Source organism: Scardinius erythrophthalmus, assembly GCF_964197995.2.
Source record: "Scardinius erythrophthalmus genome assembly, chromosome: 12".
Taxonomy (NCBI): domain Eukaryota; kingdom Metazoa; phylum Chordata; class Actinopteri; order Cypriniformes; family Leuciscidae; genus Scardinius; species Scardinius erythrophthalmus.
The window spans coordinates 40,030,469-40,174,647 of NC_138232.1; the positions used below are offsets into that span (position 1 = coordinate 40,030,469).

General features: G+C 38.4%; 4 protein-coding genes across 8 annotated transcripts in view; all 4 read right to left on the bottom strand.

Annotated features, from left to right (window-relative positions):
* Nucleotides 1-2,925: 2,925 nt before the first annotated feature.
* artn (artemin) lies at nucleotides 2,926-26,298 on the bottom strand. The gene is made up of 5 exons (XM_081380426.1): nucleotides 26,231-26,298; nucleotides 26,091-26,138; nucleotides 10,610-10,671; nucleotides 9,915-10,092; nucleotides 2,926-3,562 (listed from the first exon to the last, which is right to left on the bottom strand). The coding sequence occupies exons 3-5, from the start codon at nucleotides 10,637-10,639 to the stop codon at nucleotides 3,138-3,140; spliced, it is 633 nt and encodes a 210-aa protein (XP_081236552.1). The 5' UTR covers nucleotides 10,640-10,671; nucleotides 26,091-26,138; nucleotides 26,231-26,298; the 3' UTR covers nucleotides 2,926-3,137.
* A 5,988-nt stretch (nucleotides 26,299-32,286) lies between these two features.
* st3gal3a (ST3 beta-galactoside alpha-2,3-sialyltransferase 3a) lies at nucleotides 32,287-82,496 on the bottom strand. Of its 4 annotated transcripts, none has more exons than XM_081379769.1 (12): nucleotides 82,240-82,454; nucleotides 71,857-72,005; nucleotides 67,844-67,891; nucleotides 61,582-61,624; nucleotides 59,200-59,292; nucleotides 53,309-53,403; nucleotides 48,999-49,062; nucleotides 48,727-48,822; nucleotides 48,341-48,527; nucleotides 39,804-39,950; nucleotides 37,154-37,300; nucleotides 32,287-34,304 (listed from the first exon to the last, which is right to left on the bottom strand). In XM_081379769.1, the coding sequence occupies exons 2-12, from the start codon at nucleotides 71,972-71,974 to the stop codon at nucleotides 34,215-34,217; spliced, it is 1,128 nt and encodes a 375-aa protein (XP_081235895.1). In that variant the 5' UTR covers nucleotides 71,975-72,005; nucleotides 82,240-82,454; the 3' UTR covers nucleotides 32,287-34,214. The 4 variants fall into 4 exon arrangements, with proteins under 4 accessions (XP_081235895.1, XP_081235897.1, XP_081235896.1 ...); XM_081379771.1 differs by having other exon boundaries at nucleotides 81,937-82,242; XM_081379770.1 differs by lacking the exon at nucleotides 67,844-67,891 and having other exon boundaries at nucleotides 82,240-82,496.
* A 14,863-nt stretch (nucleotides 82,497-97,359) lies between these two features.
* kdm4aa (lysine (K)-specific demethylase 4A-a) lies at nucleotides 97,360-122,413 on the bottom strand. 2 transcript variants are annotated; one of them, XM_081379768.1, is made up of 22 exons: nucleotides 122,288-122,413; nucleotides 120,774-120,933; nucleotides 120,485-120,660; nucleotides 119,262-119,376; nucleotides 118,964-119,157; nucleotides 118,311-118,360; nucleotides 118,119-118,222; nucleotides 117,897-118,034; nucleotides 117,423-117,826; nucleotides 116,441-116,613; nucleotides 114,026-116,361; nucleotides 111,926-112,016; nucleotides 108,577-108,758; nucleotides 107,549-107,744; nucleotides 106,695-106,771; nucleotides 106,223-106,278; nucleotides 104,375-104,483; nucleotides 103,906-104,094; nucleotides 103,098-103,268; nucleotides 102,336-102,455; nucleotides 102,173-102,265; nucleotides 97,360-98,748 (listed from the first exon to the last, which is right to left on the bottom strand). In XM_081379768.1, exons 2-22 carry the CDS (start codon nucleotides 120,918-120,920, stop codon nucleotides 98,611-98,613), a joined length of 5,259 nt encoding a protein of 1,752 aa, XP_081235894.1. In that variant the 5' UTR covers nucleotides 120,921-120,933; nucleotides 122,288-122,413; the 3' UTR covers nucleotides 97,360-98,610. The 2 variants fall into 2 exon arrangements, with proteins under 2 accessions (XP_081235894.1, XP_081235893.1); XM_081379767.1 differs by having other exon boundaries at nucleotides 116,441-116,616.
* A 1,630-nt stretch (nucleotides 122,414-124,043) lies between these two features.
* The window catches only part of ptprfa (protein tyrosine phosphatase receptor type Fa), a 200,230-nt gene continuing 180,094 nt past the window's right edge, over nucleotides 124,044-144,179 (bottom strand). Inside the window, exons 27-32 of the mRNA XM_081380153.1 lie at nucleotides 142,621-142,799; nucleotides 136,801-136,927; nucleotides 135,845-135,970; nucleotides 135,608-135,762; nucleotides 134,798-134,933; nucleotides 124,044-125,447 (exon numbers count right to left, since the gene is read on the bottom strand). Coding sequence (XP_081236279.1) covers nucleotides 125,379-125,447; nucleotides 134,798-134,933; nucleotides 135,608-135,762; nucleotides 135,845-135,970; nucleotides 136,801-136,927; nucleotides 142,621-142,799 — 792 coding nt within the window. The 3' untranslated portion in view covers nucleotides 124,044-125,378. The remainder of the gene's footprint in view (nucleotides 125,448-134,797; nucleotides 134,934-135,607; nucleotides 135,763-135,844; nucleotides 135,971-136,800; nucleotides 136,928-142,620; nucleotides 142,800-144,179) is intronic.

Genomic DNA, 144,179 nt, shown 5'->3' on the forward strand with positions numbered 1-144,179 from the left:
ATGATCAATTAAAGAGGTATTTCTTGAAGAGGTTTGTGAATGTGGCATCAGGCTGTCTGTGAGGTTGGTTGTGTTTGTGCAAGTGTGTAACGCCAAGGGCACATTACAAGACGGTCACACACCGACCTGAGAGGTTCAAACACTCAGGGGTGAATTCACGACACGGGTTTGCTTGCAAAAACATGCATCTTATTCACTAAGCATCCGCGATCCAGATGAATGTGCGCTGCTACAGCATCAGTATTCACACTAGTGTTCAAAGGTGTGGGGTCGGGAAGAGCTTTGACTGTTTTTGAAAGAAGTCTTGTTTGCTCAACAAAATACAGTAAAACAGTGATATTGTGAAATATTATTACAATTTAAAATAACTGCTTTCTATGGAAGCTTGAATAAAAAAAAGAAGGTAATTGCGACTTTTTATCTCACAATTCTGACTATTTTTCACATTTTTTTGAGGCGCAAACAAGTTTCTATAGTTTTCTACGTGAATTTATTTTAAAATAATTTATTCCTGTGATCAAAGCTGAATTTTCAGCATCATCACTCCAGTCTTCAGTGTCACATGATCCTTCAGAAATCACTCCAATATGATGATTTGCTGCTCAAGAAACATTTATGATTATTATCAATGTTGAAATGTTGTGAAAACCATGATAGATTTTATTCTTCAGGAGTCTTTGATGAATTGAAAGTTCAAAAGAACAGCATATATTTCAAATCGAAATCTTTTGTTTCTTTACTGTAATGTTTAATAAATTTTTTCCTGAATAAAAGTATAAATTTCTTACTGATCCCAAACGTTTGAACAGTATTGTAAATTAGATCATCGTCATTCTTATAAATGCAAGCACGGTTCATTTATATGTAAAACAAGCTTATTATAGAATAAAACATTATTCACAAAAGTTGAGCTTGTACTGCATATGGAATTTTGTTTATAAGAGTTAAAAAAATAGTTTGTGTACATTTCCTAGCGATCATGGCAGTAATTCATCTAATGTTGAGCAGATGATGGAGGAGAGCGTTATAAGTGGGCATTCATCCAGACGTGCCGTGTAATCGAGCACGATCTCATCATATATCAGACGCAGAAATCCACGACTTCGCATTCAGAACCGGCCTGCAAAACGGGGAAGTTATCATAAATGTTTGGAAGTTATCATAAACGACTCGCGAACATAAAAAGGTAAGTCTTCTAAGTCTTGCAGTGTGCTCTTGGCTTAAGGAAAGTGTGTGTATAATAAACACACGCTAAGCTGATAAGTGAGTTAAAGCACCTTCTGTTCTGTCGAAGTGAACCTTCATGGGATTCTTAAAACACACTGAATACTCAATCGGAAACACTCTCGAATACTGTTCCTTCATTAATGTTATTAATGTCAGAGTAACGCACAATTAACATTCTAGTATCTACTATTAACTAACAAGAACCTCTGATTAACAAATTAGTAAGTAATAGCGCTCAGTCGAATATGGTAGTTCACTATTAGCTAATCAATAACTACTATTTTTTTCATTCCTCCCAGAGCACTACTATATTCAGGTTCATAATTAACATGAATAATGCATAATGTATAATATAAGGAAATGGTAACCCATCAGTAATGAATTAAGTGTTACTACATCCTTCTAAAGGAACTACTAATTATTTGGATCAGTATTATAAAGTGAAAACCATGATATCTATCTAATATTGACTGAAGTCATTGTAAGGTTTTGAGATTTTTGTAAGATTTTGAATAGTAATAACTTCTGATGGATTTGGTAATACTTATAACTAGTGTGTTCCCATGATCTTCACTTTAGAATGATCCAAATAATTAGTAGTTTCTTTAGAAGGATTTAGTAACACTTGATTCATTACTAATGGGTTACCATTTCCTTATATTATACATTATGCATTATTAATATTAATTATGAACCTGAATATAGTAGTGCTCTGGGAGGAATGAAAAAAATAGTAGTTATTGATTAGCTAATAGTGAACTACCACATTCGACTAAACGCTATTACTTAATAATTCATTAATCAGAGGTTCTTGTTAGTTAATAGTAGATACTAAAATGTTAATAGTGCCTTACTCATTTGTTCCTGTGTAGTTATTTATTCATTAAAGGGTAACTCTCGCCAAAATGCAACCTAGGGTCTTTTTGTTAATCTACCCGAGGCGAACTTTCGTTTAAAACAGTCAAAAATAGTCGATCTCTGACTCTGAATTTTAGTATCGCTTCTTATATGAGGATCCTTTTTCAGATACAAGGTCAATATTGATTTTCACTAACGACAAAACCACAAATTATCCGTGAATTTATATGGAACTAAGCTTTAGGGGCTTCCCATCTTTACTCTCCTCCCTGTTACGTTGCATTCGGAGATCGACTATTTTTGACTGTCAAAATGCGGCGGACACAGAGACAGTGAGCTGTTCAAAACCTTTCTTTTTAGTAAACTCTGTGTACACAAACACTGTTCTCAATGCTGGAGTTCATGTGTAGAGCCTCTGGTGATACTTCAGCACAGTTTCATGTTGTGTCGAGCCGCATCAGTGTTTTAAAAATAGAGATTTTGATGCTATCATAGTCGTGCCCCAAGCACTCCCATTCAAAAGGCAATTTGACCGAAAACGAAAATACGGTCAAACTTAAAAGTGGCGTTTGCATTCTAATTATGCTTTTAAATGAAAGTTTGCCTCGGGTAGATTAACAAAAATACCCTAGGCTGCATTTTGGCGAGAGTTACCAGTATTCCAGTAAGGAACAGTATTCTAAAGTGTGTGTTACCACTCAATTTCATAACGCCTAGAGGCAGATGATGTGAAATGTAGGCCTTCAAGTTACTTTTCACGAACGTTCCATGTGGATCTGGAGCAGATCCTGTATCTAAGGACCCGCTTCACAGGGAGTTTTTATCTCTCCGGGGTCAGAAGATACAGACCTCTAGACTTTCTGTCCCTTAACCCTGCAGGACGTGCTTTATTCCTGTGGTTCATGTGGTTTCTCTGCTCACGATGGCAGATTCTCCGCGTTTGCACCGCACAGCTGAAGCGCCCGTGCATCACCGATTCCTTGCACCGGAATTCCCTCTCTTTCTACACCGGAGCTTTGGATTGACTTAACCGGCTGTGTCTCCTCGGCTTCTCATCCCACACAGCTACAGTTGGCGGCTGAAAGCCATTTGATGGTTTGCCAGCTGGTCTGGGCGTCCATGAAAGAAACGGTCTCGAAGCGCGTCGGTCTGCAGCAGGGGTGAGTGCTCACTTTACGGCCTGAAACGCTGCCGTTATCCGTGAGCACTTTCAGGGCCAGGTCGTAGTTCTTACGGGCGCTCATGCATGTCCCCACGCAGTACTTAAACATCACGATCTCGTCCGAGTCGTAACCGAGGCCCAGATCACGCACCTTCATCTCCTTCTTCTCCAAACGACAGTCTTGGTTGCTCCGGCCTCGCGCGCGGTTGCGACGTTCCTTGCGGTTTTTAGGAGATTTCCGTGAACTGGAGGAGTTTGTAGAGGAGGATTGCCAGCGGACTCGATGACCCTCGCCTTCTTCGGCCAGCGACGGGTCTAAGGAGACAGAAAGCACAAGCTGATAGTAGAACTAGCCACAGCATGTGTGACCAAACATGAAGATTCTGTCATCATTACTTATTTTGTTACAAACCCGTATGTATTTCTTTCTTCATGGGTGACACAAAATGACATTATTAGAATATTTTGGCTGCTAAATTTGGTTTACTCAGTTCCAAAATGAAAAAAAGGACCATTGAAAATGTCATTAATTATGCAAGACTTAGTTCTGGTCCTTGAATCTGATTGGTCGAGCAGCTGAGTGCTAATATAACAGTCCAACATGACTGTTTGGCTCTTTCTGCAACTTTCATTTTGCAGGTTGGTTTAACTTATCAAATGTAGAAAAAGTTGGCATTACATCAAGAATTAAATAAAGTCAAATATTAGGCCATTTAGTTTGAGTTCACTCAAAATGGTTAACTCAATTTTTTGAGTTTTCTCAACTTAAACACAGATTATTATTTTTTTTTAAAGTGCAATAGGTGACGACAGGTGACATGAATCATTAATTCAATCAAATCAATAAAAAAATGCTGATTCATTCAGGAACTAAAAAAGTGACTGTCTTTATGAATGAGAAATTGAATCATTCATTCAACCAGTTGAATGGAAGTAACATTTGGTCACTATATACACAAGAGCCAATGATGTTTGATGTATTTACATAAAGCCTAATCTAATGGCAACATAATGGGTTTGACATCTACAGTGGAGAGCAATATTCTCAATGCATTTCTGCTCCTGTTCTATTATCAAATACACTTGCAAATGCATTAAGTTTGCATTGACTACTAATCATACCTGAGTGTTTTTTGTCAACTTGACAGCACCTGTCCTCATTCATTATATGGACCACAGTGGCTAGGCTTTTCTTTTATACACACACCCCAATAAATAAATCATCTTTTGTTCACCAGAAGATAGAAGTCATCCAGGCTTGGAATGACACTGGCATGAGTAAATGATTTTCAGGTGTACTATTTCTCCAGAGAATACAGCTTCTGGCACGTGGCTCTGATGCATTAAAATAGTCTCCATTCCTGGCAGCGCAAGGCATATCCGCCCACTGTAATGTAACACTGGCATTTAAAAAGGTGATAACACTAGTTGCCCTGGTTCACACCTCAACAGCTGATTGTGTAACGGCGCACGTCTCTCCAGCGAGATCACCGTACAGTGTGAAATTCCTCCTGCTGTTACTGACACTGCTCTGGACTATTGTTGTACTGTAACTCATGCAGGATTGAAAACATCCCACGACATGCCACATCATGTTTATAGAGTTTTGTTTAAAGATGAGGAGAACCTTAGAATATGATTCAAGCTTTCTCCAGGCGAAGATTGCCGTAATTAGCTTCTAAGGGAGCAATTTGCTGTGTCAAAACCTGCACAGAGGAGCTTTGGATTATTTAAAGAGGAACACACAATAGATAAGTGAGAGAGAGCTGAGATTATTCTATTGCATGCATGAGCTGGGGAAAACATGTCAAATGTACTGGGTGTGAAAACACATCAAATACAACATCTGTGTGTCTCAATAAAGAAATAATCCTCCCTCTTAAAGGTGAAGTGTGTAATTTTTTGTGATATTAAAATACTTTCTCTTATCCCAAGTAAATCAGACAGAAAATTACTCTACTACTTGATTGATATTGATACTTCCAGTAGGGGTTTTCTTAGGCTCTGTTTACAGCTGGTATTAAGATGTGTTTTGGTCGATCGGATCACAAGTGGACGAGGCTAAATACAGGTGTAAACAGGGTGTAAAATATTTTGAGCTCTTCCACTTTCCACCACTTCCAGAGGGAGTCGAAAAAACACATTTGACCGGATTGCTTTCGTAGTGTAAACGCTCATGTGATCGAATGTGTTCAAGCAGCCACAAAAGACCGTCTACTCTCCGTCTACTGAACTAATGCGTAAACATTATGGGAAGAGCTCTAGCCAGACGGGATTTAAACTTTGTCGGCTGAAGACCCAAGTTTGTTTTGAAGATGAAAAACGTACCAAGCACAATGTTCTCTCTCCATTCCTGATTTCTAACACACACTCACAGCGTTCGGCTGGTCTTGTGTCTGTCAGAGCAGAAACTAAAGCTGATGCTCTCCGTATGTTTTTCCGTCGTCTCCGGTCGCGTTCATATGTAAATTGCGTGAGTTTACTTTGTCCAATAGATCAAAATATCTGGAAAAAACCCATTCATTTACCCGCCCATAGACCCTCTCCTTGAAGAAATCAGGACAGAAGTGGTTGAAAGTGGACAAAAGAGACGGATTAAAACACCAGGTGTAAACGGGAATGTGTCTCCCTCGTCTACTTGTGATTCTATCGACCAAAACGCATCTTAGGCCCTGTTTACACCTTAACTAATATTACAGTCCAAACAAATATTTAAGCCCATTTTTAAGATTTACGAATTTCAATTGTAAAGTAAAATTCCATCAAATTGAGTAAAACATTTTGTATAAATCATAATGGAACAAGGGAATGGACCATTTCAGAGTATGCGATTCGTATTCGTATAGTTTAAATGTATGAATATGAATCATATAAACTAAAACGGTCCATTACCTTTTTCCATTGATACAAAATAATAAATGTTTTCTTTACCAATTTAAAAATCTTAATGGAATTTTATGCAATTGATATTCATAAATCTTGAAAAATGTTTTTTTTTTTTTTTTTTTTTTGTGAGTGTATATAATGCTTATCCAATCATAAGTTAAATGTCCATTTAAATATTACAAATGTCCAAAGAAAATTCTACACTACTGTTCAAAAGTTTAGGGTCATTAAATACTATTTAACGTTTTTATATAATTTTATTCAGCAAGGATGCATTAGAATGATCAAAAGTGACAGTGAAGACATTTATAATGTTACAAAAGATTTCTATTTTAAATAAATTAAGTTCTTTTGAACTTTCTGTTCATCAAAGAATCCTGAAATGAATCCTGTTTTCAACATTGATAATAATCAGAAATGTTTCTTCAAATCATCATATCAGAGTGATTTCTGAAGGATCATGTGACACTGAAGACTGGGGTAATGATGCTGAAAATTCAGCTTTGATCAAAGTAATAAATTACACTTTAATATGTATATTCACATAGTTATTTTAAATTGTAATAATATTTCACAATATTACTGTTTTACTGTATTTTTGATCAAATAGATGCAGAAGAGACAATTTGAGCTTTTTTTGTGTCCAGTCAGCATCCACTGAGAGCCGGGTGTTGGAGAATAAGGTCTAATTCAGTGGCTGAGAAATGGACAATATCACGGTTGATTTCCTCAGTGTAAACACTGTGACCATATAAAAACATTGTTCTGTTTGTTTGCCCAACATGTCAACTTGTGGCTCAACCAATGTTGATCATGTTTATCATATTGCACAAAACAATGTCTTCATGTTAGCATGGACATGTCAGCATCAATTGTCAGAAGATCCTTCGAGCTCATTAAAGAGAAAACAGGCAATCTCATTTAGGTCTGTATGTGTAGTGCATGTCCTCACAAGAGACACTCACGGTAAGTTTGCATTCCACTCGTGTTTCTGCATTATTATGGCACAGATTTTTTCCCCCCACTGAACATAAGAAAACAAATATACAATAATTTGCAAGGAATTCGCCTATAAGCAAGGTGAGAGCCGTTAGGGTTAGGGTCAAAGGATTAGGAGAACATCAAAGATTTTCTGTAGGAATGCAGAAAAGGTGTAGCCTACATGGTTACACTTTATATCAATGGTCTACTTTTGACATTCTATTAACTATAAGTAACTTTGCAACTCTCATTAAAGCATTAGACTGTTAGGTTCGGGTTAGTAGAATAAGTTGACGAGTAGTTGCAAAGTTACTCATAGATAGAAGAATGTCTAAAATGGTCCATCGAAATAAAGTGTTTCAGTGTACATAAACATTTCCATGTCACTTTTCACCCAAAATAAAAGAAGAAATCATATTTTGCATAAAGAATATGAAGCCTATTTATGACCACAAAGATATTAACCATTGTGACATTATCACCACATTTAAGCACATTTCATCTCCAAATTCTCATTACTGTAATGCAAAGTCTGAATGTTTAACTTCTTATTGTGTTCAAAATATTAAACTATTTTTTATTTATTCGTCTATAAATCACAATGCAGTCAAATCTATTTTTTATTTATTCGTCTATAAATCACAGTGCAGTCAAATCTATTTTTTATTTATTCGTCTATAAATCACAGTGCAGTCAAATCTATTTTTTTATTTATTCGTCTATAAATCACAATGCAGTCAAATCTATTTTTTTATTTATTCGTCTATAAATCACAACGCAGTCAAATCTATTTTTTATTTACAGTATTTGTCTATAAATCACAACGCAGTGAAATAAACTGAGTTTAAGCAAAACGTTTTTTTTCTTTTTCTTTTGAATTTGGGATGAAGTGTGATCAGATTTCGTGAGATTGGCCCAAGTGTTACAGACAACAGAAAGTGTAAACCAGACTTCCCAAAGGATTCAGTCCTCGGACAGGTTAGACAGACAATGTAATAGTAACTCAGTAAGAAGCCTGAGAAGACATGAAACAGAACAAGTCTTCTCAGACCGGCCTAATCGAGACGGCTTCCCATACGACAGTAAAGGCACAAAAGAAATCTCAGTTGTTTGTTCTAGCCAGCAATAAGAGTAAAATTAAGAGTTTTGTTTTAGTGTCAAAGTCTGGAATGAAAAGTCAGAGATCTCAATATGAGCACAAACATTTCTCATCAAATGCTGAATGATCTGCTATCCACATTCATTTTATAGATCAACACACTTACTGCATGCCAACTATTGACTCATTCGTGACTATTTCTATTTCTCCCAAGGAATTTTAAGGGAAGCATCTGAGACAAAGTTGGTAGTAAAATGAAACATTTATTAAGATAGATCTATGTTCAGTGCAACATCCACGAGCTTTAGAGAAACAGCAGCCTACACACTTCGTGACAACGTATAATTTTGAAATTGCTCACATCTATCATCACCAAGTGTAGTTGATGGCTTAATTTTACTGTGGATAAGGACCAAAAGTCTCCAATTTTAATAACAGGCTTTGCAACAACGTCAAAGGTGGATGAGGCTTGTAAATTCAAGTAGATAAAATGGGAAGGATGTCACAAGAGTCATATCTGTTCATTACTTGTGTTTGTTTTCTCTAACAGTGTTTTGTATGTTAAATTCGGTCCTTTAAAATGGTCATAAATTAGGATCATATTTGTGAATTCTGTCCTTTGGTTTAAAAGACAATATTCAGTAATATTATCGATTTAACTGCAAAGACACCATCGCATGAGAACTAGTAAGTAAGCCTGGTATTTGTTTGTTATGAATATTAACTCTTTCCCCGCCATTGACGGAAATTTCCGGCTTTCCATGTTTTCACTGTTATACAGTAGGGGGCGCAATGACACGCGAAGAAGAAAGCCGAAACAAGCGATGTTTCGTAAAATAACATGAAATGTCGACCCAGGATGAGATATAGGACTGTGAAGCTATAAAGGGTGTTGAAGGACTCAATCTACTACATCTGTGTTATGATCATCGTTCTGAATCCGATCAAATAGTCTGTGACAAAAATACTTTTTTTTTTCTCAAAATTGTGCTTTTTAAATTAAATTTAGCCACATGCAAGTGTTGAATAAAAAAAAGGAATGCATGAATCTAGAATAAAACATGCTTGTATATATAAAATGCTTTTTGTTTAAAAGCAGAGGTTCTGTTCTTTCTTTTTATATATTGCATGTTCAGATATTCATACAACAAAATATTCTGGGGGCAATGAAACTTTTGTGAAAAAGATCAAAAATGCTGGCAATGGCTGAAAACTATTTCACAAACGCCAGTGGGGAAAAAGTTAATAAATAAGTCGCTATAACAATATAAGTATCTGTGGCTAAAAGCATCAGCTAAATGCATAAATGTAAATAAAAACAATGTGACTTTTTGCATTTATCAGTATCATCATATATTTGTAATATCTGAAAAGAAAAATCTGAAGTTGGAAACACATATATTTTCGCCCAAGGGAAAGATTACCACTTCATATATATATATATAAAATAGTTCACTTCAAAATTTTAATTCTGTAATCATTTACTTACCCACAAGTTGTTTCAAACCTGTATGAGTTACAAACATTCTTCAAAATATCTTCCTTTTGTGTTCAGCAGAGGAAAGAAACTCATACAGGTTTGAAACAACTTGAGGGTGAATAAATGATGACAGAATTTAAATTTTTAAGTGAACTAATCCTTTAAGTAGAAAGCGTGCCAACTAGCCCCGGTTTCCCACACACTGTCTATAGTGTACTGACCGTGCAGTCCGGCCCATGGTGCTCTGCTCTGCCTCTCATCCAGGTCTTTCTGCAGGCCGGGACGTTCGGGACGGTTTGAAGAGGTTCTCGGCTTGCTAGGACGGGGTTCTTCTGTCTCCTTCTGCAGGAAATGTCCATCAACCAGACCCAGAAAACACACAAACACCAGCAGCATCACCTACAGGAACAACAGATGAAGTCAGCATCAAAACTGGCACAGCTCATATGAACTGAAAGAAAGCCAACAACACGTACAAAAACAAGAAATAACCTGTCCAGTACTCCTCCTCTGTGTTATATAAACCCTGAGTAAACTGATCCGTGATGTCCGATCGGCTTATTCACATGGATACGCTTCCCACCCCCAAACCTGAAGAACAGCAGATCTAAAACAGCCAACACTTCAGGCTCTTTAATTACTTAAGTAACACCCAACACCGTCGTGGATCCCGACGAGTAAATATTTCAGGATGACTTTAATGAATGAGTGTCTGTGGAGTGTCTGGCTGAAGAGATCCGATAAGCTGGAGTGAAAATGGACCGCGTTTGTCACACAAACTACTCCCGGCTGACACGCTCCTGACACGCTTGGTAATGTAGTACAGCAAGACCAAACAGGGATTGAGATGTTATGTCAGACAGCATCAAAGTGTGTGTTTATTTATTACATATTTAATGATTTGAGGAATGCTCACCTTCCAGTTTCTCAGGTGACATCGGGCCATGCAATGCTCCGGACTTCTCCACCCTTTGCCATCTAGAAAGCAAAAGAAAAGATTATTATTATTTTTTTATATGCAAATAATGCAAATATGAAAACACACCGGCACTAAAGAAGTAGTTCTTAAAGAAACAGTTATTTACAGCCAACATGAATGTTCAACTCTGAATATTATTTCATTGGTGGAAGGATCTCTGTAAACACTGCTTGTACAGAAAACAGCTGTGTAAGAGCTATCCAAAAACAGCAGCATATTTGACAGACATGATGGTGATGAATGAATGAATGAATGAATGAATGAATGAATGAATGAATGAATGAATGAATGAATGATGAATCACACACTTGTATTGTTCGTGGTCAAAAATGGGAGACTGATTTCATCTATTGGAAACGTTTGGTTCTGCTCCCAAACAAAATCTTATACTGAAAGCTAATTTCTGGAGAGTTCAACCTAAAATTGGGAACATGGCTTGTTTAGATCGATGGCTTTGATTTTATCACAGTTTTAGAGTAAAATGTGTTTTGGAAAATATATATTTCATATGAAAAATTTAAATTTAACAAAAATTGTTTTTTAAAACCTTTTTTCTCTTCAGTAATAATCTGCCAAGTATCGTCTTTTAAAATGAGACCAAACTTGCGTCTGTGCTAAATTCAAGATTTATGGCAGTTTAACTTGGAAATTTCATTTTCAGGTCCATGCTCAAAAAGAGAAGAAATGGATTATAACAACTGCATAAATATAATATAATACCATAAAATCCCCTTTAAAAAAAAAAAAAAAAAAAAATGATCAGACTAAAATATAATAGTCATTTAATTGAAATAAAAAAAATTACATGCGAACAGTACCAGAGGGTTAATATGTCACAAAATTAAAGTTATTTAGCCATTTTCTATATTGTCAAATTGTCCTCTGCTAAAGGCACAGATACACTTATATAGACGCACAAATAATATCAATAAGATTATATTATAAATAGATGTATAGATGCTAATTTGTGCTATGGACATTAATCAAATTATGTAGCCTAATGTGGAGACTTTAGAAATTACTTTTCTACTAATCCAGGATTTTTTTTAAAACGTTTTAAAAAATGATGATCAAATATGATGATCCCTTTGCAAAGAACAACTTTGATAAATATTTTGGTTACACTTTATTTAAATGTCCTTGTTACATATGTTACATGTACTGACCATAGTAATAACAGTAAATTATGCATAATTACATGCAAATAACCCTAAACCAAACCCTAATCCTAACCATTACCCTATAGTAAGCACATGTAGTTAATTAATATTACTCAGTATACTTCAATATATACCCCTTAAAATAAAGCGTAACCCTTTAGGTGACAGTTACATTGTACTTACTCTAATAAGTATTTTAAGTACTAAGTAATATTACTTTACACGTATACTATAGGGTTACAGTTAGGATTAGGGTTATTTGCATGTAATATGCATAATTTACTGTTATGACTACAGTAACTACATGTAGTAACGCGTAACTGTCATCTTAAAATGAAGTGTTACCCATATATTGTATTTTTTTTTTAAATAGTGTGTACAATAAAGACATTTATTAAGTCATTTTACTAAAGTAAAAAAAAAAAAATATATTAAATGTAAATAATTATTAATCTGCTTATACACACATTAAACATTTTTTACACTTTCTTTTCCCTGAAATGTTCTGCAGACGCTCTATGCTGACGCCCTTGGGTTTCCTGAAAACTCCTTAACTAAGCGATAGGACAATTTTCACCTAGCAACACCCTAGCAACCACACAGACCACCTTAGCAACGGTCTATCATCACCCTAGCTACTACCCAGTACACCTGGCAATGCCGTGGAAACCACTTGAATGTGCGGCACCATGTCTGCATGCATTCCGCCTAAATTCACATTATAGCATCATTAATCACATCGCTCAGAGCGTTTCCTTGACAACATGTATAAACATGCAGACCGTGAACTGCTCTCTCCTGCTGCACTGAAACTGCACACATTTAAAGGTTGCTGCTATTAAACGATTAAACAACACGATGTGATGTAAGTCGCAACACAATTCAGAGCTGACCTAGAGAGATGTTTTATCCGCAGTCTTAAATATCTGTTTTACAGCACTCTGCTGCTATGAATAACCCGAAGGCTGCAAGCTGTTGTGTGTGCACTGACACAGTCTGCAGAGTTTAGCAGGTTCAATGAGTGACACAAAAGTTAGAAGATTTAAAGCACTCACTGCAGCTCTTCAATTATAAACTACAAGCATATACAACAATTAAAGCTGAAGAGTGTAATGTCTGCACACTGATGTCACCAAATAACCAAATAGATAATCCTGCCCCAATGTCACGCCACCGGTTGAGCCGACGTTTTAAAGCATTGAAATGATAAGACATTTTGTCACTTTGAGTTTGTGAAGCATGAACATGTCTATAGTTATTGTGATTCTCTCCACCTGCTGACTTCATACATCCACTAAAAACACCAGCTGATTTAAAGACTGCAATAAAACAATGAAGAAAAGTGGCATTCGTCCTGCAGTATTTGATGCAGACCCTTTATCATCAAATGCATTGACATTCAGACCTTTTTAAGTGTCAAGTCAGAGTCCAAATAGTTTCTGGGGCCACTGTTTGGGCACAAGAATGTCATAGGTTGTACTGTATGTAATGTCTTTATGTATGTATGTGTGCATGTATGTATATAAATGTATTTATGCATGTATGCATGTGTATATGTATGTACGGAACATGGGTATGCATGTATTTATGTTCGTATGTATGCATGTGTGTATATCTATCTGTCTGTCTGTCTGTCTGTCTGTCTGTCTGTCTGTCTGTCTGTCTGTCTGTCTGTCTGTCTGTCTGTCTGTCTGTCTGTCTGTCTGTCTATCTATCTATCTATCTATCTATCTATCTATCTATCTATCTATCTGTCTAATTTAAAATTCATGACCTGAGGAGAGAAAAGAAAGGTCAACAACTAAACATTTGTGACAAAGCAGCAAATCACAAACACACACGCCTACACCCGATCGAAAGATGTAAATAAGTTTGAGATGATTCACCGTTGAGCAACTTCCTTTAACTTCAAATTAAGAAAGAACATCATTCATCAGTGCGGACGGTTGTCAAAACATGCAGTAAACCAATAAGGGTTTTGATGTGGCTCAATGTTGACTCAATGTATCTTTTAAAGAGATAAGAAACCTAAGTCAACATCCTCCTGGCATACATCAAACAGACCATGTACAAAGACAGACAGTGAAACTGATATGATAGTGTCTGGTTTCAAACAGACACACTGAGCTGCACGTGCCAACCAATCAGACTCCCCCAATAGAAATGACTGGAACAATAATGCTGCATTCATTTATCTCGGAGGACCAATGTTCGGTGCTGGAAATGACATCACACCTGAGTTAACCGCATTCCAGTACACAGGTCAGAAAACTAAAATGGCAAACCTTTGTTGTGCTTGCTCTTTCAGAAATACATAAAAAGCAGTATTTTGCTCAGATAATACCGAAGTATCACGTCCACAATTAGAGGTTGGATAGGATAGGACTGTGTGCACCACTGAGTCTACTGAGACACAGATAAACACAAGTGCTAATAAACAATATATTACCACTGTTTTACTACGGTTGATGCACTGAGCAGCTTTACGTCGTTCTGAAGTCGGGATTGTTGTGGTTCTCCCGAGTCTCCCAGTCGCAACTCTGACTTGACTTCAGTTAAAAGTTCCAACTCGGAACTAGGAATTTCCCACTTCCCAGGAAAGTAAAGATGACTTTAAAGTAAAGGAGCAAGTGTATTCATTTTGTAACATGTAAAACCAAAGGCAAATCTTGAACAAATCATAGACTGTAAAAAAATATGGACGTAGTGTCCGTGACGTCACCCGTAGGTTTCTGAAGAGTTTCTGAAGCCTAAAGTGGGCGTGGCCGACCGTCGCCATCTTGGCAGCGCGTCATTCACGAATTTATTTATTTTTACAGTCAGATATTTAGCTGAGGTAACGTGACGGCTAACAAACAGCAGACAAATGGCTAATGATGACTAATGACCACAGCAGCGGGAATCCACCTGTCACTCAAAAGTGGACACACCCTTAATTATGCAGAACTTCAAGGCTTAATATAATGTAAACGGATGAGTTATAAAAAAATTCACCCCCCTCACAGTTGTCATAAAGGGCAAAATTAGCTGTATAGACCAAAGCCACTTTTTGCACCAGGCTGTAAACATGTTTTTTTCTGCTGTAAAGTTGGGCATGTTAACATGGGGGAGATGCAGATTTGACTCACTTCTGCACCCAGCCTCAAGTGGCCAGTCGATGAATTGCCGTTTAATTCACTTCCATGTTGGTTTCAAAAGAGAGACAGGGAGGGTGCCGCTTGGAACAAATACACAACCATTTTTTTTTCTTTGCAAATAAATTAATGCTTTTATTCAGCAAGGATACATTAAATTGATCAAAAGGTTACAGTGAAGACATTTATAATGTTTCAAAAGATACAAAAGATTTACTTTAAATGCTGTTATTTTGAACTTTCAGTTCATCAAAGAATCCTGAAGAAAAAATGATCATGGTTTCCAGAAATATATGACTGTTTTCAACACTGATAATCATCAGAAATGTTTCTTGAGCAGCAAATCATCATATCAGAATCATGTGACACTGAAGACTGGAGTAATGATGCTGAAAATTCAGCTTTGATCACAGGAATAAATTAAAGTTTACAATATACTGAAATAGAAAGTAGTTATTTTAATTTGTAATAATATTTTACAGTATCAATGTTTTTACTGTATTTCTGATCAGGTGAGCAGAAGAGACTTCTTTCTAACACTCGTCTTGCACTGTTTGTGCTTCAGACATGAAAGAAACTTTCAGGGACAGGGACAGCGCTTTTTCTTTTAAAAAGAAACCCAAGGCATAGAGACCAGAATATCACAAAAACTCGAGGATGAACTCTTTTCACTTGCACCAACCACCTAGCAACCGCCCCGAACACCCTAGCAACCTCCCAGAATGAGCTAGTATCGACTGCATAGCAATGGCCTTGCATCACGGCGTCAGCTGTCCTCAGAAGTATCGTGAATAAGACAGACAGAGAGATGATCAGAGATGTACATTTTATACAAGCCCGTCTGTGAACTAAGAGAGATGAGCTGCTCTGGAAAGACAGTTTTGACAGAATTTAAACACGTTTCAGTTTCTGTAAATGAAGAGGCGTCTGTTTGGATTTTCTACTGAGAAACTTCTGTGTGAGCGTGACAGTGGAGAACCAGATGTCCACACACACACATCTAGCTCTCATCTCCTTGTGTATACAGATACACACATCTGTCCGCTCCATTAAGATAAATGAACCTGCTCGCTCACATGATGAATCAATAACAGTTTGCAAATAATAAAATCCAGCATGTGTGTGTGTGTGAAACAAATCAGATACACTTCTCAGCAGTGTGTGTTCATTCTCTGTGGGGTCCAAGCTGTCAGTTGGAGAAATGGGAGCCAGAGGAGAAAACTGGGGTGGGTAACGTGTGTTATTGGGAATGATGAAGACTGATATTGAGAGCTCAACTGAAGTGACAGGACAGACAGAGAAGGGGAGAAAGAGATGTATTCTGACAAGTGTTTGTATTATTTACCCAGATGACATACAGAACATTCCACATGGCTGAGTTTGCTGACTGAACCCAATGCATTTCCACTCTGCATACAAGCACAAACTGTGGCATATTGGTTCAAAGCTTACACAGAGCAACATTTTACTGCAATAAAATGTTGCTCTTTCATAGTTCAGTATACGCTAAAAGTCACAAATTTAGCTTTTTATGGTATAAATGATGGTAACACTTTATTTTACAGTGTCCTTGTAACATGTGTTACATGTACTTCCCATAGTAATAACAGTAAATTATGCATAATTACATGCAACTAACCCTCAACCAAATACTAATCCTCCCCTAACCCTATAGTAAGTACATGTAGTTCATTAATATTACTCAGTACTTCAATATATAATTACACTGTAACAGTGACACCTTAAAATAAAGTGTAACCTAAATGATTTATCTGATTTATCATTATTGTGCCTCGTAATCTTGAATAACTTCCTCTCCCTCTTGCATCTCTTCTCTTCTCTGGTGACGAGGGCGGGGCAACCTGTCACTCACATGAGAACAGCCAATAGCAAACCACAACCATCCAATCAATTCCTCAGGGACAAAATCAAGCCCCGCCCACATTTGTTCTTGTTCGAGAACCCGTTTCACTTGGGTATACGACACACACAATGGGAAGAATAGACTATGCAACTTCTGTTTCTATCAGTCTGCAGCTCTCGACTGCTCACCCACTTTATCTTTGTAACTTTAAATGCTGAGAAAGGAACTATACAGATGTAACAATTAATTTGTGCTGAGTTAAATGAAAGTATCCATTTTTTATTTTCTTCAAATTAGGAGAAATACATAAATGAGTCAATAGTTGATTTAAAGAGTATAGAGTAACAAATATTATTAATATTGTGTACGCATGCTCAGATAATTTGGTCTTGGAAGACTTTGATGAGTATTATGACTGGATAAGAGTTCCTGTCTGAAATCCTACATGTGAGATAATTGAGGGATTTTTTTCTCAGGAGAAAGCAAAGTCTGTTTTTATTGTTGTCCAAAACAAAAATTAACTGCAGTCTCATTTATATGAATGAATGAATGAGGCATTTAAATAGCGCTTTCATATACTACTGTACACCCAAAGCGCTTTACAATCATATCAGGGGATCTCTCCTCATCCACCACCAGTGTGAGCATCCACTGGGATGATGCGATAGCAGCCACAGTACGACGGCGCCAGTGCGCTCACACACACACACACACACACACACACGTCTGGTGCACTATCTTTGTGAGGACTCTCCATAGACGTAATGGTTTTTATACTGTACAAACTGTATATTCTATCCCCTTACACTGCCCCTATCCCTAAACCTACCCATCACAGGAGACATTCTGCATTTTTACATTTTCAAAAAAACTAATTCTGTATGATTTATAAGCTTTTGTACCCATGGGGACCTCAATTTAGGTCCCCACGGTGACACGAGTCCCCATGAGTCTGTGTGCATTCAGGTTTAAGTCCCCACCGGTGTAGAAAAACATGTCCACATACACACACACACACACACACACACACACACACACACACACACACACACACACACACCAGCTATATAGGTGGAGAGAGAGTGATAGAGCCTATTCAGTGGATGGGGATTATAAGGAGGCCATGGAGGGAATGTGGCCAGGACACCGGGGTTACACCCCTACTCTTTAAAAGCTCTAGCTTTACTTTATCTGACTTCTGGGAGGAACTGAAGGACACATGCAGGTTTCTTTTATAAGTCCTCCTGGAAACCAAGTCATGTTTACAAGGTTTTGAGGAGGAATTAATCACCAAACTGCCAACATTTTCCAGGTTAGCATACAATCTTAATGGGTTTTGTTCAAGGCGAATTAGTAGCAACTGTAAATTGATAATGAGCAAAAACTTTAGATGGACATCATTTTTGATCACAGAGTCCATAAACATTTTCTTTTGGTGTTTTCGGTGTTTGTTTTCTGCTGTGCAATTACTTGTTAATTTCTCCATCATGGTCTATTATTTTTCCCCACATAAACCTAAACAAACGCACCCATCAGTCAGACGTCTCTTCCTGTCTGTATATCGTGCACCAGACTCGGCTACACAAAACTACAGTATTGAACTTTATGTGAGAATCTGCCCCATAGTGTCCCTCTGCCCTGCTCTGGCCCCGGATAAGGTGTTTCTCATTATTGCACAACTAGGCTGTTCATTAGTGGAGCCTGTAATAAATTATCCAGCGGTGGACTGCCACGCGGTGACCGCGGCCCATAACTCTTCCTAACACCACAGCACTCCCGTGTCCCGTGTGATCGCCTGACACTCATGTTCTCATTGCTCTCAGAGTCATGAAACCTACACTTGCTATGTAGTCCAAAACTGAAAACACACCTGACACTGAAAACACACCTGAGCTATTCAAACACCAACAGTTTACATGGAAAAATCTATGGGTGCAAAATGTGAAACTAAACTATGCAATTGTATCACTCTCAGAAAAAAAAAAGTTCAGTGAGGTTCTATAGAACTCTAGGTATCTTGACTCTATTTAAAAAAAAAAAAAAAACTTTATGCTAGAAAGGTTCTAAAAGTGAAATGTGTTAAATAATACTTTCATGTTTAAAGTTTTCTTTTTCTGGTGATAAAGTATATTTAAAAGCTGCTTAATTCATACATTTGAATTGAAATTAAAAATGAATCAAAACTAAATTACAACTAAATCCATAAAATTCCCAATGATGGGAACCGCTAAAAGGTTATATATGAAGCGCCTGCAGAAACCGTACATCGAGTGTTAGGGGAGCAAAATATATTTTATCTTTAAAAGAGGAGGAGAAAACACTTCCTGTGCATCAGTTTCTTTAGTTGTCCAATCAAACTCTGCATTTAGCACATTATTAATATGAAAACATTTTAAATAATTTATTTTATAATATAATTTTATATATAAATTATAATTATATATATTTGAATTATTTTATATTATATTAACTATTTAATTTATTATTATTATTATTTAAAGCTATTTTATAAAAGTTATAAATAATTAACTATATTAATTAATTATTATAACTCAGTATTGGATTTTAAGGACATCTTGGTTAATTTTTTAACAAAAGAAAAACAAAAAAAACAAGTAAAATCTGGTTCCTGGAGCAAAAGCAGTTGAGAACCACTATATGAGCCACTAACACAGTATTAAAGTAAACAGTGTCTCGGTGGAAACTCTCAGTGGAAGCAATTCTCCAACAACAGACAGTTCAGAAGTGATTAAGCGGTATTACAGCTTTCAGCAGACAGTAACACTGAAAGGGCTGGGTGCTTGCATTAGTGTCTCTTAAAGCAGGTGTGATTCAGGCACTTGAGCGTTAAGTGTCAGCACACCCAGTTTATCAACGGACCACGCTAAAGACATTTCCTCATGAATGCATGGCAGATCATAACTAAAGAGACCCACCTATGATAATACAGGGGATCCACGAAACTCGATCAGCGCGTAAAGCACATCATCATCATCATGAAGCACATCATCTGTGCATCTTAAAAAAGAGCAAACCAGTGACTCAGCATTGCTACTCTCACCATGATATAACAAATAACCTGAGAGAAAGGAATTGCCTTAGTCACATAAAACCTTGCCAACATACAAATAAATGAATAATTTTGATCCGAGGATTACAGGATACCAGGGAGTAGCCTGCAGTCAGTTTGGAAGTGTTTGCGATCTGATACTGAACTGCAATATTACCTGCTCAACAAACACTCATCCAGATGGGTGGAATATACTGTAGGAAGCTCCATATGGGACTGGTTCTGTAAGAATCTCTGCGCATTCCTATCAAAATCTTTTAAAAAGATACTTACAAGGCTGTTCATTTGTTCCAGCAGAACATATAAAAATGGAAAACAATCAATGCACCTGGACCAGAAGTGCCATCACATTCATATAGATCTTACAACTGAGAATTTGTAATTACAGTATAGCCAAGAAGATCTTCATAGTCAAATATAAGACTGAGAAATGAGAAAACAGTCCTGGGATTCTCCCGGATTTCATCCCTTCCAGACAGGAAAACAGCTCTTTTACTGTCAGTCCCATAATCAATCATCAGATGAGTCCGCAGAGAAGAAGCTTGTCAAATAAGCACAGGAATACACTTAATGAAGTATTCTGAGGTACATTTTCAACATGTTAGTAAGAGATTGAGCAGTTAAGCAGCTTTTATTTTGCTTTCATTTTCAGGGATCAACCACCTTTCAACAGATCCAAGAATAACTGATGCATTTATGTGGTTTTAAAAAGGAAATATTAAAGGGAAAGGGAAAATTGTTAAATTTGACTCCTGCTATTTTTTTTTTAAGCTACACGTTATATTTACAGTGAAAAATGAGACAAAAAATAGATATAATTTGAATCTAATATTCTGTGATGAAAAATTATTTCTGAATCTTATGCTTTTGGGGATCAGCAACACAAAAGCAATAAATTACATTAAGTGAGTTTATTAGATTTTCATATAAATAAATATATATCGGAAATAAGCCAAATGACATGCATTTTCTCTGATAAGGGCCACAATTAGAAAGTAGCCTAAGAAAGATTGTCAACATAAATGTATATAATATAAATATAGACAAATTGTTATTTAAATACAATTAATGTAAATATAATATAAATGTAGTCATTATGCTAATAAAATTGTGCCAAGATGCGAATTTTATACCAATATGCTGTATTATAACATGATTCAAATTAAATAATAAAGATGTTAAGAAAAAAATATAAGAAAAGAAAAAGAAATATATAAACCTACCGTTTCTGTCCTGATCGACCTCTCCTGTCATGGACTTGAGTGAAATGAATTAAGAAACTGATAAGTGAAAATAATCCACAGATAATGAAAAAGTATTCCTTAAAATGTTTCCTCTCGACCTCTCCTTGTAGTGATGATGCATAATTCTGAACATCCACGTTTTCACATAAAACTGTCCAGAGCGACCAGAAACTAGGGTAGTTTTGACTGACACAGATGCGTCTAAAACGCAAGATCGGACGCGTCCACGTCCAGGACAGGACAGTTCCTCACGAGACGCTCTCTACTCTAAACGCAGGAGCCAGTGCCAAAATCAAGTCCCATAAACACATGAGAGTTTTCAACCCCTGAGGTGTCAAATTCCAGCCCCTATCACATGATACTCTACAAGCGAGCGAGCGACGCGACGCGACAAACTCCAGCGATCCCATGATAATCCACGAAGCTGTAGCGCAAGAGAGCGCGTCGCGCGCCGCAGATTATAATGGGAGCGTTCTGATTGGCCGATTGGCTGCCTACGTCGGAAGTCCATCTCTTGCACTGGAGAACTCTTGGTTGATTATATTAAGTACATTGTTGGAAATGTTCTAGATTTTGTAAGAGATGCGTGTTTGCACTATTGTAATTTTTTCTTGAATAATAATAATAATAAATAAAAAAACCTCTTCGTTGATTATAATGAGTTGTAATGGAGGGAAAGAGGAAAGCTCAGGTAACGCGCTCACTCACCTGCTCCTCGAGATACACTGCAGGATTCAGAGATCAGCATTTCTCTCACCACAGCTTCAACTATCAAACACCCTACTCTATTCTACGAGTTTACTTGATAATATAGTATAAACACGAGATTCAGAAGAAAATGTGAATTTCCCAGTACAGTCTTAAAAATCAAGGTTCTTAATTGGCATTTATGGTTCCATAGGAACCTTGGAAACTTTCCATCGCACAAACGGTTATTTACAGTGAGAATGTGCTTAAGATTTTTAGAATGTTCAATTCTTCACACTAAAAAATGGTTCTTTTTAGAACTCTTCACTGAAAGGTTCTTTGTTGAACCAAAAGCCTCTTTTGGAACCTTTATTTTTAAGAGTGTACATTTCTATGCATAGAGTTACTGATGTAGGTAGGCTAATAGTCAAAACAACAAACCCACAATTCTGATGTAAAATTATTATTATTATTTTTTCTTTTTATATTTGTAAGTCTATTTTGTCCTTATGTGCCACATTTCAATACTTGGTTTTTGTTCAAAACAATAACCCCAAATATGTGAAATACTAATAGTGATGCTTGCTTTAGCTAACCATTAATACACAATCACACTAGATTGTAGCTCAAAGTGCTTTATAAACAAGGGGAAATTCATTCAAAATAAATAATAAAATTACCAAGTAATAGTGCATGTAATAGTACGACCTATAAGAATTAAGATTGCATACAGCTCTTAAGTTTCACCTCCATTCACTTTCAATAAATAAATAATGTATGTTTCAATTTGGCATGTAAGATACACAGCCAATGGGCAGTGCTCTATTTAAAGACCAAGAGAACATTAAAATCATTGATATATTAAATAAACAATAATGAGACGTTCTGATTTTAAGGTTAAATACCAAACACTGTGCGACTTTCTGGCTCAATCAGAAACTGCATTCTTGCCTGTGATCGCCTCACTTCACGGCTCGAACAGAAATCAGCACGCTAGATATCAACACCAGATTTATGACTAATAGAATAACTGACAGGTTAGCAATAGCAAACAACACTTTCCCACAATGCAGAGGCGGGATTTCAGTACGGCTGAGTTTATCAAGATTGGCCGCGGCTCAAGCTCTTCTGCGCCGGATTTTGAGCTGCTCTCAGACGGTGTGTGTGTGTGTGTTTCTGAAGCAAATGCCCATGCCATCTGAAACAGACAGAGAAAGAGGATTAAAATGCCTTCCTCGGGCAGTGCAGGTGGAGCTTGACCTGATGTCTCCCTGGAAAACCCGTGGCAGGGTGTAAACTTAGTGGTTACAGATCTGGACGGCTGCTAATCCAGAGGCTGCAGGTTCAAACCGTGGAAGAGGTGATTTATGAACTACTAAAGCTGGCACAAAGAGACTTAAACTCTAATCTGGGCAAATGTCCTTTTAGTACAAATGCATAATAGATTGCTTTGGATAAAGTCATTGCTCTGTGAATAACAAGCATTAAATGTGTGCTGTCTGCCCATGTAAAACTCCCACCATGATGCCAGGATGATCCTATGTGGTTGTTATTGTCTTCTGAGAGGTTGCTATAGGGAATCCAGAAAGTAAGTACATTCAAATCTCCATGATTGAACCGGCACAACTATTATTCCCAGAGGAACGTCGTCGCCAACAATTTCAAACTAGAAGACTGTTAGAACCCTAGAGACAAGACAGACACATTCTTAAGATGGACACATTGTGTCCTGCGCTGCACTGCGCACACACACACACCACAGAAAACTTTCTGCAATGTTACATTTTCAAAAAACATTATTCTGTATGATTTATAGGCTGTTTTCCTCATAGGGAACAAAACATGTCCACACAAGGACAAGGACTTTGGATATTGCCATCTTTGTGGGGACATTTCGACCCCCCCCCCCACACACACACCACGACACTCACACACAGTCACACACACCCCCTCAGCTTTAAGCAAACAAGAAAGAGCCCACCTGCTCGGACTAAAGTGACAAACCCTGCCCTCACACACACACACACACACACACACTATTATATCTGCACTTTTTGTTATGCTTACGGTCAGTAGTTTTTCACAGTGCTTATTACGTAAATTGTCATTTATCAATTTTTAATTCTCTCATGTATTATATTTCCTCTCTAATTTTGTTGGTTTATTGTATTATTCCGTGTGTATATTATGTAAATTGTCAACTTGGTTTATAATATATATTTAGTTATACTATTATTAAACAATACTGTATATATCATTTAAGTTGCTGTACAATCATCTTGGATGTTTAAGTTATTTCAACTTAAATGACATTAAACTGAGTTGAATCCTGTATATCATATATCATTTTATTTTGATGAGTTTGATGAGATGTAAACATGTTTTCATAAGTGTACATGACAAAGTATGTCATTTGTGCTGCAGGATCTTCAACTTTGCATTAATTGTGATTTTTAGTGAATGTATGAAGTCATTTCTCTTCAAGTCCGCACATAATTTGAATGTCTCGATACATACAAATGAACATGTTGAACAGTACAGCTAAACTTCTTTTCTAGAAATGGTTCGCATGAAGAGTTTGGCGTCATCATTCTTTTAAATAAATGTAACTTGGTTTGATACTGATATGTAATGCAAAGACATTTATACTTGTTAATTAAGGCATAAATTGTAATGTGTCTGTAAAGCTGCTTTGAAATGATGTGTATTGTGAAAAGCGCTATACAAATAAACGTGAATTGAATTGAATAACTTGAGCGCTAATCAAACGCAGTAACTCAAGTCGCTTTGAATGAAAAGCAGCTGCTAAAACGCAACAAAGTACATTTCACACTGCATTTTTCCCAAGCGCTGTCTCTAACAATAAAGCAGGCCGTGAAAACCGACTAATGACGAATACGGTTTTATTTCGATACTCATTTACTCCAGTCGGCTTCTGTCAAAGTGATATATATTCGGGGATACGTTCTTCAGCTGCGAAAACACAGCACTTTGCTTGTAACATCTTACAGTGTGAGGGAAACTGTGTCCCCGTAGTGTGATCACAGAGCCCAAGCTGACCTGCGTTCAGACAGATGTGATGGAGTTCGCTCAGGAAGCCAGACTGCATGTTTGCACTATTCCGGCTACACAAAATTCTCCTAAAAAAAAAAAACTCTAGTCTGGATAACATCAAACTAATTAAAGCAAAAAGCGTGCTGTTTTTCCACAAGAAAGTCCTTAGATTGGGTATATTTTGACAAAGTGTGCCAACATTAGGAGCCAGAATTTTACACTCTTTTTACTCTTGTGACCTGATATTTAATCAGGGCAATGAAAGAATAATTTACATTAATAAATGGCTGGGGAAATAAATAAGCTATGAAATATGCAGCGTCTGAGCCAGTATGAAATTGCATTTGTTGACCAGCGCCATCAATCTAACGCACACGGCACTCTTAGAAGAAAAGGTTCTATAGGGAACCGTAAAGGGTTCCGTCAGGCGCTTCATATATAGAAACCTTTAGTGGTTCCCATCATGGCATCATTTTATGGATTTAGTTAAACCCATTAAACATGAAAGCGTTTTGTAGTCATTTTTTTCCTTATACACTCTAACAATGCTAGGCTCAGCCTGTTGGGTTATTTTATTGGGTTATGTGTAATATTTTTAACCAGCTGCTGGGTCATTTTTAACGTAAATACAAATGATGAACCCCCTCACATCCCTACCCAGTGCTGGGTCAGTGTAACCCAATGTTGGGAAGTCTGTGCCAATTGGATACATCTGTCAACTGTTTTTTGATGTAACTTTTCAGACATGAATATATAAGAATATTATGATAAGATTGTAATTTAAATAACCTGATATCAGGTTTCTTTCCACAGATCCCCATTGCTGCCCCTGTCACGTCCTAAAATGTTTACTAAATGACTTTTTGAGTATTTTATGTCTGTAAAAGACTGACATAATGTCTTATTTAAAATGAAAAACCTTCAATATCAGGTTGACTGACCCAGCACTGTCAAAAAACAACCCAGCAAATGGGTTAATCAATATATAAAAGCCAATTCACTTGGTCAAAACAACCCAGCATGCGTTCTGTCCAGTATTAACCCAGCGCTGGGTTGCCAAATAACCCAGAAATGGTTGTTTTTAACCCAGTGTATAGAACATTTCTGTTTTTAAGGGGTTCTTTAAAATTGAGTCAAAAACCCTAGGGTTCTATATAGAACCCCAATAAAACATTTTTTCCATGGTTAGAGGAGGTCTATAGTACCTGGAAAGAGCTCTCCGCTCCCGTTCCCATCTCAATGATGCGCAGGACCTGTGGGAAGACATCACAATGCAAAATTACATTTGAGGGTGGCATTTAAGACAGTGTCTAAACTGTCTATGTTGGTGACCCCAGAGCCTGACCTTTGCCCCGAGTCCCTCTCTCTTTCATGTGTGTCCTGACGTCCCGCTGAGATCGGCTCTGATGTCTATTGTGAGGAACGGGTCTGCGATCATCACTGGTTGACCTCCTGGACTCTGGATGAGGAAGAGAACTGGGTGGTCACTTCGGTCCAGGGCTTCAGGATCAGACTCCTGTGGTTCAGGTCAAGCTGGGAAATCTAAGCCTGACTATATAGTGAGTTACTATTAAGTTGATCGCATTGAGAGACTACTGGTGTCAACACGACGGCTTACGATGCTTTTGAGGAACGCAGCGCTGGTCAGTAAAGTTACAGCACACGTCTCCTCAACAACACACACACGACTCGAGGAATCATCACAAATGCTGGAGGACCAATTACACACCAAAGTTTAAAACTTAGACTTATGGGTTTGATCCAGTGTTGTTTTAGTATAATTCAGATACAATTATAGTATTTATTCATTTTTTTTTTTTTTATAATTTCTGTTTTCATTTTAATTTTAGATGAAGTTTTAGTATTTTTTTGTTGTTTTTTGTGTCATTTTCATTCGTTTTAAAAAAATGTCTATATAGATTTTATTTTTATTTTAGTTTAATTCAATTTAGTATATCAGGTTAAACGATATATTGCCTTGGCAGTAAACTAATCTTTTATTTGATTTCAGTTAGTTTGAGGATAAAAGGAAAATGTTTTTATGGTTTTAGTTTTAGTTAACTAATAACCTTGGATTGAACAAAGTACACTATACCAGTCGAAAGTTTTGAGTCAGTAAGAAATAAGAAGAATATAATAATCATATAATGGTAAAAAAAGTTTCTTGAGCAGCAAATCATCATATTAGTATGATTTCTGAAGTATCATGTGACACTGAAGACTGGAGTAATGATGCTGAAAATTCAGCTTTAATCACAGGAATAAATTACACTTTACAAAATATTCACAAAGAAAACAGTTATTTTAGTTTGTAATAATATTTCACGATATTACTGTTTTGCTGTTTAGCCTCAGTCAGCATAAAAGACACAAAAACGTAAACTTTTGAACAGTATTGTGTCAAAATATGAGCAAGTCTCTAAGCAAACACCACTAATAATGTTAATAAAAGCACAAATCAAAAACATCTAGTTCATCACAGGCTGTGAATGAAATGCGAGGGTAATATCGCTACAAAACCTTCATTCGAATACAGGCCGTAAACCAGCAGCGGAAAGAGAAATACTCAAGGAATAGATGTTCACGTTGGAAAACAGCACACGCTGAGCTCTTTCACACAAAATGTAAACTAACACGATATAGCAAACAAGGCTAGAGTTTATATTTAGTGCGTCCAGCCAGAGAATGTAGCAGCACATAGAGAGGATGCTTGACACTGAGGTAAACACACACACACACACACACACACACACACACACACGCACATGCTTGGCTTCCCAGAAGAGCCTCAAACTCTACCTTTATCTTCTCATTTCTTCCTGATCAGATCCTCCCCTCTCTCGAGGTACGAGGTGCTTTTACAGGGAACATTCTGAGACGGTTAAACTCCATTAAGACGCATCTGAGGACGTGAGCCCTGAAAACCGAATCACAGGAACTAGAGTGATATGAAAATTGAGTAAATGAGTTATATTTTAAATAAATACAGACAGACAGGGGTTTTCAAGCTTTTTGATACCCAGGACCCCCTGACGACCTAGAACTAGAAATGTAGAATTAATTTTTACATTTTTTTTAAATTCCTAAATTGAATTACTGGCTTTTGTTTCATATTATAGACTTTTATATTATGATCTACTAAAAAAATCGTTAAAAATTTATCTGGAAAATATTAGCTGTATTAAGTTTGATCTATTTTCTACTTAACTATTAAAGTATCAGATGTACAAACTTTAAAAAAAAAAATTCTCTCTCTTGCTCTCTCTTCACACACACACACGTGTACATACATTATACATATATATATACTGTATGTGCATGTATCAGTGCTGTCAAATTGATTAAATCGCATCTAACATAGTTTGTGTTTATATAATGTGTGTACACATTATATAAACAATATATAAATATATATATACACACACACACATCATATAAACAATCTTTTATGTTAGATGCAATTAATCGATTTGACAGCATTGATACATGCACATACACACACACACATATATATATATATATATAAATGCATAAAAATGCTGCATGTGACCCAGCGGAAGCTGCCACAGGTGTGTTTTCTGGTCGAGTCTTAAAAGAGAGGGTGCGAGTCGATGACCTGTCGGAAAGAATAAAGCCCAAGCAGAGCGATTCTTCACAGACAGAGCTCAAAAACACGACACACACCGGCCTTCAGTCAAACTCCACGTGAAAAACAGCCGTGTAACCAAAACCTGCTCAACTCTGCTCCGCCGAGTGTGAAGCTGTCAGGATGTGACCTCTCCATCGCAGCCGTGTCACGAAGGCCCACCTACATGGACACACACACACACACACACACACACACACACCTGTCAGAGCCAATATCAGCCCTCCATTCACTTCTTCAGCTCTGAAACCCCAGGTCAAGGATTGTCTTTAAATAGGAGACACCTGCCTGTTGTGTCCATAGCTCAACTGTCTGTGATCTCACACTACTTTCTAAATCTGTGCGTTATTTACTGCACTGCAAGCACATCAGATGCTTGAGGTCAAAGGTCAAGGTCACGAGGAGCGGGGCATCTTCCCTGAACGCCACAGCCGCAGAATCCATGTTTAAAAGCCTGTTCGAAAGATTTACATTCCAGATTTCACTGTTAACATGGCAATTAAAATCACATCTGGTAACACTTTACAATGTAATTAATAACACAAACAAACATTAAAAAGTGCTGTTTTTACAGTGGATTTCTGGCTACAGCTGCCAGGTCTTTACTGTAACTTTAACAGGATTTTTTCCAGTGTATTCAGCTATGAAGCATCCGGTCCTCTGGTCACTGTATCAATCAAAACGTTACAACCTCGAAAGAATCTCAAGGACAGTGTTTCAGGATTTTAGGGAGTACTTTGGGTTTCTTCAAAGACAAAGTCGTAATTCACTAGAATCCATCTGAATTTGCTATTAAAAGTCTTTTAAACCAGGATTTCATTTTTTTTCTTCTTCATGTTCTACACAGTCTATAGTAAACCAGCAGGAAAATGCCACCAAGTCACAGTAATGCACTTACATTTCAAAACATGTGGGCAAAAATGGCCTTAGAATGAAATGTTTTTCTTTTTCTGACAAAAACTACCATTCAAAAGTCTTGCAAAAATATATATTTTTTATAAGAAAATAATACATTTATAGAGCAAGGATGGACACATTACATTGATCAAAAGTTTTCCATATCAAATAAATGCTGTTCTTTAAAAAAGATTTAAAATTGAAAAAATGTTTTCAACACTGATAATAACCAGAAATGTTTCTTGAGCATCAAATCATCATATCAGAATGATTTCTGAAGAATCATGTGACACTGAAGACTGGAGTAATGATGCTGAAAATTCAGATTTGATCACAGGAATAAATTACATTTTACTATATATTCATGTAGAAAATATTTAATAACAACAGTTATTCTAAGCTGTAATAATATTCACAATATTACTGTTTTTACTTAATTTTTTTATCAAATGCAGCCTTGGTGAGCAGAAGAGACTTCTTTCAAAAAATAAAATAAAAATCTAGACACCACCAAACTTATGATCGGTAATGTAAATTATTCATAAAACAATGATGTTGGTTAAATTTTATGGATAAGAGTGCAATTTATGGATAAATTCTAATAATGTAATTATTCATATACTGAATTTACATAAGTAAATGGATAAAAAAAATACATTAAAGAATGACCTTTTGTAAACATAAACATACAAATAAATAATAAAGAATAAAAAATGTCAAATCAATTCTAAGTGGCCAATGCTGCTCTTCTGTAACCTACAGGCTGGTAACTGCTGGTTCAATACTGGCTGGATTACATAAACTTCCTAGTTCTATGAAGTGAAGTTATGGTTATTAAAACAGGATTCTGAGTTAGGATGTTTGTCACACAGCCAAGCCTCAGTTAAATGACTACAGCCTGACAGAAAGAAAACCAGCAGGTGAACACAGTACAACCAGTAAACACACAGTAGACCAGTCAGACCCACATCTGATGAACCACACATGAATAACTACAATCTCATTCTGTATGTCGCAACATGATTCTCAATAGCCTTGAGCACAACTTCATGCCAGAGGAAGACTGACACAAATAAAGGAAAGAGGTGGATTCCGCTCTCAGATTGTCTGGATGAGAGTTGGGAAACGGGAACGATACTGATCCCGGAAAGCGCACAGAGGGATTTCCAGAAACGCCGTCCGAAAGAAAGGACCCTTAAAAAATTCCCAATACTTCCATTAACCTTTAGGCACAAGGACCCAGAAAGCCCTCCGCACGCGTGAGTCATGAGGCAAGCAGCCTCCGCCAACACATAAACACACAACTGTTTGTTTGAAAAAAGCAGGTTGATCAGGTGGAAGTTTAAATGCTAACCATGAGCTGTCCATAAACATGTGCTGATGTTTTCCAATCATGTAACAGTAGAAAGAACATAAGTACAGGCAGCGCGCCAAGATATATCCCAGCTAACAGGGAACATTCTCAGAACGTTCTGGCAACTCATGAACAAACGTTCTTCCGGTAACATTAATAGAATGTTTTTTCCAAGTCATTTAATAATGTTCTCAAAACTTTAGCACAAATACATCATTAATGAAACGGTTTCGTCTAACATTTTTTAAATGTTGCTGCTTGTTTCAGAGAACATTCATAAAGTAACATTCCCATCATGTTTGAAGAATGATCAAATGGAATGTTCCCTTAAAGTTTGCATAGCCAAGGAACGTTTTCTAAACATTTAAAAAACGGGATGTTTTGAACGTTCCGAGAACATTCAGAAATAACTTTCTTAGAACATTGGATAGTCAATCAGTGGCAGAGCTTGGCTTTTCAGTGTTCAATATGACTGACAGAGTGCAACAGTGCCGGTCCACTTTTTCAGCAGCCTTGGTTACAAAGGGTTTGTTTCATTCATTGTTCTTTTTTTTTTTTTTTTTTTTACTTTGATAGAGTTTTAAGCCATGAATCAAACCAGCCAGAGGTACAAGACTGCAATTCCTTTATAAACACACCATTTTCACTGCTCAATAAACAAGCTACAGTTAGTCCAAAATGCAGCCGCTAGAGTTCTTACTAGATCAAGAAAATATGATCATATAACACCGATTTTATCATCACTACATTGGTTACCTATAAAGTTCCGTATTAATTACAAGGTATTGCTACTGACTTATAAAGCCCTAAACGGCTTAGCTCCAGTCTATTTAAAGGATCTTCTATCGCCCTATAATCCATCGCGCTCTTCAAGATCACTAAATTCGAGGCTTCTGGTCATACCTAGGATATCCAGATCCACCAAAGGAGGGAGAGCATTTTCACATTTAGCTCCAAAACTCTGGAATAGCCTTCCTGATACTGTTCGTTGCTCAGACTCGCTCTCCCAGTTTAAAACTAGATTAAAGACGCATCTCTTCAGCCAGGCATTCATATAATACTTTTAATCTTACAGTTCAAACTACAATCCGGCCTCTAGTTCATAAACGCCAGAGGAGAACTGGCCCCCGACTGAGCCCGGGTTCTCCCAAGGTTTTTTTTTCTCTTTTTTTTTTTTTTTTTAATAGATGGAGTTTTAGGACACCATTAGGTCACTTGATGGAGTTTTTCGGTTCCTTGCCACTGTTGCCTTTGGCTTGCTCAGTTGGGGATATTTTGGGGATATTTAATTTTATTTTATCAATCAATAAATTCCACTAGAAACAAACCTTGTTGTATTATTTTAATTTAATACTGTGAAGCTGCTTTGATACAATCTGTATTGTGAAAAGTGCTATACAAATATACTTGACTTAATGTGAGTGGGCTGCACTACAGCGTTCTTGGTGCAATTAGTTTGCTTCGATTCTCTGATTGGTGGAGATTTCTGTGCAGAATCATGGGTACTGTAGTTTTCAACAGAAATTCCACTGTTAAAGGTGCTCTAAGCGATGTCACGCGTTTTCTAGGCCGAAACATTTTTTGTCACATACAGCAAACATCTCCTCACCATTCGCTAGCTGCCTGTCCCCTGAACACACCGTAAAAAAACGCAATCTCTGTAGACAGCCCAGGCTCCACAAACGGCAACAAAAACAAACTGGTCCAGCCTGGACCACGAAACATAACACACAGTGTTCCAGCCAATCACAGACAATAATGATTTGGGTGTGGGGAGTGGAGGAGAGAGAAGCATGAAGAGGGAAGTTAGCTAGAGGAGAGATGTCCTAGACAACAACAAAAACTAACGTTCGAATTATATTATGTGGAAGAAATTTAATAGGTTCTATATGTTTGCATTTTCTTATATTCATAGAATCTTAGAAATATGATGATAATCAGATGAATGTAGTGTTGATACATATTCTTATTAATATATGTATGTCTATGTCCTTGTATATGACCGGACAAAAGTTAATGTGACTGAATGTATGACCGAGACGGAGAGTCTCCATTCAAGGGTGTAATATGATGTTATGGCTAAGATGTATCTTGATGTAGCCTCGGGAAAACAACCTTGGGGGAGGAACAACTATAAAGAATGAAGGATACCCCCCACTCGTTGTCACACTCTGCAGGCACTTTGACTGTATGACTGCTGACCTTTCCTTGCAAGGGAATAAATAATTGTTAAAGACAATTGATACCTGTTTGTCTCTTATTCAGTGCTGTAAAATTGTTTGCCACTACAATTCTCTTGAATTTTGATATGACCGACACACGACCAAAGAGACGACGTTCCGATGAACAAATAGCAAAGAAGAGGGACAAGGAGAAGGAACGCGTGAAGTCCCGAATTCATGACTGTTTCAGGAAGCACGGAAGGGAGGGGGAGGGGCCGGGATGAGGAGGAGGGAGGGTCGAGCTAGCCTCCGTTTTGTTTGACAGTACTTCGAACGTCAACAAGAAGTGACGTCACCCAACATCGCTTAGAGCACCTTTAATTGTGATTATTTAAAAAATAAGTTGAAATAATGCAGGCTGATAGTTTTAACACCGTAGCTTACAGTAGGTCTGGTAAAAATTAATTCCCCTGTGGATTTTTCTTCCAGAACCGGTCTGTTGCAACGCTAGTACATGTAATACAATTAATTTATTTAGAAAAACTTGTACTTTTAAATTTAATTATTAAAATATTTACAGTGTGTAGGTTGTGTCATTATTGGTATCGAGAATCATGGAATTTGATACACAGTGCACATTGAATTATTACACAGTCAACAATTGAAATGAAAAGCCCTTTTCAGACTGAATGTATAAATATTGACAATACTTTAATCTGGTCTCATGATCAGGTTACACACGGAGAGTGACATACATGTGGAAGGTGCAGGAAACAAGTGAATACTGATTTCTTTGAATGGCACACATCAGAAGAGCAGCAGAAAATCATTAGGTGACAATCATTTGTTGTGTGTAGTTGTGCACTGTGCTGATGTGCATAGCCTGAGATTGAAGAGAACAGTATCAAAGCATTAAAGTTGTCTTGGCTTAAAAATAAAGCATCTTAATAACGGCGATTAAAATACTGTCTAAAATAAATACTAAATCCAGTTCACAGAAGCTGCTGTGGAGTAAAAGACAGGAGAAAGCAGCACGTTTCCAGTCTTTGTCGGGCGCTATGGCGCGTAGGGACGGACTCTGGTCTATGAGGCATCCTAAAAATCAAGCGTTACCATGATTGAGGTGAGGTTGCCATGGATACCGTCCAGCATTTGATGTGAGGTCACTTCCTCCGGCTCGCATTAGTGAGAGTCCATCAGCTGGGATGGCAGTCACCACTTTGATACGGTGAATAATGCTAGCAATCGGCCGTATGATGGGGATGTAAGGTCAGATCCCATTGGTCAGGTCCTGAATAACGCCCCCCAACACCAGCTTCCGGAGAAACTCCTTCTCTTTGGATATGTTGTGTGTCCATGACTGGGTGTGTGTGAGAGAAAAAGAGAAACAGAAAGAGCACAATGAAGCAAACGGTCATTGAGAGTTTGTCACGTGCTGCGCTCAATAGAGACATGACGTCTGCACATGCAGCTTTGCTTTTGTTTTCACAACCCACAAAAGAAGTTTGGACGGTCCACCTCCAGTAAACATGTAAGACGACGGTCTGTCATACCACACTACACAACAATTACAGTGAAATATGGTGCCATCTACTGATTTCTGCAGATTTTTTGGTAATTTACGCTGAATCATCCATGTTTACTTTTGTTAAGATATAAAATGTACATGCTAAATACACAATGAAAAAATATATATACACAAGTCAACAATGACAATAGAGTAGACCTGACAATAGAGCTGGTTTCACACAACATGGGTGTGTTGAATAAGTAGTTATGGCCCTTTTATGCTATTTTAAAGGTTCCTAATGTTGTTGTGGAGTCTCCTACAACAGGTTTACATGCATCAAGGTCAAAAAACGGTTTAATTTCCTCATAATATACATTTGCACATCACCACATTTTCAATGATTCTCAAAGACTCGTCAGATGAATCAATCTCTCTAAATCCCTCCTTTCCACGAGCTACTCTGCTCTGATTGGCCAGACAGCTCAGTCTGTTGTGATTGGTCTACTGCATACAGCGTGCAGCTCTGCTTGTCCTGAGGCTCTCTACACCGTAAACTAAACACAGTAACGAACAATGACGTCGATTTTACCATATCAATCCGAGCGTGAGGCCGATGATGAAACAATGAAAGAACTAGTTCTTCAACCCGAACCTCCATCGTGATTCGACCAGGACTCAGTGTTTCTCAGTGATACGCTACTCAGTTTGAGGTACATTATGAGATGTTGCAACTGTAATTCCTCACCATCAGCATGAACAAATGCATGTCCATCAACAAACCGATTATTTTACTTGTACTAATTGTACTGTATTAGTATTTTTCTAATATATTGCGGTGAACATGTGGAAACTGTATCAATAACAGTGCATGTATGCAATGAGCCGAGCTCTAGCGTGAATGACTGATGTAACATAAACGTTGGCAAAACAAATATTGCTCCATGCTTAATCTTTCCTCAAAGTAGTGAGAACAACAGACAATCTGCATTAACAGACAGTTTTAGGTAATAGTGATTAGCAGTGCCACTATTAATGCCAGACAGTGATAAGGTGAGTTAGCCAGTTAGCAGGACCTACACAATATAAAACTCAAAACTAAGCATTTTGAACCGCATCTTTCAAGAGCTAGCGGTTTGCGAATCCTGCATTGAACTCCGAGATTTGAGAAGCAGTCATCAGTAAAATAAAGGGAACACAGCAAAAGTTTAGGATTATACTGCTGTGGTATTGTGGTAAAGATGAATTTTAACCACTGATTCTTCACATGCTCGTCCTTGGGCAGTGAAAAAAACAAAACAAAAAACAACTGGCTTTACCTTCACACTGTAGAGCACAGCGTCTTCTCAACATGATGCTATTCAGCATCCACAGGAATCAGCTGAAGTGTTTGAGGTTCAAGTTTTCCCTGGTGTCTGCGCACGCAATAAGTGGGCGGGCAATATGCTAATGTTTCGTCTCGACGTCACAACGAAACGGCTTATGACTCGTTTGAAAAACGATTCATTTCATTGATACTGTGAATAAGCTAAAGTCCCAAAAAGTCGGAGTTTTCCTTTAAAGGACAAGTTCGGTATTTTACACTTAAAGCCCTGTTTTCAGATCGTTTCTGATGAAATAGAACGGTTAAGATTGAAATTTGGACACATGCTGCTGGCCCGAGAATTTTCGGTTTCTGTGGTAGCACCCCCCCACCTCCACAATGCTGCATAGGTGCACTGGAACAATCCTTCCTAAAACGCATTAAACTTTCGTTTACAAAGACGTGAAACTCACCGAGTGGTCAGGGGTGTTCACTGATATGCTCACACAAAAATCGCTGCAGAAGATGCTTTCCAACAGGTGTTTTACCATTCGTTGTAAAACTGTGGATCTATTTTTCCAAACGCCTCACACCCGTAGATTCTTCCGTTGAGAGCTTGAATAATAGACACTCCAGCCCAGTTGGTGGCAATAATGCACCTTTGCCAATTGCAAGCAAACCACTGGCATTTCATTGAATACACAGAAGAAGCAGAAGATCGCTGTCTTAAAAATGTTTGGACAGCGTAGCCTACGATACCGCGACTGCATAAGACTACATAAAGAATACAAACAACCCCATTTCCGTTTGCGGCGGCGGAGTAATACCGTACCTCACAGCACATCCAATACAAGTCAATGGAGTTGGACAAAAACTACGATAAAACCTGTTGGAAAGCATCTTTTGCAGCGATTTTTGTGTGGGCATATCAGTGAACACCCCTGACCACTCGGTGAGTTTCAGGTCTTTGTAAACGAAAGTTTAATGCGTTTTAGAAAGGATTGTTCCAGTGCACCTATGCAGCCATTGTGGAGGTGGGGGGGTGCTACCACAGAAACCTAAAATTCTCGGGACAGCAGCATGTGTCCAAATTTCAATCTTAACCTTTCAATTTCATCAGAAACTATCTGAAAACAGGGCTTTAAGTGTAAAATACCGAACTTGTACTTTAACTATGACAAGACAGGTGTCAGAAATTCACCAGGGTTCAAGGTAAAAATGCCTCTGGAAGTGACAAATCTATTGGGAAAAGCAGTGAATTCCTCTTTTTTATGTTAGAGTTGAAAGGTAAACTTTTTCCTAAATATCAATTCCAAATATTGCTCTTTAATACGAATAGTAAAGCGGCTAGTTTTGGAACTGAGCAATCATTAAGATGAGGTCAGTGTGGTGCCGTTACCTCTTTGATTGCAGACATCTTTAGCTTCTCGTAATAGTGCAAAGGGGCACGAGGTGCATTCATGTCATATCCGAATCCGGCCACCGCCACCTCGTCACAGTTATGGAGGGCCATTGTGATTGCAACAGTCCCCAGTGTAGGAATATTCTGAAGGAAATAAAACACTTTTAGTATTACAAGTTGATTAGTATTCAGTGACAGCATATAAAGTACTCAGTAGTCATACATGTAGGCAAAGATACCTTTATAGAAAATGACTCAAGTTAAAGACACATTAAGAAAAAAGTAGTTTTTTGAGACTGAACTGGCATTAAAAATGCTCAACTCAGAGAACCCATTTTATAAATGATTCATTCAGACCAATTTATGAACCAATTTCACTCAAAAGGATTGCGCAAATAAAAATTATTCACGGCCATTTGTAAATTGAATGTGTCTGGCTTCCGGTCTCATCCGCTTCCAGTTTTTTTTTAGCTGTACAAAACTGCTCGTTGTACTGCTTGATATTACAAACTGGCATTTCATACCATATTATTTCAATGTATTGTCATAATTATAAACGTACTAGTATGTAGTGAAAATCGTTTTTTTTTTTTACTTCGTTATTCTTCTAGTTATTAACCTATAGAGGCTAATGAATCAGAAGTCTTGTGTATTCACAGAAAATAGCTTACTTACATGTTGCTAAAATAAGGTGGATAACTTGCAACTATATTGTTTGTGCAAAAGTAATGCATCAGAGTAAAATAATTCAGCTGCAAAAAGTCTAAGTAAACCGGAAAGACATCAGACATTTATACTCAAGTAGTCATTTTCTATTAAATGATGAAACAATCAAGTTTTTATTCATTACTATATGTTAATTGTAAGATTAAATGCATGACTGAAGATGGAAGTGCAACACTGAAGAGCCATGGATGGACTGAACGCTTATGTTGAGTGCACTGCTCACACACCTCAGTGCAGATAATGCAGCGTGTGACTGACTTTATCAGAGACACAGAGAGAGCAGGAGATGTGTGTGTGTGTGTGTGTTTATCAGCAGAGAAGGATCATCCAGTCACGACCTGATCCATCTGGGAGACGAGAGTGATGGTGAAAGTCTTATCACCACAGTGAGACACTCTCTAGGCTAATCCTGCTCCAGACACTCCGCCTGCATGCTGATAACAGGAAACGCATCACAGCTCGAGCCCCTCAAACACTCGTCTCCATGACAGCAGAGGATAAACAGACCCTGGATCAGGCGGGACTCATATAGTCAAGAGCTGCGTCCCAAATCACGTACTTGTGCACTATTCAATGCCATTTTGTAGTATAAATACAGCGAGTAGTGCGTACTGAAAACTCGAAAAAGAAAAAGTACACTCTGAGTTCCCGGATGATGCACTTATTTAACCGTGTGGAACGTTGGACACTTCATGCACTCAAACTGAGGCAGCTTTAATTACGTAGCAGAGGGTGAGGGGCTATCAGACTCCAATGTTGAAAGATAAAATAAACGTATAAAAGTTCTTACACTACACAGTTGAGTACATAGGGCATAGTACATAGTGTATAAGTGCATAGTGCCTCATTTGGGACACAGAGAGCCTGGGACTTTATGTTGTTGTTTTTATTATGCTTATATGCCGCTGTATATTTCGTTTTGTTGCTTATGTTTATCTTATGATTAAAGTAACGTTTAATGTTACTTCTCCTTTCCTGAACTTTGTAAAGTTACGAGTAAAGTCCTTGTAAAGTCCTTTCGTTTTGTTGCTTATGTTTATCTTACGATTAAAGTTACGTTTAATGTCCGCCGCCTCCTTCCCTGAAATTCGTAAAGTTACGTTTGATCACTTAAAATCAAATTATTTTATTTAATTCTAATAAAACAGCTGCGAGTGCTGAATTACTACTCATCCAGGTCACGTTCTCTGGGTTAACTTGGTTAAAACAATCATACTAAAAATTTTACTCTGTTGTTATGAGACACTTGTTGCACGTTGCAGTAAGCTAGATTGACATTAGAATATCATATTAATAAAAGCTTGATGATTTGTGTTGCCAAATGCCATTCAATTTATTTTAACTCTTTTGTTTGTTTTGAAGATGAAAAACGTACCAAGCACAATGTTCTCTCTCCATTCCTGATTTCTAACACACACTCACAGGGTTCGGCTGATCTTGTGTCTGTCAGAGCAGAAACTAAAGCTGATGCTCTCTGTATGTTTTTCCGTCGTCTCCGGTCGCGTTCATATGTAAATTGCATGAGCTTATTTTGTCTATTAGATTGAAAGATCTGAAAAAAACCCACACATTAACCCACCCATAGACCCTCTCCTTGAAGAAATCAGGACAGAAGTGGTTGAAAGTGGACAATAGAGACGGATTAAAACACCAGGTGTAAACGGGAAAGTGTCTCCCTCGTCTACTTGTGATCCTATCGACCAAAACGCATCTTAATACCAGGAGTAAACAGTGCCTTAACTTAATGCCTTCTCATGACATATTGCAGACTCTGCTCTGGCTGTGCGAGCTCATGTGTTTTGAAAGCTTTGGTGAGGTTATGCTTTCATAGCTATCTTGCTATTGCCCTAACTGTAATAGCAATGAATGCTGGGTTTCTCATGAACTGACTGCTTAAATGATTATAGTGTTTGCGCCTCACCCCTCTTCCCATGACGCCTTTATTAAGTGGAAGACCGATGAATCTGAAGGCCGCTTCCTGGATGAAATACGGGTTCAGGATCCGCATGTCTTGTGGATCTCTGGGAACGACACGTGCCACGGACTTCCAGAATCCCTCCATACTCCGCTGAAAGACATCAAGAACACAACACACTACGAATGAACATGAATGAACACTTGCAATGAATAGCTAAACCTTCGTGACTTCTCTGATGGTGAGCAGAAGCAGCTTTTCTTTTCAAACACTCCTTTGACTCCTGCTCTGTGAATATGCTATTATAACTGTGGAAAGGCCTTAAGGGAAACTGACACAGAGCGGTCACTCGCAGCCGCTGAATAACGCTCTCAGCTGAGTAAATAATCCGCTCACTTTGATATTAAGAATAAAAAGGGTGACGCTGCGTTTGAAGCCAAGAGCGTGTCCGAACACGGACCTCTCGCTCGCCTCGTGGGACGCCCACTTCACCTGCAACCAATAACAAGGACCGTACGGACACACCTGGGAGAGAGTGACTGTAACTACGCTTGACAACTCCGGTGGGATTTCATCAAACGGCATCCCAACCCTGAAAGTCACATATAAACACGCCGTGTAATTACGTCCTGCACAAAGCCTGTGTTTTCCTTTCAAGGAAGGGACGGGCTTTACAGTGGGTCACAAAAACAACAAGTGCTTTGACCCAGAGAGCCTTACTTGTGGTTTTCTGGTGTAACACAAACCATGTGTGACTCGGCATAACACACACTCAACTATCAGTCGCCATCAGCCTCCTTTAAGATGTGCACAAACTCCTCCCTTACAATCTACACCAATCAACTGATTCAGTCAATTCATGACAACTTCGAGGCATTCGCTATTTAGAAGATACTGAATGAAGCCATTGTATTTATAAAGCTTTTGTGATTCATTTCTACACTACCATTCAAAAGTTTGGAGTTAAGATGTTTTAAATGGTTTTGAAAGTCTCTTCTGCCCACCAAGGCTGCATTTATTTGATCAAAAATACAGTAAAACTAAGTTAAAATAACTCTTTTCTATCTAAATACATTTTAAAAAGTCATTTATTCCTGTGATCAAAGCTGAAATTTCAGCATCATTATTCTAGTCTTCAGTGTCACATGATCCTTCAGAAATCATAAAAAAAATTGTCGAAACACTTAATAATAAACGTAATAAATATTTTTACAGTATTCTTTGATAAATAGAAAGTTCAAAACAACAGCATTTATTTTAAATAAAAATCTTTTGTAACATTATGAATGTCTTTGCTCTCTCACATTCATTGCATCCTTGCTGAATTAAAATGAAATCTTACTGACTCCAAACCTTTTGATTGGTAGTGTGTTCACAATCAATGCCATTTCAAACCAGTTTGTACAAAATACTGCATTAATATCTTAAAATAATAATAAGTCATGATGTAAAAGTCTGACCAGCATTACTAAGAATGCAGAAAGCAAAGGTAAAAATCTGTTTTTCTACCCTACCACAGTAAACTTCGAGAGATAAAGCGGCAAACATTCAGCGAGCGCTCGGCAATGTGTTGTTGAGACTCACAGGGCGAGAGTGATAAACACACAGGTGGAAAATGTGACGTGGCTCAGGCAGAGAGAGGTGAACACAATACCCCGCGCCGTGGAGAGGAGAGGGCCCATTTAAAAGCCCCATGAAAAACAAGAAGCGCAAACAAAGCCAGAAAGGCAAGGAAGACCCTGTATCAATCACCCTGTGCAGGATCCTCCTCCTACATTGCACGAGGCCTTTGTACGCAGAGTTTCTCTGATACCTGTCACCGAGCTGCTGGAAACAGACCTGCAGGTAAAAAAAGAGCTGACTAATGATCACGAACTCTGAACTCTGGTGATGTGTGTCCGCCTGATAGTGCCGTCCAAATGGCTTATTGTGCTGTATCACACACACGGTCACTCAACACTGCCGTAGCAACAAACGGAAAACTAATCTGAGCGCAGTGTTTTCTGCACTGCTGAAAGTACAGAGCTAGTGGTCTAATTCAAAATTATGAGATATATCGATGTGTGTGTGTGTGTGTGTGTGTGTGTGTGTGTGTGTGTGTGTGTGTGTGTGTGTGTGTGTGTGTGATTATGTGTGTGTTTGTGTGTATCCTATATATATATATATATATATATATATATATATATATATATATATATATATATATATATATATATATATATATATATATATATATAGGATAAATGCTGTTCTTTTTTTACTTTTTATTAGTAGGGAAGGCTATTTTTTGCCCAGGAGTGTGTATATAAATATATAAATAACTTTGTCAGCAAACTTAGTTCCTGAATATTTCTCACGATTATACAAATAAAAAATAAAATAAAAAAAACTTAAATTTAAGTTATAAAAAGATGAGTGTTTAGCACACATTGTGGCAATAAACACTGTAATTGATTAAATATATTTCTTTATATTTTTACAATATATTTCTTCCCAATTTAGTTATTCATTATACGCATAAAATACAGGTTATTTTAGGTTTTATTGTAAAAATCACATATAATAGATAAATGTACAGTTGGCCTGTCACTCTCTCTAAATAAATAAATAATAATCTGTAATAATGACTGGTTATCATAACTAAATAAATACATCTTATGAAAGGGATAAATGTACAGTTAGCTGGTCATTATCACAAAACAAACAAACAAACAACTAAATCTGTTATAGTAACTGGTTAACAATAAATAATTGAATAAATTAATTATGAATCTTATGTAAAGAGTTAAATATATAGTTAGTTGGTCATTATCACAACACAAACTAACAAAAAAAAATAATGGCCAACTAACTTTAACTAACTAACTAACAAACATGAATGAATGAATAAATATATTGAACAAGCAAATCAATAAATAATACATTTATCAAGAGTATGCTTTAATTGAAAATAATTTAATTGTCATGTCTCTTTTTAGTCTTTTCAATGTGGTTGATGAAATAAAAAACCTTGTTATCTTTAAACCTCAATTTCTCTCTAGAGAAAATTAATGACTAATTGATTACTTCCAGAACATTTGACTTCTGTTTGAGAAGTAAACATCTCAATTCATTTACTCAAATAAATACATTTTTAAATGAATCGGAAAAAGACTCATGAGCTGAATCAAATGTAACAAATCGGTCAAAGTCATTACTTTCGGTCATATCCGATGTTATCCACACACATCCCCAGATGGGTAATCCTCAAACCCTTTGGTTTCTAGCCCCAAACTTCTCTTTCTTTGGTTAAAAGAGTTCCTGACACATTTTTGAGCGATGACGCTGGCCTGTAACCTGTGGGCGTGTGTTTGCCTGCTCTTCAGAGGGGCCGTGGAAGCCATTACGGCTCACACACTACAATGGCCGCTCTCAGTCGCTCTGGCACTCTGGAGGTGCGAGTCGCAGACTTTATCACAGAGTCCATCAGTTTCCAGTGGGCTGACACACACTGTGGCATTCATAAACCACTGTGGCTTTCTGCAGGAGTCTGATGAGTGGTAGAGGTCGCTGACCCTGACTTTGACCCCCAACCCTCGGTCTCCTCATGTCTGAATCACCAGACTCTGAAGACACGACAATCATAAACACTATTGTGTCTCAGTGTGTATGTCATACAAAGCATCTAATGATGTATAGACATGAGCTCGGTTCCTTCCTAGGCTGCATGTTTAGTAAGGCTCCGAATGACAGAATAGATGAGCTCACCAGGGTTCGTAAAAAAAAGAAAAGAAAAAAAAAATTATATTTAGGATGTGTCCCAAGAAAAGAAATCATGCATGTCGAATCAAAAATTATAGTCACATTGAATCTTCTTGAGTTGAATGAAATCTTCTCAAATGTTCTCAAAATTCAATCTTCTTGTAAAATGTTGCTTCTCTTCTCGCGTCAAATCAAATCTTCTCAAATTCTTCTTAAAGGAGAACTCCGGTCAATTTTAACATTGAGCTCATTTTTTTGTACATTTGGAGTGCTGTCAGTACAGAGAACAACGACAAAAATCGGTGTTGCCTACACCGAGTTATTCTATTTTTAAAATTTGCACCCTGTTGACTTCAACGGGGCAAGTACTAAACCTGCTTTTAGCCTCTTAACATCCTTGATGTGTCATTACAAGTGCACAGAAAATGTGAGTGATTCCTTCTGAGTGAACACGAGTGGATCTGACTGCAGTTGATGTGAAAGATATTAATAAAAATTATGTTTATTCAGCCAGCGCTCATACCTGTATTTTCTTACTGTTTTCAGTCGAAGTCCATAGTAGTCGTCGATTATCGAGTTCACGCGCATAGGTTTAGTACCTATGATCACGCGCGTGAACCCTCTTGAATGTTCTCAAATTTGAGTCAAAAAATAAAATCGCATCTTTTCAAATGCAATCTTTTTTTTTATCTTAAGAAATGTTCTTGAAATGTTCGTTCTGTTTGAGTCAAATCAAATCAGACTTTCTATCTATTTTTCTTAAATGTTCTCAAACCTTCTTGAATGATCTCAAATTTGAGTCAAGTACTCTTAGTCAAATTAAATCGAACCTTTTCAATCTTGTTCTTTAAATATTCGTTCTGTTTGAGTCAACAGATTTTCTCTAATCTATTTATCTAGTTGTCAAACCATCTTGAATGTTCTCAAATTGGAGTCACATCAAGTCAATTTGAATATTGTTTTCAAATTCAATCCTTTTTTAATCTTCTGAAATGCTCTTGCGATATTCCTTCTCTTCTATTCCTGAGTCAAATCAAGTCCTCTAATATATTCTTTATAAAGTTCTTAAATTTGAGTCACATTAAATGATCTTAGTAAAAACTAAATCTTATCTTTTCGAATTCAGTATTTTCTTCTCTATTTTTTACTTTTTTTATTCTTCTAATGAAATGTTTTCAACGGTCCTTCTCTTCTCTTCTCATTTATTGTTCAGTTTGTTCAGTAAATCACTGTTTTGGCAGTAATAGGTAATGGATCTACTTAAAACTCTTCTCTTCTCTTCTCTTCTCTTCTCTTCTCTTCTCTTCTCTTCTCTTCTCTTCTCTTCTCTTCTCTTCTCTTCTCTTCTCTTCTCTTCTCTTCTCTTCTCTTCTCTTCTCTTCTCTTCTCTTCTCTTCTCTTCTCTTCTCTTCTCAACAGCAGTTATTTTATTGACCCCTTGTCCACCAGCTCACGTTTACTTTACTGTATGGCCGCGTTTGAAGCCGATTTCAAAGAGGAGACAAAAGCAAAAGGACAGCAACTACAACCCGTCCACAACTAGGACAGCTGACACAACTCGGCAGATCTTCGGCTGGGCTAACATCTCACATATGGTGGCATTAGTCTAAACAGGCCACGCAAAGACAACCGATGATTTAGCTGTTTTGATGCATCATTTACGACAAGATATCTTGGCCGTTCTTTTGCTTTCAGAAGACATAGCTGCAATTTAACTCCAAATCAACAAAGATTCAAGTCAAAGAAACACAAGCTAAGATTACAGCCAATAAACACACACGAATGAAAAAACATCTAGTTCATCTCTGACCTCTCAATTATCCTCATCAGTATTCCTGACTGAATGTTCTGAACGGAGGAATATTTACAAGACGGACTGCACACTTCAAAACCTTCACCGAATTAACACGTTCCGCTCAATTTCACGTGTAAATTAGAGCCGTGATTGTAGCATGCAGTAGGACGAGAACGAATGCTTCACATGGACGGGTCAGTGACGGATAATGCTCTCGAAGTGGAAGAGACATTTAAACTGAAAACAATTATCTGAAGAATTCATTTCACCGGTCCTAGCCGTGAAGTTTTCGGTTTAAGTCTGTTTATCATTATGCAAAATTACCCAAATTCGACTTAAATTGGTTCATTTATTGTTCAGTTTGTTCAGTAAATCACTGTTTTGGCAGTAATAGGTAATGGATCTACTTAAAACGCACGCTATGGCATGAAACAATCTATCTTGAAACAATCAGAGTAGCTGAATGTTTAAGAGAAATAAACGTAAAACCATTTTAAGACTTTTTAAAGCAAATTAAAGTGTAAAATACCAATTTTGCAAAAACTAAAATACAATAACAATCTAGTTCAAACAATCAAAGTGTTTTTTTCCCCCCACAAAATACCCCCAAATATAACATGGTAAATAGTTTCCACCAAAAAATAGTTACTGTAGTATATTCCTAGTTTAAAATGTACAAGCATAATTGGTGAATATTGTCTTCAGGTGTCTTTAAACTGCAGTCCGAAGCAGCATTTACACCATGAAAATAGTTGTTTAAACACTTATTAAATTACACTACTGTTCAAAAGTTTGGGGTCAGCACAATAAAAAAATTAAAAAAAGACATTTAAGGGGCAATGACATGAGAAATCAAATTTGCCTTGATTTTTTTACATAAGAGGTCTTTGTACCATTCAAAGTTTTTTATTATAGCTTAAAACATCTTCCTCATTATAAACTGTATAAAATGTATCACTGTTTTCAACATCGATAATAATCGGAATTGTTTCTCGAGCAGCAAATCATCATATTAGAATGATTTTGAAGGATCATGTGACACTAAAGACTGGAGTAATGATGCTGAAAATTCAGATTTGATCACAGGAATAAATTACAGTTTAAAAAAAAATTACAATAATAAAAAAATATACCTATTTTGAACTGTAATCATTTTCCATAATATTACTGTTTTTATTGTATTTTTGATCAAATAAATGCAGCCTTGGGCTTGGACTTCTAAAAAAATGTAAAATATTTAGAGTTGTGTAAATCAGGTAATGACAGATTCTTACGGAAAGATGTAAGAAAAAAGCGTGCACTTACTAACAAAAGGAAAAGTCATGAGATGCTGAGATCTCAGAGATGCCTTATTAAAAGACTCTCATATCTGCCAGAATGCCTCCGTTTTTCTCTACACGTGACAACCAAGACTTTTTAAGACTTCAGGATCTTTTAGATTTTTTTCTTTCATTTAAGCCATAATATTATTTCTTTTCCAGGACCCCTTTCACATAAGAACACTCACGTACCATATTCAAGAGATTCGTTTCTCGCTCTTCTCCGAACCTACAATTCTCTCTTAGCCCTAATGGCTTTTGGGCTGGCGGTGGGAATTCTAATGGAGTAGGATATAGAAGGCACGTTATCTGTGTTTTTAGAGAAAGAGTAAGTCAAGCTGCGGCCCATGGGAAAAGGTGCTGTATGGAGACTCTCTAAAGACACATCAACAAATCCCAGCCATTATCAGGATACAGTCAAACATACAGAACTGCTCTCCCACAACCTGTATATGAATATAGATTCACTGAAAAATAGCCAGTGCTAAAAGTGTGGCAACAGAAATATTACAAGCAACTCCTGACGACCAGCTACACGTTGGTGACTTTTATTACAGCGCTGTGACCCGGGGATCCAAATAATGCGGAAATGTCCTTGAGCTGAGTGAACTAGAGTCAGCTTTCATCATGGGAGACGGTCCTCAAGCAGAACAGAGACCAGATGTGTGCGCCATTTTCATTAGCATTCTGGAGATAACGGCGAGAAAGAGCTGCTTGACTGAACCCAAACCCAGGAGACAAGGTGCCCATTCTTGCAGCCCAGATTACACAATTAAGCACATCATTGAGCTCCTGTCAGTCGCCTGAGGAAACGCTACACTGGCCGTCTCACGCACAGCTGCATGAAACACAAAGCCTCATCCGGCTCTACTCACTACAACGCCAATGCCGTTTCATGGGTACCTGCGCTGACAAACTTCTGAGTTTCAGGAGTGGTCTGCTTTCCACTTAGATTGGATTCAGCAATTTTACACTCATCAATCTTGTAAATCCATCCCTCTTCTAAACATTGTAATAATTGTTATGACAATGGTGTTATGACACCAAGATAACGTTATCTAGCTGCCTAGCAAAACTGCAAAGATGACTGTATAGTTTTGAAAGCATCAGTAAGAAAAAACTTCATCCCTGTTACAGCAAAAGTGCTTGATATTTATAGTTACATTATAGCTGTATAATTTCCAGCTTGTTTTTAACTGTGAACAGAAAATGTTTTATGTTAAAATATGTAGCTAAAAATAAAAAAATGCTCAGTCTTTTTTGGTGGGGGAAGTAATAAAAAAAAAAACAACAACAACTGGGCCAGCAATAAAACAAAGTCTTGTTTTTTGATCCCTGTCACTTATATTTAATATCAGCGTACAGAGCACACACTGTGCCGCCCCCTACTGGTACATGCACTGCAGGTCTACATCTAATAATCATCTTTTAAAATATGCATGACTGATTTTTTTATCAGACGACTTTCTTTTTTTTTTTTTTTTTTTGCATTTTCTGAGCTATTGTAAAGAAAAAACTGTGGAATAGACTTAAACATGTTATGAATGGAAATGAGAATACGGATGCAAAAGAACCAAATTAGTCACAATATTTGATAAATACTTTTAATAAAAAATAGAGAATGTAATTTTGTTTGTGAGCTTGTTAGTCGTGTGCTGTATGAGTGGTCAAGTTTTTGCATGTCTTACAAGCCTTTCCCGGTACACCATGTGACGCAGCCATTTGAAGTCCATGGGTTTGAAGGCGGAGAAGACGAAAAGCGAGCTCTTCTCGTAGCGCTCGGGTTTCTGGATGGCTCCTTCAGGGTAGGTGATGCGCATGGTGGTCTTCGTGCCCACGTCCTTCTCGAACCCGGCGACTGGAGCCTCGTTCAATCTGAACCATGAGGACAAATATCAACATGAAATCCAAATCTGAGATCCATCAGTGAACATTATTAAATGTTAATGCTTTTCATAATTACACATCAAATGTATTAACTTGTTACCCTTCTGAAACAACAACTGATTTCTGTTAATATGCCAAATATCAAGTAGTAAAAGGAAATTTTTTTTTTTTATTATTATTAACTTACCGTACAACAACATCATATTGATCGATTTTGGAGCCCAAGGACTTGTTGAACAGAATGCCTCCATTTCCAATAATAATACACTTCTTACAACTAAGACTGCAGGAGATAAATACAAAACGTGATTAAAGCAACTGATAAACTCTACAGCATTACAAGTTGAAAGCATGAAAACAGAAAGTGTTGATATACAAGATATTGTTTATCATGTAATACACAAATGACGTGTTTTGTGAATGCTGTTGTGTTTTGGTGTTTATGTGGACGTTAATTACCTGTCTAGTTCTGAACCCAGCGAATAGCTATTTGTAGCTGATAAAATATGATCGATGATCTTTTCTGTGGACAGAGTTAACAGATATTAACTCATTTAGATAGAAAGACTATAGAAAATGCATCAAGAGCTGTGCCAAATACACAGAAATAACTTTCAACAGAAATGACACTGATGTACGGGATCTTATGATGGGCCACGTCGCAGATTCACCCATTTATCAGTAGCCATTTGCTTTTATACAACTGAACTCAATTGACTTAAGATGAAAATATAATATCTAAGTGAAACCCAAAAAAGATCATAAAATAGTGCTAAATTAAAAAAAAAAAACAGGCTTTGAAGCACTGTGTGTTACTGTAATAGCAGATGTGTGTGTAGCTGATGCAGACAAATGGCTAAAAAATAAAATTTGCAGTTTTTAGGCTTGGTCTTTGCTGAAACACTTATTATTATTTTGTACAAACATAGTTGCCAGTTCTACAAATGGTCAGTTTGACTGTCTGAAGCTCTTCTCAAAATGTAGCCTAAAAAGCCAATATTTTTTTTTTTTTTTTTTTTTTTACTGTGAATGCATACATTTTGCTTAGGCCTATATCATTTGATGCACCGAAATTACCAGCCAAAACAGGAAAAAAAAAAAAAAAAAAAAAAAAAAAATATCACCCGAAATGGTTTTGGAGAACCGATATCAGTGAGGTTTAATCAGAGTTTCTCCTATGGCACGCTTTGACTGAATCGTGGATAAACCACAAACATGTCAAGGGTTTGTGGTTTTTGATTGATAATGATATGGATCATTATCAATCAAATATTGATTGTTTTTATTAAAACATTATTGTTCTTGATTGTTTTTGACAATTCTTGTTTTTGATTGATGATATGGATTCTCAAGATCAATATTTTAGTCTGTGCTGTTTTCGGTTGATGAATGAACAAAACGTCGCTTTCTCCTTTTTAATGTGAAAACAAAGCGTGTCTCAAGCTTAAAATTCTGTCAATTTTATTATGCAATTCAAACAAAAGGCTAAATGTAGCTTTGGTGCTCTTGAGCGACAGAGCGTCTAAAGAGTATACCGATCATCTCATCTCCTCTATTACAGAACTAATTAAAGATGAATAAACAGAAGGAATGTTAAAAGATACATTACAACTTACCGAAATGTGTTTCAACCACAGAAAGATGTTAATAAAACGGCTTGAGAACAATATGGTCACATAATGTTACATTTACCACAGAAAAGCCATTCAATGACTACAAACTGGAGCGTTAGCTAGAAAAAAAATTAACCATAGAAAAGAGCATAGGCCTATTGCTAAATATATACAGCAGCACTGTACATATTCATTATATTTTGACTTAACCTGTTACATATTTAATGTATATTTGAATGTCTGTCATGAAAACAAGTTATTACAGCCATCGTTTAAATATGTATATTAACCAATTGGAGTAGAAACATAATTATATTAAAATGTTTATATAAAACTGCTTTATGTAGACATTTTAAAAGTTTGTGTAACTTTTATTTGATTGTTGAATTTTTAAATAAAGTTTATTTAATCAATTGGTTAACCAAATGTATTTTCGTTTTCCGTGTAGGTTTTTAGCTAAATTAATATTTTAATTTTAATTTCAATGGCTATTATAGGCTTATATATAATTTTATTAATAATAACATTGAATGCATCAATACAATGATAATTCACTGCATGCAAAATCAGATGTGCAATATCTCACTGAGAAATAACTATATTGTGACATATACGTGCTGATCATTATCCGAAAATTACTCAATTTGTGTTGTGGTGAAATGAGCTGTTGAGACATCAGCGCATTGAGACATCTTTTCCACTTATTAAAATTATGCATAATAATTCAATATTAATCATACCTCCACCATCCCTTCTTCCTGAGCACCTTTTGCATACTATGTAGTATTATTTAAGACAATATTAATCTAGTTGTACATGCTATTTAGGGTTGAAGATCTATGTGTGAATGTGGGATTACATTAAATGGGACATTTCTAAAGCGGCACAGTCTCACGCTAACATGAACAATGGCTGTGGCCTCCTGGGAAAGATCCTACATCACACACTCAAGAATGAGGAAAAACCCTAAGTTCAAAAAGCCATTTATCTTCTGCACAATCCCATTGTGCTATTTTTAGTCAAAGCGAAAGGCTTTCCACTGGGAAACAAGCTCTTTATGCTAAAGATAATAGAACAGGAATTGAATGTGAAGTCCACAACAACAAAACCACTGATCCGCGTCATTTTTAGATCATTTTATTAGTCTGCCTTCCTAGACTTGGAAAAGTAATAGCACACATTTCCTAAAAAAGCCATGCTATTTAAGGTATCATTCACGTCTGCATCACACAAAGTTTAAGGAGTCTGTTCAAAAGCATGAGCAGTATTTTAAGTGCATTCATCTCAACATCACATTAGAGCACATTAGACAGCAGTAATTCCCACACACACACACACACACACACACACACACACACACACACACGTAATTCACACATAAGTGTTTCTGCTGAAAGGCACGGCTTGAGAAATTTCAGCAGAGCGGATGAGGAGACGCTGACAGTTTTGTTCTTAACATCCCACACCATCTGCCAAAGCAGCTAAACTGAGGAAAACTCATCACTTAACGAGCTCATTTGTGATTTAATCAGTGCTGGAAGGTAATTACACACAAACCCTCAAGGCCAGAGATGAATGAAGGCTAGTGGAAAGGTTTCTGGTTTGAACGTGTGGAAGGAACCACTGAAGACGTGATTGAATCGATGCCACGAGAAAATGGCTTCCACCTTACACCTGCATCATGCGACTAGTTAAGTGGGCATTAGTTTAACATCTACCTAATATACATTCTTTTCTCATTTGTAAGTCATGTGCAAATGTTAATCTACACGGAAATACAGACATTTGTTTGTAAAGCTATATGAATTAATCTTGACTAAACATAAACTACCAGTCAAAAGTTGGGAATAATTAAGACCTTTTAATGCTTTTGAAAGAAGTCTCTTATCTTCACCAAGGCTGCATATATTTGTTTAGAAATAATATTGTGAAATATAATCACAACTGTTTTCTATTTGATTTTGAATATATTTTAAAATGTAATTTATTCCTTTAACATTGATTAAAAAGAACTATAATACTGAGCATCGATAATAATTCAGCATTCGATATCTGAAGGATCATGTGACACTGAAGACAGGAGTAATGATGCTGAAGGTGGTACAATAACTAGGGCTGCACAATTAATCGAATTTGTAATCGCGATTACAATTACGGATAACACAATTATGTAATCGTTTAAAGGCGCAATTACAAAAAAAAAGTTCACTTACATCATTCTGTGTGCTTAAGATGTGTTTTTGTGTTTCTTTCTACAGCTTATTTTAAAGGTGCAGTGTGTAATTTTTAGAGGCATCTAGTGGTGAGGTTGCGAACTGCACCCAACAGAAGTTACGGTGGCCAACAGGAAGTGATGTCGTCGTCTGAGACCGCAGAGAGCAGCCAGTTAATCAATAAGGTTTCTTTACAAAGATAAAGTGAGAAATTATGTATATTAATTATTCAGTAAAATGATGTTATTATGAATATTATTGTTACTTGTTCATCATTGTGTCAGTGTTTTATTCACTGACTTTAGCTCGCTTCTTTTGCACGAAGAACAACATAGTGACGAACCGCGTTTGACCATTTAGGGCCACTGTAGAAACATGTCGATGTTAGGGCACCCGTGGTGTGTGTAGATAGAAATGGCTCATTAAAGGTAATAAAAATATAACGGTTCATTAAGTAAGGTCTTTATACACCATTGAAAATATAGTTATGTATATGATATTGCATTTCTGTCAATAGATCCTCCTAAATATTACACAATGCACCTTTAAGGGTTTTTTTTACTTTGGTTTGGTTTCTTTAAATAAATAAAAATTTATATTTGGCATTTGAGGCTTAATGCTATTGAGAAAAAAAAAAAAAAACAGGAAGAGTGTTTTCAGCTTGTATTTTGATATAACAAAATGGCATGGCATGCATAAAGCTCTGCAAACCATCATTCAATGTAAATTATGATAATCGTAGTTAATAATCGCAATTACAATTTCAAGGGAATAATCGACAACTATAATTTGTCATAATCGTGCAGCCCTACAATAATATAATGAATGGCTTCAAGTTCAGAACGACGATGTACAGCAGGAGTGTAAAAGACATCCTGATAAATCAAGGATCATTGTCATAACCCTTATCATAAAAACTGATTTTAAACAAAGAAAGAAATACCTTGTGTTCTCACTCCAAAAGGAGGCGGGTAAATGCTGATCTTTGATAGCCGCTTAAAATTCGGATCAAGGAACATGGGAGCTGGTTTTAAAAACCTAAAAGAACAAATAAAAGACAGAGAGAGAGAAAACAAGTTAAACCAAGCACAAGTCTCACACTAATCACTCCACAGCCCACATGAGAAAAGGGGTGCGATGCCGATAACCGGTGGAATATTTGATAGGATTATGAGGCTCGCATAACCCATAATCCACTGGCTACCAGTGTGTTTATCAGTTCGTAAGAGATGAGCCCTGGAATGTCTGAAGAAGTCCAGCCTAAACTTGACCTTTTCTCAAAACAAGCAGAGACTTATAAGGAGCTGAGCTCGCCAAGATACTCATCATCTACAGACGCTAAACTACAGTCAAGATACACTTCTGAAAAAGTAGTTAAAGGGCACCTATTATGCAAAATTCACTTTTACATGGTGTTTGAACATAAATGTGTGTTGGCAGTGTGTGTACACAACCACACCCTATAATAATAAAAATCCACCCAGTGCTTTTTTAAAATCTCCATAAATCATAAGCACTGTCTCAGAACAAGCCGTTCTCAGATTCGGGCCAATGTGACATCACTTTGCACAGGCCCCTCCCACGACTGTTGATTGAGACTGCAGTTTGAGCATAGACCCGCCCTGAGGGAGTGGGACACAGTCCACCAGTGTTTCGATGCCGGAGCAGCTGTAGACAAGAATGTCTCCTAAGCGATTGAGGTGTGTTGTTGCTGGATGTAAGAATGAACATAGCAGTCTTCATTTACTCTCGTTGTTACTCGAGGATGGATCTGTGCTGTTCGTGATCCAGCTTACAGTCTTCAGAGCGACAGGACTAACGTGACTGATCACGGAAGAAATGAAGTGAGAGCGCACACTTTATGACAGCTCTTCGAGTCTTTTACGGATATAAAGTTTACCAGTTTATTAAGCACCCACTGAAAAGATGTGTATATTTGTTTACTGTTAGTTGTAACGAGTGTTTTGTGTACTTCGCTGTGTGTGTGTTCCATGATAATGAAAGGGAGAGAGAGAGAGTTTATGGATAAGACTTTAATGCGCACTGTTTATTCAGCTCTTACAGTGATTCTCTGGTGTAAAACTAACGCTCATCTTTTGTGTGATGTACAATAAACTTCATTTGACTCATCAGTATATTTTGGTCATCATTTGGACGGGTTTTGCTACAGCAGGCTTGTATTTAATAGTGGATGAAAGCAGATGACAAATAAGTTATATCCATAATTAAACTAAACTATATCTCCATACAGCGTATATTCTCTGGGTCCGTGGGCATTATTGTCCGACTCGACTCCGGGTCTAAATGAACACCTACTGAGAGTTTCTGTTTTGATACTATCAGATGAGATTGTCCTGGCTATAAGCGCGAGCATATAGCTCCGCCCCCTGGGCTGGGCAGCAGCAGCTCATTTGCATTTAAAGGGATACACATTAAAACGGTGCGTTTTTCTGAGCCCCAAAAAATGACAATTTAAACATGCTGTAAAAAATGATCTGTGGGGTATTTTGAGCTAAAACTTCACATACACACTCTGGGGACATCAGAGACTTATTTTACAATCTTGTGAAAAGGGGCATAAGAGGTGCCCTTTAACTACACTATATACAGGTTATTTAAGCAATATTACAGTTCCCTAATACATACAAAATATTAGAAGAGAATATAGAAGGAATATAAGAAAAACTGCATCATAAGACCAACAACAGGTCCAAAATAATTGGCTTTATTGTTCTGTGCTGTGTAGCACCAACACCTACAATCATTTATACAGCTAATCTCGCTTTCCAGACACAAACACCACCTGGCAAAGCTGTATTTCATGGAGAAACGCCCTGATTTTGGTCAGCGTCGTCCACCTGATACAACTATCCACAGCCCAAACTATGCTGAACATTTCACTGGCTGACAAAACAGCACCTGAACACGTCCGTCACGTCGTTCACAGCTGCCCGACCCCTGGTGTAATGTGCTAATGACACAGGTGGTGCGCTGTACTCCAGTTCCCATGACCACGATACTCTGCACTTCTTCACATCCCAGCCGCCTAAGTGAAGGTGACACACACTCCCGCTGTTTCTCACCGGCTCCAACTTCCAAAAGCGTACGACGCTTGTGAGAAAAGTTAGTGAACCGAGCAACCGACCCTTCATGAGTATCAGGATTACCGCATACAAGACGCCTAAACCATTCATGCCATAATAAAGGCCAGATTTCAGATTATTTTATTTAGTGCCATGTCAGCATTCAAAGCTATTTTCATGGTAAAAATTAAATTGCAAAAATACAATTATCATATAAATACAATAAAAACCAAACAAACAAAAGCAGCAAGTCATATTATTCAAGATTTTTTAAATTAACATATGACAAAAAATCCAAAACCTTTTCAGGTATAATCTTACTAAAGTCCTTAAGTGAGGTAACTTCATAAAAGAGAATTCTGCTTGTATTAAGTCCGGAACAATCTAATAAAATATGTTTAACAGATTAGGGAATCTTACAAAACATGCATAAAGTTGGTCTAGTTTAGTCTGTGTGCTTAAGTTAAGTTAAGTCTGTGTGCTTAGACTTAAGCACAAGTCTAGTTTTAAGAGTGATAAAAAGTCTGTTTGTAATTTCAGGGTGAGTTTCATATAGCTTATTATTCTTGCACATATTCCACTCTTCTTTTTTAAGGGCCATATTTTCACAGAACCAAATGTTGAAAATGAAGGTTTCAGCAGGTGTTTCAACTTCTTCAAATGTAGGTTTGACCTGCTCACAACATACAACAAAGCGGACAGAGAGTGTTTCTTCACGGCTTGACTTTACTTTTTTCCTCCCAAGTTGAAAAATTCAGGAGCGCAATGAAAATGCATCAAATAATGTGTTTGTCCTTAAAGGGATACAAGGAGACATTTACAAGCAAAATATTTCTATCCATATATATTTTTTGAGGTATATATAAACTGATTATTGTGCCGATACTAGTCAAATCTACATGTTGAATAATGTGTTAAATAACGTTCAGGAGTCTTTCCTTACAGTGACGGGCAGAAAGAAAAAAAAGAAGAACTTGCAGGACTTTTATTAATAAACAAGCTTGAGATTCACATTGACTGTTATTTTGAAATGTCTATGCTTTACTATTGCATGCTGTTCATTCCAAAAGATGGAGTACAACCAAAATGTTGTAAAATTGTCCAACATTTTACAATATAAACACCATAAAGTATGTAGAACATGCAACAAGTGCTATTTTTCTACTTTGAAATATGCAGCACTCATATTATTTAGGATGAAATCATACTTTTGAAGTTTAATAATCACATTAAGCCATATCGCAATTCCTGTTTGCCCATCTCCAAATTTAAGACCTCTTAAAATTATCATTAAAGGGGCTGTATAATGCCCTTTTCACGAGATGTAAAATAAGTCTCTGATGTCCCCAGAGTGTGTATGTGAAGTATAAGCTCAAAATACCCCACAGATATTTTTATATAGCATGATAAAGTTGTCACATTTTGAGGGTGAGCAAAAACTACTTGATGGAGAGACTCGAGAAGAAGTGACAACATGTAGAAGCAACAGGACATTTCTGAATGGTTAGTTGATGAATTTATGTAGTTTGTGTAGTAATCTTCTAGTCATTGATTAGCATATTCTGTCATAATAATCTATAAATCGTGTTACGGGGGCGGGGTTTATGTAAATTTTAGGGTTGGTGATGTCACTAACCCGGGAGGAATGTCGTGTAGTCCCTATCAGCCATTTGTTGTAGTCCTTAAAAAGTGTTTTCTTTAAAAGAAAATATCTCCCTTTGCTTTGAACTTTGAGCGTTGTAACTTTGCAGATGTTGTTTATGCTCAAACAGCAACATTACACACTAACTAAAGTTAGAAAAGTGAAATCATAATCAGCCACCCCTTTAAGATGTTTGTTATACCATTAAAGATGATTAAAACTGGTAACACTATTTTAAGGTGATGCGGTGACACGTTAGTATATGTACTTACTATTCAACAGACAATTACTCAATTATACTACTCCGCTTATACTACGGTTACCACGCCTCAAGACATTGTTCAGATATTGTTCTTCAAGACATTTGTCAGGCTTTTGTCCGTAAAACGCTCTTGTTTGTAAGACTAATTTCTTAAGCATCTCATCCACGCCTCCGTTGCCAATTCCAAAACCTGAATTGATAGCAGACTAAGAGTGTGTGTGTCTCTCAACAGTGTTCGACAGCAACGTCTCTGTTCGTTTATCAGCTTCAAGAACAGTGCAGTTAACACCTCGCTAGTGAGAAATGTGTCCCTGGATCACAAAACCAGTCACAAGTCGCACGGGTGTATTTGTAGCAATAGCCAACAATATGGGTCAATTGTATGGGTCAAAATGATCGATTTTTCTTTTATGCCGAAAATCATTAGGATATTAAGTAAAGATCATGTTCAATGAAGATGTTTTGTAAATTTCCTACCGTAAATATATAAAACATTTATTTTTGTGAGTGAATGCAGCACAATCGCGAACATAAATGGACAACTTTAAAGGAGATTTTCTCATTGTTTCGATTTTTTTGCTCCCTCAGATCCCAGATTTTCAATAGTTGTATCTCAGCCAAATATTGTCATATCCTAACAAACCATACATCAATGGAAAGCATATTTATTCAGCGTTGTATAAATCTCAATTTAAAATTTTTTACCCATGTGACTGGTTTTGTGATCCAGGGTCACAAATGTCAAGTAGCTTTATTATTTTTCTGATAAAATCATCAGAGCAGCGTTTTTCTGTGTGAGTGTGTGTCCGTACTGTATGAGCAGGAGAGGGAGAGTATACAATAAAAAACGTAATTTTGTCACAAAAAAAATTATAAATAATTTGCCGTTTTTATCCTATTGTGCGTATATGCGTTTTCATGACCTCAGCCAGCAACCAGAAAACAAATAATGTCAACTCAGACTCTTTAACTGCAGAACCAGCAAAGACGTTTCCTTTCTGGTTCTGACACTTAGGTCGTAAGTATGCTCTCAAATTCAGCCTCAAAGGAGTGTAGAGTCCTGGAAGGATTCGGATGATCCATAAACCGTGGTTTATATTAATCTCAGAGGTTCTTGCGGCAAACCGAAACCTTTGCGTGTCAGTCGCGTGAATCAGAAGCGCAGCTCTCTCACGCACTGGGAGCCCAGAGGAGCACAGCACACCCAAAAAAAGATCCTGATGCTAGTGATGCGCTCTGTGGAGTGAAATATGCCTTAAATCAACACATAAAGAGCATTCACTGTGGGGAATCTTCTCAAAAACTCAATTATTTAAAAGGGAAAGAAATATTTCATTTATGCCACTCTGAGCTCCTCTCCAGAGCATTGCATGGCAAAACATCCTCACTGTGTAATGGGTTTAAAACAAACTACACAACACAAATACAGTAATGCTTATAAAAAGAAAGGACAAGTCTTACACAAAAAAAAAAAACTGTGATAAGTGTCTCTGTTCTCACTCCTGAAAAACATGCAAAGCTGGTTAAAACCATTGCATCGCTGGTTAACAGTATAAGAATGGCCTCTTTCAAGATGATTTCATGGTTTATCTGCAACAATAACCAGTAACTGACCAGCATTGCCGGTGCAGAACCAATAAAGATATCTTAAGGTCAACATGACTCTTTTCACTTTCATGTTCCAGAACTTAATGTCAATTTGTCAAAGTTATTCATCTAAGTCTAAACTATTTTGTTAATAGCAGAAGAACGAGGTGCGTGTCTGCATGCGCATTTATAATAATATAATATAAAATCTGATATTGTGAACTTCCTGTATTTCACAATGTATGGTGAGATCAGCTTACTTTGGATAGATTAATGTCATCTTGGCCTCTGCATAACCCGGTTTACACTCTCCTTTACTGAGGTTACCGTATTTATACTGCAGCTCCAGGGGCCTGTGAACCAACGACAGAAGAACAACTTGAATGCAAAGGACAAGATAAGAGGATAAAAACAGCAAATCCTTGAACCTTTATGATCAGGCATATGGTGGCCCCAAAAATATTTGGACCCCTCTTAAAATGTGAATTTGATTGCATAACCAAATGTCACAGGAAGTGGCAATCGCAACGAAATGTTGCACATGTAGTGGATGTATGAGGTCAGTTCTTCACAAGCTCACACAGAGGTTTTTGCACAGTGAACGTGCAGTTCATCACATTTACTATGAACTTGCATCACCTCATACCTCTAACGGTTCACAACCAGTATCACAATACTATGCGTCTTCATTTTCAACACTACAATCTTTTGCCACTTTAAATCTAACAAACTTTCTTTTGTGAATTGAGCTTGAGCTTGTGCCGTCTTTAATCACAATAAATGCATGACTTAAGTGTCCAAATATTTGTGAGGCCATCAAAATATCCAAAATGACAGGAGGGTTGTATTTCCCAACAAGTACTATTCAAAAGTTTAGGGCCTCACGATTTTTTTGTAGAATTATTCAGCAAGGGTGCATTACATTGATCAAATGTGACAGTAAAGACTTTCTATTCATTAAAGAATCCTGATCACGGTTTAATCAGCACAACGTTTAAATCAGCGTATTATAATGATCTCTGAAGGATCATGTGACACTGAAGACTGGAGGAATAATGCTGAAAAATTCAAAAGTCATTTTAAATTTTAATAATACTATACAATAGTAATGTTTTTACTGTATTTGATCAAATAAATGCTGATTTTTCCACCAAAAAACATTAAAAATCTTAAACTCAAACTTTTAAAACTTAACTGGTACTAGTTATCAAAACCACATAATTCTGTGAAATCTAAAATATGCGCAATACAGATTTAGCTCCATAGATGGTTGCAAGTTAAATGAACATAACATTTAATTCCTAGAAAAATCAGGGGAATTAATTCAAAATGCTGCTGGGAATGAATCAACTTCATATTGGTCATATTAACATCCATAAAACGAAACTCTCAGATGAATCTTCCTATATGCTTTGGGGTCTGGAGAGAAGGGGGATGTACAGCGATAAAGGCTGCCCGACCACATGACAACCTGTTTGAGGAGTAGTTTATTTTATATAAGCGCCAGTATAAACCCACTAATTCACAGGCCGGCAAATGGAAACTTTCTAGTAAGTTTACATCAATACTGAGAGTGCTGGACACATAAAGATGACCTGTTGACAGTGCCATTTATACAGGTGGGCGTTAATGGTAATAAGAGATGTCGAGCCATGTTTTATTTCGGGTAAACGGACCTCCCATACAGATACAATCAGGACTGTTAAAGCAGACAAGGCTGGATGAGAGCCAAGACATCATTCTTTAAAAATGCTTTAGGGTGCCATTAATTATCCTTCCAAAGTAAAGTTTAAATAAACAACAGGCCAAGTTATTAAGAGAGACAAATTGCTGGACAGTACAGGCCAAAGTGAACTCAAACATACATGCATACTTTAAAGATCTGTTTCAAAACCAAGTGAGCAGTCTTGCCCTACATAGGCAGCTGACTTCTAAGGCAACATCCTAACTAACTGAAATTAAACGTTTTGGAAAACTCTTTATAGACAACATTTCTCTGTGTCATACAAACAGTGCATCTTCATGAGTTCAACTGTATGTTAAAACACACAGGCTTGTATTACTTGTCATTACTTTGTAACCTGAACTCCGTAAATGATTATATAAAACATGTAAGCATCATATGTTTTAGTTAGCACATTATAGTTACCACATGAGCATTTATTACTAATGAAGCACTTTTTTCCGTTTAATAATCAATTAATTAATCAAATTTATTTCATAAATCAACACTCAAGTAAAAACTGAGTTGTAAATAAAGATTTAAATTGCATAAACAATTATGTTTCTCCAGTTCGTTGTTGAAATATAAACATTTGAACTGTGGCTGTGATCAAAAAAAGATGCATAAAAATACATTTCATACAAATTTTGGGTGAAATAGTCCATTTAAATTAAACAAAACATTTTTTTTCCCATCGCTTTTTGGTATTTAATGAATTATATGTAAAACCAATGGATTTTCTGTTTGAGCAGACTTTCTGGGATTGCCTCAGCAAAATATGTGATGCTATTTTAAATAGCGCTTAATAACTTTTCTCGTTAGGAGTGTGCGTAGAAATCTGCCTATGTAGAAAACTCACTCGGTTTTGGAACAGAACCTTTCGCTCATGTAGAACCCACACACTCGATGCGTTACTTACAGTTTTCTGTCAAGCTTGGAAACGAATCCCTGCTTGTCGTACTCTAAAGAGAGAGAAATACAATAAATCAACAGTTTATAACCCTGCAAGAGAAAGGAGAGAGAGCGAGAGATGCAGCGTGTTAATGCCAATAGGAAGGGACGGAAATATTTTGGCAGATATTAATCTCTGTTGTTAAGGAAAGAGAGAGATTACTCTTGTAGTTAAACAGAAAGAAATGTGAGAGGCTGCTTTCTCTGTATAGACCAACATAGGCAGTACGTTTTTGACAGTTAGTAGCACAAAAAACAATATTAACACAAGATTTAATATGTATCTTCAGCTAAACCGCATTGGCTATCTGAATAGCTAGGAAGCAAAAGCGTAAAGTCAAACACTGCCAGTGTTGTGTGTAACGCGTTACAAAGTAACGCGTTACAGTAACGTAACTACTTTTTCGGGTAAAAAGTAGTGTAACGCGTTACTACTAAAAATTTGGTAACGAAACGTAGTTCCTTTTTCAATTCGGCGCAACGTTACTTTTCCCATGGATATATTTGACAGCGACACTGCCTCAGCTGCGCGCTTGAGAGAAGAGAACGGTTGAGATCTGAAGAGAACGATTTAGTTTCATATTTATGTTTAAATTAAATTAAATAACAATTTTGTGTGGAGACATGATTTATTAAGTTTGTTTTTGTAGAAAACCTGTATTTAAAGTGAATTTCGTTTTGTATTAATTGTATCTTATTTTTAATCAATGTTTTATCAATCAATTGCCTGAATTTAATAAGAAGTAAATTAAAGAAAACTATTTAGTTTCATATTTATGTTTAAATAAAATAAATAAATAAATAATTTAATCTATGTTGATTATATGAAAAGTGAAAAGCATGAGTAAGATCATAATTTTGTGCAATATATCGGGAGACAAATGGAGTGGGCAGACATGATTTAGACCACTTTATTAAGTTTGTTTTTGTAGAAAGACTTTCTTTAAAACGAATTTCGTTGTGTATTAATTGTATCTTAATTTTAATCAATGTTTTACCAACCAATTAATTGCCTGAATTTAATTAATAAGTAAATATGGCATGCAAAATAATCATGACGGCACCAGCGCGAACTGGAGCTCGTCTCCATACTGTAAATGAACCGAAACTCAGATAAGCTATACTTGTCTCAAAGACCTGAGAAATATATAGAAAGCTTGAATATGTGTACTTTTAAACAAAATATATTTTTTTCTCTCAAAATCTCTTTTTTTTCTCCTACTCCCTTAGAGTGAGTCGTATGTCTGAAAACTAAGCTTATGTCTTCTATATCATTTTGTCCTATGCTATCAAGACGCGATTCGCACCGGTGTTAGAGAGCAGGAGCGCTTTATTGGCTGTTGCCGAAATTTAAAGTTCGGTGGATAGGGGGAGCAGAGCGGAGAGAAGTGGCGCGGGCGCGCTGCTCATTCGCGGAGTGTCGCACTCATGATGCAGAGCCGGCTGAGAATAAAAGTTGCCGCACACAGCAGCGCCAATGAGAAGGACTTTTTTTCTTTCGAAATTGATACTATTTTTTATAATAATGAGCAAAAAATAATTACCTGTTATGTCCTCCATTGTATAACTTTATGTCTACATATTTAGGAACAGATATTGGGTTCTGCCCAAAGTCAAGCAACATAAAAGTAACGTAATAGTAACGAGTAACGTAAAAAGTTACTTTCCAAATGGGGTAACTAAGTAAAGTAACGGATTACTTTTTTTAAAAGTAACGAGCAAACACTACTTTTTAAAAGTAACTTCCCCAACACTGAACACTGCAGAGCACATTTGTTTGCACAATGCAAGTATGCATAGCATTTTAGCCTTAGTAGAGCAATAGTTTTGAAAGAACACCGTAACCAGCAGCAGCTCATTTGCATTTAAAGGGATATTTCACCCAAAAATAAAAAAATTGTGCCATCATGTAATCACCCAATAGTGGTGGGGCTGGGGCACCACTGACTTCCTCTTTTTCCTTCTATGGAAGTCAGTGGGGAACCGAAATTTAACCATAATCTTCTAAATATCTTCTTTTGTGTTCAACAGAAAAAGAAATTCGTACATTCTTTGGAACATCATGACAATTTTCATTTTTGAGTGAACTAATCCTTTAAAGAGACACACACGAAAACAGTGTGTTTTTGCTTCCAAAAGGGGCATTTTGGGCATGGTGTAATAAACAATCTGTGGGGTATTTTGAGCTGAAACTTCACAGACACATTCTGGGAATAGCTAAGACTTCAATTACATCTTGTAAAAAGAGGCATAATAGGTCCCATTTAAATGAAACTACGTACAGTCAGACAATCATTAAAAAGACATGAACTATTGAATGGTGCTGGAATTTGTGTGAGAATAAAAAGAGTATTTTCATATTTCATAACAGAATAACAAGTATGACATGCAATCAGAGCTAAAAAACATCTTTATTAACTTGCGTAAGCAGATAAATGAAAAAAAGATTAAAAATCATGTTTATAAAGTCATAATTAAAAAGGCCTGACTGCCATCAAGCACAAGATCAAAGCACCATTATACTGCATAGTTCACTGAACCCAGTAATAATGTTTCATAACCCATGAAGAACAGTGACGTGACGTCATCATGTTGAGAGTTCAAAACAGAAGGATATTACAGAGATTTGTTACTTTCCAACAAACGGAAACCCTGAAAAAACAACAACAAGTCAAGGCCATTTTTGATAAAATAACCTTAGAAAGAAAGAGTGAAAGCAGAGCTCAGGGTTTCAGGGACAGGTGAATGCACATGATGCTCGTCTGGCCGCTGCATTAGCCATAGCAGAGGTGTTGCATTACGCCGGTCTCACACTGCGCGCGTGAGCAAAGCGTAAGCAGCGCGTAGCAGAAACAGCGGTGCCAAGATCCTTTCTCACGCTGAATTAAAGTGACAATGCATTGATCATGAGCAAAATACACAGCAGTTTTACCCAAAAAGCGCATTGATGATATCTATTGTGTTTTAGACAGTCAGTCAAATGACCTTCAGCAATTTAAAAAGAAAACAAATGTAATTATTAGTGCAGGACAACAATTAATCACAATTAATCGCATCCAAAATAAAAGCTTGTGTTTACATAATATATGTGTATGTACTGTGTATAATTATTTTGTATATATAAATACACACATATGCATGTATTTATTTAAGAAATATTTGCATGCATGTATATAATGAATATATATTTATACATAATTTATATTATATATTTTATATATTAATAACACACTTTTCTTAAATATATACATGCATGTGTGTATTTATATATAAAAAATAATTATACACAGTACACACACAATGCAAACACAAATATAAATATAAATATATATATATAAATATAAAAATATATATATATATATATATATATATATATATAAGCACGTGGCGTCACAGGCGGTGTCCCTGAAAAGACGGCAATAATGGATGACACTCGTCTCATCGTGGAGGTTGAGAAGCATAAAGTTATTTATGATCCACATAATGTGCTTTATAAAGACTTGCAGGCAAAGGGAAAAGCATGGATGAAGTTGCAGTGGCTCTTGGTGCCGATGGCAAGTCATTTAAAAGTGTTTTTGACAACCTTTCCCTGCCCACGAGCGAACAACTCAACTCAATATAGGTAAATAGAATAGACAGATTAATATAGCACACACACAGTATAGACATCTATGATGTGCATGATTTTGTTGAATTTTTGACTTTTTTTTCGAGAATTTGCTCATTTACAATATGTCTCTAAGAAGTTTGCTAAGAAATTTGAATTATCTTTAAGATGTTTATGATGGGTAATGTTTGTAAGTTAGATGTGTATCAGATATTTCAACAATCTTGAGATATTAGTGCAGTGTGAAACCGCTGTTAGAGGTCGCAGGAGCAACAAGTGTTAGTTTACAGCAGAAATAAACAAAGATCACAGTGCTTCTGTCAGCTACCTGATACCTGTATCACTGCGTGTGTGTGTGTGTGTGTGTGTAGGAATAATCTGGGTCAAAGGCAGCTTAAACTCTACTGACGGCATCTGTGACATGCTGACGCATCTAAAGGCCGTCTTTGAAAACGTGCAATAGGTGTATATTGTAAATGTTTACACCTGTATTACTGTGAACATTAGTTTAAACACCAATAAAGTATTTGCAGGTCACAGATATAGTTGATAGACCTTATCTTATTGGAAACTTTGTTAATGATTTAATCTTGATTTAGTCATTATCAGTACACTTATCGTTATTTCAACATTAGTTTTAGTAGTATCACAATCTTTTTTCGATTTTAATATGGGAAACATTGTAATAATGGTATTTACAATAGATAAATGTTTAGTAGAAATCATAAAACATTGCAGTTCGATTACTTTTTTCAACAAGGTTTTTCACCAGTTCTTGATCTGGCAAAAAAAATATAGGCCTAAAAACAGAAAAATATAAATCTTTATTAACTTTATTATCATTAAGTCAGACAGAAGCACGACAGATGTCTTTGCATTGCATTAGCAGGGCGATTCTCCTCAAGTACTAGAAACGCAATGGAGAAGATTCATAATGTTGGGAGATTAAATCCTTTATTAAGTTTTGGACTTATATATATATTTTTGGATATCCAAATATATATATATATAAGTCCAAAACTTAATAAAGGATTTAATATATATAAATGTTCGCAAGTTTGGAGTCAGTAAGATTTTTTTTTAAAAGAAATGAATACTTTTATTCAGTAAGGATGCGTTAAATTGATAAAATTACAGTAAAGAAATGTAATGTTACAAACTATTTCAATTCTAAATAAATGCGCATTCGTTACACACTTTTCTATTAATCAAAGAATCCTAAAAAAAAAAATTATCAGTTTCCACAAAAATGAAGCAGCACAACTGTTTTCAACACTGATAATAATCAGAAATGTTCCTTGATAAAAAAAATAAACTTCTAAAATATATGAAACAATACAATATTACTTCTAATACAATATACTTTGTTCAAATAAATACATAAGACTCTGCTTTAAAAATCTTACTGACCCCAAACTACTGAACGCATATGTCTATATAAAAATTAGGGCTGGGTAAAAAAAAAAAAAACTGTATTTCTCGATTTTAATCGATTCTTAATTTAACATTTTCCATCCAGTAAATCACAATAATCTTTGAGCTTTGATACTTTTGATATGAAACAAAGCCACAGATTTTCAATTCTGTAAATTTTTTATGGAATTCAAATAATAAATACCATTTTGACGCTCTTTATTGTGGCGTGACAGATCGCTGTAGCGCCTCAGTTCAGTGCGTGTCTGTGTGAGGTAACCGAAGTTGCTAAGGAGGAGCTGTTGAAGCTCCGCCCCCTGTGCCGCGAGCAGCAGCTCATTTGCATTTAAAGGGACAGACACAAAACGGTGCGTTTTTGCTCACCCTCAAAAAGTGACAACTTTAACATGCTATATAAAAATATATTTGGGGTATTTTGAGCTAAAACTTCACATACGCACTCTGGGGACATCAGAGATTTATTTTACATCCTGTGAAAAGGGCATTTTACCACCCCTTTAACTACTTTATCAGAAAGTATAATGAAAGATACAGTGCGCCTTGCCTAAATCGGTATCATGTTTCATGTAATCGCTCAATCACCGTTTCAACTGCCTAAAGATGTCAATAAAACAGCTTGTACAGAATGTCACGTAATGCCACATTTACCTCACAGAAGCCATTCAATGACCATAAATTAACATTTTTGCTAAATATATGCACCATATTGCATTATTTTATTTTTAGTGTTCTTCAATGCATGTTTGAATAAATCCTGCAATTGTTTACATTTCAAAAAATGAATTGTAGTAGAAACATAATTATGTAATTATACAGTATTATAACTTTATTAAACTTCCTGGTGTGTAATTTAAGTGTTTGCAAACAAATCAGTTAATTAACCTTCAATGTTATAGTAATGTACCAGCTGACTCCCTGTACAGTTTACAGCACTATTTGAGTTTTTTTTTTCTTAAGAAAATATGATATATATCCAGATTAATTGATATCGAATCAAATCGTGAAAATTGTGTCAATACCCAGCCCTAATAAAAATATATATAATATTTATATGTGCACACAAGCAGAAAAAAAAGTATGCACAAAGACCTTGTGACAACTAACCCCGGTCTTCATCATAATGCAATTATACACAGTAAACAGAATCTCCCAACATTAATGTAGGGTATGATATAGGATGAACCTCTACCTGAAACTACTACACGTCCCACGGAGTGTAAACTATCCAAAACAGCCTCTGAAAAACAAGAGTGTGAGTTCAGCATACAGAAGGCATGTCATCATCATCTCAGATGCTTTTAGTGTCTCTGCAAACAGTTTTAACAGCGGCTCCCGGGCTAGAGTGATGAATGCAGAGCTGGGTCATTAACATCTCACACACGGATTAGCAAATCATACAACCAATACACTGCAACTAAACCAAACAAACAGGCCTGCAAAGAGCACAATACAGTACAGGCTCATAGAAAAAAATGCATTCATCTGTAAAGCAATCAGGTCCATGAATGAGAAATCCATCCAGCATTTGTAGTTCCTTGAAAAACTATGAAAATGCAGAATGCATACATTTAAAAAGTCACATTTATGAACCAGCTAATAAACCAATTTAGCTGACACATGGTTTATATAATGTATGATACATGACTTTAACAAGCTTCTGCTAAATACTTCAAATTTGTTTTGTAGACACACACATAAATTGCATATGTGTATCATATGCATTTCTATACATAAAAAAGTAAGGACAACAGTTGAAATGAGATGGATATGACAGCATGTGAACTTCTGCACTATGGGGACCTTGGGAAACCTCGTGAACCTCAAGAATGGCAAAGGACAAAGCAGCAGCTCAGATATAAAGAAGCTTAGATTTGACTATTATTCTAAAATATGGAAAACAGTACTAATCTTAAATGTGTTCTGCAGGGTATGTGATTGACAGACTACAAGAGAAGTGTTGGTAAACAGTTTTATCTGTTGGACTCCATCAAATCTGATCGCTTTGAAAGTTGCGCCAAACATCCAGAATAAAACAGCAAAGAACAAATTCATTTCTGACATACAGTCAAGCGTTTCTGCCAGGTCGGAGGGAAGGAAGAAAATTCTCAGAAAAACACCATATTCGGAGGAACGTGCAAAACACTGTGCAGAACCTGTGTGTGACTGTGAGCAGAGAAAAGCTGATTTCCTGTTCTTGCACATACGAGATTATGAATTAGACAAGTTACACGGTAAACAATATGGTAGCATTTTGTGGTTCAATTTTAGAGTGACTCGGCCTGGTTAAAGAGATAATATCCTGAAGCTTTTGTCTGTTGTTTGAGCCAAAAAGCAAAACGCAACAGAATTACTAACAAATGCTGATCAGTCTTAGTTAAAGGAGATTATTCCCAGTTCCACTGTATGTTTAAACACAAAGGCCATTACTTTGTTACCCGAACTCCACAAATGGTTACACAAAACATAAAATCAAAGTGCATTTATGCGGCAACACCTACATTAACTGGTTTTATATGTCAAAATATGATTTAATCAGCACCCACAACAGTCATTTTAATCTCATATTTTTACTCATGCCGTTTAGTCAAACCAAGTGCTAGTCACACTTCCTGACTCGATAGTGTCAGAAAGGTTTTTTTTTATTGCATTTTTTTTCCCCTTCTTCCCTGTCAGAAAGGTTGATAAGAGCCGATATGTATAGATAGGCGTTTCTGTTTTTTCATTATCACAAACATATCTGCTATTTCATCTTGACCGATTATCTTACATATATTTATTTATTTATAATATGTGACAATATACACTTATATTCAAAAGTTTGGGGTAAGTAAGAGGTTTAGCCTAATGAATACTATTATTCAGCAAAAAATGCATTAAATTAATCAAAAGTGAAAACTTTTATAAAGTTACAAAAGATTTCTACATTTTTAAATGCTGTTCTATTGAACTTTCTATTCATCAAAGAATCCTGAAAAATAAAATGTATCAGTTTCCACAAACATATCAGAGTGATTTCTGAAGGATCATGCGACACTGAAGACTGGAGTAATGATGCTGAAAATTCAGCTTTGATCACAGGAATAAACAGAAAAATGTTATTTTAAATTAATTTGACAATATTGCATATTTCACAATTCACACAGGTGAGCATGAAATCATTCTTACAAACCCCACATTGTTGAATGGTAGTGTACTTTGTTGTTAACTATTAATATAACTGCAGGACTCAAATTGCTTCAGTTATATATAATATAATATAATATAATATAATATAATATAATATAATATAATATAATATAATATAATATAATATAATATAATATAATATAATATAATATAATATAATATAATATAATATATACACATATACATATACATATACATACTACTGGTCAAAAGTTTTAGATCGGTAAGATTTTTACTGTTTTTAAAAGAAGTATATTCTGCTCACCAAGGCTGCATTTATTTGATTAAAAATACAAACAAAAACAGTAATATTATGAAATATTATTACAATTAAAAATAGCTGTTTTCTATGTGAATATACAGTAAAGTGTAATTTATTCCTGTGATCAAAGCTGAATTTTCAGCATCATTACTCCAGTCTTCAGTGTCACATGATCCTTCAGAAATCATTCTAATATGATGATTTGATGCTCAAGAAACATTTATGATTATTATCAATGTTGAAAACAGTTATTTACATTTTTATTTCATGATGCTATGATGAATAGAAAGTTGAAAAGAACAGCGTTTATCTGAAATCTAAAGCTTTTGTAACATTAAACACTACTGTTCAAAAGTTTGGAGTCAGTAAGAATTTTAATTTTATTTTTGGGGGAAAGAAAAAAAATAAATCAATACTTTTATTCATCAAGGATGAGTTAAACTGATCAAACGTTACAGTAAAGACATTTTATAATGTTAGAAAATATTCTATTTTAAATAAATGTTGTTCTTTTGAACTTTCTATTCATCAAAGAATTTTGGAAAAAATATTGTACACAACAGTTTTCAACATTGATAATAATAATGAATGTTTTCTGAGCATAAAATCAGCATATTAGAGTGATTTCTGAAGGATCATGTGACACTGAAGACTGGAGTAATGATGCTGAGAATTCAGCTTTCATCTGAGGAATAAATTACATTTTAAAATATATTAAAATAGAAAACAGTCATTTTAAATTGTCATATTTCATATAATATTTTTTTTATTGTTTTTTTTTATCAAATAAATGCAGCCTTATATATAAATAAATAAATAATGAATCTGATTTGAGATTTGAGGTGGAGATGACATCAGACACCACAGGTTGTGTTTTTACACCGTGACATTTGATTGAGGCAGTGCTGCATTACGCCTGTGAAACTACAGTTTTGGCGAAACCAAAAACGGTTTACAAAACGGTTAACATCTGCAAATCTACAAGGTGCCTTTGGGGAATACGAAATATGTGAAGAGACAAAAATAGATCTTTCTAAACAAACACATGTGCTGGGTAATATTAAGAATGTCATAGCAATAATCAGTTTGTGTATCATTTTGCCTTCAAAGCTGACCATTTTTTGGCTTGCTGGGTACTTTTTTGACTGATTCCAGGAGGTGAATATGGTCAGTGATGATGGGGTCTTTAGCTCCCTCCTCTGGCCATCATGGCAAACCTTTTTCTTTTTCAGGGTCGTAACAGTTGAAGATTATGACTTCACCAGCAATTTGACGCCGAACAGGAAGAAGAGTTGCTGAACTGACAGACTTAATTTTAGTCATGACATTTGGGGGAAATCCAGTGATGACAGAAAAAAAAAACAATCTAGAGAAGGGAAACGGTTTGTGACAATTCACAGTTTAGAGAAATGAAAAAGCTGTCGGCATTATAGAAACAACCTCGCACAAAAGCATTTTGAGAGAACCCCGTGCACTTTCAAACATTTACACAAACGACACCACACTTGTTAGGGGATTCAGTCATGTGAGCTGCTGAACCGCTTCAAGGTCCTCTCATGAAAGTAAGGATCCATGCTGTAACCACTCATACCCTGACAATCATTTATATTCACCTAAAGCCATGAATCTGCTTCTGAAGGGCTGAAAGTCCAATATAACATGTCTAACCAGCCAATCAAGGTGTTGATGATTACTGGAAACATCCAGGTATGTGTGTCACATTTGACAAAAGAACAAAAACAAATGACACTCACGAGATTTCTGCACTGAGGTCCGTAGGTGCAGTCTGCCAGAGGAATAGTACAGGAATATCAGCACCATGATGGGACAAACCAAAAAAATGAAGCTCCGTGTGGACTTCATCCTGATCATCTCACACGAGGCTTCATCTGGTCCGAGTCACCTGAAAAAACAAGCAAGCAACACATTTTGAGAAATTCGGAAACTGAAAGGTTTCTGAGTTCATCTCAGGTCAGACACGACAGAGATATTATTTTGATGTGGGTGCGTCCAGACCTTCATAACATGCAGTGACTGGCCTGATGGTGAAATAAAGTTCACTTTCACAAACACTTTCAAGTGCCGTTTCTCTCAAAAGCATCGTAAGACAGTGGTTTCTACGATCAACTTCGCTCACAATGCTTTGGAGAGGCGCAGCCCAGGATAGTTTTTACCAAACCACCCTAGTTAGTTGCTATAGTCACCTATTGTCCTGACCCTTTAAAATGATGTATTTTTAATGATTCTGAAAGCTGCTTAACACATTTTACCTGATCTATCCATGTTGTCTGCATGACCAGTCACATTTAATCATATTTTTGACTTGAATTAATACAAATGTTGCGACATTTTTAGGAAACCAAACAAAACATTGCACAGCATCTGAAAGTGATCCCACATTATTATCATCAACTAAAACTATGACATTTTGGTGAAAACTGCAGACGCCGTGGTAAATTCTTTTAAGTATGAATATTTAAGCATTTTCATTAAATTCCCCCTGTGGTGGAAATCAAGTTTTAAAGTTGTTTATATGTATATGTGGTGTTTTTAATGTGCTTTAAGACAAACCATTTGCGAATTCATAAGTCGACACCATTGCTGAGTATTTTCTCCTTAAAACTGCGGTGAACCAAAGACAGTCTCAAAAACACGCTTTGAAATCTGTCACAAACTTGTAACCAAGATATTCATAGGACCAACCGCGTATTCTAAATGAGGCAAGGGTGTAGAGTTACATTCAAGCTATTTTTAAGCATGAAGATTTTTTCTTTTTCCAAGGATCAAAGATCACCAAAATGATCCTTTAAGGGATAAAATTAGACTACAGGGGGACTTTAAATACACTCAAGTCTATATCAACACCTAAAACTTAAACGTACACTATGTCATTTTTTTCGCCGCTAGGGGTCGCTAACCTATTTACAATAACAAAGGCGTAGTTTGATGACGCAACATTTGCTAAGAATTATGGATCTTGTCGTCAACGTCAAGCCGACCGATCTAATAATGTTTATGGATGAGTAAATACATCAATGTTTTTATCATGACTGTTATATGAAGCAGGTCGGGATTGCTAAGAGACAGCTATCAGTTCCACACGCGACGCGAGTCCCACGGATATAAAAGGAATATGGACATTTCATTCTACCGAACTACACGAAAGTGCAGAATTACTACTCACAGGCCAGTTTATTAGACAAATTAAACTTGTGAGGTAACGCAGCGCTGTTTCATTGGTCTAACATTACACCATCACACTAAACTGCATTTGAATGTGTTGAAATGTATGTGTTAGTCTGTCTGTATCAGACTAGCAGTAAGCTAGATCAACATTAGAATAACATACAGATCATATTCTAACATTTTATCATTGTTGAACTATATAACATTTAGGGGTGGGCGATATAGCCTCAAAATTATATCACGATATTTCAAGAATATTTGCGATAATGATATTTATGACGATATCGAATTTTTGTTGTTGTTGTTGTTGTTGTTGTTGAAAATTTTCTTATGTTTATCTCACCTAAATGTTTGCTCACTCATTGCGTTTTTACTGTGTGGCAATTTTGTTGTTAAGAGTTTACACAACACAAGGAAGCTTGATTTCAATCTTTGAATTAAATGTTAAATGTGTGTAGGTCTAACACCAGTATTCAGAAATACTACAGAAACAGAATAAAGTAATCAAATGTAAAATAACACAGTCTTTTAGTTCTGATGACTAAATTAAATACATAGAATAATAATAATTCTCATTCATTACAATTAAAGCTATCTTTCGTTGTTTTGACGACAACATTAATGACAGACACATAGCCTATGGCTGCTGTCACTTTTACAGCTAGTGCACGGATCCATTGCTGCTGTTTTCATTATACTGTCTGTCACACTGTCACATGCGTTTTATAAATAACCGACTGTGTTTACGAGTAGGCACTTACCAAGACCACTTACACAATTTTATGTTTTCCCCCATTAAAGCGATATAATCCGCGAAAAATAACTTTTGTTACTCGCTAGCTTTACTCTATGTATGCACGCAGTGCAACTATCTCACAGAGAGCGCGCGAGTAGCCTACTGGATAGTTTAAAATCGCTTGAATGTTTAAACTGATAAGACTTAAGAAGACGTGAAAATTCTAAACTTTAGTTACGATGCACTGATGGCCCGATCAGTGCATCGGTTTCTACGATCAACTTCGCTCACAATGCTTTGGAGAGGCGCAGCCCATGATAGTTTTTACCAAACCACCCTAGTTAGTTGCTATAGTCACCTATTGTCCTGACCCTTTAAAATGATGTATTTTTAATGATTCTGAAAGCTGCTTAACACATTTTACCTGATCTATCCATGTTGTCTGCATGACCAGTCACATTTAATCATATTTTTGACTTGAATTAATACAAATGTTGCGACATTTTTAGGAAACCAAACAAAACATTGCACAGCATCTGAAAGTGATCCCACATTATTATCATCAACTAAAACTATGACATTTTGGTGAAAACTGCAGACGCCGTGGTAAATTCTTTTAAGTATGAATATTTAAGCATTTTCATTAAATTCCCCCTGTGGTGGAAATCAAGTTTTAAAGTTGTTTATATGTATATGTGGTGTTTTTAATGTGCTTTAAGACAAACCATTTGCGAATTCATAAGTCGACACCATTGCTGAGTATTTTCTCCTTAAAACTGCGGTGAACCAAAGACAGTCTCAAAAATACGCTTTGAAATCTGTCACAAACTTGTAACCAAGATATTCATAGGACCAACCGCGTATTCTAAATGAGGCAAGGGTGTAGAGTTACATTCAAGCTATTTTTAAGCATGAAGATTTTTTCTTTTTCCAAGGATCAAAGATCACCAAAATGATCCTTTAAGGGATAAAATTAGACTACAGGGGGACTTTAAATACACTCAAGTCTATATCAACACCTAAAACTTAAACGTACACTATGTCATTTTTTTCGCCGCTAGGGGTCGCTAACCTATTTACAATAACAAAGGCGTAGTTTGATGACGCAACATTTGCTAAGAATTATGGATCTTGTCGTCAACGTCAAGCCGACCGATCTAATAATGTTTATGGATGAGTAAATACATCAATGTTTTTATCATGACTGTTATATGAAGCAGGTCGGGATTGCTAAGAGACAGCTATCAGTTCCACACGCGACGCGAGTCCCACGGATATAAAAGGAATATGGACATTTCATTCTACCGAACTACACGAAAGTGCAGAATTACTACTCACAGGCCAGTTTATTAGACAAATTAAACTTGTGAGGTAACGCAGCGCTGTTTCATTGGTCTAACATTACACCATCACACTAAACTGCATTTGAATGTGTTGAAATGTATGTGTTAGTCTGTCTGTATCAGACTAGCAGTAAGCTAGATCAACATTAGAATAACATACAGATCATATTCTAACATTTTATCATTGTTGAACTATATAACATTTAGGGGTGGGCGATATAGCCTCAAAATTATATCACGATATTTCAAGAATATTTGCGATAATGATATTTATAACGATATCGAATTTTTTTTGTTGTTGTTGTTGAAAATTTTCTTATGTTTATCTCACCTAAATGTTTGCTCACTCATTGCGTTTTTACTGTGTGGCAATTTTGTTGTTAAGAGTTTACACAACACAAGGAAGCTTGATTTCAATCTTTGAATTAAATGTTAAATGTGTGTAGGTCTAACACCAGTATTCAGAAATACTACAGAAACAGAATAAAGTAATCAAATGTAAAATAACACAGTCTTTTAGTTCTGATGACTAAATTAAATACATAGAATAATAATAATTCTCATTCATTACAATTAAAGCTATCTTTCGTTGTTTTGACGACAACATTAATGACAGACACATAGCCTATGGCTGCTGTCACTTTTACAGTTAGTGCACGGATCCATTGCTGCTGTTTTCATTATACTGCAGGGAACTACACTAACCTTTTCCACTGGTGGCACTTGCGCTACTAACTTTTTCAGTTACTGGCGCAAAACATGATTTGGTCGCACAAATTATTTATAGTAAGCCGCTCTGCATAATAATGAACAATAATGAAACTGTATTGCATACAGATGTGCTTTTTATTTTACTTGCCTACTTTTAAACCACATGCCTTCTTGTTTTTGTTTTCTTTAACATTGGTTGGGATAAATTTTCTCCTAAATGGATTTCAACAAGCTATGGGCACAGATGGGCAGACTCCTGAACTCTTAAGTAGTGATGCACCGATGTGAAATTTGTGGTCGATAACGATAATAACCAATATTAATATTGCTGTTATGGCATAAAACAGTAAAAAAACAAACAAAAAAAAAAAAAACAGGAACATTGTGTACAATTAAGATAGGCTACTTAATTTATTATTCCAATGGCAAAAATATTGTATCATGATTTTTTTTCAGGAAAATCACGCTTTCACGATTTTATCACGATTCTTTATGTTGGTTTTACTATTTTGCGACTGAGCATTACAGCCAAAACGTATGTCCATATTTTAAAAACAAAGCCTTGGGTAACAAAACATATATATAAAAAAATGGCAGACGAAGATAACAAATATTTGTCATTATTTTCTTTGTTATTAAATATTAAGATCAAAGATGCACATTACACATACACAACTTAATACACAAATTAAATAAACAGTGTTTTATGTTTTCAGCTTCAGTATTTAACAGTAGCATTGAAGAAAGTAATTAAATTAACAAATATGAAAATAAAACAAAATAGACTTCACTGTATAAATTATACATTGATACTTATTAAAGCTACTTCAGTCAAGAGCAGTGTGTGATTTTCTCTTTGCATTTTGTTGTTTTATTAACATTAAAGGAATAGTTCTCCTAAAAATTCAAATTGTCATAATTTACTCTCTGAAGTTGTTTTAAACTCGAATGAGTTTCTTTCTTCTGTTGAAAATAAAAGTTATTTGGAAGAATGTGGGTAACCAAACAGTTGATGTACCCCAGTGACTTCCATAGTATATTTTTCTCCTTTGGAAGTCAATGGGGACCAGCTACTGGATAGCCACATTCTTCAAAATATTAATATTAGAAAAATATTAGAAAATATTAGAAGGAAATTAATACAGGTTTGGAACAACATTAGAGTGCGTAAATTATTTTTGGGTGAACTATCCCTTTAAGGACAAGCGGCAGCGTGTTTACTATTGCTACTGTCTCTTTAAGAGTTGCGCGCGACGCGTCTATACACGTATTTGACAAGCAGATTTACTCAATTTTCTCAAGTTTGCTTTCACTTTAGACATAACCGACTTTGTTTATCTAAACCTTGTGTGTATTTAACAGTATAAGCACAATAAGACTCGAAAGATAACTAGTATCCAGGCGCTGGTAGACAGGCTTTTAGTGCATGTGAGCTTCACATGTACGCGCTGAGGAAGGAACGCACACGTTAGAACACGTTAAAATATAAAACGTTAAATATCCGTGTTTGTGTGTGAGAGAGAGAGAGAGAGAGAGAGAGAGCGAGAGAGAGAGAGAGAGAGAGAGAGAGCCGCTCGCGCAGCACTGATACAATGGTAGGCTACGTTTTAATCTAAGTAACGGTCGCGGGGCTGAAGTTAACTTGATGTTTTGAATGCTCGAGGCAGAGCACGTTATAAAACGTATTCTTAAAATACACATTTCAGTTTTAATAAATGCTCATAGTAAATCATAGCATATTGCCTAAAACATAGGTACAAAAATAATCAGTGATACATTTGCGACCCATTAAAAATTAGGGTCGCAATGGCATTTCAAAAGGTCGCATATGCGACCATTTTGGTCGCAGTGTAGTTCCCTGTACTGTCTGTCACACTGTCACATGCGTTTTATAAATAACCGACTGTGTTTACGAGTAGGCACTTACCAAGACCACTTACACAATTTTATGTTTTCCCCCCATTAAAGCGATATAATCCGCGAAAAATAACTTTTGTTACTCGCTAGCTTTACTCTATGTATGCACGCAGTGCAACTATCTCACAGAGAGCGCGCAAGTAGCCTACTGGATAGTTTAAAATCGCTTGAATGTTTAAACTGATAAGACTTAAGAAGACGTGAAAGTTCTAAACTTTAGTTACGATGCACTGATGGCCCGATTGTGCAAGAGACCATCCAGACATGTCCTGACTCCTAAACGCGCTCGAGAGAAGACGCGCGTCGGCAGCACCGCTGAACACTCAAGCTGTTTGTGAAACTGCTAAATCGTCATCGGAGGCTGACAGGCTGCTCTCGCGCTCAGACAGGTGTTGTTGTTGTTGTGCGTGCTAGGGAAGTAAATGCGCCATACGTCATTGCGTCGCTATATCGTTGATATCGCGATATGACACTTTTTTATCATGTAAAAATGTATACCGGTATTATCGTGGACGATATGATATGGCACACCCCTAATAACATTGATTAGTTTTATGTAAATGTGCTCACCTGTTTAATAAGTACATGTAGGAGCGGTCGAAGTCTCGGACACGGAGCTCTCGTTTATATACTGTCTATGGGAGCTCTAGGCATCTTGAAAACACCGCGCTGATATTGATTCTCGTTTTAGTTCTCCTTTTTTATCCAAAGTCTGCTTGCCATGGTCCAAAGTGTTTGAACGAAACAACAACAGCGTGCAAATAGACATTCTGAACTAACGTTGTCCACGTCTGTCGCCTTGGTTGCTATGGCAGTACGAGCGGAAACCAGGGATAACGCGGATATGACGCCATTGACGGCGACAAAACGGAAATAAAGAAACGTGACGTGTCTTCGAATTAAATGACTAATTTCTTCTGGTTTGAAAGTTGTTGGAAAGATTTGGGATAATGTAAGTACACAACTAAAAAAAAAATAACAGTGATTTTTGCTATTTTTAAAGCAAAAAAGTTTAAACAGTTAATTCTGAATATTTAGGATATTTTTTGAAAAGTATATTCATTAAGGGGACATAATGTGCCTCTTTTCACAAGATGTCTCTGGTGTCCTCAGAATGTGTCTGAAGTTTAAGCTCAAAAAATACCCCATAGATCATTTATTATAGCTTGTCAAATTTGTCCCTATTTGGGTGTGAACAAAAACAGTTTTTGTGTGTCCCTTTAAATGCAAATGAGCTCCTTCCTTTCCAGAGGAGGGCGGAGCCTTGTGCTTCAGATCCTCCAGCAAGGAGAAGCACCTGGCTGCAGCCTGCAGATCGGGGCGGGGCTGCACGTCTCGATTCTAGCGGGTTCTCATTTCCGCGGTTCATCGCAGCATGGTGAATACAGGCAAGCTACTCTTTTTAAATACATTTTTTTGTCATTTTAATTACAATTTTTAATTCTGAGTGGCGTTTAGTGTGATGTTAAGGAAGTATTTAAAAAAATAAAAATTGTGTAACTTTACTTTACCATATCACACAAATAACTAGAGCAATAGTTATACATACATACATATATATATATATATATATATATATATATATATATATATATATATATATATATATATATATATATATATATATATACATACATACATATATATATATACACATACATACATATATATTTCTATGAATAAATTGATTAAAAGTAAACTATTTTGATATTATTATTATAAATAAGTATACATTTATTAAATTAAACATAAAACTACATTCAATAGTAATAATGTCAATCCGTTGATAGGGTCAGACACAGTATTTTATCTAACCGGCTTACTGGTGTGTCAGTGTTTATTTTGTAAAACCACACAGCTTGTCATTTAATTAGTTAAGATATACTGTGCTTTTTGACATTTGAGCATGACATTTTTATTCTTTTTTTTTTTACATGTATACACAGACGTTTCATGGAACGTTAGGTCATGAAAATTTGCCTAAAAGTCATGGAAAAGTAATTTACACTGATAGAAATGTGTACAAACACATAGCTTTCCTATACTACTTTTCATTACAGGTCTGATGAAGAAAGACGGGCAAGAGAAAGGCAAATGAGGCACACAGAAAAGAATGTATGAGACATTTAATAAGACATTTTTACTTCTCTTACCATGAATATTTTGACTTGTACTCTCTACTATCCTTTTAGGCACAAAAGGCAAACAAGTGTGTTAAAGTTTAAATGTGTGCGGCATAATGCCTCATGGGTAAGGTTGGCTTTTTTAAATCTTGCTTCTTGTATTTTCTAAAGCAGTATCATGGCTAACATGATCTTAGATGTAAATATGAAGGGGTTCTGTTCTGTGTGCTTTTGGCTACAAGTGACATGAACTGGGGAAAGAAGATTGAGGAAAGTGTGTAATGATGTCAATGTCTAACCACAGATGTACATGTACAAAAATCGAATTAATTTCTTCAAACAGATATGTATATGTACAGAGAAATGTATATGTAAAGTTTCACCTATCTTTATCAGAATTAATTAAACCATTTGATAGTAAATAAATAACAATGAAATAATTGTTTTGGCATGTTATTCATATACAAACAATGCTGGTATTTTAACCATAACAATTTTCATTATCAAGTAAATCCATAATTTATTCATTTTAATAACATATTGAGACTTGCTGAAAATATTTGACTTTTATTTAAATGTTAAAAATTAATACTTGTAACTGTAAAGCATATACTGAAATAAAATTAAAATGAATAAAAACAACCTGAAACTAAGTTCGTTGACATTTGCAATGTGACAAGTCAAAAGAAGTAACTGGATTATTGCTTGGAAATGTACATAATGAAACGTTTTTAAAAAAAGAACAATATTTATAATACTATATATTATTACCAGATTTAAGCAATTTACGGATTCAAAGTTTTGTTTTATACTAGCATGTATAAGTCACAAGCATTGTTTTCAACTGTATTTCCTGTTTACCGTGGCGTCGACATCATTACTGTGCCACTAACCAGTGAGAGCCGTTATGGGAAGGGCTGCACGTGGTCAGCCCGCACCTTGCCAGCAAGTGCAACAACAAAACTGGAGAATGTTTGGAGAGACCGTTTATGATGTATGGGAATTATAAAAAAAGGAGTTTGTTTTGATATGAACCATTATAGGCTGGTTGTTTACACACACTGTGGGTATAATTATGTTCAAACACCTTATAAGAGTGAATTTTATATGATACATCAGGTGATGGCTCACCATATGGGAAATTGTGGGAACAAGAAGGGGATGGGTTAGTTAAAGATGACCTAACGAATGTCCAATGGTTGAGCAAAGTGTAAGAGACTGTAAAAAAAGCAGAGTTTTGACTCACAGAAATAAATGAAATTTTAAAGGATATTACAATAGAGAACCATTATTTTAAATTCTAATAATATTTCACAATATTACTGCGTTTTCTGTATGTTTGATCAAATAAATGCAGCCTTGGTGAGCAGAAGAGATTTCTCTCTTCTGAAAAATAAATAAATATTTTTTTAAATTATAAAATCTAATTTTGATAAAACAATAAATATTTAATATTTTTACATTTCAAAATATATTGTGTAGCTTATAATATTAAATAACTGGAACTTTTTCGATACACCACGTTATTTAGATTTCACAGAATTTGTATTTCATGTAATTATTATGATGCATTTACAAACACATGGTAACGTTAACTTAACGTTACTATGATGTTAAAACGCTGTATTGCCATATTACTTTTTGGGTGATTTTGTTAGTAGGCTATGTCTCTGGCTATACTCATTTCACTGCGTCAAAGACTTCAAAATCCAAAACACACACACACACACACACACACACACACACACACACACACACACACAACACTTCTTTAACAACTAACTTCATCGTTAAAACACATAACGTTAAACAACAAACCGTGTAACCAATGGAAACCGCACGGTGACCGCTCGCTCTTACGTCCGTCAGCTATAAGGTATCAGACGCATCCGGTAACGGTTAGCGCACTAGCTGCTGCTAACCTCAAACCAACAATGATTATTACCTTTAGCCCAACAACTCCCGTTCAACACAAATTAATTACACAATCACACGGTTACACGCAGTCCTAATAAGATACACCTGACACCACGGCTGTTACAAGACACACAATGTCAATAAAACATTTAGCGTGTGTGTGTGTGTGTGTGTGTGTGTGTTGAGAGGCTGGCTAACTCCTACCTCACAGAAACGGAGCGACAATGAAAACATGTCCACAAACACCCCGCTGTCTCAGGCGACGCTCGCAACGGTTCTTCTGGGGGAACGGAAAAAACATTTCTTATCTCTCGGCTGCGTTTATCAGCTCGCTTCCCAGAGTGCAGTGCAGTGAAGTGAAGTAAAGGGAAACAAACGGTTCTCATGCCATATAAAATTAGGTTGAGAAGGTTCAGGAGGAGGAGGGCTTGTGTGTTCTGAACAGCTATTGGCTTGAGCACATCCGAACACACACCATACAGGTCCATAAAACATGATTCACTATTAAGTTACCACATAGAGGATGGAAGACACTTTCTATGGTCATTTCCGACAACAACAAAAGATAACATAATTATCCTATGATTTAGGCTATTTATATATTTATCCTATAATTATCCTAAGTCATATTTATGAGATAAACTGAAATGTAAGAAAACGAAAAGTCGGAGTTATCACCTATTTCATAGTTTTGACATAAAAAGTCGAAATTCCCATTTAAAGTAATAAATATGACATAGCCTACCGAGTGAAATAAAAAGTCACAATTATGACAGACATGCGAAGTCAAAATTGTGAGCATAATTGTGACGTGATATCATAATTATAGTTTCCATTTTTGTTAAAAGTATTACTTATATGACATAATTTCGAATTTTAATCCCGTAAGGGACTTTTTAAAATCATAATTATGACTTAAGTAATTTTTTATTATCACAGAATGACTGAGTATGCCATAGCCTAACTCTAATTTACCAATGCATGATTTTTTTTCTTATGTGGCAGAAATGGACTTCCATACACAACTCTCCGCACACAGAGATAACGCAAATGAAGCTGGTTTAATGATAAGTATAGCCAGATAAAGACCATAACACTAGATCTAAAGTTCAGTGGTGCCATTTTACTATGATACTTTGGAAATCTACCGAGGTAAAACCGATGCTTAAAGCCATGGTAGGCTATATGAATATAATAATGATTAACTACGATGATACTCATATAATACCAAAATAGTTTTTATAGCACTATGAATCACTGTTTTATTGGGCTTGGTATACAGAAGTCTGTGTTGATGATGACGCCAACCACGTAGCCTATCTGGACTTTTATGATTTCATATAAACATAAAAATATAACAATCAGCCCACTCACATATCTTTAGCTCTCCATAACTTTGTACATCTATGGAAGTAAAATAATGTCAAATGTTTTTGAAACAAAAAGCCTGTTGAATTGCACTACTTGAAAAAAATTGTACATTGTATTTTTGGGGCTTGCATTTTTATGGGCTGAAATTCAACATGGTTGAATATTTACGCTGTGAATATTTCAATTAAAAACATTTCAAACACATTTTCATTATTAAAAATTCAATAATCCATATTCACCTTTCATATTTCACTTCCAAAATATTCAAACTGTTTAAAAATACAACCTATAATATTCAACAGGCAATTTTCGGGCCATTTTATTTCGCTTTGCAAATTCGCTTCCACAAATTCAGTGGTTCAAATTCGACAGTAAATTCAACGGAACTGCAGGAAAGGCAGTAGATTACCGAGATACTCTCCATCTGCTGTTAGTCAATCCCACCAGCAGGGGGTGCAAAAGCGCTTGTTGTTGACGAAGACAGAGCAACAGTTAGAGCAAGCCATTCATTCATAAAATGAAAATGATTATCGTGTCAGTATATCTGCGGAAAAGATGATAAAGACACAAAAGCTGTGTTTGTTTCATTCAATACCTTCATTGTTACTTTCCCTGTGTAGCATGTAATCAGCTTTCTCTACATGAACAGGATTATATTCGGTTTCCCTCAATACCTCATACTCAAGGATTCCCCTTCCGTCGGGACAAAACGCTTAACGTAGTTTATGGACTAATACAGTGATATAAAATACCAAACTCGCACCTTATTGGGGATGTAGGCTGTAGGCTACTATATAGGCTCGATGGACTAAGAATATGAACGTAACGCGCAAAGTTTCATGCAGAGCGTTTCGTGATATACTGGCATAAAATCAACACTTTCTCTTCTCTTTTCTCTCTTTTCTCTCTCTCTCTCTCTCTCTCTCTCTCTCTCTCTCTCTCTCTCTCTCTCTCTCTCTACAGTATATATATTATACACACACACACACACACACACACACACACACACACACACACACATATATATATATATATATATATATATATATATATATATATATATATATAGTATAGTAACATATAGTAGGCTATGCCTACGTGTATTGCATTAGCTTAAACTGGGAAGAGTCATAGCACTTGCATATTGTTGTCCTCCTATTGTTAGTTTAACTGTAAATCGCTTTGGATAAAAGCGTCTGCTAAATAAATGACTAAATGTAGCCTAATAAATGTAAAATTTGCTTGACATTGGACATTCGCACATTTAGGGACCGTCTCAAAAGTTGCATAAAACATTGGCATACACGTTTCTAACTTCAATAGCAAACTTTAATTTATTTGAATAAATATCAAAAATCCAAAGGGTGTGCAGTATGCCTGACACTACATGAACACTTTACAGTTGGTGTTATGACTGTAAGTCGTTCTATTCACATGCTATTGAAGTTAGAAACGTGTATAGCCTACCAAAGTAGTATACACTTTAGAGACGGTCCCTAAATGCAGTTAGGGCTAGCGCAAAATGCGGCATCGGCATCTCGAAGCGGCACTTCCGGCGGCATCTCCAGCTGCCATCAGTGAGCGGCATCTCCAGCGGCCAAACGCGGGAGCGGCATCTCCAGCGGCATCAGTGAGCGGCACTTCAGGCGGCATCTCCAGCGGCCATCAGTCAATTATGATTTTAACATGATAAAAAAAAATCAGAGATTGCAAGTATTCTGATTATTTATAATAGTCCAACATAACATGTATGTGGCAGATTTAATACACCAAGGAAAATTATTAAATAGCATATTCCTTATTAATTATAATATAAAAGACACATTTATTAAAAACATACATTTTTCAGTTGTAGGCTAGTATGCCTACAACAGATAGCCTATGTTTTTAATAAATGTGTACTAGTACTAGGCTACTAATATTGTTAATATTTATAATATTATTATTAATAGTAGGCGTACCTATGTTTGTAAAGACAATTTAATTTGAAGAATAACAAATGTTAAATAAAATTACAATTAGGATATATTTTGGTGTGTTTCTAATTAATTAGCTACAGTTCTCTATGTAAAAACCTTTCAAATTAGTAATTATAATTTTTCACATGAATAGCCTAGGCTACATGATGTTCAGTTAGCCTACTTTTTTTATGAAAAAATTGGATTTAATAATTTCCTCTGCGCAGAAACATAACTAATTAATCAGAAAGTGGTATCATCACAATTAGGCCTACTTTGGCAGCAGCCACAGCTGGACAATAAAATAATTAATAAAGTTAATAAAATAAAAAATATTGATTCCTGGAGATGCCGCTGCACCGGAAAGTCCTGCCCGCTGGAGATGCCGCTGGAGATGCCGCTCACTGATGGCCGCTGGAGATGCCGCTCACTGATGGCCGCTGGAGATGCCGCTCACTGATGGCCGCTGGAGATGCCGCTCCCGCATTTGGCCGCTGGAGATGCCGCTCACTGATGGCCGCTGGAGATGCCGCTCCCGCATTTGGCCGCTGGAGATGCCGCTCACTGATGGCCGCTGGAGATGCCGCTCACTGATGGCCGCTGGAGATGCCGCTGGAGATGCCGCTCCCGCATTTGGCCGCTGGAGATGCCGCTCACTGATGGCCGCTGGAGATGCCGCTCACTGATGGCCGCTGGAGATGCCGCTCCCGCATTTGGCCGCTGGAGATGCCGCTCACTGATGGCCGCTGGAGATGCCGCTCCCGCATTTGGCCGCTGGAGATGCCGCTCACTGATGGCCGCTGGAGATGCCGCTCACTGATGGCCGCTGGAGATGCCGCTCACTGATGGCCGCTGGAGATGCCGCTCCCGCATTTGGCCGCTGGAGATGCCACTCACTGATGCCGCTGGAGATGCCGCTCCCGCATTTGGCCGCTGGAGATGCCGCTCACTGATGGCCGCTGGAGATGCCGCTCACTGATGGCCGCTGGAGATGCCGCTCACTGATGGCCGCTGGAGATGCCGCTCCCGCATTTGGCCGCTGGAGATGCCGCTCACTGATGCCGCTGGAGATGCCGCTCCCGCATTTGGCCGCTGGAGATGCCGCTCACTGATGGCCGCTGGAGATGCCGCTCCCGCATTTGGCCGCTGGAGATGCCGCTCACTGATGGCCGATGGAGATGCCGCTCACTGATGGCCGCTGGAGATGCCGCTGGAGATGCCGCTCCCGCATTTGGCCGCTGGAGATGCCGCTCACTGATGGCCGCTGGAGATGCCGCTCCCGCATTTGGCCGCTGGAGATGCCGCTCACTGATGCCGCTGGAGATGCCGCTCCCGCATTTGGCCGCTGGAGATGCCGCTCACTGATGGCCGCTGGAGATGCCGCTCCCGCATTTGGCCGCTGGAGATGCCACTCACTGATGCCGCTGGAGATGCCGCTCCCGCATTTGGCCGCTGGAGATGCCGCTCACTGATGGCCGCTGGAGATGCCGCTCACTGATGGCCGCTGGAGATGCCGCTCACTGATGGCCGCTGGAGATGCCGCTCACTGATGGCCGCTGGAGATGCCGCTCCCGCATTTGGCCGCTGGAGATGCCGCTCACTGATGCCGCTGGAGATGCCGCTCCCGCATTTGGCCGCTGGAGATGCCGCTCACTGATGGCCGCTGGAGATTCACTGATGGCCGCTGGAGATGCCGCTCACTGATGGCCGCTGGAGATGCCGCTCACTGATGGCCGATGGAGATGCCGCTCACTGATGGCCGATGGAGATGCCGCTCACTGATGGCAGCTGGAGATGCCGCTCACTGATGGCCGATGGAGATGCCGCTCCCGCATTTGGCCGCTGGAGATGCCGCTCACTGATGGCCGATGGAGATGCCGCTCCCGCATTTGGCCGCTGGAGATGCCGCTCACTGATGGCAGCTGGAGATGCCGCTCACTGATGGCCGATGGAGATGCCGCTCCCGCATTTGGCCGCTGGAGATGCCGCTCACTGATGGCCGCTGGAGATGCCGCTCACTGATGGCCGCTGGAGATGCCGCTCACTGATGGCCGCTGGAGATGCCGCTCACTGATGGCCGCTGGAGATGCCGCTCACTGATGGCCGATGGAGATGCCGCTCACTGATGGCCGCTGGAGATGCCGCTCCCGCATTTGGCCGCTGGAGATGCCGCTCACTGATGGCCGCTGGAGATGCCGCTCACTGATGGCCGCTGGAGATGCTGCTCCCGCATTTGGCCGCTGGAGATGCCGCTCACTGATGGCCGCTGGAGATGCCGCTCACTGATGGCCGCTGGAGATGCCGCTCACTGATGGCCGCTGGAGATGCCGCTCACTGATGGCCGCTGGAGATGCCGCTCACTGATGGCCGCTGGAGATGCCGCTCACTGATGGCCGCTGGAGATGCCGCTCCCGCATTTGGCCGCTGGAGATGCCACTCACTGATGGCCGCTGGAGATGCCGCTCCCGCATTTGGCCGCTGGAGATGCCACTCACTGATGGCCGCTGGAGATGCCGCTCCCGCATTTGGCCGCTGGAGATGCCACTCACTGATGGCCGCTGGAGATGCCGCTCCCGCATTTGGCCGCTGGAGATGCCGCTCACTGATGGCCGCTGGAGATGCCGCTCACTGATGGCCGCTGGAGATGCCGCTCACTGATGGCCGCTGGAGATGCCGCTCACTGATGGCCGCTGGAGATGCCGCTCCCGCATTTGGCCGCTGGAGATGCCACTCACTGATGGCCGCTGGAGATGCCGCTCCCGCATTTGGCCGCTGGAGATGCCGCTCACTGATGGCCGCTGGAGATGCCGCTCCCGCATTTGTCCGCTGGAGATGCCGCTCACTGATGGTATCTCCAGCAGGCAGGACTTTCCGGTGCAACGGCATCTCCAGCAATCAATATTTTTTATTTTATTAACTGCATTTTAACTAAATAACATTATGTAGCTACCACAGAGTAGCATATAGCTATATCATGTGTAAGCATATTCTTTAAAGTTTTAAATAAAGTTTTGAGTTTCTGATTCTCCGTTAAGCCTACATCAGAGAAAGCTGCAATTGTTCTGAGTAGCCTATTGATACAGGCTATTTAACGTTTTAAGTTTCCAGCAAGAAAGTGTCACTGTCAATATCACTTTTATGTTTCAGAAAATGCTGTTTATTAAATATTAATTTGAAATGTCATTAAATATGATATAAACGGTTATTCCGTTAATACAGAAATGAGTTCAGTTAATACAGAAATGAGTTTCTGATGTGCTGCACAATTCTGATATTAATTCAAAAAAGCTGTAGGCCTACAAAGCTGAAATTGCGGCGGCATCTCCAACAGCCAGCTGTCGCTCCAGCCGCATCTCGTAGCGGCATCTCCAGCAGCCAATACTTTGTCCAGCTGTGGCTGCTGCCAAAGTAGGCCTAAGTGTGATGATACCACTTTCTGATTAATTAGTTATGTTTCTGCACAGAGGAAATTATTAAATCCATTTTTTTCATAAAAAAGTAGGCTAACTGAACATCATGTAGCCTAGGCTATTCATGTGAAAAATTATAATTACTAATTTTAAAGGTTTTTACATAGAGAACTGTAGCTAATTAATTAGAAACACACCAAAATATATCCTAACTGTAATTTTATTTAACATTTGTTATTCTTCAAATTAAATTGTCTTTACAAACATAGGCTATATGAGCTAGATCCAACTAATCAATATACTATTATTATTATTATTAATAGACCCCTTTTGCGCCGACGTCACAGACGTCACAGTTACGTCACGGCGCTAGCTGGAGGCAAAACCATAGACATCATACATGTATAATATCTATGGGCAAAACAAACGGAAAACTCGAGGCGGCCAATACAAACCAGCACAGATTCGGCTACATAATAAGGAGTTTAAATTATTATTTTTATTATTAAATGTCATCTTGTTGTGTTGTTGTGTGCAAGAATCGATGACAAATGAGTATGCTGTATCTGGAATTTTTATTTCTAGAAAATATTCATATCATTAAAACATTGTCGTCTTCTTGGCGTTGACTAGGCAGAACTGCGGATCGTACCACACAAGTCACATGACCATTCAGCACATAGTTATAGGCATCTAAAAATATATAGGCTATATATGCCCTCAGTTTCTCTTTACCCTCGGTTTCTCTATCGGGTAGGTGTAGAAGTCAGGCCATTCAATCGGAGGTTAATCCTGTCAGATCGTCCATTGACTGAGCGTGTATGGTCATCTGGTTAGTGGTTAGTTCCGTCCGTTAAAATGAACTTTTGCAAATAACAATCGCGGTCCTGGACAGTGAGTGACCTTGCACATTAAGACAAAATCTGATTTTCTACAGTCATTGTTAAAAAACAAGCTATCAAACTGGCAAACTAACGTTAGTGAAGCGGCCAGAGGGATCTTTCTGCCTCCAGCTAAGCTCCGCCCACATAAATACGTCACCGTGTTTACCAACTGTAAAAGGGTCTATAATAATAATATTATAAATATTAACAATATTAGTAGCCTAGTACACATTTATTAAAAACATATCTGTTGTAGGCCTACTGTAGCCTACAACTGAACAATGTATGTTTTTCATAAATGTGTCTTTTATCTATTATAATTAATAAGGAATATGCTATTTAATAATTTTCCTTGGTGTATTAAATCTGCCACATACATGTTATGTTGGACTATTATAAATAATCAGAATACTTGCAATCTCTGATTTTTTTTTTATCATGTTAAAATCATAATTGACTGATGGCCGCTGGAGATGCCGCTCCCGCGTTTGGCCGCTGGAGATGCCGCTCACTGATGGCCGCTGGAGATGCCGCTCACTGATGGCCGCTGGAGATGCCGCTCACTGATGGCCGCTGGAGATGCCGCTCACTGATGGCCGCTGGAGATGCCGCTCACTGATGGCCGCTGGAGATGCCGCTCACTGATGGCCGCTGGAGATGCCGCTCACTGATGGCCGCTGGAGATGCCGCTCACTGATGGCCGCTGGAGATGCCGCTCCCGCGTTTGGCCGCTGGAGATGCCGCTCACTGATGGCCGCTGGAGATGCCGCTCCCGCGTTTGGCCGCTGGAGATGCCGCTCACTGATGGCAGCTGGAGATGCCGCCGGAAGTGCCGCTTCGAGATGCCGATGCCGAATGTCCAACGTCAAGCCAACTTTGCCAGTCTATCACTGGGAAAAGCTCAGCATTAAACTTTGCGCGTTATTCTGAGTCAATCTGCTTGCCTGCGAGTTTGGTCTTTTATATCACTGTAATTAGTCCATTAAGCTATACGTTAAGCGTTTTATATGTCCAGCAGGGGAATCCTTAAGTATTGAGGGAAACCCTAATAGCTTGCATGCAGCACATCGCCACAATATAAAGTTAAGGCAACTAAACAACCAAGAGAAATATATGTCAACCTCAAAAATGTAACATTAGATCCGTATATCCGCATCGGGGAATAACATTAATCTCGTTCACGGTAGAGAAAGATGCATGTAGGCTACACAGGGAAAGTAACCGTGAAGACACTGAATTTAACATAAAACCGCCGTCATAATAATCACAAATACACTTACATTGCTGTTAAATGAGTTTTATGAATGAATGGCTTGCTCTAACTGTTGCTGGTCTTCGTTAACAACACGCGCTTTTGCACCCCCTGCTGGTGAGCTTGACTAACAGCAGATGGATAGTATCTCGGTAATCTACTGGTTTTCCTGCAGTTCCGTTGAATTTACTGTCGAATTTGAACCACTGAATTTGTGGAAGCGAATTTGCAAAGCGAAATAAAATGGACCGAAAATTGCCTGTTGAATATTATAGGTTGTATTTTTAAACAGTTTGAATATTTTGGAAGTGAAATATGAAAGGTGAATATGGATTATTTAATTTTTAATAATGAAAATGTGTTTGAAATGTTTTTAATTGAAATATTCACAGCTTAAATATTCAACCATGTTGAATTTCAGCCCATAAAAATGCAAGCCCTAAAAATACAATGCATTAAAATGCAAGAATGGTTAATGCAATGCCTATTTTTTTTCAAGTAGTGCAATTCAACAGGCTTTTTGTTTCAAAAACATTTGACATTATTTTACTTCCATATAGCCTACGTCTTAAAACCATAGACTGTAAAACACACAAATGAATGCAGCCATTTTCTAGTCTTTCTTTTCAGTGGGGAAAGTCCTTTCGATGACATCCAGAGAAGTCGCTCTCAGTGGAAATGCTTGTGAGATCATGAGTCTTTCTTGCCCCATAATTGTTGAGCTTGAGCAGCACAGTCTGTTTTTAACCAAGGACAGCTTTGAAAAGAGCACTACATGGAGATGTACACTATATTTCAGAGATTTCCTGAGGACATAAGTTGAGCCTGTAGGCTGCTGTACTGTGAAACCCTCAGGAAACACATTTAACCCACACAGGTCTCTGAGCTTTCCTCATGCTAATTTAGGCAGCAAGAAATACATGTAGCAGATTAGTATGGGATGATTATAGTCTCAATATGATTGACACGTGCAAGCACACTTATCAATGAACTTCATACATGTTGCAGAAATGTTTTATCCATGCCTTTCAACTTGCGTGTGCAAAATTCAAAATTGAATGAATGTGAAGCAATTTGTACAAATAGAGACAATTTTGTGAATACAAATGTTTTCCTTTGTATTAGTGTATCATAATTTGCGCATGCAACACAGAAGATGTGCATGTGTGGATCAGGTGACACGCGTGCATTCATTGACGTCTTTTCTGAGTCGATCTCATTTGATTCATTTGGATTTTGAGACTTTCTTTTCGCGGTTTTTAAGCATTTCACAACCCACACACAAACAACTACAAATGAATAGGCCTGGTGCTAATTATTAATGTGTGCACAACTACCCATCTATTTGACAAATTCACAAATGTGTGTCACTACATTTAAACTAATACAATACAACTTGTGTGTGCAAAATCCAAAATCACATGAATGTGCAGCATTTTGTACAAATAGAGACATAGTTGTAAATACAAAACCTCGATTTTAAATTAATGTAGGCCAGAATTTGTGTGTGCAACAAGTAAGATGTGTATTTGTGGATCAGGCGACACGCGTGCATTCATTGACTCGTTTCTGAGTTGATCCTATTTGATTCATTTGAATTTTGAGACTTTCATTCCGCGGTTTCGCCTTGTAGATCCACACACAGATGTCTGAGAAAACCTGCTACCACTAGATGGCAGTATTCCGCTAAAACAGACAACGGCAGAGTAATCAAGAGTTCTTCCTCATTTAAGACGCTTAATGTGAGTGATATTGAAGCACCACATTTAGTACACAATATTGGCCTACCTTATTAATAAAGCATATTTATAGAGGCAAACAGATTAAATCAGATTATGAACAACACCCATAGAAAAACATTATAAAACGCTTAACGTGTAATAGCGCGTTGCATGTTCAATAAGGTGTATTATTGGCTACTGAGTATAAATATCACCGTCATTACTGCATTGACGTTAAGCTTTTTCTTTATAATATGCGCTATGGGAGGAAAACTATATAGCCTACAGACAAGAGCCTATATGAACGCGACGCGCGGCGTTTCACGTTAATGGCATTTCCCTTCCTGAGCCTGTTAAAAAGAAAAAGCTTAACATGGCATAAGCTTGGCATTTTTTCCTGTTAAAAAAACGTGAAATTTCGCATTTGCGTTCATATTATAGGCTTAATTTTTATCTGACTACACATTGTATACATAGCCTAGTATACAAGCTTTGGAATTTGAAAATGTCTGTTTTTAAATGTTAAAGACGATTTTCGCAGTACATTTGTTTTCCATTGACCCATAAGCCACTGTTATAGGCTATATGAGTTTTAACAATATGCAACCATTGTATATCGACATGAAATGTTAATTGAAAATCAACTGGCCCTACGTGTGTGTAGCCAGAGCCCGTCTACGGAGAGCCTTGGCACTCCCTATTCAGCCCCATTGTATTGATTTTGGTTGCAGTTCCATTAGAATTCCACTGGGGGTGATCGCGAGCGAGTGCAGACTGAATGGGAGTCAATGGGGCTATACGGCTAAATGTGTCTCTTTCACCCAAATGCCGTTGAGAAATCTCAGATTTTATTGTAGGTTTTGCAAGTTCAACATGGGTTATAGGTCGAAAGTTGAATGAACGAGTACTTATTTCTTTTCTATTTCTTACAGGTTGAGTTGTTGTTGCCCATAACACGCTAGCATTCTGCTAATGACGTCAGCATTCTGACGTCATTGACATTTTAAAAGACTTTTTAAACCAAATAAGTGACTCTAAAAAAATCTAACACCCAGCAATGTGTAATTTCTTTGCATCTCCTTTCGAATACAACATTCAAATTACTAGACAAAAAATTATATCCTGAGAAAAGTGGGTTTTGAGGGGTATTTCGCCATAGACCTCCATTCATTCTGCACTCGCTCGCGAGCGCCCCCGCATGGACAGAGACGTGTTACTGCAGCCAGTCCAGAACCCGGAAGTAAGCAGAGAGTGCCAATTCTCTTCCTATTAGACATTCTCTGGTGTAGCTGCATATTTATAGATGAGAATGATTTGTCGCGATATCCACAGCTCATGATGCACAAGGGAACGTCTGCCAATTCCACTAACTGCGTTAAAACGTAGAATTTGTTTTAATTCAAATTACTTTTAATATTTAAAAACAGACATTTTCAAATTCCAAAGCTCGTAGAAGGTTCCTGTAAGACTGACTTACAGGTAAATTTGCATTTACTATAATTTGAATGAATGACTGGACGTTTATATTTTTTTGACTGTGAGTGGAATTTGCAGATGGTCCCTTTAGAAAATGCGGCGAATATCAAAACCTAAAACTTGCTTCACCCGTTCACCGAGCTCTCGGACCGGTTGCTCTCCCATACACACGCAAAGTTAAACGCAACTGCAGAATTTCATGTTAAGCTTTTTCTTTTTAACAGGCTCAGGAAGGGAAATGCCATTAACGTGAAACGCCGCGCGTCGCGTTCATATAGGTTCTTGTCTGTACTCTGTAGGTTATATAGTTTTCCTCCCATAGAGCAATGAGCATATTATAAAGAAAAAGCTTAACGTCAATGCAAGACGGTGATATTTAAACTCAGTAGCCAATACACCTTCGAACATGCAACGCGCTATTGCACGTTAAGCGTTTTATAATGGTTTTCTATGAGTTTTGTTCATAATCTGATGCAATCTGTTTGCCTCTATAAATATGCTTTATTAATAAGGTAGGCCAATATTGTGTAGCCTACTCTATTTGGTGCTTCAATATCACTCTCATTAGCGTCTTAAGCCTTGTTTATACTCGACGCAGCCGCAAGATCGCGAGGCGCGCGCGGCAAAAATGACGTCATTGCGGAGTGGGCGGTCTCGCGCGTTGGGTTCGCAAGACCCAATTTCGCCTGGCGGTGTGCACGGCACTTTTTGTAACAACGCGCGCGGCGCCGCATCCGAAGATGAACGACTTCGAGCCGAATCTGGCCGAGCTCGAACTTCTCACCACACGGGCACCCAGTTTGCACATCTAAATGAGTTCCTTACATTTAAAAAATGAGCATACAATAGCATAATAAGTATTTTTAATGAACATAAAGGTCCATGTTTAATAAAAATGTTCACAAAACTTAATGAAATGTTTAGTGAAATTAGAAAATATGTAAGAGATTGTTAATTTAGTTATATTGTTTACACATTCTCATTTCCATATATTTGTTTTTATTGTCACGAGTAATAATCTCAGGGTTTACTGGGTTTTACACAATTCTTTTTGTAGTGTGGTATTGGTGGTGGTGTACTAAAATAAACTGTCACGTGTGTATAGCTTTCTTCTTCTCACCGCTGACTCCTGATGGTTTAGAGGACAATTACCCAATAGTCGCCCCCTGTCGTTTCAAAGAATAGTACAACGGCGAGCGCGTCAAGTATAAACGCCTCGTCCGTCTGGAAAGGTGCGCGCGCGATCTGCGGTGACTCGCGCTCTTGCGGCTGCGTCGAGTATAAACAAGGCTTTAAATGAGGAAGAACTCTTGATTACTCTGCCGTTGTCTGTTTTAGCGGAATACTGCCATCTAGTGGTAGCAGGTTTTCTCAGACATCTGTGTGTGGATCTACAAGGCGAAACCGCGGAATGAAAGTCTCAAAATTCAAATGAATCAAATAGGATCAACTCAGAAACGAGTCAATGAATGCACGCGTGTCGCCTGATCCACAAATACACATCTTACTTGTTGCACGCACAAATTCTGGCCTACATTAATTTAAAATCGAGGTTTTGTATTTACAACTATGTCTCTATTTGTACAAAATGCTGCACATTCATGTGATTTTGGATTTTGCACACACAAGTTGTATTGTATTAGTTTAAATGTAGTGACGCACATTTGTGAATTTGTCAAATAGATGGGTAGTTGTGCACACATTAATAATTAGCACCAGGCCTATTCATTTGTAGTTGTTTGTGTGTGAGTTGTGAAATGCTTAAAAACCGCGAAAAGAAAGTCTCAAAATCCAAATGAATCAAATGAGATCGACTCAGAAAAGACGTCAATGAATGCACGCGTGTCACCTGATCCACACGCAAATTATGATACACTAATACAAATGAAAACATTTGTATTCACAAAATTGTCTCTATTTGTACAAATTGCTTCACATTCATTCAATTTTGAATTTTGCACACGCAAGTTGAAAGGCATGGATAAAACATTTCTGCAACATGTATGAATTTCATTGATAAGTGTGCTTGCACGTGTCAATCATATTGAGACTATAATCATCCCATAGATTAGAGCTCTATGGCCCGCTTCATTAACGAGAGATAAGCCTACTTACATTTTTTTTCTATAGCAGACAGATCGGCAAACTTCCACATCACAACGAAACGTGTTGTCTAAATACATACATAGAGCGTTTGTCTGTGTGAACATGTCTAAAATAAGGGCGTCACTTCACAACCATCATTTCTTTAATACATTACTGGCTTCCCTTTGAAACCCTTCCTGTTTCTCTGCTTCTTTGGTTTCATTATCTTGTCTTGATAAATACTCGAAACTGATGTCACATCTGACCACCAGTACCATGCATTTAATTGACTAATTTAGTTTTTCATATGGGAATTCATATAAGTATAACAGACTAATACAAGGAGTAGAGATTGTGAATAAAAGTTCAAAATAAATACACAAATATATGTGTGTCTGTGCTTTAATTAACACAGGATTTTTTTCAAAGCTGACACATTATCCCTTTAATCAAATGTTTTATTATTGTTATTTTTTATTATTATCATCAGACACCACGTGACTGAAAAGTTGTCACTGCATTTTTATGGTACATTTCAGGTAAGCAATGCTTTATTAAATGATAGATAGATAAATATTGATTATTACTTTATTATAAGTACATGAAGTGTTTATTTAGATTTGTATGCAAAATGTTTTCACTTGTTCTGAATATCAGTTTTAATAAAAACGCACGGCTAAAATTCAAATTTTTCAAACAAATCAAAATTATGCTTATCGGAGTCTGACATAAATATATATTTTTTAGCTCCTTCTGGCCATATAATTGACTGTGAAATGAAATGCAATAAAATGTACTTACAGATAACATAACTGTATCATACCTGCAAACTCCAGACTGGTGAAAAAGGTGATGGATGGGGAATTTTTCTTCAAAAAATTTATTGGAATCAGCCAATAAATCAAAGTGTCCCGGAAAGTTAAAATAGAACTACATTGCAGCAACATTATAATGAAATGACACCAACGTCTATGGTAACATAAAATAACTGTAAAACTAGGATTTAAAAAGGTTAAATAAAACAAGTTTTGAAAAAAAAAATAAAAAATCATGCTATTTAATTGTCAGAATGGAAAAATTTGCAGGTATGGTCTGTCTGCAACTGAAAATACCGTGTTAAAAAGTTAGTTTTGCAATGCAAGTAAAAAAAAGAAAAGACACTTCAGCATAAGAACCATGTCAGCTCACATCTTTTACTGATGCACATCAATTTTTTTTTTTTTTTACAAAATACATATATGGAAGTCCTAGAGCCTCTGCATTCAGAAGTGCAGTGAGAACGAGGCTCATGTTCGAAAGCAAAACAAGAGGCAGAAGAAACGTGCCGAAAGCTCGATTTTTTTAAATTAACTACATACAACTCTATCTCACAGTATATGAACATTAAACATGTATCATAAAACAGCAATAAAATAGGCTTCTTGATAGAAAAAAATATTTTTTTTTTTATAACTTCTTAATAGTGAAGATTAGCCCTATCTATCGAACAACTGAAAGAGCTGCAACAACCTTACTTTCTCCAAATGCTGTCGGGGTCAAACACGGGCCTCCTCAGCTTTTTAGAAGAGCATTTCTGTCTCTAGAGCTCGGCTACGGCAAGGACAAAGAAGACAATTCATAAAAGTACAGCTGAGAAGTGCAAAAATAGCTTATTAAATCCGTGGGGCTTTTGATAAAATGTTGACAGCAGTAAGCTACATTAAATGAAAGTGTATTGACCCAGAATGCAAGGCAGGGCTCTGAACAGCTGCGAAAGTGAGATCCTTGGCGTTTCGCTATGAGCTCTGCATCTCCAACAAAAGACACACTCATCGGCACTGAACTGCGACACAACTGGAACTCGCACGTATATTGCAGAAGTTACCTTCGTAAAGCACCAGGTAATAAATAGGCTTGTACAAAACGACTCTCGAAGACACGCTGAATTCATTATGTTCCAAATAATGTACAACATTCAGGGTCTCAACTGCACAATTGATGCCAGTGTAGATCTTTAAAAAAAAAAAAAAAGGAGATCCGCGTCCGTAAAGTGCGATGGCACCTCCGGGCGCTAAAATACGGGTAGAAACAGCACCCTGAAATAAGTCAAATAAATTAATGCAATTTGATAAAATTCGATATTTTTATGAAATGGAGATTACAAATATTCTGTATCAAACGAATGTGATTGAGAGCGACTTGATGAACAGGGTGATGATGTGTTTGTGGCACAGTTTCACAGAGCTGAGGTTAAAAGGGCACCGAAGCTGCGTTCTCTGAGAAAGACACCGAAACGCCCTGCCTCGACTCAGATGAGATCAGGATAGATGAAACCCCTCCAGGTGTGGGACGCCTGCAGACTGAACGCCACTGGCACTGGCAGGGTGTGTGCTCGAGTCCGCTGGTGGTTTCGGGTGATGAAGGCCGTGTCATCGCTGGCTACTCCATGATGGCTCGGTAGATGACGGGTTCGATATAGTCCCCTCTGTACCTGGAGTTGATCACTCGCTGTCTCTTGCTCTCCTGAACCTTCTTCTCTCCAAACATCCCGTCAAAGCGCATGTCCGATGCCTTGGACTGAATCACACACACATGAAAATCAAGCACGTTTCTACAAACGTCTTCATTAAAGAGTTTAAAAGCCACGAACCAATCAGTTGCGAGGCGAATCACAACATTACAAACTTTGATTTGAAGCAAACTAGTATTTGAAAATCTAATAAGAAGACTGCGGCTGTTTGAGGGAACGGCCGTTTGTAGTGGTGTCCGAAGCCCTAGCGGATCTCATCGAGTGCACTCATTCAATCCCACAGTGCACCAAAATAACGAGTGTATAACCGATGTACGCTAAATGGCTAGAGAATACCCATAATGCACTGTGACAGTCGTGCGCCGAATGAATTCCCACGTCTGTAACTGAATCATCCATTTTCCAAACCGCTGGTCCAATGTGGGTCCAGCGTAATATCATACTGGTCTAAATTCCTTTATAATTGATTATTAGATTGTTTAATTAAGGTTTATACATGCCTGTTTCCACAACAGAGATTAAGATAAATCTTTTCATTACTACTGGAGCAGCCAGTTTGCTAAGTTTCAAATGATAATCAAACTATGTAAAAACAGCAGCTCTTCCGGCGCACTCAGTGTCCGAATTCATCATTCACTCCTTCAAGTGGATTATACTAGTGGAGTAATGTAGGGGATAGTGAATGAAGGTATAGTATAATCAACATATAAACAGTAGAATCAAATTAAAAACAATTAAAATATGGCATTTGACAAACACAAATCTCCTAGCGAGCTCATCTTGATTCCATCATTTGCTGCACATTGGACTGGCCGAACTCTTTTGTCATGATTTGCTCGCCGCAACTCTCTGATTGGTGGAATTTTCTGTACAGCATCACAAATAGGGTTGGGAACCGAAATTTCTAAGTTTCGGTTCCAAGAATGGTTCTGGGCCGATGTGTGGGTGTCTCACACTCACCTCATGACTATTAAAATAGTAACGAAAGCACTCGCGCTACTCATATACGTTTTGAGAGAGAGAGAGAGAGAGAGAGAGAGAGGGAGAGGGAGAGGGAGAGGGAGAGGGAGAGAGACAGAGAGAGAGAGAAAGAGAGAGAGAAAGAGAGAGAGAAAGAGAGAGAGGGAGAGAGGGAGAGGGGGAGAGAGAGAGAGAGAGAGAGAGAGAGAGAGAGAGAGAGAGAGAGAGAGAGAGAGAGAGAGAGAGAGAGAGAGAGAGAGAGAGAGAGAGAGAGAGAGAGAGAGAGAGAGAGAGAGAGAGAGAGAGAGAGAGAGAGAGAGAGAGAGAGAGAGAGAGAGAGAGAGAGAGAGAGAGAGAGAGAGAGAGAGAGAGAGAGAGAGAGAGAGAGAGAGAGAGAGAGAGAGAGAGAGAGAGAGAGAGAGAGAGAGAGGGAGAGGGAGAGAGAGAGAGAGAGAGAGAGAGAGAGAGAGAGAGAGAGAGAGAGAGAGAGAGAGAGAGAATCTCGATTCAAACACCCACGGAAATGACAAAAACTTCACACTGGAACATTCAAATCTGTTTGCGCGCAGCTGTCAATATGAAACAGCTTTACTTTCACAATCTTTTCAACAACACAGTCTTGGTATTTCGCTGTTACAAATATTCAAATGATCACAGAAGTACTGAAATAAAAGTTTATAGTTTTGAGAATAAACACTGATGTCTACGGTAACAACCAAAACAGAGTAAATCACCTTTTGAAAGTCGCTTAAAATAATGAAAATTCGCTTCAGAATTTACTAAATGTATATAATGAGCGAGTGCATCATCAATGCCTTTTTTCAAACCGTGTTTTTATCTTATCCTGAATCACTACGGTAAGCCTGTAATAAGCGTTTATACTCGGACTACTTAGAGTAGTACAGTGCCTGAGTGACTCAAGGCGCGTCATAGAAATAAACCAGCCCTCCAGGATTTCACGATTTTTTTGTGTGATTTTTGCGATCAAAATGACTGATTTTGTGCTGGTAATTTCCAGAAATTTGTGAAAAAATTAGCGATTTTTATAGTTTATAATTAGGACATCACATTTACCATAATAGTATTATGTCAGATGCACAATAGTCATACATGACACAAATCACAAACAAAATGCATAGCCAAAAGCTTGTTTATTTTGGTCTCATCAAATTCTCATCAAATTAACTTTTGAAACAACCTATGGGCAATTTTTCTACCTGACCTATGTAAATATTAACAGCAGGTGTAGTAATTTATACTGTAGAACTGTGTGTAAATCCTGAGTTGAGGGGTCCAGAGCTGCAGTAGGCAACCAGTTACTTATAGTGCGGCGTTTTGCATGGCGTCCCCCAAAGAGTGAGCCAGACACTCGCTGTGCTAGCTGTGCAGCTGCAAAATGCGTTTTACATTACAGGCTTCAGTAAATCGAGGAAGAGGAGTTTCCCCTTTTCCCGCAACATCTGTATCCACGTAAAAATGCATTGAAACTTTAATTAGACTAGAGATATTTCAATTGGGTGATTATAATTTAATGTTTTGTGAGGTCTTTTTCATTTTTGTGATTATTTTGTGGTTAAATTAGGAATTATGCAGGATCGCAAAAAAATGCAACATTTTGTTGATTTTGCGTTGTATTCAGCGATCGCGCAATCGCGAAAAACTGGAGGGACTGATAAACGGAGAGAAGTAGCTCCGGCTACAATGTTCTTCCGCAAGACGCATGCAGTTCTGTTTTTTAACTGCTAGAGCGCTGATTCATCCAGTAATGAATCTTACATTCTGGATCTTACATGTGTGTTCAAGCATATTCTATCCCTTCTGAGAGGGTATTCTCCACTGCTGGAGATACAATAAGCTATAGGAGAGGTCCCAAATTATCCTAGAGAATGCAGAAATATTTATTTTCCTTCAGAAAAATGAATTATTTTTGAAAAAATTGCTAAATAATATGTTGAATTTGTTGACATTACCAGTCTGTTAAACTCATTTGACAAGTATAAGAAATAAACACAAAAAGGATTGTGCATTTTCCCCTTACTACTATTTTTTATTAGTTGTTTTAATAATTTGTAAACCGGAATCGTTTGGCGGAACCGGAATCGTTTAGAGGAATCGGAACCGGAAAATGTCTTACGATTCCCAACTCTAATCACGAGTTATGCATTTTTTCACCACAAATTCAGCTGTTAAACACACTTATTTTATATATCGGGCTGACGGCTTCAACAGAAGCATATACCATCGATTAAAACCCTCACAGCTCATAGCTGGTCGGTCTTTAAAAGTTTTTTTTTTTTTTTTTAAATCAATTGCCTTATGGAGAAAATGAACAATTGATAGAGTTTTTACTTCTGGAACTTGACTGTTGAACATTATATGCTGAAGATTTTGAATTATTGCTGATTTTGAATAATATAAGCTCAACGACTATCAAGTGCTATTGTCACGTGACAATTTTTTTTTGTATTTTGGTATTTTTACTTGCACTAATCCTCAACATATCGGGCTCACCAGACGGGATTTGACCCTCTTGGGCAGCTCTTCATCTAGGGTGTAGACGTCATCTCTCTTAGTAGTCAGCTGTGACCCGTCCTCAAACTCCACCTGAGGAGAAGCAGTGATTAACTAAACGCAGACACAGGAACCTCTGCTTGAACTCTTCTCTGACATTTACCTGGTACATCTGAATGACATGAGCTGCCACGAATTTGGCTCCATAGACAAGACCATCCGTCCATCGGACCTGAACCACTTCACCCTGCGGTGGCGGACCCAGCTGAGCGCAGTCTCGGTTCTGCACAAAAACATTCATATACAAGAATATGTAAAAACGTAGTCATAATTGGACAAAACATACACAACGGTTTAAAAGGTTTGGAGTCAGGACCTTTTATTTTTTTTTTTTTTTGATATATAGTATTTTTATTCAGAAAGGATGCATTCAATTGACCAAAAGTTACAGTAAAAACATTCATAATGTTACAAAAGATTTCCATTTCAAATAAAATGCTGTTCTTTTGAACTTTCTATCCATCAAAGACTCCTTAAATAGTTTTTACACAATACTAAAAAGCTGTTTTCAACAATTAGCAGCAAATCATCATATTAGAGTGATTTCTGAAGGATCATGTGACACTGAAGACTGGAGTAATGATGATAAATTCAGCTTTGATCACAGGAATAAATGACATTTTAAAACATATTATGATAGAAAATGGTTATTTTAAATTTTAATAATATTTAACAATTTTACAGCTTTCACTGTATGTTTGATCAAATAAATGCAGCCTTGGTGAGCAGAAGAGACTTCTTTCAAAAACATTTAAAAATCTTACTGACACCAAGCTTGGTCGCTGACTTTTTCAGGCCTGCAAAACTTCCTGGTTTTCCATGACTTCTAAAATCTAGTTAAAATATTAGTGAAATATTCCCTTACCACAATGTCCTCTGGGAAAAGGTTATCACTGAAGGATCCGTCGTCAAAGTTGACCTCATAAAAGGTCTCTTTTGTCAGCTGTATGACTTCACACTGGTAGTAGCGTCCGTTTTTGTGTTTGCAGATGACCTTCTGACCCACGCTGAGCTCTCGCATGGCTGCTTTATTACGCTGCAGAGGAGAAGCACACATCAGAGGTCGGGCCCTAGGAAATACCTTGTGTTTCTTCCCAAATTCCGTGTTTTTTTTTTTTCCAAATTCTGTTTTTTTTCTGTTTGCATCATTTAAATTTCTCAGTAATTTGTTTTAAATGACTGATCCTGGCATCGACATAAAATGACGGTCACTGACGGAGAGTTGATGCTTTTCAGAATAAAAGAAATATACTATTAATATCACGGGCGAATTATCAAAAGCAATGGTGGGTGGAGTTTGGGTGCACATAATGAAAACGATCACTGTCATAAATACACTACTCTTTAATCAAGGTTTAGAGCACAGGTGTCAAACACAGTTCCTGGAGGGCCACAGCCCTACATAGTTGAGTTCCAACCCTGCTTCAACACACACACACACACACACACACACACACACACACCTGCAGTTTTTAAATACGCCTGAAGGACTCGATTAGCTGATCGGGTGTGTTTAATTAGGGTTGAAGCTAAACTCTGCAGGGCCTCCAGGAACTGAGTTTGACACTCCAAAAGGAAACATGAAGTGACTATTGGTCCACCTGAAGCAGCCACGTCTCTTTATAGAGCAGTCGTGTGGAACTGCAGAACTTTCGAGTTTCAGAGCTCAATACCTCTGATTGCACCGGGCCTTTGTGGCGGCAACAGGTGACGTAGACGACGAAGGGCCAGTTGTCCGGGTGCATGATGACGCCGGCGGCCTGAGCGCAGGTCGGGTGGTAGGAGGTGGGGCAGCGACCGTGTGAACACTGCACACAACAGCCCGACGTTTTCTTCATCCGCCGTTTGCAGTAGTAGCACTTCTAAAAGCAGATACACGACAAGAGCTCACAGGAAGTCAGTTCAGAGGAAGTGAGTCAGGAGGAAAAGGGCCCCAAGTGCAGATATAAATAACACTGTGTCTGCTTATACCAAAGCCATTACAGTAGAAGTCAACATCTTGAAGTCACAAACCGTGCCAAAATGTGTCACGGTCTCGCATGAAGCATGATTTAAGACAGGTCAAGATGGTGATTGATGGAGGTTTGGCGTGAAACCACATCACTGAGAAGTGAAATGTTGAGAAGTGAGAAGTGAACTCACCAGTTTGAATCTCTGTAAGGGAATGCCGCTGAGATCTACGGGTGATCGTTCAGCGATGTTCACAAAGCGAGCCTCTAGCACTGCCACCGCACACAGGACATGAACCCATCTGTGCACGGAGACACATGTCAGGGACCAGCGCTGATCATTTACACAACATTAACAGATGCTGAAAAGAACAGCGGGATGAGTCTAAAAAAAAAAACCTCAAGAACATGTCCAAGTCACATTTCACCTCAGAATCAAACCAGAAAAATAAGCAATTCTATTTAGCATTTTGGAAAATCATTTCTTTTTTGGACCACTTACAGTGGGACATTATTATAGTTTGGAAGTTTTACTTTTGAGTTTTTTGAGTTTCAGTAATATTGTGAAATATTATTCCAATTTAAATCAGCTGTTTTCTTTGTGAATATACAGTAAAGTGTAATGTATTCCTGTGATCAAAGCTGAATTTTCAGCATCATTACTCCAGTCTTCAGTGTCACATGATCCTTCAGAAATCACTCTAATATGATGATTTGATGCTCAAGAAACATTTATGATTATTATCAGTGTTGAAAACAGTTATTTACATTTTTATTGAAAGTTGAAAAGAACAGCGTTTATCTGAAATCTAAAGCTTTTGTAACATTAAACACTACCGTTCAAAAGTTTGGGGTCAGTAAGAATTTAAATTTTATTTTTGGGGGAAATAAATAAAATAAATCAATACTTTTACTCATCAAGGATGAGTTAAACTGATCAAAAGTTACAGTAAAGACATTTTTTAATGTTAGAAAATATTAAATTTTAAATAAATGTTGTTCTTTTGAATTTTCTATTCATCAAAGAATTAAAAAAAAAATTGTACACAACTGTTTTCAACATTGAAAATAATAATGAATGTTTCTTGAGCATAAAATCATCATATTAGAGTGATTTCTGAAGGATCATGTGACACTGAAGACTGGAGTAATGATGCTGAAAATTCAGCTTTGATCACAGGAATAAAATTAGTTTAAAATATATTAAAATAGAAAACAGTCATTTTAAATTGTCATAATATATCACAATATTACTGTTTTTTTGTTTGTTTTGTTTGTGTTTATCAAATAAATGCAGCCTTGGTGAGCAGAAGAGACTTCTTTTAAAAACATAAAAAAATCTTACCGATCTCAAACTTTTGACCAGTAGTGTAGTGTAGTGTAGTGTAGTGTAGTGTAGTGTGTGTGTGTGTGTGTGTGTGTGCGCGTGTATATATACATATATATAGTCAAACCAAAATGCATTCAGACACCTTCAACATTTCTCACATTATCACAGTTAATCGCTATTGTTTAGAAAATGGTAATAAAATATGACAAGTACTCAGAGTTATCAGAACAATTTATATTTGACTGGTTTTGTCCGTCCTTCTGTTAGACTGTCTCACAGATGAATTATGTTGAATCTTTGTCAGCTGTTAAATTTAACTACACTATTAGATCAACTAATTACCAATCAGTGCTTAATTTTGTTCAGTCTGTGTGTAAAAAAGTCACATTAGCAATTAAAGAATTATAATGATTAAGTTAAATTACACATGGTATAAAAATAATTTTACTTAAGCAAATATAATTTCTTATTTCTTTCTTTTGAGAAGTTCTTCAGAGGTTTTGTGAAACTCACCTGGTAAGACACATTATTCCTGTAATCTCAAACCAGACTTGTGTAATAAGAGAAGTTGCATGGAAACAAAAGGTTCTTGTTGGTCTAAAGCGCAGAGAAACACAGGAACTCTAGGAATTCAGGAGGTAATGTAACTTCTTGGTCAGGAGGCATCACCTTCGTAAGTCCTGTCCTCTAGTAGACTATCGTTTTACTTACTTGCCATTATTGGCTCTGTGTAACGCTCCTCCTCTCAACGAACACAGACAGCAACTCTGTCAAGAATCACAGATTCAAACATCATTGACATCATACTTGACATTAAACAGAGAGATGAAAGATCAGTATGTGTTTAATGCAGGTGTACAGTGGCCCAAAAAGTATGTGGACACTTAATGTCACATTTAATGTATGAATGTCACTGCATTGGATAAGAAACATCAAAACAAGTGAAGTAAAACATTTCACAAAAGCAATACTAGGTTTGTATACACCTCGTCTACATAGCTCGTATTTCAAACTGGCGTTCATGAATGTTGTATTTTTGTTGTTTTTGGAGCTTGACTGCCTCAATCTCAATCTCAATCTCAGTCAAAGAAAGTTATACGGCTTTTTTACAACAATAAGGACAGTATTTCTGGGTAACTTTTGGGCCACTATATGTTGTAATTGTAAAGATGTTTATGTGTACCTCAGCGAAGGCGTTGGCTTTACAGCGGGCACATTTCCAGTCTTTGGAAATTCTCAAAGGGGCCACACCGTAACAACCTGGAACAAACAGCGCATATTAAACCGATTTTTAGAAACACACCCTTTTCTGACAAAGTATGTTCACATCTATGATGATGAGACCACCATGGTGCATCCTGGGATGCTTTTCAAACAGTACTGAAGTTCACATGCATGCTGGACATCTGTTCCCTAATAGTTGATATTCTTATTTTTAATTTGAGGCATCATAACTGAAAGAAATTACATACAAATCCATGTTATAAACAGACAAACTACACTTTTGTTGGAAAGTTTGGGGTCGGTAAGATTTGTTAATGTTTTTGAAAGCCTCTTCTGTTCACCAAGGCTGCATTTATTTGATCAAAAATACAGTAAATCAGTAATAGAGAAAAAATATTATTACAATTTAAAATAAGTGTTTTCTATTTGAATATACGTTAAAGTGTAATTTATTCCTGTGATCAAATCTGAATTTTCAGCATCATTACTCCAGTCTTCAGTGTCACATGATCCTTCAGAAATCATTCTGATATGATGATTTGATGCTCAAGAAACATTTATGATTATTAGCAATGTTGTAAACAGTGATTCTTTTCCGGATTCTTTAATAAATAGAAAAAGAACAGCATTTATCTGAAATAGAATCTTTTGTAACATTATAAAATGTCTTTACTGTCACTTTTGATCAATTTAATGCCTCCTTTCTGAATAAAAGAATAATAAAAAGAAAAAAGACACTTGCTGACTCCAAACTTCTGAATGGTCATGTATGAAAAGGGAAGGTCTCCTGTATTGTGAGAGGTCAGTACTCACTGGTGTGCACACGGACACTGCACAGGGAGCAGCTGATGAGCAGGCTGGTGCCGTCCTCCTCCAGGCGGGGTGTGGACGTCTGGACCTCTGCGCTGTCCTCGGTGGTGGTGGTGAAACATCTCTCAGGAATCAGAGGCTTGGTCCTTATCTGACCCCTGGGCAGCACCACAGCCGGCTCGCTCTCGACCCCTTCAGACTGAACACACACACACAGCGAGTGTCAGACCTTCGTCATACTCCAGTGACAGGAAAGAAATTAGTGCTGGGCGGTTTGACCAAAAATCCATATCATGGCTTTACGGCACGACGTCACATACATCAACAACATATGAAGCAGCCTCTATGGAAGACACTAGCACGCATTTCAGACGTGAATCATGGCAGAGTCGACGAAGAAAGCGCGGTCGGAAGAGTGCAGAGACGGCTCTGCGTGAGTGGTGTTTACGACAGTAACGCTAAATACAAGCACTCCACAGCGACTCTAGGGGGCGCTGTTTGAGAAAAACGGAAACTGCATAGTGTGCCTTTAATACAGGTTTGCAAGGCTGTTTACAAAGAGTTGCGCTGTAGGAGGCGCTGTAGGAGCGACAGGAACAGCGGTTTCCCCGATAACGTCTGTACACAAAGCAGCGCAAGCACTCATAAACGCTGCTTTATCAGGAAAGATAAAGAAAGATTCAATTGAAATAACATTGAAACTTTTCTAAAGACCGTCAGTTCAGTTTGAAACGTGCAGTGCTCATGTTTGTTCAACGATGTCTAAGCCTTTTGGAAAATCTATTTGTGGTTGGCAGAGTTGATATAGTGAACCAATATGGGAAACACTGTAATATAATGTGTGCACTCACCACAGTGCTACAGTGAAAAGCGACCCCTCTCAAACAGTGTTCCCAACGTGGTTAAAGCGACATACACCGGTATTGCGGTATATTAAAAATTCATATCATAACAAAAATAAACAGTATGAACCGGTATACCGCCCAGCACTAAAAGAAATCAAGACAGATGTCTGAAACAGGCCACCGTACCCGTTGATGAGCCTGAAAGATCATGCACACAGCGCAGTATGGAGGCAGCAGACCCATCTCTCTGTTGTACTCTCTCTCTCTCTCTGGATTATACGGTCTGTTCTGCCACAGCTGGGTCAAAGGTCGCGCCCAGGCCTCCCCGTCGAGCCCGTCCTCCTCTGATGCAGCCTGATCCTGCAGCTCTGCACACGCACACACAATCACAGGATGCTTTTATACAGTTGTACTTTTAGCAACTTTGGTTACACTTTATTTTAAGGTGTCTGTGTTACAGTGTAATTATACATTTAACGGTAACATTTTATTTTACAGTGTCCTTGTTACATATGTTACATGTACTTACCATAGTAATAACAGTAAATTATGCATAATTACTGCAACTATCCCTCAACCAAATCCTAACCCTACCCTATCCCTATAGTAAGTACATGTAGTTAATAAATCTATACTCAGCATTTAAATGTATAATTACACTGTAACAGTGACACCTTAAAATAAAGTGTAACCCATTGAAGTACTGAGTAATATTAATAAACTACATGTACTTACTATAGGGTTAGGGTAGGATAAGGGTTTGGTTGAGGGTTAGTTGCAGTAATTATGCATAATTTACTGTTATTGCTATGGGAAGTACATGTAACAAGGACACTGTAAAATAAAGTGTTACCACAACTTTTTACATTGTTAAAATACTGTCTGTCAAAGTTATATGTGCAGTGACAACTGTAAACATGGGCGTTGTCAGTTTGGTTTGAAATGTGGACAGAGGACAGAGACACACTCAGAAGTGCTGGGAACAATGATGCATTCATTTTTTTTTTCTCTTTCGCACAGGTCATGTTTTGAAAGAGATGTCCTGTTGCTTAATAATGTAAATAAATAAAAACGTATACAAAAATGTGATCCTGTCCGACTCGTTTTATGAAGAAGAAAGTTTTCAAAAAGCATATGAGCCACTATTCTGCTTCATAAGTAGGCCTACCATGTTGACAATATAACGTGGTTTAATGTACCTAAACAATGATTACCAAATTTCTCTCATATTGCTCCTCATAACCACTGAAAACGGTCAAAAAAAAATCGAACCAAAAGTCAAATTATTTTGACCTTATCTGACATTAAGCGTTTCTGCTTCACATTTTCAGCAGGGCAGCTGTGGGTTGACTCTCCACGGTTCTCATGGGCTTTATATATAAGTCCTAACGTAACGACCTGCAGTGTTATGAACAGAGAAGCATGTAGCCAGCGCAGCAGCAGAACGGCTAAACTGAGCTTGAGGTTTTCAAAAAAAAAAAAAAAAAAAAAAAAAAAAAAAAAAAAAAAGTGGTACAAAATGACTGAAATATGTGGTGGGTATGCGCACCCACCGTCCCCACCGAAATCGACGACTATGACTGTACATAAAGCATATATAGTGACTGTAATATGGGGACTGTGTGGGGTTTTGCTAATAATTACTTTAATGAGCTCATTATTTCTTTCTTAAATGAATACATGATATTAGCTAACCTCATGATTTGCATTATCTTAGAATTATACATTTCTGAAATATGGACATTACTCGGACACCTCTGATAACAGATCACTCTAAATTGTAATGTAGACTAGACATGCATTTTCTGTAAAGCTGCTTTGAAACGAAATGTATTGTAAAAAGTGCTCTACAAATAAATGTGAATTGACTTCCTGAAGAGTCAGACTCTGTGGAACATTTCGACATTGCTCTGTTTGAGTAGCCCGATATAGCAACCACAACTCAACCAGTGGTGTCATGAGTCTAGGGCAGGACTGTCGGTTTGCACAATGCGCAGATGTTTGTCATTCTGTTTGGTGGTGCTAGTGCACAGAAATGACACACTTCGCACACTTGCAACGCATTACAGACCGGTTTTTCAGAGGAAAATAGAGTGGGACTCTATGCACAGCTGCTTCTGCATTTAACTGCACACAGGGAAATCATCTCTAACATATGTTTTAATTAGGGCTGTTGATTTATTGCAGTAATTTCACTCATTAGTTATGGGAAAAATAACATGTTAATGTGATTAATGCATTTAACACATCCGCCCTGCCCCAGACCTACGTAGGTCATCTTATGTTTCATACAGTTGCAGGGAAAACAGGGAAAGCCTATAATTCAAGACCTTAGAATAACCCTAAAATTCAAGATATTGGGGCCAAACATGCCCCTGCATGAGTTTTTATGCCTCATATTTATATCATATGATATAGTTAAGCAATATTACACGAGTAACGAGTATCACAAATGTGATATTGATTTACACAACAGATCAATATAAAGTTACAAAGTACTCATTCAGACATTTACTGCCACCTACTGGCAGTTTTAGATTCTTATATAAAGTATAATTTCATTAAAAAATCTATATTTTTTTATTTTTTTGGGCAAAGTTCACCAAAAAATGAAAATTCTGTCATCATTTACTCACTTGTGTTGTTTCAAAACTGTATGACTTTCTTTCTTTTGTTGGTAAGCAAACATTTTTTGTCTGTAAATATATCTAAATACCAATTCAGATGCAGCTTCCGAAAAAAAAAAAAAAAAAAAAAAAAAAAAGAGGCCATTGTAGCTTAACATTTTATGTGTAATACATTTTATGTTGAATCACTTAAAATATTTTTCTAAAGCTATGTTTTTGTAATGTCTATTTGATGCTTTCCTCATTTAACACAATACTGACTTGAATAAATGATCTTTTAGGGGAATGTGCGATTTATTTGCAGTTAATCAACCTGCACATAATGTAATTAACTATATTGTAATTGCTTGACAGCCCTAGTTTTAATATACTAAAATCATATATTTGCTATCTTTATAATACTATTATAATATAATTAATTATGACTGGAAGTGAAGACAGAAAGAGTTTTGTAGTTCCACAGCTCGCTATGGGAGAATACTTTAGCAGAAGCTCGTGTAACACTGATATTTTAGTAGAAATACATAGGCAGTCCAATGATTGGTTGAAAAGTGGCCCATTACAGTAAGGACAGACCACACATTAGTGTTATCTTAGCATTATTATAGTATAAATAAAATATAGTATTTATTAATATTTTGAATTTTCAGTATTAATTTTTATTTTACTCATTTTATTATGTGCTTTTGTCATTTTATTAGATTTATTATTTTTTTTTTTTTATTTGAGCTTTGGTTTTAGTAATTTTAGTACTTCAACTTGAAATTATTTTATATCAGTTAGTTGCCAAGACAAAAATTTGTAATTTTCCTTTTAAGTTTTTAAGTTAACGGTTATTAATTCAGATTTATTTCACTTTCGGAAAATTATTTTTAATAGTTTTTCTTCTAGTTAACATGCACACTGACCTTCATCACTGATGCTGTCCTTCATCAGAGGATGATGCCTGGGGAGTCTGGGAAGTCTGTGCTGAGCTTCCACTGGACGTTCATCTTCTTTCTGCAGGACAACACACACACACACACACACACACACACACACACTCATTACAAACAGCAGAGCGCACAAACCCCCTAGTGAATTATGATGGAACTGCAGGGAGGTTGTGATTTGGTGACAAAATGTGGGGGGGAAATAAAAATGTATTAAATAAAAATGTACAAATAATAATTCAGAACAAAAAGATTTTTTTTTTAAACAATAAATACACTAAAGCACATAAACCTGCATCATCTCCACAGCTAAATGCACTGAAATGCATTTGAGCATTTCAATTAAATGATTACTCTTTTCTGCATAAACTTTCCTTTCCATGTAAATTAGGCTTATTATTTTGTTATATTGCCTGGAGCAATTAACGTCACGCTACTACTAATCATGAAAGCAGGTACTCAGACTTTTATTAAGAGAGATGTTTTAACTGATGCCAGCAGTAATTCATCAGATGAGGAAGAGCGCTGTAAGCGGGCTCATATCCAGACATGTGAATAGCCGGGACTGTGCTAGCGGAGAGATGCTGTACAGCACCAGGATCGTTTGCTAGTACGAGGTAGTAAAAGCATGCAAGGAGAGTTACGTTCTGCACTATTTTGTGGGTGTGTTTGCACTGCTAACTGATTTGCATTATATGCTGCAGGAATGAGTCCTAAAACCTGGAAACAAGTTCAGGTTCCAACTTCCCAAAGCCAGTGGGTTTTTGGTTAAATGGCTGAAATACGGCTTGTGGTTAAACACAACCTCAAAATATTTCAAATTTTATTCTGTCATAAAATACATCAGTATTACCCAGTCGTGATCGTTTTAAAAGGGTGGTTGATTAGTATTTGACTTTTCTAACTTTAGTTAGTGTGTAATGTTGCTGTTTGAGCATAAACAACATCTGCAAAGATACAACGCTCAAAGTTCAAAGCAATGGGAGATATTTGCTTTTAAAGAAATTGCTTTTTAAGGACTACAACAAACGGCTGATAGAGACTACACCACATTCCTCCTGGGTTAGTGACATCACCAACCCTAGAATTTACATAAACCCCGCCCCCGGGAACACGATTGATAGATTATCATGACAGAATATGCTAATCAGTGACTAGAAGATAACTACACATAAGCTACATAAATTCAGCAACTAACCATTCAGAAATGCTGTCTACATGTTGTCACTTCTTCTCGAGTCTCTCCATCTTTCTGACTCGGTTTGAACATAAAAGGCTAAAAGTTTGTGAAATTTCCAGTGCGTGTCTGTGTGAGGTAAAAGGACACGAGCTCTTGAAGCTCCGCCCCCTGTGCCGGGAGCATCAGCTCATTTGCATTTAAAGGGACACACACAAAACGAGGCTGTTTTTGCTCATCCTCAAAAAGTGACAATTTTAACATGCTATATAAAAATATCTTTGATGTATTTTGAGCTAAAACTTCCCACACACACTCTGGGGACATCAGAGATGTATTTACATCTTGTGAAAAGGGCATTATACCACCCCTTTAAGCTTTTCCTTGTCTTGAAAAAGGCGGTTGCTATAAAGTGGCTAAATGAGACTACAGATATTGTCCGAGACACTCATCTATTCACTTTATTTTTTACAGCTAGTTTATGAATTGCACTCTTGCAAACTATTCTAACTTAAACTTTTTACTTTTAAATAAAGACTGAAAAGACTGAGTTTAAAGAGTTTGGCTGAAAGAGTCGTTGAAGTCATGTGACCATGGTGTAGTTCGTTTATAGCCTAACTCTAGCTTTTTACTTCTGCCGATTGTATTTAGGCTTCATTTGTGAAGGTTATCATGACGAACGGAACATGTAAGAATAACTAAACACCTTTATTGTTCACAGAGCTTATTTCCTGCAAAAATCCAAAAGATAATGGAAAAACCCTTTTGGTTTTTTGATAAGGGAACCAGGGTGATGCTAATTTCTGGGTTGGTCTACAAAATGACGTCATCAGCGCGGCAGTCAATCCCTTTAATGAATCAGGTGATTAAACAACAGAGACAGACGGCATCATACGCACCTTAAAGTCCTCTTGGGAATCGCTATCAGAGTCGCTGTCTCTGTAACTCTCATGCCGAATGCGCGGCTCGGGATCGCTGTAATCTCCTTTAGCGTAGCTGTGGACGTGCAGCACCTCGGCAGGGCTCAGCGTTCTCTGGAAGATGTGCTGGACTGCGGGCGGACACACCGGACTACCGCCCACTGACGCCGATTCTGCTAGCGTAAGATTGATGGCGCTGCTGCTGGATTCTGTGGTGACATGATGTGTGACGGTGGAGTTAATGCTGGGCTTGTGTTTAGGACTGTTGATGGGTTCTGATTGGACCTCACAGGTAGGGGCGGAGTTAATGCCAGACTCATATGGACCAGGGCTGAAGGTGTTTATATTGCTGTTGCTGGGTTCTGATTGGACATCACAGGTGGGGGCGGAGTTAATGCTGGGCTCACATGGACCAGGGCTGATGGTGTTTATATTGCTGTTGCTGGGTTCTGATTGGGCATCACAGGTGGGGGCGGAGTTAATGCCAGGCTCGTATGGACCAGGGCTGATGGTGTTTATAATGCTGTTGCTGGGTTCTGATTGGGCATCACAGGTGGGGGCAGAGTTAATGCCAGGCTCATATGGACCAGGGCTGATGGTGTTTATATTGCTGTTGCTGGGTTCTGATTGGGCATCACAGGTGGGGGCGGAGTTAATGCCAGGCTCGTATGGACCAGGGCTGATGGTGTTTACAGTGCTGTTGCTGGGTTCTGATTGGGCATCACAGGTGGGGGCGGAGTTAATGCAGGGCTCACATGGACCAGGGCTGATGGTGTTTATAATGCTGTTGCTGGGTTCTGATTGGGCATTACAGGTGGGGGCGGAGTTAATGCCAGGCTCGTATGGACCAGGGCTGATGGTGTTTATAATGCTGTTGCTGGGTTCTGATTGGGCATTACAGGTGGGGGCGGAGTTAATGCCAGGCTCGTATCGACCAGGGCTGAAGGTGTTTATAATGCTGTTGCTGGGTTCTGATTGGGCATTACAGGTGGGGGCGGAGTTAATGCCAGGCTCGTATGGACCAGGGCTGAAGGTGTTTATAATGCTGTTGCTGGGTTCTGATTGGGCATTACAGGTGGGGGCGGAGTTAATGCCAGGCTCGTATGGACCAGGGCTGATGGTGTTTATAATGCTGTTGCTGGGTTCTGATTGGGCATCACAGGTGGGGGCGGAGTCAATGCCAGGCTCGTATGGACCAGGGCTGATGGTGTTTATAATGCTGTTGCTGGGTTCTGATTGGGCATCACAGGTGGGGGCGGAGTCAATGCCAGGCTCGTATGGACCAGGGCTGATGGTGTTTATAATGCTGTTGCTGGGTTCTGATTGGGCATCACAGGTGGGGGCGGAGTCAATGCCAGGCTCGTATGGACCAGGGCTGATGGTGTTTATAATGCTGTTGCTGGGTTCTGATTGGGCATTACAGGTGGGGGCGGAGTTAATGCCAGGCTCATATGGACCAGGGCTGATGGTGTTTATAGTGCTGTTGCTGGGTTCTGATTGGGCATCACAGGTGGGGGCGGAGTCAATGCCGGGTTCACACAGACTTGGGCTGATGGTGTTTATAGTGCTGTTGCTGGGTTCTGTGATGTCATCACAGGTGGGGGTGGAGTTAATGCCAGGCTCGTATGGACCAGGGCTGATGGTGTTTATAATGCTATTGCTAGGTTCTGATTGGGCATCACAGGTGGGGGCGGAGTCAATGCCGGGTTCACACAGACTTGGGCTGATGGTGTTTATAGTGCTGTTGCTGGGTTCTGATTGGGCATCACAGGTGGGGGCGGAGTTAATGCCAGGCTCATATGGACCAGCGCTGATGGTGTTTATAGTGCTGTTGCTGGGTTCTGTGATGTCATCACAGGTGGGGGCGGAGTTAATGCTGTGTTGAGAGGAGATGCTGCTGGTTACAGATACGAGGGGTGTGACGTCAGCGGCAGAGATGTCACTGGAACAGGAATGGGGCGTGACGTCACTCGGCTGAGCATCAGTGATGCTAACAGTTGTCAGATCAGTGTTTGGAGTGATGTCATCAGGGATGGTCTGGACATCACAGCTTTGAGTGACATGTCCAGACTGAGAGGCATCACTGCGCGGAGCCACATCATCACCGATGCTGTTTGTGGATTGTGAGGATGAGGTGACAGTGACATCGCTGGGATCAGAAGGAGTGATGTGATCTCTTTGCTGCATTGTGACGTCACTGCTGGAGGTGGGGTTTGATGGCGAGAGCTCCGCCTCCATGCAGGGAGGGGCTTGATTCTCTTGCTGCTGTGGAGGGGGCGTGTCTGTCTCCATGGTCTCCTCAGCTTTAACATCACCTGCAGAAATACACATTGGTCAATTTAGTATTTGAATTATAGCATCGCCAGGTATCATATGCTATATCTGAGGCTCTACCTGGGTCAGCGGAGATGGATTGTTCCTTCTCGTCGCCCGTCTGAGTCTGGCTGAGTTTGGCTTTCTTTTTCTCAACTTCCTCCTCTTCTACCTTCACTTGATTGTCATCTTCTTTTGCTTCATTGCCAGTGCTGGGTCTGAGCCGCTTCTGCCCCACGTTCTGCTTTGGACTGCTTCTGTAAGAAGAGAAGGGAGATCAGAGATCAATATACACTTTAGTGGGTTGAAATTTTAATTATTGTGTAGTTTTAAGTCCCACTTTATATTAAGTGGCTTTAAGCACTGTGTACTTGCATCGAAAAGTAAGTTGTAAGTTGAAACCCTTTTGCTGCTATTGAGGTGTGATACAGGTAAGGTTAGGGACAGGTGTGGTGGTATGGGTAATAAAGTTTAAGGATGGGTTAAAGTGTAAGGGAAGGGTCAACAGTGTAGTTACAAATGTAATTACATGCAGGTATTTTTAGAAATAAGTACAATGTAAAAACATGCAAGTACACAATAAGTCCATTGTATCACATTATTAATTTCAATGTTAGTATGTTGGGTAACATTTTATTTTACAGTGTCCTTGTTACATGTGTTACATGTACTTACCATAGTAATAACAGTAAATTCTGCATAATTACATGCAACTTACCCTCAACCAAACCCTAATCCTCCCCTAACCCTATAGTAAGTACATGTAGTTCATTAATATTACTCAGTACTTCAATATATAATTACACTGTAACATTGACACCTTAAAATAAAGAGTAACCGTATGTTGTTAAAGCCACTTAATATAAAGTGGGACCTAGTTTTCTAGTAAGGTACCATAGCTTCTAGCATAACCTTCAACAGTGTTTACTTCATATCAGTGTTTATATACAATAATAGTATTAATTTAAGGGGTCATGAAATGGATTTTATAAACTTATTTTAATATGTTCCTTGAGGTTCACTTATAATATGAATAAAGTTAGTAAAGTTTCTTTCAACACACCTGTTGATTTGCTCTGAAGTGCTGCTAGGTTCTTCATCACTAACAGGCTTTTTCTCCTCAACCTCCAGCTCTCCTTTCTCTACTTCTGTTTTCTCCTTTCCACCATCAGTCTCTCTTTTCACCTCCTTCCCAGACAATGTTTCTGTGTTGTCCCGCTTCTCTTTCCCATCCGTGTCAGCTTTCTGCTCCTCTCCAGGCTCCGCATCTCCTCTCTCCTCTTTGCTGCTATCGCTGAGCTCTCCCCTCTCGTTCTCTGTCAGGAGCTCTGACATCGCTGGCGTGGTCTTTGAGTGGTCAATGGGCGCATTGTCCTTTCCTGCTTTCCAAAGTTTATAACGTTCTGGTTGAAACTTGCGAACAAACAAATCCATGGATATCTTCACCATGTCCTTCCGGCAGGAACACTGAGAAAGAGACACACGTCAACAATCAATCCATTCTTAAGATCCAAAAACTGAGGTTAAAAAAACGCACCAATGTTGCCAGCTTGCCGTAATCTATCCAGCGCTGGGATGCAAAGTTGGTGGATTCGGCACAGTTGAAGCCATGGTTAAACCCAGCGTGATATCCAAATGGGAAGGTCACAATAAACTGACCTGCTTCCTGTGTGACCTAATGAATGAAGCAGAAAGAAGTCAAATCATGCGATTAAAATCAAGCATGAGATCATAAGATGATAAAGATAAGGTAACTAACCTTCTCAAAGGGTATTCCGTACTTCCTCAGAATTGACGGTGAAATTAAAGTCATTTTGTGTCGCAAGAAGGCTTCACAACTTTGGGCGCTTCCAGGAAAAAATCCTGCATGAATGAAAATGAGAAGAGTCCTGAGTAAAGGAGCCGCTGAAGGAGAGGAGGAACTAATTATGTGTTTAAAAGACCACTGTACCTTTAGCAAGACGCTCCAATCTTTTCCCGTGCTCTGGAGGAACAACATACCTGCAGAAGACCAAGTAATAATGCTTCTGAAATCTCTTTAGGACGGTATGAACATTAATAGGGTCTGTAAGCTTTTATTATGTTTTTGAAAGAAGTCTCTTCTGCTCACCAAGGCTGCATTTATTTGATCAAAAATTACAGTAAAAAACGTAATATTGTGAAATATTAATACAATTTAAAATAGCTGTTTTATAAGTTGAATATATTGTAAAATGCGATTTATTCCGCTGAATTTTCAGCATCATTACTCCAGTCTTCAGTGACACATGATCCTTCAGAAATCATTCTAATATGATGATTTGCTGCTCAAGAAACATTTATGATTATTAAATTATTAAACTGATATATATATATTTTTTTTTTCAGGATTCTTTGATGTAATAGACAGTTCAAAAGAGCAGCAGTTCTTTGAAATATAAATCCTTTGTAAAAAATGTCTTTACTATCACTTCGCTTCAACTGAATGCGTCCTTGCTAAATAAAAGTAATCATTTCTTTTAAAAACATTTGAATGGTAGTGTATACGAACAAATGCTTCTTATGAGCTAGATTTCCAGTTCCCCATGAGTAAATGCACACATTAAACACGAGTTGAGACAGTACCAGGACTTGGGCTCTCCAAAGTGAAGGTAGTTAATGCTGTAGAGATCCATGTCCTCTGTGTGCCAGGCGAATGTGCTCTTCCACATCCCGAAGTAAAGATATGGAGTGTTTACTCCTTTGATAGTGATTCCACTCTCTCTCTCCACAGTGTCCAAAATAGTGTTGAGACGACCAATATTCCACTCCGTCACGTCCTGTGTACAGTCACGTATATATGTGCAATCATTGAATAACGCTATTATGACACTGTGTGCACGGGTTGTAACTGAAATATAGTAGTGAAGAATATTTTACTCACTGGATCATAGAGGGTTCCACTGACATCTGCTCCATATAATGGTGGATTGAATGTTAAATTCTTCCAATATTTCCTCTCCAGTTCATCAAAATCAGCATATATGGGGTTACAGAACCTGGAGTCGAGTTAGAGAATCGTTTTATTAAACATTCTCAATGCATTACTTTTAAAATATAATTTTATAAAGTGAACAAGAATATACAGTGATAATGTTGGCCAGGATCTGTTTTTATGCCTCGAGATTTGAAAAGTGGGCTATGATATTATTAGCTAATATTACGTTTCCCTGTTCAATCAGACTTACACTCCTGTTTAAATTTTGGGGTCTGTACTTTTATAGGTCAAGACATTTATAATGTTACAAAAGATTGAATCTTTTTTTTCATGTTTCTATTCATAGAACAAACTATTGAATGGCAGTGTAGTTACATCAGCAAAAAAGGAAAAGTCACTTCATATGTGGAGAATGTTATTCCTTTAGAAAATAATGTGATTAATCCTGCATGCCAACACATTTATAAAAAGCAAATTAGCAGTCATTTTGATTTCAAAAGGTCATTACCGAATTCTTTGGGCATAACACCGTGTCCTAACTACACGCGACGCGCGATAAAAGGTAGTCTATCTTTTCCATGTTAATCAGAGTGTTTGTCCTATTCAGCCACGACGGCGACACACGACGATTATATTTTAGAAACGGTTTCTATTTTTCTGCGAACAACAAACACAAAGTGTGGCGATGATAATCTCAGGTGCTGTTTATGTGCTTTATTTAATGTTAAAAGCGTGTAATGCGACTTTGAATATCATTTAGTGCTCCAGCTTTGTAGCTGTAAAAGCAACAATGAATAATTCACCTCAGATCTTGAAATTAAACAAATGGAAACAAGAACAAGTGTATTATCTGACAAAGACTGTTTTAGTTACTCAGTAGCCTATGTATATTTAATAATGTTTAAACGGTGTAATATTTGTGAATTTGATTATGTAGCGACTTATCCATTTTCTAGCGAGTGCCGTCAAGATTACTCTCTGGTGCCGCGAGACTCCGCCCACACGCTGTTCTGATTGGCTGTGGGTTTTGATTGATTTTTACGCATCTCGGAGTCGCGTCTAGTGTGGACGGACAAATTATTTGTCGCTGGAATCTTATCGCATCGTGTCTGGTTAGGATACGGTGTGAGGATTAACCGTATCTAAACACATCATCATTTGCTGCTCACTTGTCTGTGTTGGCTGTTTTGCGGAACTCGCGGACTGTCATTGGCTTCTTCTGGATGTTGTACTGAGTGAAGAGCCCTGATTGGCCAGTGACCACCTGTTGAATAGGGGCGGGAATCACCAGATCATCGATGTCATCATATGTGCGCCGGGGCTTCCAGTCCTTTGGTGGCACCACCTGCAACAGACAAACGCAGCTGCAAACTTCCCATCTACAACACGAAAAAGTCTCTCCCAGCGATTTGAGCTGAATGAAAATCTTATTATCAACTTCAACAAAGAGCGGCTAACCTTTGCCATGCCGGCTCTGTGCGCCCCCTGCGACTCCATATATGCGATGTATCTGTTGAACTCTTTGAACTCCTCTTTTGTGGGATGAAAGGTCATGATCCTGATGGCAGGACTCTGGGAGCTTTGAGAGACCGAGTCCGAAGCCATTCTGCCACTTGAACTGTATGAAAAACATGAAGAATTCAGCAAAAAAAAAAAATCAACAACAAAACTAAATCTGTAACATAACATACTTGTTTTTTTTTTTTTTTAACTCTTGAAACATTGATGGGTAAAATTTGCATTGCATTTACATTCTCCTAACAAGTGTCCTGCTCCAGAAAACATCACCTGACCAACTACTGAACTCCACATGTAAACCACCACTACTATTACCACTACTAGTCAAGGCGCAAACACATATATTCATGATAACTTCAAGCAACTCAAAATATAATAATAATGAAAAGAGAAATGAAAGCATAATATACAATTCAAATTCAATTTTAAATCATTTGAAAATAAAAAATATTCATTAAGAAAGTAATAAAAAGCTCAGTTTCAAAAACTATTTAATGTTTAATTAAAAATCAAAAATGATTGTTTATAAAATAATTGAAAATATATGTTTTCATTTAATTAAATTTGTTAATATATGTTTTAATTATGACTAAATTATATTTAATTATAATGAGAATAAGAATACAAAAAATATAAATATTCCAACCTGTTGAAACAACTAAATTAAACTTAAAACAATTATTTAGAAAAACAACAAAAACAGCAGTTAATTAGAGAATATTAAGTTAAAAATGATTTAAACTGGAAAAACTAGAATAAAACAACTTATGACAGTTGACAACATGCACTTTACTGACAGAAATAACCTTAATGAACTTTTTTTCAATTATCAACATTATATGATAAACTACATGCAGTTTTTACACAGATACATAACTAACCTCTTTTATTCAAGCTCACGGTGTGTAATAAAAGCATTAACCCACTGTAGAGTTTAATAACTTTTATGATTGTGAATGTTGAAGCACCTGTGTAAACTCACACTAGCATGCTAGCTGACATTAGCCAGATAAACACATAATATGAAATAATTCAGAGAATTTAATCAGAAAGCATGACATCTATGAATGTGTCATGATCTCATCATCAGGTTCTGCTCAGGAACATTTAAAGTTTGACCCCGAAATCTCTCAAACTCACAGCAAAAACAACATCAAACACACACTGACGGCTAAAGACGCTCAAATGAGCACAAACTTACTCCTGTCGCACAAACACACCGCTTCAGCTCAGCACACACACGCTCATATACCGCAACACAGTGGAACTAAAGGCTTTTGGAAATGTATAACTGTGTTATGACATGAATTATTGATCCGATCCAAACTTTGATGAGCCTGATGGCTAACTACTGTAAACACCGACATTCACGCACTAAAACACACATGAAATCCCCCTACACACACACAACCCCGCTCATACGTGTCAGGAGAGGCTGAGAGGACTTTACTCACGGGTGTCGCGGGATCAGTTGAGGGATGTTGAGGGCGCAAACTTAGAAAAACTGCGCAGAAAAAGACGCTTACAAACCAGACATGTCCTCCATTAGAGTGAAGCGCGACTGCGCATGCGCGCACACTGTTTACAAAGATGGAAGAAGGCGTTCCCCTGCGCGCGCCCGTAATCAACGCTCTGCACACATGGGCTCTACGGGGCCTTATAGATAATATGGAACATTTGTAGCTATACATCTCTCTATATGAACGATATGGGATCATAGAATAATATGGATCATATATCTAAAATATATAGCCTATTGTTTATCGACTATTTGTATTATATAGATAAAGAGTGATTTAGATGCGGTCATTTAGATCATATAGGGATATACTGTAGGGATTCACTCCACATGGGGCCTTATATTTAATATGAATCATGAGGCCATATAGAGTAGATAGCTATAGAATATATAAATAACATATAGTAGATTAATGTATAACACACAAGTCCTATGAGGTCTCTAGATAAATACCAGACAGAACCTTGTAGATATTGATTTTATATATATATATATATATATATATATATATATATATATATATATATATATGAAGAGTTCAGATGCAAAAGCCTCTAAGTGCCGTCTGAAATTTTCTTCTAGAATGATAATTTTTATCAAGCTTGTATAATAAGTTCAGTAATTTCACTTAAATGGCAATGAAAATTACCTATGAATTGCCATTTAAGTGAAATTACTTAACTTAAATATACAAGCTTGATAAAAATGATCATTCTAGAAGAAAATTTCAGACGGCACTTAGAGGCTTTTGCATCTGAACTCTTCATATATATATATATATATATATATATATATATATATATATATATATATATATATATATATATACATACTGTAGTTTGTATACATCTCTGTGTATCCCTATGGCACTGTACACGCTATCCATGCATCTCATAGAGTAACATATATGTGAAAATTTAGATTGTATAGATGTATCTACTATAGTGTTCATAAATAGTTTGTACATAATAGTTTAACCATATACATATTACAAAAAGCTCATTCAGCCTGTACATGCAAATGTCTCAAATATCATATAAAGTAATGTCTGAGTAGCCTATAAGGTGTATGAATGTTATATAGATTATTTGTATTTAGATAGTAATACTCTTTAGTCATAGATTATTTAACTCTCAATACACAGCCAAATAACTGTGTATATATACAATTATGCAGATAATATATCTGAAATACATCTCTACTGAGTCATATGGATGCAAACATAAAGAATAGTTTATACTCCCACAGAATTAAATACATATGCAACCATTTACATGTGATATAGCCTATTGTACAAATAATATATCTATAAACCTTTATAGAGCCATATACTGCCAATGTGAATATATATAGTAGACTGCATAAATAATAGACATTATTTCTAAAATTCACTCATCACATAGAGCCATACAGGCACAAATATATAAATTCAAGAGATAAATGGAGACTTTTGGAGGAGGACTAAAGTCTCCATGTGTTCCACAAGTAATGAATCATGTAGAACAGAATCCAGTCCACATGCCTTCACATTAAACTGAGATGGACGGAGATCTGGCTCTCTGGCAAGGACACACACACACACACACACACACACACACACACACACACGCTGGAGAGGGACCATCTGTTCCTCTGGAAATGTGCTGAAGGAACCAGGATACAGCAAAGCCTCACAAGAAACATGTACAAAACCCAATTAAGCATTTTATTAACACATATTTCTCTCCTTTTTATTAACAAATAGAAAACAGACTGCCTGTACAACAGATTGAATGCCATTTTTTTTAGTCTGCATGTAAACACAAAGTCAAATGAATTCATCCCATGTCTGCATTTTTCATCTTCCTTTGTGCTCAGGCCATATGAGGAAAGAAACACTTGAGTATGCACATATTTCCAGACCAATGATGCTGTCGTGACGTTACGGGAGATTTGTCTTTACGAGCCACAGTGAGAGATGATCAGATGGCTGTTAATACCACATGTGGAGAGTTCAGGAGGTTTCGGGTTCCCAGCCTCAGCCTGTGAGGCGAGTCGTCTGTTTTCTCTCGCTTCAGATGCTAGTCTGAGCCAATGAGAGATGGCAGAGGTTCAGCTGGAGGAACGACACGTGACGGCTGTACATGTGTGGGCAGGTCGTTCAAAACAAGCTGACCTTTGACCTCAGCTGGCCCGGCATGGAACAAGGACTTTGCAGTGGCAGCAAGAACACCGTTTTCTTGTCTTTCTTTCACTCGATAGGCCTTTAGAATGGAAGGGTTTCCAGAAAACGACTGCACGCAGAGCAGAACGAGTCTGAACGTGTTCCCTCGTTTCGTTAGTTTAGTCAGTGTCCTTAACTAACTCAGGTGTAAGCATTTCATCTCTTTTATGTTTGATTATACGGTTTTATAAAGTATCAGGAGGTGAAAAGGTTTTTTTTTTTTTTCTATTTATAAAAGTTCCCCTTTTCCCACCAAATAAAAGTAGATCATTTAAAATATAATAATGATAAAAAGTAAGAAATCATCAGCAGCAGCTCTGAATGCTCCTCTTACAGTATTAGTAACCTGGGTCATGTGAAAATACATGTCCACATGTGCTGAAAATAATTGAACATATACAAAAAAATAATCACAAATGAATAATAATAATATAAGAAACAAATAAGAATAAAAAAGAACCCCTTAGATATGCAATGATCAGCATAAATGATACAAATATTGTATTTTCTGACAGATCGTACTGATGATACAATAATAATAATAAAAACAATGGCGGATGATGATGATGATAAGGTAATACAGAGACAGGAGCTGTGCATTAGAGACCAGAACGAAGCTTTTGTTGCTGTTTTCAGACAGAGGAACAGGATTGCAGTGATTCCAGTGAAAGATGTCCTGTGATGTCTCCTCTCTTCTGATATTCCTCCTCTCTCAGTCTCTCTTTCTCCCTCCAGCTGTGGTGACTGAATAGGTGGGATGATTATGGCTCAGAAGGAAGCGGCGGCTCTCCGGATGTGGCGTTCTGGGGCGTTCTGGGAGTGGTTACGTTGCATAGTGATCGAAGCTGCCCAGGTACTCCAGAGCTGCTCTGTAGCACAGCTGGTACTGGTCCTGCACACACGGGACACACACAGTTAAAGAGGACCCATTATGCTGTTTTACATGTTCAACGTGTAAACTCGTTAGTGTGTAATGTTGCTGTTTGAGCACATAAAGGCTCTGCAAAAGTCCCTCCAGCGAAGGACGATAACTATAAAGATAACGATAAAGATACAGTTCTAAAAATCGTTCTCAATATTAAAGAATAGCAGAGTTCACAGCACAGCTATAACAGTAACTATATAGAGGTCAAGGTCAAGGTCACTTTTATTTATATAGCACCTTAAACATTACTGCTGACCAAGGTGCTTCACAAAAACACAATAAAAAAGACTACATATACACAATTATGAAAAGGCCTGAGAAAAAAGATATGCTTAAATGCATATAAGGAAGAAGATAACCTAACAAACTGAGGTAATGAATTCCACAGCTTAGGACCAAATACGGAAAAGGCTCTGTCACCTTTAGATTTCAAGCGAGACAGTGGAATGGTTAATAATTTGTCAGAGGATGATCTAAGAGATCTTCGGGGAGAGTATGGACAAATAAGGTCTGAGATATAAACTGGAGCCAGACCATGCATAAATACAAAAGTTAAAACCTTGTACTCAATTCTGTATTTGACCGGTAGCCAATGTAAATGTGATAAAATAGGGGTGATATGCTCACGTTTTTTCTTCCCCATTAAGAAGCGAGCTGCAGAATTTTGAACCAGTTGCAAACACAATAGTGAAAACTGGTTTATACCGGCATACAGAGCGTTGCAATAATCAAGCCTTGTTGAAATGAAAGCATGAATGACTGTGTCTAGATCACCAAAAGATAGAAAAGATTTCAATTTCCGTAAAACCCTAAATATAGAGAAATGATATCGTTGGGATATTTTTTGAACGATAAGCACTAAACCCTAACGCTCAAAATAATTAATTGGTTTGAGTAGGACAAACTTAAATTGAACTAATTAGTTCAGTCAAATTAATTTTTATGAGTATTTAGCACTTTCTTTTTCTTTCAAGTTCACAGAACTGATATATTTTAAGTAAACTAAACTGTTTCATTGTTTTGAGTTTTATGAAATTATTTATTTTAATTTAAACAAACTTAAGTTTAACTGAAACGGCTGGGATGTCGATTTCCCAGCATGCTTTGCTGATGGCACTTGAATGGGAGAATAAATGCTAAAATTAAGTGTAATATAATGTTTTTTTGTGCAAGATTAATGTTAAGTGGGAGATTTAGTAGTGATTAATGTTTTATTATGCTAATTTAGAAGAATTTCTGTTAATGTTGGTTTTAGGATAGTTACCATCATGGTGACAAGTGGTGCATGCGGCTTCATTTGAGAGCAAATCAAATCTTTATATTGTTGTACTCATACAGCAAGTGCTGTATAACATACTATTGTTAGCATGATAACTTAATAGTATGTTAGCAAACTAGCTTGTTTAAACTATAAGTTAATACTAATGAAAGTGTTCACATTGAGATTGCATGAAGGTTTTAAGTTAAATGTATGAAATAGTGTACTCTGATTTTAATTGTTTCAAGTACAAACTTAAAATCTTAAGTTCTGCTTACTTAAAACTTTGAATTTCAATACTTTAAAAAATTTAGGCAATCGATTGCCTTAAATTTTTTGAGTTCTGCTAACTTATTCGGGTTTACAGTGTGACAGCCAATCAGAATCCATTCTAATGTAAAGGGCTCGCGCATTTAAAATGGCAGCCGACATTGTTGAGAAGTTAACCGCAGAGGTCCAGAAAAATCCAGCACTGTTTGACAAGTCAAGCTCCTTTTCAAGAAAATGGATATGGCAAACAATCGTTCACACCCTCTGAATAAATGGTGAGAAGTATTACCTCAGGTAACCAGCGCTCGTTTCCACAGCATTGTCTTGCTTCCTTTGAAGTTGCGGGGGAAAAAGACTAGGTGTTGTTTTTATTCCACTATATTGACTCCATCAGCTAAATTCACTGTTAGATTAGATCAACTACACTAGCTTCACTCAAAACATAGCATGCTGAGGACATCTGCTCGTTAAAGCCGTGTAAATGCAACAAGAACAGCAAAAACATGTTTAATGATGTTGTACACACTTGTACACACTGTACAAACCGCAGCGCGAGCATAGAATAACAGACTGTTATCGTTCGTTGGAGTGGACGCAAATATCGTTATAGTTATCGTTCTTGGTGTGAACAGCCCTTTATTCTCTATATCAGTGTCAGTGTTTCTGAACTCCCTGAAACGCCTCCATTGTAGTCTTGAGTTTCTTCTGGGAACGAACACGTCACAATATTCCTCATTTAAATAATTAATTAGCAGAATAAAGGGGCGGGGCCTGGTTGAGTTAGTTAGTACTGTGTGTGTTGAAACTGGTGTTTATGATAAGGGGTGGGACATTTCCCAAACACACTCAAAGCGCTCGACCAATCACAACACACTGATCCAGCTGACCAATCAGAGCACAGTGTGCTTTTCAGAAGGAGGGGCTTCAGAGAGACAGGAACTAAACAGAGCGTTACTGACAGACTGGGAAGAGACGAGCTGCAACAATGGAGAATATGGGGAAATGCGGGATATGGGGATAATGTTCATAATGCGTTTTATGAACATAAAGGCATGAAAACGTTTCGGTTACTCACGTAACCTCTGTTCTCTCTAGAAGAGGGAACGAGTATTGCGTAGTTGCTTACGCTACGGGAAAGCCTTTCTTTCTCGAGATACTGAAGCCAAAAATTATCCTTAATTTTTATAATCTTGTCAACGCAGTGCGGCAGCCTGCAGACCTAGGGCAAGCTTACTAGCGTGCCCATTGGCTGCCCTGCGGCAACTGCAGCAGCCTACCGCTGAGCCCTTGGCGTGACGTCACGACCAATGAGCGCGCTTGGCGCGCTTAATGCGTCACAGCCCGCGAAAAGGGGTGTGGCTTAGCGTATATAAACAGGGCTCGGAGGCTGCTTCTCTGGTTTCTGTCGCATGAAGCGAAATGAGCTCGTGGTGCGAGCACGGCGGGCTACGCAATACTCGTTCCCTCTTCTAGAGAGAACAGAGGTTACGTGAGTAACCGAAACGTTCTCTTACGAGAGGTTCTCTCGTATTGCGTAGTTGCTTACGCTACGGGAACGCCCTTGTCAACGCCGTGCGCGCCCAGCATCCACTGAATGAGTCCCAGGGAGAGCCCGGGGAACGTGATAGCAGAGAGCCGGGCGGCCCGAAGAGGGCTAGCGCCGTACATAAGCACACACTAGGGGGTTAGGAGCGGCACGGCCGGTCCGAACTGACAATTCCCTGCATAGTGCAGCTCAACCAGTAGAGCTAAATCACACAACGTAGCCCGCGCACAGATAGTGGGCTGGCATACGCGAGACTTAGACTGATAACACTTTCGCCTGCAAGGCGGGAACATCCAGGTTGTAAAACCTAACAAATGTGGAGGGGGAGGCCCAGCCTGCCGCTGCACAAATGTCATGAATGGGAATCCCGCTGGACCACGCCCACGACGAGGCCATGCCTCTGGTGGAGTGAGCTTGAATGCCCAATGGGCACTGCAGGTCTTTAGACGCATAAGCAGCAGCAATAGCGTCCACTATCCATCTGGACAGGCTGTGTTTCGAGGCGGCGAGACCCTTGGTGCGCCCGCCAAACGAAACAAAGAGCTGTTCCACCACTCGTTTGACTGAAGACAGTGCTATCAGAAAAACGGTTTTGAGCGTGAGGTATTTCATATCCACAGTTTCCAAGGGTTCGAAGGGATGCGCTTTCAGGGCCTCCAAGACCAGTGAAAGATCCCACATAGGAACCGAGGGGGGTCGCGGGGGGTTCATCCTCCTGGCTCCTCTAAGGAAGCGGATGACGAACTCGTTCCTTCCTAATGCGCGGCCCAGCTCTGAACAGAGAGCGCTGAAATGGCCGTGACATAGACTTTGAGCGTGGAGGGGGACCTGCCCGCGTCCAGTAACTCTTGAAGGAAACACAGTACTCGCGATACCCCCACATGTCTGTGGATCGAGCCCCTTAGCAGTGCACCATCTGTTAAACACTGACCATTTCGACATGTAGAGCCGCCTCGTAGAGGGGGCTCTAGATTGTATGATCGTGTTCATGACCCCGTCTGGCAGATCAGCGTGTAATCGTTGAGGCTCCACGCATGCAGAGACAGCGCTCTGGATGGGGATGCCATATCGAGCCGCGGGCTTGAGAGAAAAGGTCTCTCTTCACCGGTATCGGCAAGGGGGCTGAGTCTGCCAGCTGTATTAGATCCGGGAACCAAGCTTGGTTCTCCCAGTATGGGGCTAAGAGGAGCACTGTGTGGCGCGCTTCCCTGATTCTCTTGATGACCTGAGGCAGCAGAGAGACCGGGGGAAAAGCATACAGCGGGCCGCTGGGCCGGGTCTGGGCCAGCGCGTCCTCGTTCTTCGAGAAGAACTCTGGGCAATGAGCGTTGTCTTTTGACGCAAAAAGGTCGACTTTCGCTTTGCCGAAACGGCGCCACAGTGACTGGACTGTTTGGGGGTGTTGAGACCACTCCCCAGGGGGAACGCTGTCCCTGGACAGTCTGTCGGGGCCCTCGTTCAGGTGGCCAGGCACATGCGCGGCTCTCTCAGCGAGCGCAGAGAGTGCTGAGCCCACACGAGGAGGCGTTCCGCCAGGGTGCAGAGCGTCTGATCTGACACCGCCCTGGCGATTCACATAGGCCACTACCGATGTATTGTCCGTGCGGACTAGAACATGGTGACCGTGGAGGAATGGGAGGAAGTGTTTGAGAGCTTTCTCGACCGCGAGCATCTCTAGACAGTTTATGTGTAGGAGATTCTCCTGGTCTGACCAGCGGCCATAGACCGGTCTGCCTTCGAAGAGCGCTCCCCAATCTAGGTTGGAAGCGTCTGTCGAGACAACTTTCCGGTGTGAAATCACTCCCATAGTCACTCCTGTGTGATACCATTCGGCTGCCAGCCAGGGCTGCAGGGCTGAAAAGCAGCTCTGATTCACTCTGACTCGCAAGCCGCCGGCCGCCCAGGCTCGGTGGGGCACGCGCGCTTTCAGCCAGCGTTGAAGCGGGCGCATGCGCAGTAAGCCCAGCTGGAGCGCTGCTGCAGCTGAGGCAATATGCCCCAGGATACGCTGGAATGTCCCCAGCGGAACCCGGCTGCCTATTTGGAGGGATGCGGCGAGGAGGCGGATGCGGCGCGCGCGCTGCTCCGACAGTCTGGCCGTCATAGCCACCGAGTCCAGTTCTATTCCAAGAAGGAAATTGACTGACGGGGCGATAGCGAGCTCTTGGTCCAGTGACCGAGAGACCCAGATCCTCCAGATGGCTGAGAAGCGCTGTTCCGTGAGACACAAGTTCCGTCTCTGACAGCGCTAGAATAAGCCAATCGTCCAGATAATTCAGTATTCGCATTCCCTGTTTTCTCAGGGGAGCGAGAGCCGTGTCCATGCATTTCGTAAAGTACGGGGTGCCAAAGACAGGCCGAAGGGCAGGATTGTGTACTGATATACTCGACCGTTGAAGGCGAATCTCAAGAATGGCCTGTGACGGGGAGTTATCTGGATCTGAAAATATGCGTCTTTTAGATCGAGAGAGATAAACCAGTCTCCTGGGCAAATCTGCGCGAGGATTTTTCTGGTTGTGATCATTTTGAACGGCCGTCTCATGAGGGCTTTGTTCAGATGTCTCAGATCTAAAATAGGTCTTAACGCTCCGTCCTTCTTGGGTACGAGGAAGTAGCGGCTGTAAAGGCTCGACTCGCTTAGAGAAGGATGAACCTGTTCTATAGCCCTTTTGCGCAGTAGCTTTGCCATTTCGGCTTGAAGCAGGTGCGCAGCTTCTGAACTCACTTTCGTCTCCGTCTGTGCTAGAAAGCGCGGAGGGCGACGAGCGAATTGAAGCGAATAGCCGTGTTTTATAGTACTCAGCACCCATTCTGACGCGCCCTGAATAGCTTCCCATGCTTCCGCATGCATAGCTAGGGGTCGAATGGTCTCTGGGTTCAGATCGCCGCGCTGCGCGGGATTGGGGAACCTGTATCAGAGAGGATGGAGCGGCGTGCGCGCCGCTGGTGCTCGAACACGGGGGCTGGTAAACAGTATTGGCCGGCTGTACAGCGTTCGGTAGCTCGGTCCCAGAGGATGGAGCGCGATTTGCTGACAAACACCCCTGGCGCGAAAGCGGCGTGGGGATTGTAATGTCTAAAAGTGAGTGCGCGTGCACCTGAGCGGGCGCAGAGTTTACACTTATGACACGGCCAGAGTTTGGGAGCTTAGAGGGTGTGCGACCCGAGGTAACTGAATGGCAGAGCGAGCAGCGGGTAGGTGTGAGCACAAAGTTGTGGGCACATTTACTACACTTAGTACTCGAGCGGCTTGTGTCCGCTTTATGAGAGAGCGCTCTATGCGCGTTACCATGGGGACCATGTTTGTGTGAAGCAGTGAGCACATGGGAGTGGGCACATTTTCTACACTTATAACACCCTCGGCTTGAGCCGCTGTTGCCCGGGGTAACCGAGTGGCAGAGCGAGTTACAGGTAGATGTGAGCACAGAGTTGTGGGCACATTTACTACACTTATTACTCGAGCGGCGTGTGACCGCTTTATGAGAGAGCGCTCTGAACGCGTTACCATGGGGACCGTGTTTGTGTGTAGCAGTGAGCACATGGGAGTGGGCACATTTTCTACACTTGTAACACCATCGGCGTTATAGAGCAAATGCTTTGATGGCTCATATGTTTAGACGCTCATAAATACTCAAGCACCATCCTGTGAGATGCAGGTTCGCTTTCTGTATGTAAGAAAGCTGGCCGCGAGCTCGGAGAAGACAGCAGAAAAAATATTTTCTGCCGCCAGAGCCGGATTTGAACACGGTTCTCCAGTGCAGAAGCGTAAAATTCTGCCACTGAGCCACAGGGGCACACATGAGCTTCCAGTTGGTGCGAGCATATGACCGAGCGTCGTGTTTCGGCGTTTGTTTGCAGGCGCGCGTGTATTAAAACAGGCCCGTTTACTGCAGCATTAGTATTTCCAGCCGCCTAACTTAGAGGGGACTGAGAAATATGTATCCCGTGAGATGCGGGTTTGCTTTCTGTATGTAAGAAAGCTGGCCGCGAGCTCGGAGAAGCAAGCAGAAAAAAGTTTTTTTTTTTTTTTTTTTTTTTTTTCTGCTGCCAGAGCCGGATTCGAACACGGGTCTCTGGTGCGGAAGCCTAATGTTCTGCCACTGAGCCACAGGGGCACACATGAGCTTCTGGTCAGTGCGAGCATATGACCGAGCGTCGTGTTTCGTTTCGGCGTTTGTTTGCAGGCGCGCGTGTATTAAAACAGGCCCGTTTACTGCAGTATTAGTATTTCCAGCCGCCTGAACTTAGAGGGGACTGAGAAATATGTATCCCGTGAGATGCGGGTTTGCTTTCTGTATGTAAGAAAGCTGGCCGCGAGCTCGAGAGAAGCAAGCAGAAAAAAGTTTTTCTGCTGCCAGAGCCGGATTCGAACACGGGTCTCTGGTGCGGAAGTCTAATGTTCTGCCACTGAGCCACAGGGGCACACATGAGCTTCCAGTCAGTGCGAGCATATGACCGAGCGTTTGTTTGCAGGCGCGCGTGTATTACAACAGGCTCGTTTACTGCAATAATAGTATTTCCAGCCGCCTGAGCTTAGAGGGGACTGAGAAATATGCGAGGATTGGAGGAAGTCCGGCCTAAGCGGGACGAAAACACTCTCTCTTCCTCCTTTCGCCGGTGCTCGTGACGTCCGCTCTGATATCCCTTGAGAACGGCGCAGTTGCGCGGCTCGAACAAAGGGAGAGAGAGCGGGAAGATGTCATTATGTGCTGTGACATCGTTTGTTTGCAGGCGTGCGTGTATAACAGGCTCGTTTACTGCAATATAGATATTTCTAGTCGCCTGAGCTAGGAGGGGACTGAGAAATGTGTGAGAAACGGAGGTGGCCGGAGAGTGACGCGCGCGACCGAGACGCGGGGTAGCTTTCTTATAACGTAAAGGAAGCCAGCCCGTGACCGTCTACTTCTAACATCCCTTGTGAGCGGCGCCTTGCGCGGCTCGAACAGAGGGGGAGAGGGCGTGCGTCATCCGGGGGGGGGTAGCTTCCTTGTAACGTAAAGGAAGCTATAGCCCGTGACCGTCCGTTCTGACATCCCTTGTGAGCGGCGCCGTTTGCGCGGCTTGACAGAGGGGAGTAACCAGCTGGTCTGCTTCATCCCCTGAGGCGACGGCAGTGCGGGCAGAGGCCGGCCGCTGCGCGTCGGTGAAGGGCGGGGGAGAAGGAGAGAGCGAGGCTCGCGGGAGGGGCTCCGGCGAGCGCTCAGCTATAACCACCGGCTCGGAAGGCCTTTGAGAGCGGCGTTTTTTCTTACGCGGCCCGGAAGAGGCAGCCGGAGAAGGTGGAGGATCGTGAAACATGGCGAGTCGAGCCCGCAGGGTCGACATCGGCAAGTCCTCACACTGTTCGCAGCCGCCCGTGAAGGGCGCGGGCTGCGTGGTCGAAACCCAGGCAGAGAGCGCAGATCACGTGGCGGTCTCCGTCGCTGAGCGCGGCTCTGCACGAGCCACAGGATGAGCGAGGCATTTGCAACAACGCCTCGCGCTCTTTTAGATGCAAAGTGTGTCGCGGGGCGAACACACAAACACATACAACACAGAGCAGTAAAAGGATATATTCGCCGGATAGCGAAGCAGGCAGGGAAAGCTGAAGGCGGCGAAGGCGGCCGGCGTCCTCAGGCTGAGATCCTCGGCGTGCTGGTCGCTTGATTCGACGGCGGCTTCCTCAGAGAGCAGCGATGCGTAGAGCTTCGCTGAAAAGACAGAAATCAGAGAAGCAGCCTCCGAGCCCTGTTTATATACGCTAAGCCACACCCCTTTCGCGGGCTGTGACGCATTAAGCGCGCCAAGCGCGCTCATTGGTCGTGACGTCACGCCAAGGGCTCAGCGGTAGGCTGCTGCAGTTGCCGCAGGGCAGCCAATGGGCACGCTAGTAAGCTTGCCCTAGGTCTGCAGGCTGCCGCACTGCGTTGACAAGATTATAAAAATTAAGGATAATTTTTGGCTTCAGTATCTCGAGAAAGAAAGGCTTTCCCGTAGCGTAAGCAACTACGCAATACGAGAGAACCTCTCGTAAGAGAACCAACTTTACCAATTCAAGACTTTGAAAATGGGCATAATAGGTCCTCTTTAAAACACAGCAGCACAGGCTAAACCGCCCTGAGGAGCTTGAACTAATGCTTTACCTAAAAGTGGATCATGTTCTCAGCCTCATTCCTTCCTGATTTGCAGCAACATGAGAACTTTTACATTTTCAGTTGAACCATTCCTTCTACACCAGAGAGTGTGAGGATTGTGTGAGCTTACCTCTGTCTGTACCATGGCAGGTCTCTGCGTGCGGAGTGTTTTTATGGTCTGGAACATGTCCACCACCCCTTCATACCTCATCCGCTCCAGGACAATACTTAAAGTGATGAAGACTCCAGTTCTGCCGACACCAGCACTGAGACACAGAGAGAGAGAGAGAGAGAGAGAGAGAGAGAGAGAGAGAGAGAGAGAGAGAGAGAGAGAGAGAGAGAGAGAGAGAGAGCAGTTCAGCACACAAACACAAGATCTACCGTTTAAACCAAAAAACACGATTTTGTAAGTCTCTTCTGCTCACCAAGACTGCATTTATTTGCTAAAAAAATTCAGTAAAAACAGTAATATTGCAAAAATACTGTATTATTACAATTTAAAATCACCGTTTTCTATTTGAATACATTTGTAAATGTAATTTATTCCTGTGATGTAAAGCTGAATTTTTATCATCATTACTCCAGTCTTCAGTGTCACATGATCCTTCAGAAATCATTCTAATATGATGATTTGCTGCTCAAGAAACATTTCCGATTATTATCAATGTTGAAAATATTTTTTGTGGAAATAGAAATCTTCTGTAACATTTTAAATACTTTTACTGTATTACAATATTTATTTATTTGAAAAATAATAAATCTTATTGACCCATGTACAGATACAAAATGAGCTCTTAGATACATCCAGTAAAGTTTTGACAGAGATTTACAACATTTTGAAAATCACATTATATGTGAATATTTAATTTATCACGCAGCACTACTACTACACACACACACACACACACACACACACACACACGTTCACTCTGCCTCTCACCTGCAGTGAACTGTAATCGGTCCGTCCTGTCCAAACTGCTCCTTGGTTTTGTGGACTTGGCCAATGAAATCAATAAAGCCCTCTCCTGTCTTTGGCACGCCTTGTTCTGGCCAATCGGTGAACTGAAACTGGCGGATCGTCCTTGACTGACCATCCTAAGAGAGAGAGAGTGTGTTGTAAGAGTGTATTTTAAAGACAGCACAGCTGAAGTCATGCGCTCACGTCTGCTGAACTCACCCGGGCGTCTGTGACTTTAAACTCTCGTAAGATGTACTGTGGCATGTTGTATTCAGCCATAGGGTCCACGACGAAGTACTGGTATCGCGCAGATCTTTCTGCAGGCCAGTACTGATGACACTTCTCCTGTGAAACAGAACACACACGTGGTTAAAAGAGTGGTTCACACTTAATTGCTTTGTCCAAATCCCAAAGCTTTTTTTGTTCATCTTTTGATTTCTACGTTTCTTGCCTTTTGTCCCTTAGATGTAACGCACAGAAGGACAGCCCGAGGACAGCAGACAAGCTGATTTTTAGCATCATTAACATTTCATTAACAGTATTATTGTGTTAATTACAGCAGAGTTTCCCCCCCAAATGAACATCCACATTGCATGTTTAGATTGTTATTATTATCTGCTACACTTAAATCAGTCCCTTCAAAGGACTTTGTGATCTTTCAATTGCAAGAACGAATGCAAATATAATAAGATTCCGGCATTATTTGTGGCAGCTTGCATTTCTGCATAATTCGGCCACAAAAACATTAACCTAAGGATGGTGTTCAACTGCCGGACCATAACTGATTTCAGTAATTATGCAAATTTTGTTTACAGTAACTGTACTTTTACTGTCACTAATACTAATTGCATGACTACATAATGATTATCGTTAGGTTTTTATTGCAAAACTACAAAAACAAAAATGCTGTAAATATCACTGCATTTTTTTAGAAAGGCTGTAGCAAATTTAGTCAGTTTGGGATGCGAAATTAGAATTAGGTTCAGTTTTAGTTAATGATAATAACCCTGCCTTAAAGTTGACAGCACATCCTTTCACAAACCAATCGATTCCCAGTGAATTCCTGGTTGAATATCTTGTTTAGCTCTGAATCACATCACAGAAGTAAAATGGGCCACTCACATGGTCTTGGTTCATTGATGTGTGCAGGAATGTGCGAATCTGTCACAACTCACCCGTCCCATCTCTCTGAGCTTCGTCAGCATCACCACGATGGTGGAGTTGTGCTCCCAAAGCATCCTCCAGAAGTCCTCTGTGGTTTCAGACAGAGGGCCTTGCGTGGCGATGTACGCCTTCTGCTGTCTGCAGGAACAACACATGAAGATACAGTTTAAGAACACACCAATCCTCACAGTCCGCTAACAGCAGCTCTCTCCATGAGGGAGGAGTGATTCCTCTAATCTAACAGCAGGAGGCGCTGCGGCTCCGTGACCGTGAGCAGAAACACATCCGACAGACAGAGAGAAGGAGATAAAGATGCAGTGAGAGAGTGTGTGAAGGCAGAAGAGCTCCAGATCACTCAAACTCTGTACCGTTTGGCACTAGCGGACGCTTCCAGCGCTCATATCCTGCTGTGAGATCCTCAGGTCTCTGATCAAGCTTTTATTTTAGATAAACTTGAGCAAATGCATCTCTGCTGTGCTTGAACAAGTGGAGTAAATGTCTAATCCACCTTCTGCAGACTCCTCGTCTTCCAGTGATTTTATCAGCGCCGGTTTCTCTCTGAGTGACTGTACTGTTGGTCATGCTGAGTGTTCCTGCTGCTGGTTAAATGGCTATTGTTTTACTCTACACATTCTAGAGGGGAAGGTGTTTGTGTACTTTGCAGTAGATGAATAATGCAACATATCATCAGATGATCAAAGCCTGAATCAAACTCACACAGAACACTGACAGTTTTACATACATTATTATGTTTTCTTGAGAAATCTTGAGATATCTATCTATCTATCCATCCATCCATCCATCCATCTATCTATTTGTCTTTCTTTGTCTATCTATCTATCTATCTATCTATCTATCTATCTATCTATCTATCTATCTATCTATCTATCTATCTATCTATCTATCTATCTATCTATCTATCTATCTATCCATCCATCCATCCATCCATCCATCCATCCATCCATCCATCCATCCATCCATCCATCCATCCATCCATCCATCTATCTATCCATCCATCCATCCATCCAGTTTGTTTTGGTTAACTTTTTGATCTATATTTATATTACTGTGAGGTGTATATCTTACATAAATATCATATATCAATGTGGTAAAAAACAATTATATAGAACAGTGAAATCGCTCAAAGTACCTGTATCATGAACTTCTCTGTTTGCTGACATTGGACTACAGTATATTATCTATCCACTGTCTTTACTCCCATTGGTTGGCGCATCACATCACTGCTCATTTGCATAAAATGTAACATCACTAGACACGCCCACATTTCCAATCATTACAGTTGCGGACTCTCACTGACTGCGGCTTGTTTCGGTCACTGCCAGGGGCGTAGCAGCCATTATAAAAGTGGGGGGGGACAAAAGCTGTATGTGACCATAGGACGTGACCCAAAGGTGATGTTCATTTTCCTGGCTCAAAACGAGGCGGAGGTGGTAAAATCCTAATAATGTTTAATAATAAGATAATTAAATGTGTATTTTTTTGTAGATCATCATATACCCTAATGTGTTTCCCACATTATTTTTGTTGGTGGAGCTTGGTACCTCTAGGGGGGTCCGGGGGCATGCCCCCCCTGAAGAAAATTTTGTACATTTTAAAGATAAATTCATTAATCTGGTGCACTTTGAGTCACCCGAATCCACTGTTAAAAATAAATAATCCACCCGCAAACCGCCCGATGATATTCTCTGATTTAGATATCTGCATCTGATCATCACATTACAATTATTCAAATTCTGGTATCAAATTATTCAAATTATGGTAACATATCACACTGAAGTAGGCTGATTTAAAATGAACATTTATTTAAAATAAAAGTTCTTCTTTTGGCAAAATTACATTTCCTTATAGCCTAAACAGAGGCTTTACTCCCTTCAAACTTAAATTGTCAATGTTTCATTACATCACTGTTTGAAAACACAATTTTTTTTTGTACCTTTTATAAAGGCATTTTCCCCCTAATTTTATGCTCCATCTTTCATTTTAAATTCTTAAATTTGATCAATATATTCAATTAAAATAATAAGACACTAGGCGGTTACCAATCAAATTAAATAATTTACATTGAAAAAATATAACTGTATTAAATTAGATTATTTTAAATATTTTTGAATATACAAATAAGGAATGTTGAAAAGAATGATACTTTATGAAACTAAACCGCCAGTAGGAGGCGGCAGGCGACCGTCTTAATGAGCGAGTCATTGAGTCATTCATTCAAACGATTCGTTCAAACGGCTGATTTATTCAGAATGAGGCAGTTTATGAATGGGTAATTGAATCTTTGACTCAACCGATTTGTTCAAAACGCTGAATCATTCAGTAATGCAACGAGTGTTGCTGTGAGATGCGCGTTCTGCTGTGATCTTTGTTTGGGACTATTTTCGCTGATGAAACAGAGCAAAAACAGTCATTGCGACTAAAATGTAAGTGAGTACATTTTTGAGTACATCAAGTAAAATTATTGTAAGTTAATTTTAACTGTTTGTTTATTGAACTGTTATGAAACCAGTCACGGTTTCAATCTTGATGGCATTCAGGAAAACAGCTGGTCGTGTGTAGCCTAGCTATATATTGTTTCTTAACTAGGCTATATTGTTTCTAAAATGTTATAACTTCACGAGCCTCGACAGCGCACATTAGGCCTATATTATTATCAACTATAGGCTATCAATCGCCACTTACATCAAATGAAATAAAACAGAATCATCCATTCCTCCACACGCATCCATCCATCCATCCATCCATCCACACACGTTTTCGGTGATTGCCTGGTTATTTTTTATTTTTATATTAAAAATTGTTTTAATCAGTGCATTTGTCCGAAAAAAAAAAATGCGGGGGACAGAATCACCGGTTTCTAAAAGTGAGGGGGACGTGTCCCCCCCGTCCCCCCCGGTTGCTACGCCCCTGGTCACTGCAAATCACTGAATGAGTGAACGCATCTTCACACATGGCATGCTGGGAGAAAACCGCATTCATCCAACATATGCTGAAGGAGGCTGAGACACACACACACACACACACACACACACACACACACCTCACAGGTGTGATAGAGCCTCATTTGTTCACTAAATGACAGGAAAGGAAATTGCTGCCCACCACACACACACACACACACACACACACACACACACGCACACACACGCTCATCAAGCTAAAAGCATGTGAAAGCCCTTCTCCCTCTGTCCTTCATTACAAACACGATTACTGCCAATTACTCTGTTTATACTTCAGTCGGGCAGCAGATGCAGTGGGAGCTCTTTGATTGGCCGTTAATTTGATTAAGGGCCAATAATGAGCGCAGATTCTTGACACACCTTCCTCCCTCCACCTCATCACATGACCCCTCAGCAGCAATGGAAGTACTTCACATTGAATTCTGAATGTTATTAAAGGATTATTCATATTGAGCACTGCTGCAAACATTCCCTGTGGCAGAAAGTTGCAATGCATCCCAAGAACTACAGTCACAGAGACGGGATATTTTATATGATGCATATGAGACTGTATGGTCCATTGAGTAGGTTGTACTGTCTTAGGTAATGCAATTTTAATATCCATTTTTCCAGGTTTTCATTCACAGGAAACTCTTCAATGAGATTTTTTACTGCACAATCCACTGGACAGACAGTACTGAAAGAAGTGATATGGACAGTCATTACTAACAAAATAAGCATGTGTTTACTATGTATACTATTATTACACTCTCTGGAATACTTTAATCTGATTGGTCAGCTGCAGGATTCTGTGGTCGTACTTATATGAGTGCTAAACTGTAATTAGCATCGTCATCTTTCTGCTAAACATCTAATTTTGTGTTCAATAGAAGAAAAATAATAAAATAAAAGACAATTTATTATTAATAATAATAATAATTTTATCTTACAGAATAACAGTAAAATGTAAAATAAAATGCAGGACAATCTTAAATTAAAAAAACCCCAGATATATAAGCGCTTCTATATTTAGGAAGCTCTTCATATTTAGGAAGATGGCTGGGTAATGTTGCATTTTCAAATGCATGTTAAAGGATTAGTTCACCTCAAAATGAAAATTTCCTGATAATTTACTCACCCCAATGCCATCCAAGATGTTCATGTCTTTCTTTCTTCAGTGGAACAGAAATTAATTTTTTTTGAGGAAAACATTTCAGGATTTTTCTCCACACAGTGGACTTCAACAGTAACCAAATTGTTGAAGTCCAAATCAATGCAGTTTCAAAGGGCTCTGCACGATCCCAGCTGAGGAATGGGGTCTTATCTCGCGAAAAGAGTGGTCATTTTCTAAATAAAATACAAATTTATATACTTTTTAACCACAATTGTTCGTCTTGTGCTGGTCTGCAACGCGCCAGGCATTACATAATCACGTTGGAAAGGTCACACTGGATGTAGGCGGAAGTACCACACAATTATTAACAAAGTGAAAATGCGAAGACTAATACAAACGCCCTTTAACAAGAAAGGTAAAATAATGATGTCGGACGATTTTGAAGTTGGAGGAGAAAATAAGATGGAGTTTTTCACCCCTTAAGTACACAGATGAAGACCTTAGGCAGATGGAGGAGACCGCTACGTCCAGCGTGACCTTTCTAACGTGATTACATAATGCCTGGCGCGTTGCAGACCAGCACAAGACGAACAATTGTGGTTAAAAAGTATATACATTTTTGTTTGTTTTTTTGTTTGTTGAAAATGACCACTCTTTTCGCGATATAAGACCCCATTCCTCAGCTGGGATCGTGCAGAGCCCTTTGAAACTGCATTGATTTGGCCTTCAACAATTTGGTTACCGTTGAAGTCCACTGTGTGGAGAAAAATCCCGAAATGTTTTCCTCAAAAACCTTAATTTCTTTTCCACTGAAGAAAGAAAGACATGAACATCTTGGATGGCATTGGTGTGAGTAAATTATCAGGAAATGTTCATTTTGAGGTGAACTAATCCTTTAAGTGCCACAAACTCACAGCGTTGGCAGAGATGGAGTTTGTGTGCGTCAGCATTTACTGCGAACCGAGCCGCTCCAAGACACTGCAAACATTGAATCATGAGCTGCTCACGTGTAAATGAACAGTGTCCTGCTTCACTCTGAAACACACAACGCATCAGACTATATATGTATATAATTAAATCGCAGCCTTTGCAGGTTGGAAAATATAGAAATCCATATAAATACAGAACACCTAATACAGAACCCTTGGGAACTATACCTTTAACTCTGTCTCAGTGGTGGGCTGGATCAAACCCAGTGCAGTCGGCTGAACGTTTATCTGTGTGTGTGTGTGTGTGATAGATTGAGCTCTGCATGGAGACCAGACTCCTCATGACGGGTAATCCTATTATTTGTCCGCTGAACTGTGTTCATCACCTGTCAGCTCGTGGCCGCAGGGCCGCTCTGATTCCCAGCGCTGATAGCGCTCCAGTTATGGACAGTCCTGCCAATAAGAACAATTTGTCCTGACAACTAGCAGCACAAAGGCAGTAGACACGCAGACGCAGACTTCCGAGACGGGCCATGACTCTGAGCTGTCACATCCAGCAGGAGTCAAAGAGATGGAGAGACTCGCTTCAGAAGAACACGCCATGTTTTATCCCAGTTCTCCAGAGCCGGAGTCACAGTTGCTCTCAATTGGTTCTCAGATCTCTGTTTATAACAGGGCATAATTCTGAATTTAAGATCTGCCTCCCTTTCAGTTCAGGAGTGTGAGTTTGACTTAAAATGTCCTCACCACAGGATGTTGAATTCAAATGACAGGAAGAGGAATTTACTGAATTGCAATCGCACAACCCTGATTCTCACACACACACACCTGTATCCGTCGATGAAGCTGGCGTTGATGTAGTCGGACCCCTCCACTCCTCTGATTGGCTGAAGACACACACGGCTCGACTCGAAGGGCATGATGTTGACCAGTCGGTTCTTGAATTTGTTGCACGGCAGACTAGCGCTGATGAATCTGGAGGTGTGTGCTTTAGAGTTGGCCAGTTTCTGCAGAGTGAAAAGACATAAAACATTTATAGTGCTCTTAAATTGTGAAATAGACAAATGCACACTACAGTTCAAAAGTTTGGGGCCGGCAAGTTTATATTTAATATTAAAGTTAATATTTGTATTCAGGAGGAATGCATTAAATTGAATCCCAAAAAATATGAGGCATCACGTTACTGTTGCCAACATTGATAATCATCAGAAATGTTTCTTGAGCATCAAATCATCATATCAGAGTGATTTCTGAAGGATCATGTGACACTGAAGACTGGAATAACGATGCTGAAAATTCAGCTTTGATCACAGGAATAAATTACAGTTTAAAAGATATATATTTTATGATAAAACAGTTACTTTCAATTAATAATAATATTTCACAATATTACTGTTTTTCTTTCTTTTTTTCTAAAATAAATGCAGCCTTGGTGAGCCGAAGAGTCTTTCAAACACATAAAAAAAAAAAAAAAAAAAACGTACCGACCCCAAACATCTTATTTGGCATCATTATATTGGGCCCTATTTTAACGATCTGAAACGCAAGTGTCAAAGCACAAAGCGCAAGTAACTTTGTGGGCGGGTCTTGGCGCTGTTGCTATTTTCCCGGCGGGATAAATGACTCTTGTGCCAGGAGCAAATCTAAAATGGGTTGGTCTGAAGTAGCTTCATTATTCATAGGTGTGGTTTGGGCGTAACGTGAAATAAACCAATCAGAGCGTCATCTCACATTCCCTTTAAGAGCAGGCGCGCTTTTTCTAAAGCGGATTCCTATTATAACTGCGGATTTGCCAGGCGCGCGCCAGGAGCGGTTCACCGCCGAGGAGAGCAACGGTCTCGTCAGGGACGTTGGGGATGGAGAAACCCACCCAAATTAAGGTGTATGATAATTTGGGTAAATGTGTAAGCTAGATTTATGCTTTTATAATAAATTGTCTATCTATCTATCTATCTATCTATCTATCTATCTATCTATCTATCTATCTATCTATCTATCTATCTATCTATCTATCTATCTATCTATCTATCTAGCTATCTAGCTAGCTATCTATCTAGCTATCTAGCTAGCTATCTATCTAGCTATCTATCTATCTATCGTAATAATGTATGATTTGCAAAAAATGAAAACTGCTGCTTCTGTGTAGATGAGAGAATCAAAGTGTATGCGCGTTGTGCACACGCTACATTGATTATGGCCAAGCATGCGCCCTTAAAATAGCATATGAATAACATGCGCAACGCGCCACTGACTTTAAACTATTTTTTCCTGGTTAGTGGCGCAATTGTTTTCTAAACCTGCAAAATAGCATGAAGGAACGTTTGCGCTGAACCGCCCAGGGAGCGCAAGTTCATTCCCTAGTTTAGCGACGTGCTTCTGTGGAGGGA

Bases quoted from the DNA above. Each gene is read 5' to 3' on its own strand.
- artn (XM_081380426.1), bottom strand. From the start codon at position 10,639: ATGGCCCGATGTCACCTGAGAAACTGGAAG. The intron at 10,093-10,609 runs GTGAGCATTCCT...TTGTTCCTGTAG, and splicing joins GTCACCTGAGAAACTGGAAG to GTGATGCTGCTGGTGTTTGT. The intron at 3,563-9,914 runs GTCAGTACACTA...CTGTCTCCTTAG, and splicing joins ACCATGGGCCGGACTGCACG to ACCCGTCGCTGGCCGAAGAA.
- st3gal3a (XM_081379769.1), bottom strand. From the start codon at position 71,974: ATGATCAGGATGAAGTCCACACGGAGCTTCATTTTTTTGGTTTGTCCC. The intron at 48,528-48,726 runs GTAAGTTAATAA...CTCATGGTTCAG, and splicing joins CAATATGATGTTGTTGTACG to ATTGAACGAGGCTCCAGTCG. The intron at 37,301-39,803 runs GTGAGGCGCAAA...TATTTCCTTCAG, and splicing joins AAGGCGTCATGGGAAGAGGG to AATATTCCTACACTGGGGAC.
- kdm4aa (XM_081379767.1), bottom strand. From the start codon at position 120,920: ATGGCTTCGGACTCGGTCTCTCAAAGCTCCCAGAGTCCTGCCATCAGG. The intron at 118,035-118,118 runs GTTAGTTACCTT...TTCATTCATTAG, and splicing joins ACGGAATACCCTTTGAGAAG to GTCACACAGGAAGCAGGTCA. The intron at 106,279-106,694 runs GTACACATAAAC...GATTCTTGACAG, and splicing joins AAGCCAACGCCTTCGCTGAG to AGTTGCTGTCTGTGTTCGTT.